Source organism: Indicator indicator, chromosome 15, assembly GCF_027791375.1.
Source record: "Indicator indicator isolate 239-I01 chromosome 15, UM_Iind_1.1, whole genome shotgun sequence".
NCBI classification, from domain to species: Eukaryota; Metazoa; Chordata; class Aves; order Piciformes; family Indicatoridae; genus Indicator; species Indicator indicator.
The window spans coordinates 10,702,362-10,808,955 of record NC_072024.1 but is presented as its reverse complement, the minus strand read 5'-3'; the positions used below and the strand labels follow the sequence as shown (position 1 = coordinate 10,808,955).

The following is a 106,594-nucleotide window of genomic DNA, read 5'->3' as shown; positions in this document are numbered from 1 at the left end:
TCTTGGAAGGAAGAGGAGAGAGTGAACTGCAATTGTGATTTATACAAAAAAAAAAACAAACAACCCCCAAACCAACGATTTCTATTCAAACCTTTAAGTGACATTTTTAGATGTTAAAAGTACAAACTTTACCACACTCTTCTTTTTTGGCCTAACATTGAGGCCTTACACCTTGAGGCTCCTGTGCCTGATGGAATTCTTGTAACATACACTTGTGTATCATATAAAGATACCACCCTGTTTCTCTTATGTATTCTTACTCTAGTTGTTTATTAAGAATGACGAGCACGTCTTTTCAACATGCCATTGAACAATGTGTCTTTATTTGGGGAAGAGTGAGCTGTGAGGGTGGGGGGGGTCATTATATAAAGATCAGTATGCAAACTGGTGGTTCTCATCCCTCTTTGTGCTTTCCAGTGCAACTCTGCTGGACTTTTCACCCCTGCAAATCAAGAAGGTAGAAGGGGATTAACTTCTGTTGAAGGACCTGAATGTCTGCTTGCTGATGGAACCTCATTGTCAGGCTAGGAGCATGGGGTCTGTGAGACCAGGTCAAACTGTCCTAATGTTCTGTGGCCAGCCTGTGAGGCTTCACCCCGAGGCAGATCCCCTTCTCCCCACCTTTACAAAAGCATCACACCAACGGCATGATTGGAGGGGTGTTGGAGGGAAAAGGCCTTCTAGGAGCAGCACGTGGCTTACTCCTGCCTTTTCACTGTTTCTAACACAGCTGTGTAGCTTCTGGCATCATTCATGATCATAAACCCCAGTCCTGTAGTCTTGCCTTGCTGCATCTTAAATGGTTGCTGTATTTTATAACATTAACAAGTAGTCTGCTCTTTTGAAGCCGGCAGGTAGCCAACTGTGCTTGAAATGGGAGATCACTCTAGCCAGGCTTTAATTTGTGCCACCAGCTTCTTGGTTGCAGAGAGGTAACTCTGCTTCTTGAACTTGTCTTCCCTGCTTCTCCATCTCATATTCCTTCCCTGTTTGAAAAAAAAAAAAAAAAAACCAAAACCAAAACCACAACAAAAAACCCGAAAACCTCTATCTATTTAAATATATTACAGTAAAGAAACTTGTGTACAGGCAAGCAATTTTTCTGAAGCTTCTGTTGGCCAGCACCTGTCTGTATTGAGAAGGAAAGTCTGCTCTCTCTGTCAGTTGTGTACAGTGTAAACAAGACAGTGTTCCCTGTCCTTGTGCTCTTGAGCAGTGCTAAGGCAGGCATAGAGACTTCAAGTCTCTGATGCTTCGTATTAACATTGGTGTCCATGAGGAAGCAGATATGCTTGGGCTGGTTGTTGGTATGAAGAGTTTGTTCCCTGAATAGGGCTCTGTGCAGAGAGGTGGGGTTGTGTACTGGTACTTTTAGTTCAGTGTCTGCCCTCAGAGTTATGCTAGGGGAAAACAGCCTGGGGTTGGTGCCCAGATCCCTGTGGGTGCATTGGGAAGATGGTACCTCAGTAGTGTGTAGTGCTGGCAACACTCAGTTCAGCCACTGGGAGCCAGCTGCTCCTCGTAGGGTGGCTTTTGGAATTGCTAATGCTGCTTCAGCTGTCAGAAGCCTGTAATGCCTTTACCATTTCTCATTGACTGGAATGGCCATCTCTGGCCCTAATTTAAGTGCAGAAGGACATGGTTAAGGACAAGCTCCTGCTGTTTCAAGCATCTGAATGTGTTTGTTCCTCAGAATGCAAAACAGGCCAGCACAGATTGGATTTCCCATTCTTCTGGGCAATTTGTCCTGTCTTCTGAACGGAGTTGCAAAGATGTGAGAAACTGCAGACACCTGTGCCTAAGTCCTGATGTGTGCTCTGCAGTGCTGCATGGGAAGCTAGCTCCAGCATGCCTGCATCTCAGCAAGAGCCTGCTGTATTGTCTGTCTCCATTCAAAGTGCAGAGGGTGTTGAAGTCATCTGCCAAACACCCAGTGTACAAGTCACTTCATTAGGTGGCCTTGGGAGTCACCTCTTTCTCTAAAAACTGCCAGAAGCTGGAATAATTTGACAGAATATTAGGTCAGTTCCAAGTTAGGGGTGAAAAAATACTTCAGCTGAGCTTTCTGGGGAAAGAGGATTCCATGTTACCTTAAAATTCTAGATTATGGAAAGTCTTTCCCTACTATCCTTAACTGCAGGATGATCTACACTCTTGGTAGGGGAAGAGTTCTCCTTCTTGGAGTATACCACTTGGAAGCAGGGAAACTTGGATACAGTGAGCTATAGAGATCTCCTGATGACTGGCTTTGTCCTGACAGACTGAAGTGTTGCCATTATTTTCCTCATTGTTTGGACGTAACATAGAAGAGTGACTCATACAGAAGTGGACTGCTGTACTGTTCTGTACTGTCTCATTGATGTCCACCATGTTAACTTCATTCCCTATTTCTAGAGACAATCGATATACTGTGACTTAAGGATTATTTTCCTGGACCTGGCTTCTAGTCTGGCTCTCTGGAGCTAGTTTAAAAGGTACAGTATTTCTAGAATATAAATACTATGTTCTTTAATAGTGAAGAACACAATCTTCTCCCTTTTAGGGGCTCATAGGCAGATGTACACAGAGTAGCACAGAAGAGTGCTGTGGCTTAGGATTGCTATCCCAAGTTCTGGGAAATGTTCCCAGTCAAACATGTAAAATAGCTTTTTAACACTTTCCTATAACCAGCTTGACTGCTGCTTAAAGGGCATTTCCCCTGGGCTCAGAGTGCCAAACCGCCAGCTCTTGTACGTGTGTGTATATTACAGGAGAACTCTCCATGCCCTATGCCTATCATGAGACAGGTTGAAAATGCATCAATGAAGCTGAGAAGTTGAGCTAGGGACCCTGCATTGCTGGTTTTGAACTGTGCCCATCTTGTCTCCACAGTGTGAAGGAAACCATAGAAAGCAGTGCATGACTGACTACTGTAGAGCACCTCTCATTCTGACATAAGACTCATCTGCTGTCCTATCTCTTGACACTAATAGCATTGCTTTCCTAAGGAAACCTGTAGCTTCTCACACACTTGTCAGTGGTACCGTTAGGTTTTTATTGGCTTTCAAGCATTTCCTCTAAGTGATAATGTCTGAAGAGCAAAGAACTGCCTAGAGAGCTGTTCTTCACTCTATCTAGAGAGGTGAGGAAAGGGAACAATCCAAGTAACTTAACAGGGCTATCATCTGTTGGCTGTTTAACACCTAGAGATCTGGATTTTTTAGGTGGGAGATGAGGTCTCAAGTAGTTTCTGAACCGTTCTGCCTTGAAGCAATGAAAAACAGATCCCTAAATAAGAATCCTCCTTGGTACCGTTGTTTCTAGGGCATCTATTAAGATAGTCTTTTTGTCAGCTGCACCAGAGCTGCTTTCTGCCTTGGTGTATATAGAATGGATTAGGTCATCTTCAAGGCTCTTGTGCTGTTAGAAGTGATTTAAAAAATGGTAGGAAAGAGTCCTCTGAGCATTTGTAGGGTGGAAGACTTGCTGATACTGTAGTAGCTCATCCTCTTGCTGGTTTTGAGTTCTGCGAGACATTGACTGACTCTGCACAGCCCCACCAAACTGCATTCTCATCCAAGTTTTACAGTGACTTGCAATTAATGTTTGGACTCTTAAATCATTGTTAAAGAAGGATATAAACTGTCTTCCACCCTGTACAGGGCTTTTCTCCCCATCTTCTTGCTGGAGCTGCTCCTCTCAACTACCACAGGGAACATACCTTACCCTGATGTTTCAGCCTGTTCTGTTTCACTGGTGCCAACGCATAGGAAAGAGCCCTTCTCAACTCAAGCATCTTCCTACCTTAAGGATCATCTCAAATCTTCCAGAGATCTTGCTGACATGCTGCCTCATAAACTTCTGAGGTGACTGCTGTGTCCCTTACTTGTCTATTCCATTTATTGCATGGCTGAAGCTTGGCTCTCAGCAATGCAGTCACTTTCCCTGTATAGCCTGGTGCATGGCAGCCGCATTTGCCTGCTTCTCTGTTCTTGTATGAGCTCATCAGAACGGGGAGGCAGGTTGAACCCACTTACAGCAGCAATAAACTGTATCTAGAACTTGAGGGAACTGTAGGAGAGAATGAGGTGGAGAGGGTGTCTTGGAAAGGCAGGGTCCAGTTGCAGCCCAGAGCCTCGCTTGATAATGAGTGTGCAGCCTATATGCAAATTATGTCTTGTCTGTCCCTCCTGTGTTGACCCTGGTCTAAACAGCACATGTGATTGGCATCCTGCAAAGTGACCTTCAGGACTCTCCAGTAGCTTTGCCCCGTGAGTAACTCACACTACAAATCATTTTAAAGAGATGCACTCAACTATTTTTTTAATTTAATTTTACTCTTATATTCTCTGCTCTTTGTAATCTGCTTGGAAATAAAATGTTTTTCCCTGCAGCCTTTGTTGTAGTCTGATTGAGAACCATTAAACTTTTGTGTGGTGTTTCTATCGGAACAGAACCCAACTTGCCTGTTTACTGCTGTGCCTGTGCTCTAGCGTTAACAGCAGAGATCAGCTCAGCAGACCTTTGTTAGTGCTGCCCTTATTTACAACAAAGGGTAGCGCTAGACCTGTTAAACTGATCTGGCTCTGGCACGGTGCCTGCTGTCCTGCTGATCCTGTCACGGGTAGCGTTGACTCCAGGCTGCATGTCCTTTCACAGGCAGTGTTTTCCTTCCAGCCCAGCCTGCGGGTTGAAGATCTCTGTGTCACTACTGGTGACTGCAGTTGGTGGTGTGAGCCTAGGTGCTTTATTCACTGCAAAGGACAGGGCTTTTCTTACAGCTCCAAGCCAACTGCAAACAATGGGAAATCGGTGTCAGGAGGGGTGACATCACCTGCTAGCTGAGACTTGCCCATGAATTACCTAAAGAAGTAAAGCCAGGGTGAAATGCACTCTCTTATAGTAGACCAGCAGGGGAAGAAGAATTGAAACCCTGTGAGATTCACAGCAGAGCATCACGATGAGCAGTGCCAATGCATGGCTGTAGGAGGATGGTGTTGATGTTGCCATTCACAGTAGTAGTAACAGGCTTGCTACCAGTCTTTTGCCATAAAGGTTGTTGCTGGCTCAGCTATGCAAGGGCTGCCTTTTCATAAGTGAGGGTCTCTGGAAACCACATGTGCCTCACAGCAAAGGGAGCATCCTTGTGCTGAGGGACCATTCTTTAGTACCTTGAACATGTTAAACGGGTTGTCTTACAGAGTCTGTTACAGAAAAGCAGTGTGAGAAAGGGTCTGGTTGTCTCATTTCCTCTGCTGACAGATTGAGTATGTTATGACAAACTTCAGTAAGAGAGGACTTGCATGAGATTAGCACCTGGCTGGGATCCCTTCAGGTCCTTCCCTGTGGGACTGCTGTAATGCCCTGTGTCCTCTGTGCCTTTCTTTTCCTTCCCACTGCTGCACTGTTGCCTTGCTCCTGCCTCTTCCATCCCTGCAGATCCCTTTGACTTACAATTGCTTTGGACTCTGCTGCTGTTCGGCTCTGCATCCACTACGGATCCCACAAGCACGTTCTTGCCTTTCTTCTGAAGCTGTTGGGGAGTATTTAGTGAACACCCAACCCCCTGGGCAGCGTCTTTCGGTGCAAGTCCTCCAGGGACAGTCTTTTTTAGGTTGTTTTCTAAGCACGTGCCACACTGCACGGGTCATGCTTGTGTAAGTAAAGACCAGCACAAGACTTTGCTGGACCGTGCCTGGAGCTCAGCTCTCGCCGTTGTGTTTCCTTCCTGTACACTGGACTGGCCGATTGGCCTGAACAAGACCCACCCCGGCGTGGTTCCCGGCGTCCGCGCTACCCTCCTGCCCGGTAGGGGGCGAGGCCGGCACCCGGCCTCTTCTGGCGGTGGCTCTCGGCGTCGCGCTCGCTGGGCGGGGCCTATCTGAGCCCATGCAGCTTCCGCCGGGGCGCGCGTGCGCTCGGGGCCGCGCGAGGCGGGGCAGACCGGTGCTGCGGGCACGCGGCGGGCCGGCGCCATGGCAGACTACCTCATCAGTGGCGGCACCGGCTACGTGCCCGACGACGGGCTGACGGCGCAGCAGCTCTTCAGCTGCGGCGATGGGCTCACCTACAAGTGAGTGGGGCCGGCAGCGAGGCACAGGGCTGTGAGCGGGGCCCCTGCGGGGCGCCGGGGGTGCGGGGCTTAGGCGGTGCGGTCGCTGACGCGTCTCCCTTCGTTACCCCCTTAGCGATTTCCTCATCCTCCCGGGGTACATCGACTTCACGGCGGACCAGGTGGTGAGTGGCCGGGCCGACGGGGGGGGCTGGGCCGGGGACTAGTCCGGTGCCGCCGCTCACCCTCCGGCTGTCTACCCGCTAGGACCTGACCTCGGCGCTAACCAAGAGGATCACCCTGAAAACCCCCCTGGTCTCCTCTCCTATGGATACGGTCACTGAGGCCAGCATGGCCATTGCCATGGCGGTGAGTGTAGCCCCTGGGGCCGGGCATGGCCTGCCGCTGCCTTGGGCTGGGCTTCTCTGCCGCCCTTACTGAGACTGGGGGACTCCGTCCCGGAGCGGGGGTTGGAGATGCTGTTTGAGAAGCCTGTCTGCTTTGGGGTCACCTAAACACCTCAGAGATCCTTCTGCAGTCCCCTCCGCGTGCAGATGGGCTTCTGGGCTTCTCCATGGCGTTTCCTGAGGCTATGAACAGAGAAACAAAGCCACAGAATGGTGTGGATTGGAAGGGACTTCTGGAGATCATCTAATCCCCCTGCCCGTGCTAAAGCCGAGTCACCTAGAGCGGGTTGCACAGGATCGTGTCTAGGCGGGCTTTGAATCTCTCCAGAGTAGGAGACTTGGGGCAGGGAAGCCAAGCCTGCAGGCAGCCATTCTGCTTATCCCTTGCAGTGCCAGTCTGGCTCCCTGACAGTGGTCTGGCTGATCCAGCTCTCTGTGCCCGGGTGAGGCACTGGGCAGTTTTTGCAGGGACTAACAGCTGCCTTTGTGTTACCAGCTCACTGGGGGAATTGGGTTCATCCACCACAACTGCACCCCGGAGTTCCAGGCTAATGAAGTGCGGAAGGTGAAGGTGAGTGGCTGGAGTGGCATCAACGAAGCACGCTCACAGGGTTCTTTGTGAAGGTGTGCAGTGGGGTTTGGCCCAGATAAAGCAGCTGTGAAAGGATCCCGTTAAAGTGTGATGAATCTCAGTGTTTCAGAGCAGTGGCACTGCCATGGTTACCTGTGCAAACCTCTTGTTGTGTGTTAGATATTGTCTCATGAGCAGCCTGGGATTTGAGAACTGTCAGGCCTCCTGGTGTGAGAGTATTCCCCATCATTTTTAGAAGGAGGTTAGCCTGAGACCTCTTGGGAATCTAATGCTACTTGGATGAGCCTTGATGCTGGTTTGGGAGTCATGCTATCCGTGAGCATGTGGCCAGGTTGGGTGGCTGCAGACCTTTGTGAGCAGCCACAGTAACCACCAGGCACATACCCAGCTTCTGCTTGGTCCAGCAGTGCTGGTTAGCATGGCTGGTGAATCTCCTTCTTTTCAGAAATATGAACAAGGATTCATCACAGACCCCGTGGTGCTAAGCCCCAACGACCGAGTGCGAGATGTGTTTGAAGCAAAAGCTCGTCACGGATTCTGTGGGATTCCCATCACGGACAACGGGAAGATGGGGGGCAAGCTGGTTGGGATCATCTCATCTCGAGATATTGATTTCCTGAAAGAGTCAGAGCATGACTTGCCTCTTGGTGAGGTGAGAAAAGCTTGTGAGCAGCTGATGGGTGTGAGTGCTACATTAGGAAGCAGCGTGGCTTGTGATGAGAAGGGTGAATGCGTGGCTGTGAGAATGCTGCATCACTGGCAGGGAGCAGCTCCATGTTAGCTCTGCAGGTCCATCTCTAACCATACTTCCAGAGGAGAGCACCTCATTCGTTTATGCTCTCTGCAACTCCTGCAGTGCAGATACAGGACAGTGCAGTTAGTATTCATGTGACTTCTCCTGTGGGGTTACCTTTCAGTGTGGTGGAAGCCATCTTCTCCATACCTGGTGCTCTCCCTGGGCTCAGTCATTAATTTCTGGTGTTCCTGGCTGCTGCAGTGGCCCATATGTAGTAGTCCTGGTGCTGGCCAGGGTTGCAGCAGCTAAGCTGTACCCAGCAAGCTCTTGCAAGTGTTGATCTTACTTTTCTGGAACTGCCTTGCCGTATGTGCCTTATCTAGGCCACTTGCTGTTTAAAATACTTCTGAACCTGGAAAGTGGTAGTTTAGCCTTTACAATACTGTCTTCAAACTTACCTCCTAGAGGGGAACATTCTCTGTGGTGCTGATGGCCATTAGTTCTGGTGTTCCTGTTACACGAGCTGTGTAACTGTAGATCCGCAGCACTGTCAGGTTACACCACCAGTGCCTCTCTGCCTGGCTCTGCTTTTGACTCATGGCTATTTTTAGCTCTTGCTGACCAAACCTCCTATCATGTGCTCATCCCTGTTTGGTTTGAAATCACCTAAAAATACCTGTAACAAGAATCTTAAACCTGGAGTGGGTTTTAAAAGTGCACATGGCCCTTTGAAGCAATGCTGGCCCATTCAGAGAAGACATACAAGAATCTCCTTTCATCTTTTACATAGATCTTTCAGCACTGCAAAACTGGAACCTTGCTGCACTTAGCACTTGGTGCTTGCCTCTGTCATCAGACAAGGCTAATGAGATGAATGCTTTCCTAGACCTCTCCCTGCTCACCATCCAGCAGTCATCTTGCTGAGCCATTTGTTGCCATCCAGTTAAACACACAGGTCTCCTGTAGCTTGGAACGTGACAGGATATGTTTGTGATTCCTCAGGCTTTTCCTGAGATGGGAGTTCTGTCGCAGGCAGGATTTTGGGTAGGTGCAGGCAAGGTGAACCACTTCCCTGTTTTTCTGGAATAATTACTCAAACATTATCTCTTCGCTGTGTGCAACAAATCTATCTTCCTTGAGGGTTAGAGTGTTCCCTTGTAGCTTTACTTGGCCTTCTCAAGTAACCTTTTATGAAAACATCCTATGTGAAGTTTGTGAGTGCAGAACACTGCAAGCGGGGAGGGAGCTCAAGGTCTGTTGTCAAACCTTCTGCTTGAGGCACCTTCAGCTGGAGCATTGTGTGTGGGCTGTGTCTGAGACTCAAGGATGGAGAGATTTCACTGCCTCTATGGGCTGCTCTCCCAGTGTTTGACCACTGTTGCCATGAAAGCTTTTCTCTGTATACCACGTCAGATGTTCCTGTGTTCCAGCTTGCGTCCATTGCCCCTTGCCTTTCACTGTGCTTGTTTGTCAGGAGTGAGCATGGGTGAGGTGAGTTTGTTTGTTTGGATTGAAACTACTCCTTTGCCCCACTGACCTTGCCAGCAGCAGTGGTAGGTTATTCTTAATAGAGCCCTTCCAGACCTTGTGTACTGGGGATTGCTGTCTGAAAATGAGCTTGGGAGTAGCATTTCTAGCAGAGCAGCGTGGGATTCTGAAAGTGTCTTCATCCTTTATTTGCCTGCCCTCTGTTAAAAGGGAGAGCTGTTTGGATGACTTCCCAAGCAAGGCTCATGTGAGAGCCATCACTTGCCTCTAGGTACTCTCCCTCAGCTTGCTGAGGCCATCTGCCATCTCCTGTTTTCACTACATCAATGGATTTGGGAGCTGATGGCCACTGCTTGCCTAGAGTCTGGTCAGTGGGGGCTGTTCCTCTGTGTTTCTGGAGGTGTGTTGCTGCGCTGTGGGCTCCTTTGTCTGTAGAGCACGCCCAGGCGGCTGCTGCAGAGTGTTTCATGTGGGCAGAGGGCCTCAGTATTTTCAGATCAGTGCGAAGGTGTTCTTGTGACTTTATCTTCTCTCTCCCACTAGATTATGACAAAGCGGGAGGATCTTGTTGTGGCCCCAGCTGGTGTAATGTTGAAAGAAGCAAATGAAATTCTGCAAAGGAGTAAAAAAGGTACCTGAGAATGTCTGCAGTGAGAGGGAGAGCTGTGGAAGTGCTGGGGTGGAAGCAGTAGTGGGTGGATGTGGGCACCTGTCCCTGTGTGGCTGGAACATGGGAGGGCTGTGTTCCGGCATGCAGAGAGGATGGTGAGGAGAGAGTGCCCTCAGCCCTCTGCCAGGGTACAGAGTTCACATGTGTTCATGTCAAATCTGTTTGAAGTTGACGGATTCTTGGCAGCCCAGGAGCTCGGCTGTCCAGGCACATATCTGCAGTTTTCTGTCCTGGCCTTCACATTTTGGCATTCAGTTAAGCTCTGCGAGGGTTTGATAATTTGGCTTTTAACACAGTGTCTTGGGTCTAATTATTAAGAAAACATTGTGAAAATACTGAGTCTCCCTCTAGCCCTGCAAACTCCTTGCTGTTTCCCAAGCCAGGGTTGCTGGATCCATGGCCAAGCAGGATTTGGTAGCACGTCTTTGAGTCTCCATTTTGTACCACTTGCTGTCTGCCTGATGTTCTTGGTCTGCTGCCCTGCTCTGAGTTAACATCTGTCTACTGCAGAAGTCTGCAGTGATGTTCTTTCTGTTTGTTCCAAGGCAAGCTGCCAATTGTTAATGAAGATGATGAGCTGGTGGCTATAATTGCCCGCACTGATCTGAAGAAGAACCGGGACTACCCTCTGGCTTCTAAGGATTCCAAGAAGCAGCTGCTCTGTGGGGCCGCTATCGGAACTCATGAGGATGACAAGTACCGGCTGGACCTCCTGGTGCAGGCTGGTGTGGATGTGGTAGTGCTGGTGAGCCAGAGAACCTCTGAAGGGTTGGATGGGCTGACAGTGGGGCAGCAGCTTGGCACTTACTGTTTTGGTTACAGGCACCTTTGTCACCCCTCAGTCTCACTCAGGTTGAGGTCAAATAAGAGGAACTTAAACCTGGGAACTTGTTTGACTTTGAGGGAGTACATAAGGTGCATCAAAGCCCTGAAAACTGAGAAGAAAAACAGTGCAAAATCTTCTGCAAACGATTCTTGTAGTCTGCTGCCATTTTCTCTAATGTTCCTAACAGGCTTGGAATATTTAGCTTCTTAGAGTTTCCTTTCAGCTCTTTGGTGTTTGTTACTGTGTTATTCTCTTAACTGCTTGATATTTGGGAGTGGTCAGTCTAGAGCTGCTCTGTTGGTCTTCTCTGGCCTAGAATGTTTCAGGCACAGCTGTCACTGCCTGTATTTGCACATTGCTTTCTCATTGATTGTTGGCTTGCAAGTCCACCGTGCTTCTGAGCAGCCTTGCAGCTGGAAATGCTTAAGAGACACTGTCAGCTGGCTGGGCCATGGAGATTGGCAGGGCCTGAGTGCTTGGTGATCGATATCTGGTATTTCAGTGGCTCTGCTGTACATCAAGGAGAGATGCATCCCCCCTGCCTCTGGGTTTCACAAGGAGCATTCACTGCTGATAATGTCCTAATGGTGGAGCCAGATGGTTCTCACCTGCAGTCAGATGTGCTACTTTTTCCTAGTTGTAGAATACACAGGATTTAAATGTGAGGGTTATTACTTAAGTCTATATAACTGCCTTACATAGGGAAGGTATATTATTATCTTGGCAGCATCTTCTCCTCTGGTTCAGTCCTCAGTTTGGGGAGTCATCTTGCCCACTTAGTCATCTTAGCAGAGACCCCAGTAAGCAGAGTGAAGATCTGAGGCTCTTCAGAAGCTGTATTAGTAATCTTTTGAAGAAATTGATTTTCTTTCTGTTTTGCAGGACTCCTCTCAGGGGAACTCCATCTTCCAGATCAATATGATAAAATATGTTAAGGAGAAGTATCCCAGCCTACAAGTTATTGGAGGAAATGGTAGGCATTTGTTGGAGACTGTTCTTGTCTTGAACTATGTCTCTTTGACATAGAGGGAGCTGTGGGAACGTGAATGAAACAGTTGTCTTGGTAAATGTCAGAACCGAAAATGGTTTCCTCTGGCTTGTGGAACAGAGTGGGACCCCTCTGCAGGCTTGGGGCAGTACCCTGCTGCCACAGCTGCAAATATTTTGAAGCCTTTGTTCTGCAGCACAGTGTGCTACAGTTCTCTAGCGTGTTACATGTTAGCTGTTTTTATGCACTAGTTTAAAATTTTGGGTAATAATTATAATAATAATAATGAATATTGTGTAATGTAATGGAAATTTTCCCTGCCTCTTGACAGCAGAGTTCAGCAGTCCTTGTCTTTACCTGGCTGGTGTATTACTGGTGCTGCTGTTAGGCTGTGCTCTGCCTTCCCTAGCTGGTGTGGCCCAAAGAGTGCTTGGCACCATGTGGTGACCTCTGCTACCTCAGCCTTTGGGTGTAAGCATGTGGCAGAGTAGCCTAAAGGGCCAGTGTCAGCACAGCCCATGGGGACAGCTGGGCCTGGTGGCAGCAGACAGCCAGGCCTGGCTGTGACACAGGCTGTGTGCTATGGGCAAGGGATATTCACATCCACGGGGGAAACACTGGGACAAAGCAGTGTTGTGCACAGATCTACTTGTCTCTTCAAACCAGTTTCTGCTCCCCACAGTTGTGACTGCTGCTCAGGCCAAGAACCTCATTGACGCAGGGGTCGACGCCCTGAGAGTTGGGATGGGCAGTGGCTCCATTTGTATCACACAAGAAGGTGAGAGAGATCAGCTGTTTCCTAAATATGCTGAAGGCATCTGTTTAGTAGAGATTCCAGGCTGAAAAGCAGCATAGCTGGGATGGATTTCTCTGATCTAAGGGGCAGTGTCCAACAGCAGGGCCATCTTCCACCCCCTTTGCCCAGGACGTTCTTGTCACCTGGGTCAAACCTTTGGGGTGGCAGCAGCAGCAGCAAAGGCATTTCCCAGTACTGACTGAGGCTGAGTAGAACAGGTGTGGCACATGTGGCTTTGCCTGAGAGGAGGCACTGGCTCAGTGTGGGATGGGGCTGGTGGGCAGCTCTGCAGGGACATGGGTTTACCAGATCCCCAGTGCTGATGGAGGAGCCCACTGGGCTGTCTGTGCTCCCCTTCCCTCTGACAAGCAGTGTGTGTGGTGCTTGGGAACCGTTCTGCTGGGCTGGATGCCTCTCTGCAGTTTTCAGGCCAAAATGGGATTTCTGTGCTGTTGTCTCTGCAGTTAGCCAGAGCTTGTGTGGAGCAGAGGCAGTGTTAGCTAAAAGGTGGAGAAGGGCTTCCTTGAGGACAGACTCAGTCCTCATGTTTTGAACCTGGCAGGTGAGGTGCAGAGAGGTGGTGCAGTGCATGCACTGCAGCTCACAAACAAAACCCCTTTCTGCTTTGCTCCTTGGTCCTCGCAAGGGCAGGCAGAGAGGGGATGGCTGATAGCTGAGGGTGCTGCATTAGGTCTGCTGGTTCCAGCTTGCAGCCTTTGAGCAGCCCTGGACCTGGGCTGCTTTCCTGCTTTGCCTTCCTTGAAGCTCTGGCTGGGGGGGCTTTCCACTCAGGGTGGCCTGTCTCAGGTGACCTTTCTAGTGAGGCTGTGGTGTCCATATAGCCAGAGCAGAACCAGGATGCGTGTGGCCTCCTCTGGCTCTGAGGCTTAAGGACCCACTGAGGCATGCTTCTTTCTGCAGCAGGCTGAATGTCTCCAGAGGGTGCTGTCCTGGCTGCCACAGGAGGTGGGTTTGGGTGCTGGTTTTGGGGAAGGAACAGAGCAGAGGTAAAATGTGGTGTTTCCCAGGAGAGGTGGTTGCAAAACTCTTTACTGCAGCTCCACGAGTTTTTTGTCCCTCTGAGGGCAAGAACTCTGTCTCTTTGGATTAGGATATCACCTCTCCAGAGGCTGCTGGGGTAGGGTGAGCATGTGCTGCATACAGCTAGGCCTGGCTGGCCTGGAGATGGCCTCTGGTTTGGCTTGGGCTAGGTACGATTTGCAAGGTCAGCTCTGTCCCACACTGTGTACTCTGCCTAGTAGCAGGTCACTGCTGGGGTCCTTTGTTCTGCTGCTGTTCTTCTGTCTCTAAAATGTGTGTGTTTGTTTTTGTTTAGCTGCTCCAAAGATCCCTCCAGACCTAAAGTCCCACAGCCCCAAATGCCCTTCTACTGTCACGGGCACCTATAGTAAGTCACTTGCCCTGTTCCCAACCCTAATTACATGTCTTGAAGCAGGACCCTGATTTGGCTGCACATGGCCCTACTGCTTGTTTGAGAGTAATTTAGCTGTAGATGCACTTGGGGTTTTGTGGCTTTGGATACTGGTTTTGAATCTGAAATGTAAGCTGAGAAGCCTTTCTGAATTCCTAAAGCAGGGTCTGAATTGTCAAAGTTGAGGGCAGACAGGCCTGTCCACGCTTTACTCCAAAATCTACAGATAGAAGCCTGACTGGGCTTCTGAATCTCTGGCTAGGCATGCCCCTGCTGACCCCATGCTGGGAGGTGATCCCTGAGCAGTCCTCAATCCTACTTTGAACCTGGCCCCAGCTGTAGGGAAGTTGTGCACTGATGAAGCTTCACTTCAAGTGAAGCTCTCCTGGGCTTACAGAGGGATTTAGCTGCATATGGCCACCCTGGCAGCTGTGAACCACCACTGACACCTATGCGGGGAAGGGGCTCTTACCCTGCCAAGCACAGGCTGCTGTGTTGTCTGCTCTGTACTTCTCTGATGCTACCAGATTGAGCAGCCACTTGAGGTGAGCCCTGTATTGTGCCCCTGCTCCTAGTTTTGATGCACCTCAAAAGGAAAGAGGTTTCTCTTGAAGATCTCAGAAGGTTTTCTCTAGCAGATGACCTTGTAGGGCCACCCTTTGCGGATACGGTGAAACAAACCCTCACTCGGACCACTCAGTGTGTGTGTGCTCTGAACCTGCTTTGGAAGCCTCTGCTTTGAAGCTGTGGTGCTGGGCACTGGGACAGTCAGAACAGTGCTATGCTCCCAGGGGCCCTGAGCCAAGCTGTTCATTAAAGGGCTGGTCTCTGTAGTTGCTCTGGTGAGATTTCTGCAGACCCAGCACTGTCTACAGCACAATCACATAGGCCCTGGACTCTAGACCCACCCAAATCAGGTGCTTCCCTCCACAGAGCTTTTCCCTTGCAGTGTTTTTCAGCTGCAACATGGCCTTTGGCAGAGCAGGACCCAGCGAGACCATCTCTTTAAGACTTAACAGCATTCATGTTACAGCTGGCAGACTCTCTCTGGCTGGCTGAGCCTGAGCTTAGTGCCGAGTTTTGTTTGATTAAAATCAGTCCTTTCATGATCTCAGCCCAGAGTCTGGATTCCCTTTCTCAGCAGCTGCTGCTGAGCACTGGGAGTGAAGCAGCTGCAGACTCCTGGCCTTGGCAAACCTCTGCCAGGGATGTGCTGCCAGTGCTGCTGCCAAGCAGGCTAAACCACACCTGGAGTTCATGCTCCCAAGTACTAACCCTGCATGGCCCTGATCTTACCTGGTGTATCAGACTAACTGTGACTGGAGAAAAGCCTTCCAGTTAATTGTGGGGAAGGGAAGTCTCCCTGAGCGAAGCTTATCTCAGCGTACGTGCATGCCTGTGGCTGACAAATGTGTTACAAGATGTGCCCTGTGCTGGCTTTCCCTTGCACAGTGGGAAGCCTCTGACTGTTGTCAGCTGGGAAGAGAAGGTGAATCCAGAGCTATTAACTCCCTTCCCATGGGGCAGCTAAACATGACAGAATCCTCGCTGCATTGCAGGGCAGGAACATGGAATTGTTTCCCATAAGCTATCAAATCATCCTGCCTGTTTCTTTCTCCACTGCTGCATGTGTTTGTGTGTGTGTGCAGATGTATATATATAAGGATCTCTGTACGTATATATACATACCAGCTCTCCCAGCCAGCTGCCTTTCCATGCAAGAAGCACATCATGCAGCTGCTGGGTATATGGAGAAGGGGTCTGGCAACGCTAGGAAGCAGTGAGCGCTGGGACTTGGCTACATGCCAGGGGTGCTATGGAGAGGGACTTTTCTAGTCTGCTCCACTTCCTTCCCAACCTCCCCACGTCTGCTGTGCACCAGGACAAGCGGCAAGTCTTGGCTGATCCCAGGCATTTGATCAAAGAATCCAGACCCAAGGTTATCCGCACCTTTCTGGAGTCAAGGGCCGTGAGGATCTCCCAGCAGGCCCAGCAGGCATCTCTTGGGCATCCACTTCTTTTACAACTCAGCCTAAGGAAGGAGCATTCAGGGATTTGTGCATTCCTGAGTGCTGCAGCATGTGTGTGCTGGAAGCCTAAAAGGGCCTGCTGGGGAGGTGACACAGTGCTGAGTGGGGGCTGACCTCTTCTCTGCTCTCTCCTTGCAGTGCTGGCGTGTGGCCGTCCCCAGGCCACGGCAGTCTACAAGGTGTCTGAATACGCCAGGAGATTCGGCGTCCCGGTGATTGCAGACGGAGGCATCCAGACAGTTGGGCACATCGCAAAGGCTCTCGCCCTTGGGGCTTCCACAGGTGAGCAGCACTGGGAGCGGCTGGGTCATGCGTGTTGTAGGGAGCCTGCTAGGAAGAGTTTCCATATGGCATCGGATTCTGGGCACGAGAATGCACCTGCAGGTGCCTGGGGACGTGGGGACATCCAGCACAGTGCTGAGGGACTCGGAGGGGTTTGCAGCCACAGCCTTCCTGCTGCTGACATATCGTTTCTGGTGGTCTCTTGTGCTAGTGATGATGGGCTCCCTCCTCGCTGCCACCACAGAGGCCCCAGGGGAGTACTTCTTCTCGGATGGAATTAGGCTGAAGAAATACCGTGGCATGGGCTCACTAGATGCCATGGACAAGAACCTGGGCAGCCAGAACCGCTATTTTAGGTGAGAAATGGTGCTTTGGGACAGCAGAATGAGCTTTTGGGGCTTCTCTGCTTCACAGACTTACTTGATTTGTGTTTGCATGCAGTGAGACAGACAAAATCAAAGTGGCCCAGGGAGTCTCTGGCGCAGTGCAAGACAAGGGCTCTATCCACAAGTTCATTCCGTACCTGATTGCTGGAATCCAGCATTCTTGCCAGGATATTGGTGCCAAGAGCCTGACCCAAGTCCGGTGAGCGTTTCCTCTCGTTTGCATTCTGGTTAGGTCACAGTGCTGCCATTTGGCATCCCTGAGCAAGCTGTACCCATGCTGCAGCATGTTCTATGTGGTCTGACTCACTGTAGTCCTCATCCTTCATCTCCAGCAGGCACTGTGTCACAGATGTGCCAGGCAGAGGGGGACAGGAACATGGTGTCTTGTGGCATATTCAGCTGGTTGGGCTTGAAACGTTTGGATTATCTTACTCTGCCTGGCTCTTGGGAGCACAGCAAAGGTCATTCTGGAGGACCAGTGTCCCACGTCCCAGATGCTCCAGCTGCCAGAGCACTGCCTTCCCTGGCCATAGCTGGCTTGTGACATGTGTCCTTCCCCTTCAGAGCTATGATGTACTCGGGAGAGCTCAAGTTTGAGAAGAGGACGACATCTGCCCAGGTGGAAGGAGGGGTGCATGGCCTTCACTCGTAAGTGCTTCTGGCAGGACCCCCATCTCCCTGGGGTGGGTGGTAGGTGGAGTTAAGTACAGCCATCCTATGCCTCAGCTGCCATGCTGCAGGCTTGGCCTGCTGCTGGCTTTACCTGCCACTGTGCAGCTGGACTGAGCTGCAACCTGTCAGCTCACTTGGGCTGGCACTCCTCTGGCAGCAGGGCATGAGCAGAGGAGCTGCCAGTGTATTTGGGCTATTCTGCACTGGTACACTAGGAGCTGTCTTAACTGTGCCTCTGGGCATCACCCTGGGCAAGCTGGGTCAGTAAAAAGGCTCTGGTTTGCTGCTCCTCACAGGTATGAGAAGCGCCTCTTCTGAAGTCTGCCTGCCTGTTGTCTGTCATTGTGCCACTCAGCCCTGTGCCACCCTGCGCAGGAGCTGCTCTTCCTGCAGAAGTGCCATTATTCTGTGGGCTGCCTGGAGCTCCCTGTGTCCCTTGGCTGCTTCATTACCATCCAGCAGGGCCCACCCACCCCCTGTCCAGGAGCAGTGATCCTGGGCTGGTGCCTGGGGCCTTGTACGCGTTGACCGTGTTTTACAATAAAAGAGGAAAAGATGTGCAATTAGGGTCAGCCTGGAGCCCCTGGAGCCCCTCTTCCTTACCTACTCCCTTTGTTCTCCTTCTGTGACTCTATCCTTCACATGCTTCACCCTGTCAGAAGCAGCTGATGGCCCCAGAAGGGATACTGTGTGCTGTGAGGGGGAATAGGGGGGTGGGGGGCCAGCCCCGAGGCGGGGCTGAATGGATAATGCAGTGTCGGATGTTTGAAAAAAAAACATTACTGAGAGCAGAAAGTAAGTGGCTGCTGGGCAAGAAAGCAAATGGGTTTTACAGGACCACCCAGCAGCAGCAGCAGCCAGGCTGCCACAGGACCCCTGTGCTCCTGTATGTACCTGCATAGCCACCCATCCACATGCCCCTGGATGTGCTCAGCACTGCAGCTGCTTACATGCACCAGGCCTATAGACCTGTATTGTCCTATGCTTGCCCCTCACCAATCTACTTTTCACCTTTCCTTTGTTTCTGCCCCTGAAGATCCTGCAGTCCTCACCCCCCTCCAGCAGCTGCATCCCCCTGAGCTGGATGATGATTGCCAGGTTTCATGTGCAGTTTGTCTACCATAAGGTGTGTGGACAATGACCTTGGAAAGGCTCAGGCTTGTAAAGACACCAGTGTGCCTGACTGGTGCAAATCTCCCTGGCTTGGCCAGGTGACTTGTGCTTACACCACTAGGTGACAAAGGTATGTCATGCCTCAGTCAGTCATCTGTCCTCCCTAACATCCAAACACCACCCCTGATGAAAAGTATGTGTTTACTGTCAGGGCTTTGTGTCTCTTGACACTGTTGACTGAAAAAAAAAAAAATCACTTCATGGTGACTTCTGATTAGATTTTCAGTTGCTAAACACAAAGCCTTGAAGGACACCATAATTACGTCAATCGTTAACGCAGCCAATTCCTTAAGCAAAGTTGCCTCACAGCCTGCCTCAGGGCTGGTGACTGCAGACGCATTTCCCCTACCTCCCCTCACTCCTGCAGAGGTGGCTGGGTTTGGGGCACAAGGCTGTAATTAGTTACATGTACCCTCTACCCCAGCCCCAGAGGGGCACCCATGACCATGAGCAACATGGTACAAAGTATAGGAGACAAGACTGTGACCTCTCCATGCTCCCTGCTTGAACCAAGCCTGCAGGGAGATGGGGTGCAGCACCCAGGTACTGACTGCAGCAGGTGTCAGAAGGGACACCAGTACCAAACACTGCAGAAGACTTCTGGGTAGGCCAGCTGGGACACACCAGTTGCTGGTGCTGGTTGTGTCCAAAGAGCTGCTGGCAGGTGGCACTCCGGGCACCAGGCATGCTACCTCTCTGGCACCAGGGGCTGCAGCAGCCTATCCACAGCCACCTCCCTGCCACCTGTCCAACTCTGCAGGGGCACCAAGCACAGGCACCAATGTTGCAGCATTAACCACCACACATTTCCTTTGTACTTCCAATCTGCATGTATTTTCCTTGTGGTGTCCCAATGTGCCCAGGGGTGTGGAGCTCACCCCATCTGCCTGCACCCTGCCTTGGGGCAACGACTTCTTGCTGCGAAGGCACCAGCCACCACCTTGGCAGAAAGGAAAGGCTACAGGTGCTGCCAGCAACGCTCATGCTCATGCTATGTGTCTTGCACTGGGGCAAGGAGGCCGAAAAACCAGGGACTCTGAGGCAGAGCCAAGCCCACACACTTCGTAACACCCTCCTGTGTGCAGAGCCACGACCCAGCCAGCAGCTCTGACAGTTTAGCCCAAAGTGTTTCTCCAAGAGCAGTGACACTCAGGGGCTTCAGGCAGGCGAGAGAATTGCTGCTCATTCAGCCTGCAGCTGCTGCACACAACACCTACACCCCTGCATAGGTGCCCCTTGGGGGAATGAGCCCAGCAGCTACCATGCGCTTTTCACTCGTTAGGAAGTTGAACGTTGCACATGCATTTGGCTGTGGAAGAGAAAAGGGAGAGAGTGAAGCCCCAAGAGAGGCATCCCTTTCCTGTGGGGCACCTGACCTCCTCCCTTCTGCCTAGGCAGGCAGAGTCCCGGAGCACAGGGGAAGGTGTCCCAGAACCCCACTCCAACTCGTCTGCTCATTTCTCCTCACCGTGTCCTGCACCTCCACAGCGATCCCACAATCCCGCATCTCCTTCAGCATGGCAGGATGGAGCTGCTCCACTCTGTCTCCTGTGCCCAGCACCAGGATCTCTGTAACCAGGATATGACCTCAGGCAAGGGTGGGCAGAGCTGCACTTGGCTTAGATCTGCCCTTCCTGAAGGGACCAACAGCTGCCTCTACAGGAGCCCAAATAAGGGGGGAAGCCTGCCCTGCTGTGCCCCTCCTGCTGCCACAGCTCAGTAGAAGGATGCCAGAGAGCAGCTCCTTCTCCCAAAGCACCAGCAGAGCACTGTGGGGTGGGCTGAGACAGAGCTGTACTGGCCCAGAGGAGCAGCTGGTCCTTGGCAGCCCCGCGTACCTATGTGGGGCTCCAGTAGCCGGAATAGCGACAGGCTCTCATGCGAGACATCCTTGTAGGAGCCAACCTGTGGAGACACCGAGGGCACTGAGTTGGCCTGAAGCTCTTAAGTACTCACCTAACAGCACGGTTGCGGGGCAGAGAAGCCCTCACCCTGCCGCTGGGCACTCACGTTCCACTGCAGGATGGCGCGGGGTAGGATGGCACAGGGCCCCACTACCAGGGTCCCGCTGATGGTGAAGCCGCGGCTGGTGTAGCCTTCGACGAACATGATGTTGGGGGACTCCGGCTCCAGCACCGTCAGCCGCGTCCGCTGGTACAGCTCGTCGTCCGCCGGTACGAGGCGATGTCCGCGACACGGCACCCTGCGTGCATGGGGAGCGGCTCGAACACGTGGGTTCCACGGCAGCTCCAGAGAGAGCCCCAAGAGTACCCCAAAGCCACCCCTCCACAGGTTCACAGAGGTCTCTACGGGCACCCTACGGAGAACCCCGAGAGCCACCCCCCAGCAGCCCCACGGAGATCTGCACACCCAGCCCCGGTAGCCCTCACAGCTACCCTCCGTAAGCCCCACAGCCATCGCTCTCTCCTGCCCAGTCCCAGAGTGCCAGCCACGGTCCCGGATCCAGTACCCGCCCGCTGCCCGCCATGCCGCAGGACGCAGCAGCCGCAGAGCCACCGCCGCCATGTCACCGTCGCCGCCGGAAGCGAGGAGCCACCCCGCCCGCTCGGCGCACGCCGCCCTGCTTGCGCCCCTGGTGGCCGCCGTCGGAGCCGCTGACCGGGCTGGGACAGTAGCACCGGGGCGGGAGTGGGGCTGGCCCAGGGCCCCTGAGGTCCCACCTCCTGCGCTGGAGGGGCGGTGGGGAGAGACACACACACCCACCACCGCCCACTTTCGGGCCCGCCCCGGGTGCAGCAGGTCGGGGCGGGCTAAGGCCGGCGCCGGACTGAAACTGAAAGCTGCGGCGGCGGCGGTGGCGGCGGCGGGGTGGGGATCAGCATCCCAATCTGCGCTGCCCCGGCCCTGCCTCGGCGGCGCTGGGGTCCCTCCTGGGGCACCCCGATCCCCGCCGCCGGGAGAGCCGCGGACCGGCCCAGGTTGCTGCGCCGGAGGCTGCGGGGCCGGAGGTGAGAGGGCAGCGGGCGACTCCCGGTCTCGGGTCCCCGCAGCCCCGCGGGTGGCCGGGCCGGGCGGCGGGAGGGAGCGGGACCGGGGCTGGGGCTCGGCTGCATTCCCATCCCGCATTTGCGGGGCGTCCCCCCGGCCCCGTGCCCGGCCCCACTCTGGCCCCGCTGATGCCGCGGGCTCCCTGCTGTGCCCCCGGTATGGCTCTGCCCCGGTCCTGTGCCCCGATGCGGTGCGTCCCGCTGTGGGGTAGCTGCCGCCAGCCGAAGCTGCCCCCTCCGCGAGCCACTGCCGGGACTCCCCTGCCCCGCAGGCCGCTGGGCAGCTCTACCCCTGCCCCCGTGCCACGCTCGGTCGTGCTAGTGGCAGTGGATGGCAGTGGACTCAGGGCTCAGGGGCGTGCCCTGGGGTTGGAGACCTATGTCCACCACTTTGTGCCATCCACTCGGCACTACCCAGAGCTCCAACACTGCAAAAGTTCCCGGGAGGCTCTCTGGTATCGGTGATGGGGCCGTTCCCACCACCATGTTGTGCCATGCTATAATGAGGGGCATCAGGAATCCTGCACACCCCACAGACAGGCTCCCCCAGGGCAGCTACAGGATCCCAGGTCTCCCCTGGTGAGCACCACATGGAGCCGATGGGGTTCCCCACACAGTTTCACTTCCCACCATGGCAGTTGCCTGAGAGTCTTCTCGCCAGGGCTGGGTGGCAGTAGGGGCCATGCTGTGCTGCCAGGTGCAGGTGCTGGGGTGGGTGCCCTCCCTCGGGGCTGGCTCAGGTTTCCGGGCCTCACCGGGGGCTGTTGGGCTGGCACCAGATGCTCCAACCCCACTGGAGCTTTGTTTGCAGCAGTTTCCTTTCAGCTCTGCCGTGCTGCCCTCCCCTTGGCGCCAGGCCCATGGCACAACCCCAGCCTTTGCTGGCACCCCCAGCCACAACCGTCACAGCTGCAGCTCCCACACAGCTCCTCCACCCCAGTGCCTGGTGGTAAGTCACCCTCTCTTAGCCCACCAGCTGCCTTGGAGTCCGGGTGGCATGGTGGTGGCCCTTCTGGCTGTCCCTCTATGGCGTCGGCGCGGGCAACGGAATCCCAAAAGCAGCTGTCCCCACTGTGTCCAGCTGCCCTGGGGTTTCGTTACCTGCACTTCCGCCCCTGCCTCACCCCACATGCCTCCCGCCCTGCTGCCTGCTGCAGCCCCATGCCAGGCCAGGCACTTGGCAAGCCGCTGTGGGGCTGGAGCAGTGCATGGGAGCAACACTGCAAGAAAGGGGATGTTGGGATGTGGGATCACCAGTGCTTAGCCTTGCACCTCATTTCCCTGCACTTTCTGGGGGCTCTCCAGTAGTCCCATGGCCCTGACAGCTGAAAATAGCAGCTTGCTTCCTGGGGGCTTGCCAGGGTGAGCATGCTGAGTGGCAGCCCTGGCTGTCAGCCATAGCATGGATGTGGCCACCTGCACTGCAGGTCATGAGATGCTGCACTTTCTGACGCTGCTGCCAGCCTGTGCCAGGCTCATGCTGGCTCCCTGCAGCTCCCCCAGTGCTGGCAGGTGTGAGTGGTGCTGGGTCTGTCACCCAGAGAGAGACAGCTTTGGAATGACACGATCACTCCCGCTGAGCGGGCAGCCAGAGAGCCATCGGGGATGTCGTGTCTGTCCAAAGCTCTTTCAGCGCCCTTCGAGAGCCCTCCCTCCATGGGCTGCCTGCAGGAGCCCCACAGTGCTCTGGGGATGGATCCAGCCTGGAGCCCACCCTGAGCAGTGACACCTGGTCTGAGTGTGGTCCCAGACCATGCTGGTGTTTGTCCCCCCGGATGGCTGGGCAAGGGTCGTGGGCAGCTCCTGCCCTGCGGACAGTCAGCAGTTGGTCTGGTGTAAGCAGCAGTTCTCAGATCACCTCTTGGCTGTGGGTTGTGCAGGGAGCACCCCACTGTGGCATGGCCCCACCACCACCGGGAGAGACACAGGTCACCCCCTAACTGGGGCACATATCCCCACTCCTGCCTCAGGGCTGCTGCAGCCTCAGGCCTTCAGAGCTGCCCATGAAGACCCGAAATGTCTCCTGTCCCAGCTCAGCGCACACAAGAAGGCATGCTGCCAGGATCTGCTCTCCCTTACCCTGCACACAGAAGCCCAGGAGGAACTGCAAGCAGACCAACCCTCCCTGCCTCCCCTCCGCCTTCACTCAGGGCCTTGTGGGGAGCACAGGAAGGGAAGGGCAAGAGGGAGGTCCCCTGCTCCCTGCTGCTGCAGAGGAGTTCAATGCTTCCTGCACACCTGCTTCAACAAGCAGGCCTGGTGGCAGGGTGCCAAGCTCTTACCTGAGTCCCCAGATCAGTGCTGGCTTTGGCTGCAGCTCCAGAGGGGAGCAGTAGCCCCCTGCTGCCTGCCCTATTTGGGGATCTAGGCAGCAGCACAGGCCCTCCACTCTTTCAAATCTGTGCTTGAGACACCACTGCCATGGAGGAGCACAGCTCTGCAGATGTAATCAAGACCACAATGGCACAATCTAGTTATTTCTACCTCTCTCCTCCTAGAACTGATGGGTGGAAGACTTTGCCAGCGTGCTGGATGGGAGTGCTGCTCTTGTACCCATCCTGCCTGCTGAGGCCAGCAGAGCAGCCAGAGCTGGGACAGCAGGCTCAGAGGAGGGCATGCAACCAAAGCTGCTCATGGGTCCTTCACTGCAGAGAGCGCTGCTGTGGTGGCAGATTATGCCTTCCAAGAGCTGCTGCTGGTCCTCAACCACCCTGTCACACCCTTAGTCAAGCCCTGGGGTCCTTACAGATGGCAAGGCTCACCCTGGCAAGCCTGGCCCTGACAGTCACTGCCAGGGTCTGCCTTATGCCCTCTGGTTGATCCCAAACCATCTGCCCACCACTGGCCAGGGTTGCTATACCCTCTGTCAAGGTCCCTTGCTGCTTTGCTGGCATCTCAGCTGCACTTGCCGCCCTGGGCAGCCCATTTCCTCTGCAGTGGCAGTGGCTGCCTGGGCCTGTCTAATCCTGGCACAGCCTCCAGTTCTGTTTCTACTTGGGTGTCTGTGGTTTTGGTTCTGGGCCTCCCAAGCACTCAGGGACAGACAAGCAGCCCTGAGGGGGCTGAGGAGCAGTACACCCTCCTCTCCAGGTTGGAAAGCCCCCATTCCCAACCTGCTGGATCCCCAGCAGCCTGCTGTTGATTCCCTCTGTGTCCTCTCAGTGTGTGCGGTCAGGCCATGCTGGGGTGAGACTGTGCTGGGTCCTATGAGGGTCTGAGTCTACTCCCAGAGGACTTTACAGAGGGTGGCATGGCAGTGTTGGGGTACACTCTCCCTCGCTGGTCCCCGGCCTCAGCCGTACTCATGGTGACCCCGGCCCGCCACGTTCATCATGGCGACTGTATACCCGTTACCCCAGGATGACCGCCCGGCCCCCGCCAATCAGCCCGTGGCCGGGATGGCCGCCCGGGAGAGCCGCGCCCAATATGGCGGCCGCCTGACAGAGCCGGGCAGGGCCAGCAGGCCGGTGATGTCACTTCCGGTGTGGAGCGGCGGAAGAGGCCGCCGGGCTGCCATGGAGACGGCCGAGGGTCGCCCAGGGGTGGCAGCGACGCTGCGGGCGCTGAACGGGGCGCTGGGGCGGTCCGCCGCGCTCTGGATAAAGGAAAGCGGAGCCCGCAATTTGCGGCACCGGGACTTCCTGGCACCGCGGGCCGCGCTCGGTGCAATCTTCCCCAATGGGCAGGTAGGCCGCGGCCGGCCCTGCGTGGCGGCGCGGAACTAGAGGCGGGGCCTGTTCCGGGCCACGTGCGGGCACTGAGCGGCTGCCTCCTCACCTTCCAGGTGCCCGCCGGCGTCCTGGCGGGCGTGGCGTCATTGGGAGGCCCGGGGGTGCTGGCGGTGCGGGGCTGCCAGGAGACTCCAGCGGGGTTGGTGGTACAGGTGCAGCGCCCCGAGGCCTTCCGGCGCTTGCTGGGTTTCCTGCCTGGCCCATCACCCGCGGCAGGGGCACAGCAGAGATGGATTGTGCTGCACTGCCCGGCCCTGCGCGACCCCGTCGCCCTGCGGCCCCGCCACTTGCGCCCTCTCCTGCTGGCTGACCACCTGGCCCAGCTTCTGCGTGCCCAGGGGTGAGTGCCTCAACCCCGCCCTGCTGCCCCACCACTCGATCCCATGTTGCCAGCACTCACCCCTCCCTCTCGCAGGGTCAGCGTCCACCTGGTCCCTGCACTTGCTAAGGAGGGGAGCCAGGAGCTCCTACAGCAGCTCCGCATCGACTGGCCCTCCAGCTCTGGGGGTTTGGCCCTCCCTGACATCGTTGTGGCCTTGAAGCAAGCGCTGGGCAAGTCCCCCTATGCCACAGGCTGTGAGGAGGGGGCAGGGAAAGCTGCACTGCCTGAGGATGTCATCTGTAAAGTGCACTTGAAGAACTTTGTGGAGCAGCAGGGCTTGGTGGGCTATGACCCCAATCTAGATGTCTTGCTTGGTGAGCCTTATGTGTACAGCAGCTCTAGTGTGACAGCTTGTGGGTGGGGAAAGGGCTGCAAATAGGCCAATTTTCTTTTTTCCCCAATTTTTTTTATAGAAAATAAGGGGGGGGGGCATTAGATACAAATACCCTTCTCCTCTTATTCCTGTTCAGTCTGGTTTGGGCCAGAAATGCAGACAGCCTGGGGCAGACCCAGTTGTGCAAGGATGGCAGCGGGGTGGAGGACCTTGTGTCCCGCTCTGAGTGTACTTCCTTGTTTTAGTGACGGAGGGGAAACTGCGGTCCCTGGCTGAGCTGCAGCAAGCTGTTCTGCAGTGCACTGTGAGTTACCCTGTAGCACTGCCTGGCTCTCTCCAGACACTGTTCCTTTCTGTCATGCAATAGCATTTGAGCTCACTGCTGTGCTCTGCTGCAGGCTGGAGACCAGGGAAGCTGCTGCAGCATTGTGCATGTGGTGAGCTGTGAGGAGGAATTCCAGCAGCAGCAGCTGGATCTGCTGTGGAGGATTTTGGATCCAAGAGCCCACACGGCTTTGCAGGTGAGGAACCTCTGGCCTTTTTCACTGTGAACCCCAGCATCCTTGCACTCCACTAGTCTCCTTCAATCACCACAGTGAATGTGCAGCTTTGCACCCTTGTGAGGCTTCCTTTCCCTTTGGCTGCTTCTCTAAGCCTTTTCCCAGGTGGTGGAGCAGTCTCTCTGCCCTTGGTCTTTCAGTGCTGATTCTAGCCTGGTTCTCCTGCATGGTGTTTTGGTGGAGCTTCTGATTCTTCAACCCCAGCCCTGGCCTTTCCTCTTTCAGAAACATCTTATCTGTGGGCCAGTGAAGGTGACAAACCCCTCATCACCCATTGGGGCAGACCAGTACTTCCAGTAAGTTGGTGTGTAATAAGGGGTCTGTTGTGCTGCTCACCTATCAAGGCTCCATGTACTCTGCCCAGCCCTGTAGGCACCCAGGCAGCCACACTGCAGTGCTGAGCAAGCTGGTCATGGCACACTGCAAGGGCCATGCAGTCCCTCCAGTCTGCTTTTCCATGGCCTAGGGGCTGTTTCAAGAGGACTAGAGGTGCAAAGCAGAGGCCACAGGGCCTTCTCAAAGCCCAGTGGCCTCCTGCACAGTGCTGCTTCTAGCCTTCTCCGTGCTGCTGGGAGGAAAGGCGGCAGCAGCAGGAGCTGGGTGCCACAGTGGTGCAGGGTGGTACCTCCCTGCCTTCACGTGTCAGTGGAGATCCCTGGCATCAGGGTAGTCCTTTCTGAGTTAAAAGCCAGAGCTTGTGCCTGGTAGAGTGGCTTCCTCACAGCCCTCTCCAGGCAGTGGCACAAGGGGCTGGCTGTGCTACAGCTGTCCCTGCCCACTTGTGAGGTTTTGTACTGTTTTTGCTTGGCTGGGTTGTAGCTGGGATGTCCCAGGTAGCCCTGAGTGCCTTCTGGGGATGGCTCAGCCCAGAGGTGGTGACTGTCTCACTGTGTTGCTCACAGGCTCCGGAAGCGCCAGATGTATGAAGCTTCTGTGATGAAGTACGGGGAGCTCGCACAAGGTGAGGGTTTGCACTGCATGGATGTTGCTCCATATCCATTTTCACTGCTCGCATGAGAGTCCCCTCTCACCTCTGAGCCTGCAGGCAGTGGGGCTTTCCCCTCTGCAGTGGAGCCAGGTGCTGACCTTGCTTGGAGAAAGGTGTCTAATGTGGGACACCAGCAAAAAGCAGGACCCGCAGAGAGGGCAGCGGCTGGGGAGTTGTGGCCCTCAGCATTCACTGGAGCCTCCTGGCCCTGAGGGACATTACATCCTGAGCGCTGGGGGTCACATTCCCAGTAGATGGGAATGGAGCAAGCTGTGTGATGCCACCTGCATTCTCCACAGATGAGTCCTGGACTGAGGTGATTGATACCCTTACAGTGGCTGCCATCAGGTTTGAGATGCTGAGCACTGCTCACCGGAGTCAGGTAGGACAGTGGTGTGCACAGAGCTGAGGCAGGCAAGCCATGGAGCGGCTCGGTGCTGAGCAGCATGGACTGCGACTTCTCCCTGCCCTCAGATAACCTTGGATCTGGAGGACAGCAGCATCTCCACCAAGGGAACCAAGAGTGGTGCCTTCGTGATGTACAACTGTGCCCGGCTAGCCACGCTCTTTGGCACCTACCAGCAGGCTGTGGAGCAGGGTGAGTACCAGGCCTCTGCTTCTCCTGTAACAGAACATTCCTGGACCGTTCCTCATGCCTGGAACCACAGGGGCTTTTCTGGGCACAACAGCAATCTCCCACCTCCCGTCCAGGTACATACCCACCTCTACCACCAGCATCAGAACTGAAATATTCCTGCCTCCGTGAAGAGGTGTGTGCTCAGAAGGGGAATGCAGGGAGCTGCATGCCCTCAGCTCTGGTGATGGATGCTGCTGGCCCAGGAAGATGCAGGTCTCTCCAACACACATAATATTTTTACAGGGTGAATGGCTCCTGCTCTTCAACTATCTGCTGCCCTTCCCTGAAGTCCTGCAGCAGGCAGCAGAGCTGCCAGCAGCCACCAAGGGGATCCGGATCACAGCCAGCACAGAGACAGTAAGTGCCATGTGCTGTAGCACGCAGGTGTTGCTCCAATAGTTCCAGCTCAGGGCAAAGCTACATGGTGGCAGAGTGCTTCCTGCTGGTGAATGACATGGGGGGCAGTGCTGAGGCAAGAGAACGCAGTATTCCTGGGGCTGCTCTTGCTCTGCTTGAAGTGGAAAGGGCCCAAGACCAGCCATACCCTGCTGTGCCAGCAGAAGCTATCTGTTTTGCAGGTGTGCAAGTTCCTGATCCAGCTTAGCATGGATTTCAGCTCTTATTACAACCGGGTCCATGTCCTAGGGGTAAGTTGGATGTCTCAGGCCTGCCCCAAGTGCCTCTATGGGGCAGCTGTGGGTGGAATGGGTTTGGGGGTGTCAGCAGTGTGATGCAGCTCATCACACTGGGTACAGAGGCAGCAATGCCTCTAGAACCAGCCTCTTATGATCACCAGTCCCTAGTTATTGTCTTTCTCCCGCCAGGAGCCATTCCCTCACCTCTTTGACCAGATGTTTGCCCGCCTCCAGTTGCTGGGAGCAGTGAGGGATGTGTTCCACAGTGCACTGGCAACTCTACACCTCCCTCCTCTCAGCCAGATCTGACCCACCACTGAAGTGTGCTACAATGGGACAGGCACCAGGACAGTGCCCTGCAAGGGGAAGGACAGGCTCTAGCCTCCAAGCAGGAAGGCAGGGCATGCCTCAGCCCCACCCAGGTGGTTCCCCTCCCACTGTAGCTTTGGGGTTTGGCTATGTGCATCCCATAGCTGTGCCCAGTATGGGAGATGGGTGTACTTACCCCATCCATACCAGAAGGGCAGATGCCCATCAGCCAGGCTGCACTAGTCACCACAAAGCCAGGCACCAACCTTGTTTCCCTCAAAACCGTTTATTAAAGATTGCTCCGTGCTGGCAGGGAGCTCTTGAGGCCTGGGACTCCTGTCAGCCAGGCCTCAGTATTGGGATCCAATATATTTGTTGCTGGACAAATGCTGTGTGTGTCTGACCCCAGCAGAGCACCTCACCCCATTTGGGCCAGGGCCACGTTGTCCTTCCCCCTGCTCCAACTGTGCTGGGTCCTGCAGCTGGGCAGGCACACCCCACTCACGTTGTGGCAGCACTGAAGGGACTAGGCATAGCACAAGTGGGCTGCTGCCCCTTGTCTTGCAAGGTAGTGCTATGGAGAATCAGTGCTGCCACTTATTTTAGCACCATCTGCAGCACTGCAGGGTCAGGGTTGTCATACAGGGCCCTGTCCCTAGGCACGAGGCTGCATCCTACAAAAGGCCACACTAGTACCTGACTGATCTTGGCTTCTTGCTGCCCTTGAGCTCCTAGCACTGGAGCATGGTCTTCTGTGCCTACCTGAGCAGATTCCTGTGGGACAGGGGCTGGAAAGTCCCAGCAAGAGTCAGCATCTCAAAGAGAAGCAACTGCTGAGGAGGGTGAGCAGATTACTCTACAGCTCCTCAGGCAGTAAAGGAGGAGTAAACTTGTCCTGAAGGGGTCACGTCCACCCTCTTCCCCAAACCACCAGCCTTGAGCATCCTAGTCTTGGCTGTGCTGTCCCCAGAGGAGCTAAGCACACCCATTCCCCTCAAGAGAGGCCACACCAGCACAGAGGCTAGGACAGAGCCTGTGGTAATGGGTAGAGTACAAATGCAGGGTGCCCTCCCCAGGTAGGAAGGGAGCAGAGTGTGCTGCATGGCTGCCCTGTTACTGGGGGGCCTCTAACTGAGGAATGGGGGGGGCCATGCCCTGCAGCATCTCCAGGCCCTGCCCACAGAGCACACAGTAATACCGCAGCTCCCCAGATGCCTCTGCCACCTCCCAGCAGTCCAGCTCAGCCAGGTCAGGGACATGGAAGAAGGTGGTGCTGAGTGCATCCAGCCTGCCTGGGGCCCAGTGCCACAGCGTCAGGCGCTGGTCCACTGAGGCAGAGAGCAGCAGGTTGTGCTGCAGCAGCCGGATCCCTGTCACGTGGGCAGCATGGGCACAGGGCCTGGTCACCCGCTCCAGGATGCGCAGACAGGTCGCTGCTGTGGCCTCATCCAGGGTCACCTCCAGCAGGCAGATGTGGATGGAACCATCGTCACTGCCACTGGCCACCAGGTATTGTCCCTCTGGCATCTCATGGAGGTGGAGGCTGTTCACGCCACAGCTGTGGGCCATGACAGTGAGGAGTGGGCTGCCCAGGGCTGGGAAAACAGGCTTGGTCAGGGGAGTGGTGGTCACTCTGGATGGTTGGAGGGAGCAAAGGAGCTAACAGCATGGCCTCCCTTGGAGGCAAGAGCAGAGCCACTGGCAGCTGCACCTACCCAGGGGCTGCATCTCTCCTTCAGCTTGGTGCAGAGCATCTGCTGCATCTGCAATGGGGCCAGTGATGTCCCAGAAAGCAATACTGCCATCAGTGGCTGCACTGCACAGGAGGTGTCTCCTAGAAGGAAGGTGTGGCAGGCAGCCCTTAAGGCCCCCACCAAGATACAAGGAAATGGCAGAACAGCCCCTGCATACTGATTTCTCCCTTCCACCCACTGCCATCTCTGCAAGGAGGAACATTGCTCCTCAGAGCCCCATCAGTTGCAGCACAGCCTCTGGAGCTCACCTCTCCCCTCCTGCCCCTGTGTACAGAAACGCCTCCACCTTCAGCACACAGCGCTGGTGGTGAAATGACTCTGCCACCAGCAGCAGCTTCCGGGCAGCCTCCAGCAGCCCAAAGACCCTGGGAAGGAGAAAAGGGCAGTCAGCTGTGGGAGGAAGGGGCTCCTGACACCTTTGTCACTGTCTCATATGCTGTCCTGTCCTCAGCTCAGAGACAGCTATGTCCACAGGAGCAGCCTCCCTTGCAGAGCCTGCTCTGGTCCTATCACCAGCTCCAACTCTGTTCTCCCTGCCAGGTCCCTGAACTGGGACCTGCTCCTCACCGGACTGATCCATCACTGCATGCAGTAGCCAGGAACGTCCATGATGTTGGCAGCTGCTTGGAGCTGGTCCCAGGCATAACTGAGAGGGACATGTACCTGCAGCAAACACATGATGCTCAGCAGTGACAGGTGACACCTGCAGCCCTAGGGAAGCCAGTGGCCCCGCCAAGCAGCCTGAGCTCTTGGAAGAGGCACAAGTGAAGATTAAGTCTTTCCCCAACCTGAAAAGCCCCCTCAAGGCCCAGTCCTGGGCACAAGCCACCAGGGATGGACTAGCTCTTCCTGTCTTAGCTGAGCTTACAGCCACATAACGTGGGTATCCCAGTGGAGGCCAGCACAATTCCCATCACCCGCCCAGTCCATGGTCACTGCTAACCCTGCCTTGGGCTGTCCCTGAGTATCACCTTGTCTCTGGGTCCATCTTGACGAGCTTGTGCCTATTCTTCTTCCGCTCCCAGTGCTCATCGAGCCTGTGGGAAGCCACATGGACAACATGGCAGGTCACAGCACTCTTGGATGCTGGGTTGCCAGCACACAGCAGTCGGTAGCACTCGATCTGTGCCCGGCCACCCGCGGAGAAGAGCAGGGCAGACAAGCCCTTGTTACTGAAGCCCTCAGCAGCAGGTCCTGCAGGAAGGGCCAGTGCCAGCGCCCTCACACTGGAGATGTGGTCACTGAGCCAGGTGAGGGGCATGGCTGTCTGGGAGTGCTCACTGATCATGAGGATGCAGACTGTGGTATCCTCGCTACCAGTGATGAAGACATTAACAGTGCTGTGGCCAGGTATCTCCACTGTCCCCAGGCGTCGCACACAGGTGATCTCCCGCCCATGCAGGGACGCCAGGAGCACCTGCTGCTCATGGGGCTTGGCCTCACAGTGGTACAGCATCACATCTCCACACTTAATGAAGGCAAAGGCCTCAGCTGAGGAGTTGCTCCAGTAGCTCCAGGAGCGGTGTCCTCCACCACAGGGGATGCAGTGGAGGTTCTCGCCAGTCCTGCTGCTCCACACCACAAAGTTATCAGCATGAAAGCCTAGCACAAGCAGGTCCCCATCCATGGTGAATCGCAGCTCCTCAATCCACTGCAAGCCTTTGCAGGGTCTGTGCTTCCGCAGGACTTCCAGCTGCTGGGCCTGCAGGTGGAGCTGACGGTAGACCCCATCCCTGCCAGTGCTGTAAATGTAGCCCCCGTGACAGGTCACCGAGGTAACCCCTGTCTTCCCATGGAGCCCAAAGAGCACAGACAATGGGGCCTCGAGTGGAAGATGCCTTTTGTGCAACAAGCAAGAGGGCTCCCATTGGCTGCCTGAGCCCTCGTGGACTGGCTCAATGCCGCCATTGGCAATGCTGGTGCTTTCCACAGCCCTGCCCGGGGAGCTGCTGCAATGGAAAAGGAGAAGGGAGCCCCGGCGGTCCCCACAGAGCAGGAGCCCTCCCTGGGACAGGAAAGTCGCACAGGTGTGCCAGCGCTGCTTGCAGGGGGGCAGCAGGTACCGACCCATGAGCCGTACTCCGGGTGCCTGTCCAGAGCGGTGGACAACATCCATCCAGAGCATCTCCCCGTCGGGCCCAGAAATCACGAGGGCGGTGGTATCTGGGGGCTGCCCGGGACGGGGAGCCCAGCTCAGTCCGCGCACGCCCCCCTCAAACAGCCTTAGCGCGGTAGCGTCACCGGGGCGGCCCAGGGCGAAAAGAAGGAGCCGCCCGTCTCCACAGCCCAGGGCACAAAGCGCTTCATCCGCGCCAGGCAGGGGAATAGCCGCCAGCACCCCGCGGGAACCGCCGGCAGCGAGGGGCACCGGCACCCAGCGCCCCGCCGCCGCCTGGTAGGCCGCCAGCCCGCCCGCCTCGTCCAGTAGCAGAACCCGCCGCGGCCCTACCAGCAGTACAGACCGCGGTCGCCCTGGGGGCCCCAGAGCCTCCGCCATCGGAGCCGCTTGTTGGGGCCGCCAGAGCCGGACACCGCCGTCGTCGCCGCCCGTGGCGAGGCAGCCGCCGGCAGGACGCAGGGCGAGGGCGCGAAGGGCTCCGCGGTGCCCTCGCCGTGCCCTCCCCACGCCGCCGCAGCCGTCCCACTCCAGGCAGGCACCGTCTTCCCCGACACTGACCGGGCGCGGACCCCGCAGCGCCACGGCGGCCACCCGCGCCCCGTGCCCGTAGCACACCATCAGGCAGGAGCTCCCCATGTCCCCATCCCCGCCGCCCAGCTCGCCCACGGCCCACAGCCGCACGCTGCGGTCTTCGGAAGCAGAGACGAGCAGTCCCCGCGGTGCCGAGTAGCAGAGCGCCAGCACCGCGCCTCGGTGCCCGCAAAGCCGCCGCCGCGGGGCCGTCGCTTCCGCCGCCCGCCACACCACCACGATTCCCGTCGCCGTACCGGCCGCCAGCGCCAGCCGCATCCAGCCCGTCCCCGCTAACACGGCGCAGCGCAGTGCCCCGGCCCCGCTGCAGCTTGTCCGCTGCAGCCAGCTCCCACCGCTCCGCCAGTCGTAGATCCCCACGGTCCCACCGCCCAGCGCCAGGGCCAGCCGCCCGCCTGCAGTCCACCGTGCCTCCCAAACACGCGCCCCCAGCTCCCGCGCCGCCCCGCCGCCGCACGCCGCCAGTCGCGACCCGCCGCCCGGCCCAACGCGCCGCACTGTCAGCACTGCTAGGCAGCGGCCGCCGAAGGCCGCCACCCGCACTGCCTCCCCGCTGCTGGACTCGGCCCGCAGCCCCTGCACGCTGGCCTCACGCAGCACGTTCCGCCGCCCTGCCGCCGCTGCCGGCCCGCCGCCGCTGAGCCGGAACGCCACCACCTCCGGGCCTGTGCCTGTAGGACATCGCGTCAGCCACCACTGCCGCCGGCCCCAGGCCCAGGCCCAGCCCCACCCCGTCCCGTCGCTCACCCGCCAGCAGCACGTCCCCGGCGAACTCCAGCGCCGTTACCGGCGCCACCAACGCCACGGACTCCATCTTGGCGCCGCCAGGCCCCGCCCCCAAAGCACTGCTCCCGTCTCTTTATTTGCGCTTTATTTGCGCGCGACGCGGCCGCCCCGCGCACGTGGCCCGCGGCCCCGCCCCCCCCGCCCAGCGCGGGAAAAGGCCACGTGTGCACGGCCGCCCCCCCGGCCCTACAGCTCCAGGTGTGCCCTGCTGTAAGCTTTGTCCACCGTCCACTCGCCCCCGGCCTCGGCCCCCGCGAAGCGCTCCATCTCCTGCTGAAACTGCAGCTGCCGCCGCCGGTTGGGGTCCACATTGATCCAGTTGTTGGCAATCCACTTGGTGCCTTGGGTGACCAGGCAGCCCCCATGCAGGGCGAAGTCATCCAGCTCCCCCACCCAACCTGTGGAAAAAAGCCCTGTGAGGAGGTGGCAAGGGAGTGCTGCAGCACTCCCAGGCACAGACAGGAGTGTGCAGGGAAGCATGACCAGCAAACACTGACAGCAACTCTCTTGCCCACAGCACCTGCCTGGATTTTAGCCCAGCTACAACTCACAGGAGTTGGTTCCTCCTAGAGCCCCTCCATCTTAGTGTAACCCCACCCTAGCACCCTTGAGGAGCTGACCAGGGCAGGCTCCCAAAATGCAAAAATTCATTGCCTCCATGTCTTTGCTCGGCTCAAAACCTCTTGTATTCTGTGCCACAGCTTCTGTTTTTCCCAGCTCTTCCCAAAACGGGAGGCTGCTATGGAAGACATGGGTGCTGCCACTAGAAGGCCCATGGAAATCAGAGGCTCGTGGCCACGTTAAGAGATTGCATTTCAGCAGTTCTGAATGACCCTTTCTTTACAGAGGTCCCATGTTTTTTTCTTTGGCAGGCTAGGATTAGCCACCACCTTCCATTTTGGAAAAATTTGCTTATAAAAACACAACAGGGCTCTTAGAGGAAAGTGATCTTATCAGGGCTTGCTCTTACAGGTCTTGGTATTACCATCCAACAGCCCAAATGCTGGTCTTGTGACCTCCTCTGGGGGTTTTCTAGAGATGGAAAACATGGGCTGCTCCCAGGGGACCTGAGATGCTATATTCCTTCCTCCCATCACTGCTCAAAATCTGCCATCAAAATATTCTGGCACCACACACCAGCAGCCTGGGAGATTCATGTCAGCCCCCCACCCTGGCTGTCAGGGAAAACCATGCTGTGCTTCATGAGAAAAACAGCCCTAGGGATACATATCATCAGGCTGTGGCTGAGCTATAAAGCAGGAGTGGGCCCCAAGCTCGGCAGAGTCTTACACAGACCATGCCTCCCTGGGCTGCAGAGCTGATGGCCGTTCCTTTGTCTGCCACCTCTCCTCCCCATCCCTTTGGGCAACACCACATCAGTGAAACATTTTGAATTGCAGACCAAGTTCCAGCAGGAGTTTCAGTTCGCACAGCAGGATAGGAGGCAGCTTGCAATGGCTAGTGCAGCCAAGGTCTTTGTTTGCTAGCTAGTCCCCCAAAGACATTAGAAGCCACTGACCTACTGCCTGTAAACAAAAGCCTTTCAGAGCCAGGAAGCTCCTACCCAGCTGGTGACAAGTAGACTCTACAGTTCCCACTAGCAGGCAGCTACCACCCTTGGGCTCTTCTTAGCTCTCATATGCTGCAAGAAGGCGGTTTTTACCTCTGGCAGTCCTACCCCTCCCGTACCTTCTCCATCTGACAGGTAGTTGTACCAGAAGACAGCTGTGCCTTGCTGAGGCTTCACTCGCAAATTGCCCTTGTTGCAGTTTTTCCGAGTATCTCGCAGGTCAATGTCGTTCTGGATCAAAGACTAGCAAGAAATCACAGAAAATGTGTCACAAATGGGGCTGGAGCCAAGTGCCCAAACTGCGGTGCCTCTGCTGCAGCTATCGTCTTGCCCTTGGCCTGAACACCTCACATAGCTCAAAGCTTATACTGGCAGGACAGGGCTTTCAGAACCCACACAGTGAAGCCACTTTCAGTCTCCCGTTGGTCTGTAACCTGTTTCTCAGCAGCCACCCATCCCTTAACACATTGTGTGACAGAAGCACAACACACCTGCCAAGATTTAGTCTGAGGAATCTGCCCAGACAGAAGCGAGCAGGATCTGTGTTATGGCAGCAAGGCCAACAGACCACCCCTCACACCTCTGAGTGGGAAGAGCTTCAGCTCTCAAAGCCCCACACCTCTTCCTTTGGCCTCAGAGGGAAAAGATCACAAGCAGAGCACAGCTTCCCCACGCTCTAGCTACAAGGGCTGGATGTTAGTCCTTCAGCATCATGTAGCGGACTCCTTCTGCACCCACAGCAAATAAAAACATTCAAAGAAGGACGCAAAATCCCCACGGGTAACATGTAGGTGAGATTCATTTACCATCTCCTCGTATGTCCTGTTGTCAGCTATAGGAAAGACTGTTTCACCTCCCCCAGTCACATTGTTCAGGTAGAACAGCACTGTCACATACCTGCAAAGGAAGAGTGGCTTTCAGGGGACACAACTGGAACAGAAGGAGATGCACAGGAGCTGTCTATACCCTGCTCCTCCACCATACATACAGCAGTTCCTCCAAGACATCACAAGATACATGATTTACACCATCAGCTTTTCTCCAAGGACAAGGAGACCCTCCCCCACAAGACTGAGGGTGCATTTCTAGCCTCTGGTGGGGATGGCCCATCAGCTCTGCAGAACCACTCGGCCCTTTTTGTATGGACACCCAGGAGTTGCTCACCTCCTCCTTCAAACTTGTTCATGCCAGCGATCTCTAGAGCTGGTCCAGAGCCTGCAGTCTGAGCACTGAGTCTCATATGTGAGGTGAGGTGAAATAACTCTCTGCACCTCTTCTCCAACATGTTCCAGACTGTACCAAGGCAGAGCTTACCGGCAGGAGGTCTCAAAGGGAGCACTTTCATTGGCGACCAGCTTTGTGTGGCTGCAGGCAGTCTCGGGGAAGACAGGGCCACTGTCCATGTGGGCATGGTAGTGTCCTCCTTGGTCGTAGCGCACAACCTGGAGGGGCTCGCTGTGCTCCACGATCTCGGGGGGCAAGCGAGTCAGACGCATTACCCTGAGGAAGAGGAGAGCACAGCCGGTGAGGGGACTGCACCATCGCCCTGGTCGGCCACTACTCCCAAGCATCTAACAAATCCAGAGAAAGAGAACCCCCTTCCCAAGAGACCGGAGAGACAGGTGGGCTGCAGCAGCATGCCAAGAGATAACTAGGTCCTTACAGATCTGTTGGACCATCAGCATCGCTCAGAAAGTCCTCGTCAAGGTTAATAAAAAAACTCAAAACCAAACGGTGCATCTCCAGCAGGACTGCTCTCAGGAAGACTTTGCTTGCTCAGCAAGATCCTTTGTGTGTATGTCCCTGGAGCCTTCATGTGCCATCTCATCGCTTCTCTGGACTCCTGCTCACCACCTACGGACCTCGGGGACAGGGCAAAGCACAGGGCCCCTGCTGAGAGGGAACGAGAGACTAACTCTAGGAATGTTCTTGTCACCTAACTCACCTTTCCCTGTTTCCTTTTCAGCAGCCTCTCCCCAGGGCAGAGGGGCACTGGAAGTGATCAAGGAGACCGGAGCCCTCCTGCTCTGGGATTTTTCCGCTGCTACATCTGAGATCATCCCCAAGGCAAGCAGGTACGTCTTGAGACCTGCCAAAGAACACTCAGAGCTCTGAGAACCTGGACCAGTGAAGCCCTCGGGGCAGGTGCAAGAGGAATGACAAAGCCCCTCCAGGCACCACATGGTCCCAGGGAGGCCTAACAGCCTCCTTCAGCACTGTGTCTTCACATCCTTGTAACAGTGGCCAAATGAAGAGCGTAAAAGCAGTATGCTGATGCCTGTGTGTGCTGATGCCTGTGTGTGCTGGTTAACTGGCACAGAGAAGGTGGCAGCCACAGTCTGCTCTAATCAAGCCAATATGTGACCCCATTCTCCCTCTGGAATGCACTGAAGAAAAGGAGTGGCCAACAGCCATTTTCAAGCCTCAGGACAGATTTTACCCACCCATGTTCTGAGTGAGGACCAGCACCGCAAGAAGAGAGTTTCCAGCCAATTATCTGGAACTCAGCACAGCTAAGTGATTTGGACTTCATGCTGGGTTTCAATGCTTCCCAGTAACAAATCTGAGATGAAGGGAAGGGTAAGAGTTCTCCCGGCTGCTGTGAGCTGCTCTGTGATACTTGCACTCGAAGGATTAAACTATGTTGGCTTACTTGAGGTGAAGTTCTGCTTGTTAAAAAGTCAGCTCTGAACAGCTAAGACAGATTTCAGTGAAATGCATGAGTAACTAAAGCAAATGACAGTAACTGCTGGCACCCAGACAGCATTGGAAATGGGCAGTTTCTCCCAGTAAACTCATTTACTAATTAGAATGAATTACTTCATATAATGCCAAGTCTTCTTGGTTTTATAGGGCTGTTCCCAAAAGTGAATGGAGATGCTGAAAGGTTTGAATTTTCTTTTTCCTTTTCCATGGGACAATACAAATTCTTGTTCTAACAGAAACCTCCTCTCTCCATTTCATATCTGTGTTCATTGCTCTTTATACTCCAAAGACTTTCAGGCAATTAGGAAGTGTGAATATTAGCAAGTCTGCCACTGCCTTTCCCAGCACAGGTGGTCCTCATGCCTACACAAACCCAATCACCCCTCAGCTGCCTGCCCCTTACCTTTGCCGTATGGCTCTCATGACCTGGTGTGCGCCCTCGCCCTGGTACAGCCAGGTGTGCTGGCTGTTGCGCACCAAGTCGCTCATCTTCACTTTCTGGCTTCCCATGTACTTGTGGAAATCACGCATGTTCAACTGTTTGAACTCCTCCAAACTCAACACACCTATGGAAGGACAGGAAAAGCCAGCTGACTCTGCTGCAGGTCTTCTTGGAGGCCTGTACTCAGAGAAACCACCAGCTGAGGGCACTGCAGAAAGTCCCTTCCTCGAACAAACCCCATCTGGGGTCCACCATTATTCCCACCTGGCCAGTATGAGCAGAATACAGGGCATGCAGCAACTTGCAAAAGTGAACCATTAGCTGCTATGCAAGGTCAGAACTAGGACAAGCAAAATACCATTTTGAACTTTAAAAAGCTCCTAAGACACACAAACCAACACATCAAAAGAAACAGCCACTACGGTTCCAACATCTGTAGTGTCACACCTGAAAAGCCTGTGCCACCTGATGCCTTGGGGCTTGTTCTTAGATAATTAAACAGACAGATTTAAGGGCACCTCAGACCACATTTTCTACAAAGCCTTTTGTGGTGATTTACAAATGCCAGCCCCCAAACAAGCAGTGCATTCTTCTGTGCATTTGTGTAATTGCAAAACACGAGCTAGAAACACAACAGAGCACAATCCTGTGTAAGTAGAAATAATAGAAAAGTGAGTGGTAAAAGGTGGTTTCTACTAAAACAGGTGTTTCTTTTTTTGGACTCAACTGGACTTGGCAAGGGATGGACTTTCGCCTTCAGAAAACTCCTCACATTCGTTTTTTCCCCTTTCTGGAGAAGAAGCAGAGCTCTGCATGGGGGATCAGGTCCTGACAGTGTGTGGAGCACTGTCCAGCAGCCAGCACACATCATGGCTGCGACTGGAGCTGGTTCAGGCAGCGAAGCCAGTGCTGCTGTGGTACCAGCTCTGCTCCTTGGGCACACAACATCTTCCAGCAGGAGGAAGGACCAGCCACCAGGGTCAGCCTGGGACAGTTGTGACCAAATGATCTACATCGTTATTATTTCCAGTGTCTTGCTGTCCCCACTTCCCCTTAATCAACGTGGTCTTGGATGACGCAGTGCCACATCCAGGTTGTGACCTGGTCTCTTGGTGTCACGTACCAATCTAACAACAGAGGGAAGCAGCTCTCTGGAAGCAAGGTCCTGCCAAGAGCACTTCAGCAGGGCCTTTCATTTGTTAATGTCCAGAACTGTGGAAAAGCCACCAAGGACTCAGTCATATGCTCCTACCCCTGCCAAGAATACCACCAGCTTGGAGGAGTAGGGCATGGGATGTCCTCCGGATATTTAGGCATTCACAAGGGTACTGCTTCAATGCCAAATCAGCTCCTCCTGGGCAGCTCTCAACGTCAGGTCACTGGAAGAGAGCGTGCAGAGCCTGTGTGTTCACTTAATATGATTAGGAAATAGAGAGTTGCTTAATTGAGGCCACTCTAATTAGAGCAGCAGAGGTTAGAGTACATGTCCGGACCAGCGAGAATCCTTTGGAGTCTGAGGACAGGAGAGGCAGAAGTGGCCTCATGGAGTTCAGGGAGTTTGCAGCGGCAGAGAGCGGGGTCAGTAATGAAGGATGACCACCCTCACCTCCACTTATTCTGCCAATGATGGAGGGCTCCCAGCCTGCTGCAGAATTCTCCCTAAAAACAGGAGGGGAGCAGAGGTTCTACCTTGACAAAAGCTACATAGTCAGAGCCAGATTTGTGTCTCAGACCATGGCAACAGAAGCTCATCCTGAAGGTTCTGGTACATGGGGCACAGACCAAGGTTGGTCTGACAAGGGAGAGGGACTGTGGGGTTGTATTTTGGTCCTGCTTCTGCAAAATCCAAGCCCAGGTGGTGGAATTAGGTTACTGCTAGACTGGAGATGAAGGGCAGGAGTGCTGTGATGAGAGGTTTACACTGATTTTAATTTTCTATGAGGGTCTCTAAAGCAGTGTTACTTTGCTTTGAAGAACACAGCTAGAGAGACAAGCCTGGGCATGGACACAGCAATTGCTGTGCCCCACGTGGTTGTGTGAAGCATCCAGCATGCTGGGGGTGAAGGAATTCCTATGGAGCTGCTCTTACCATTCCCATCAGGATCAGCCTTGACTGCAGAGTACATCTCCCGGATGTTTTCGGGGGTCATCCACCTGCCATTCCCAAGACGGGTGTGGGTCAACACCTGAAATTCATAAATAGATCAGTGCTGGGCACTGGTCCTACTGAAACCCAGAGATGCCCTCCCTGCTTGATGTCTGTCGAGTGCTTCTCCGCAGTGCATCAGCCAGCCAGGCGTCAGCACATGTCTCCAGAGAGAAGATTGCAGTGAGGATCATCTGGCAGCCACATGCAGTTGTGGTTGATGGGAGTTGCTATTTCCAGTTAGGTCATGGCAAATGACTGCTGAGACTCAGTTAACCAGTTTTGACATGGAGGGGGCACAGCTCTCTTGAAGGGAAAGTAAAGCTAAAAGAATGTTTTTACTGGTCTGAGACGAGGGCTTGGAATAAAATGCTTCCTTACCACATGGACAGAAAGATGGTGTATTGTGGAGAGCTCTCAGAAGGCTCTGACCACCAGAGAAAGGAGCCTTGTCACTGGTGTAGCTCTCCATACTCCACGCTTGCTGCCCATAGGACAGCACACACCCAGCCCCATATGAAATGGGAGCCTGGGGAGGCACATACTTGAACTGCCAGCGCCTGCCATGGTGTACCCTGCAATACAGGTCAAGGATGCTGAAGAGCTGTGAATAAGGTGCTCATTATCACCTTCCAGGCTCATTAACAGGAGTGGCTTTGCTGGTGTCTTGTCAGTTAGCACAGTCAGCTCCCCACAGGCTGCACAAAGCTGTGCCACACTACAAACTCACTGCCCTGGAACACCCAGCAAGAGGAAGCCCACAGCACAAGGAACGTTTTCCCCAGCATATTGAACAACACCCATCTCCTGCCTGTGTTGTTACCTCGCAATAGCATGACAACTGCTGTGCATTTTCCCAGAAATTTCCATGCTGAAGGCCAGCACAAGTGTTGAGACATAAAAATAAGCAAATACTGACCAGTGTATACTGGACTCTGGCTCTATACAAGCACATGAGTAATAAAGAAGCCGTTTAAGGAGGGGACCCACCAGAGAGTCCTGCAGCAAACCTCCTCTGGTCTGTCCTGTACTCTACCTCTTTGAGCTGCAGCTGCCCATCCTGATTGTGGTCCAGCAGATTGAAAATGTCCATCTGGCTGATTTCTATCATTTCCATGGCTTCCTCATAGTCATCTGTTGGTAGAATCTGGCTCTTCTGCAACCCCTTCAGCTGCGCCAGATGGACGATGAGCTTGCACTCCTCCTCTGTCAGAAAGTCAGGAATTTCTGCAGCAAAAGTGTGAGCAGCAACAGAGAATGAGGAACTGATACTGTGGGACCCAATACCAATGGCAGGCCACTCAGAGGGAAAAACAAAACGAAACAACAAAGAGTGGGTGGGGAAATTAAGGATCTGTCTAAATTTGAGATATTCAAACCCATCCACCCTTCCACCAGAACAACTCCTAAAGAGCATACAGCACACACCTGGGCTGCTGGAAGTATTTTTACAGCAGCCCTTCCTAAATGTTTGGATCCAGGGGTCAAGCCCTTAAACTCCCTGGCAGATACCACAATGGACAAAGGAGTGAGCAAAGGTGCTATCATTGCATATTATCACTTCAAAGGTGATATGTGGATCACAGTTTACAGGCAGGGAGGCCAAAACTCTTTATGATGGGCAGTGGTGATGGCTTCCTTGCCCTCATGTGGAGAGGGTGGTGTTTTGCACAGAGCCTAACACCTTTCAGGGGAAAATGTCACAGTGCTCTATTATGAAACTCAAACAGAAAGGACACAACTTCCAAACTTATTCTCATTGGTTCCCTTGATCCTCCACTAAAAATGGACTTCAAACACAATATTAATGGGGAAGACACTGTACATGGTGGATGCTGTGCTTCACATCCAGGTAACACTCCAGTATCACTGGCTTTCCTTTGTAGCATACCACCAGCAGCAATTGGGCAATACCAGGATCCCAGGGAAATTTAACTGCAAAGAAATCCACTGATGACTAGGAGGCTAAGAAATTTTATAGCTGCACAGGGCAACCGCTTTTGAAGCACTAATGAGGTTCCATAACACAGCTATTCTGTGTCCCAGCAGATTGAGAACCACCAAAGCAGGACAGGTTTAAGTGCTCCTACGCCCAAGGTCCTGCTCTCTGAACTGCAGTCTCCTAGAATCCCTAGGTATGTGCCATGAACACATTATAGACTTGATGATCTTAGAGATCTTTTCCAACTGAAACAATTCCACAATTCTATGATTCTCACTACAGCAGCAATCCTCCAAGAGGGGAAAAAAAGTCAATTACTTCCATGACCTTAAATCAACCCTATCAGCTCAAACTGTCAATAAGCATTTGGCTTCTGGGTCAGTACAGACCAGAACTAGAACTGTAGAAAATGAGAAGTTCCTGGGAAGCCCCAGAAACACAATGCATCCAGCTGTATCCCTAACACCCTCCGAGGAAACAATTTCCACCACAGGCAGTGCAGGGTCCTTGTGCCAGGGGATGCTTCAGAGCCAGAGCTTCCACTGACCAGCTTGAACCTCATGGCATGGCACCAGGTCCATGTGCGCTGGCAAGCATGCTCCCAGTATTTCCCATTCCCTCAACTGGGCTACAATAATGATGGCTTCTGGGATCTTAATTACGTGCTGGAGGAAGCACAATCCTGCTCTTCAGCAGTAGTAAGGGGATTCTGCAGTGAAGTAAAAATTCTGTTAGCCAGAAAGCCTGCCCTGTCAGGTAGGTCACAAGGTGAGGGGGTTGCCAGCTAAGCGCTGCCAATCCTGTCTGCAAACAACCTGGCTCCACAGCTGCAAATTAGTTCCTCTCTACACTTAGCTCTCTGAAACAGTTAACTTCTGGCTGTGAGACCATCCTATCTCCCTGCCTGCTCAACAATGGATCCAGCTAAACAAATGCCCTCCTAATTGACTTTGAGCAACACTTGATTGCTTTTACAAAAAACAAAAGGGAGGAAAACATTGGGGTTTATGAAATAATGACTAATCCTGGAGCAAGAGAAAGAGGATGCGTTGGAGCACTGGTGTCAAACAGAGATTCAATCTTGGCTGAAAGAGCCCCAAGACACACGGGCCAAGTCATTCATCCCTCCCCAACTGCCCTCATTTCCACACCTGCTGATCTAAGCCAAACCCCTGCTAAAATCCAAACAATCAGGGCCACTGGCAAACAAAAATTGGAGCATTGTCTTCCCCATGAGGGCTCTGAAAAGGCCGCACTTAATGAGGATGGATTGACAGAGAGGTGGCTCCTAGGCTATAAAAGGCATCCCACAGTTTGGAGCAGCTCAGTCCAGAGTGCGCTGCCTGTTTGCTCCCAGCTAGCTCTGAGCATGGTCAGGACTCACCACAGGCACCCCTCGAGGTCGGGTGGCCCATGGCTACTGAGTGTCCTGGCACGCCTGCTGCTCTGGGGCTCTCCAGGAGCCTGGGCAAGCTACCTGAGAAGATCCTCCATCTGCACACCCATTCCACACCACATGGCCTTGTGCTATGATATCGGCTACTCCGAGATGAGGATTCCCAACCTGCTGGAGCATGAGACCATGCCAGAAGTGATCCAGCAGTCTTCCAGCTGGCTGCCTTTGCTGGCCAGGGAGTGCCATCCAGATGCAAGGATTTTCCTCTGCTCCCTCTTTGCACCAATCTGCTTGGACAGGTAAGACGTTTTTGCAAATTATTTCAGCTGTAGCAAGTAACACTCCCCAACAGTGCGACTGTGTTTGCCCCCTGAGAGGAAACGCGTGCAGCGTGATCCCTGCGGTCCACAAGAAGCCCAGCTGCCCCTCTCGGCAAGAGGCAATTGGATTTCCCAGCAGGGTCCTTCCCTCTGAAAGTGAAACATGAGTCTTTCACCTCGCTGGAACAGAAACATTATGTTCCCTCCTCCAGATTGTCCTGCTCACCCACCCCAGGCACAGCCATCGTTTTCCCTGGCTGCACCCCTGACACAGCACAGTAGCTGCTGGCATCCACCAGCATCACCTCCCTTCCTTGCACCCCCTCATTCTCGGCTCTTGCCTTCAACATGTAGGGGGGTTTCTCAGACTGACCATGCCAGCAGCAGAGAGAAATCCTGAGTTTTGTGTGCAGCCATCAAAGTACAGAGTTGTTAAGTAAACTGGGTATCTAAGTAAGCACCTGTAAAGGTAAGCATCCTTTGCACTACTAGAGGTCCCCAAGAGAGGGAGAGGACTTCTGGCAGCAACCTGTGTTGAACAGCCTCATCCCTTCTGTACTCAGAAATTAATTGTTTGCATCCTGGGCATGAATGTTCAAAACACACCAAAGACCCCAATGTAGCTCTGCTAGCACTACAATGTGCAACACAGCCATGCCTGGGCATAGTGTGGTGCCAGGGCTTGATCCTCAGCCTGCTGCCAGGAGTCCAGAGGTGCTGCCCTCCCCATTCCCTCCCCAGGCTCATCTACCCCTGCCGCAGCCTGTGTGAAGCTGTCAAGAGAAGCTGTGCCCCCGTCATGGCTTGTTATGGCTACCCCTGGCCTGAAATCTTGAACTGCAACAAGTTTCCTGCAGATCATGAACTGTGCATTGCAGCAGTCTCCATGGATGAAAATTCCTCAAGCAGGAGAAGTAAGGTGTTTTTTTTTTTTTTCAGATGTTTTCCCATGTGTAACACTCTCAGAAGGATGGGTCTATGCCTTCTTTCTATTACTAATATTTCTGGGTTTAAGCTGTATTAAGAAAAACCCAAATAGTTTATGCATTCCAGTTTTGTTCTCTCTGGAAGCTCCACTGTGCCTAGAAAATCAGCGTAACATTGACTGCAGCTTGTTCCCCTCTCTACTGTATTCATTAGCTCCCTGGGTGCCATCAGACCATGCAGGGTTTGGGGCAGGGAGAAGGAATGGCTGTGAAAGCCTAACACCCAAGCACAGCATGAGAGCTTGTGGTGTGCAGGCTCCAGGCAGTGAGATGTGCTTCCAGCAGAGACAAAGAGTTGCAGCCCTGATCTTGCAGCTGTGCCCTGTGTTTAAAAAAACAAAGGTGTAGAAAGAGATGTTTTGCAAGTCTTCTCTTTAAACATTAAGAAACAGCATAAAAGGGAATGAGCCTCTGCAGACATGAGTTACATGAGAAAAAAAAATTATTAGGGTTGAAAGACTAAATTAAACACCAGATACTGCTGAACACTGCGGGTGATTCAAGAGCAGATAAGGAGAGAACAGATGCCTTGTTTCAGCATCACTGGGTGGACTCTGACCATACCAAAGGCTTTACTGTTTCATCCAAACTAGGACTCTTCATTAAGCATTTTCACTGCTGCTTTAACATGCAGCAACACACACCAGCCTAAATAAAGCACAACAAGCAGTGTCTGCTGCAGCCACAGGAAGGAGAGCTTAACATTTCCCATCTTACAGCCTGAGCTGTCTCTCAGGGACTGGGTAGGAAGCACAACTTGAAAACAGCAAGCCACCACTCACAGATCTCAAAATTTCATTGTGCCTTCTCAAGTGAGACTTGACTAGGGTGATATAATCACATTTCTGTTGCAGCAGTGCCCAGAGCCAGCTGCAAGGACTGTGAGCTTGAGGAGGCCAGTACTGCCAGGGAGATCCTGGAAAACCTCTGCACCAATGACTTTGGTAAGTATCTCTCCTTTTCCTGTCAGTTACTGCCATTTCCTGAAGTAGCCCAAGAGTGACACAGACAGACAACAGCTTTGTCATAAGAAATTGCCTCGGAGGAGCTGCATCTTTCACAGCAGTAAAAGATTTTCATGTCCCAACTTACCTGTCAGGCAGAAGTAGGGCCCAGGTCCATGCAGCACCAAAGGTGCACCTGCTTTATTTCTGTGGACTATGGCTTCGTTTTGGTCTGTGGCTGCTAAATACAAGTACTGCTCTGGTTTTCCTTTGGAGACCAACATTTCAATCAATGTCTACAAAAACCCTTGGCAAACTCCATGCTAGGTATTCCAAACTTCAATACCATTGTTTTAGCAATGCAACTCTCTCTGTCCTAGCCTGCCTCTGCTCAGTCAGCTGGCAGAAAGCTTTCAAGATACTACCCTGAATTCAGGCACAACATTCATGAAAAAAAAAAAAAGTAGTTTGAAATCCTGGGCAGGTGTCAATCTTAACATCTCTTGAAATTTCAGCTCAGAGGAGAGTGAAGTAATTTGCATGAGACCAGGACTTTGATGTACTGACTTGCTGGTGCCCATGCTTCCTACAGGGTTCATGCCCATTCAGAGGTGCTGATATGCCTTTGCCCTTCTGATGTGGAAGGCAAAGTGAGAAGAACAATACTCAGTACTGGAAACTAACCTCAGATAAGAACTTTCACATGTACACTGCAATTACAAGAGCTTGGATGGATGTGTCACCACATTACAGAAACAGCGAGAAAGCCTTGCCCCACCTTGTCTTTAAGTAGGTAAGAGCTATGAAGCGTAAACCAAACTAACAGCTCTTTTTCCAACCCCTGCAGCAGTGAAAATCCGAATCCTGAGGAAAAACACGACCACCACCATCTCAGACTTTGACCTGGACCCTGGCAGGGTGGAAGTCCTCAAGCATGGCCCACTTCTTAGAACTGAAATCCCTGCCAGGCTCCAGCAGTGGCTGGACATAGATGCTACCTGTGTACACAACATCATGAGAGGCACTCACACAGGGGTCTTTGTCGTAAGTGGTGAAGTACAGAGTGACAAAGTGGTGGTGAACAAGGCCTATGCCTGGCAGAAGAAGAACAGGAACCTGCACCAGGCAGTGCGCAGGTGGAAACATCACCGCTGCCCGGAACAGGCCGGCCGGAAGGTCTGAAAAATCTCCCTTCCAAGAGTAAGAAACTGCTCCCCTCCCTATGGCTAGAAAACTCCTTTCCCTGGCAGCTGGTCTTTTGAAGATGTTTGTAGGTGATTCAAAGCAGTCTTAGTCCACAGATAGGGCCTCCTTACAGATCCCCATTTTACTGAGACAGAGCTTAAGGATGCAGATTTAACATACTCATCTTGCAAGACTCTGCAGATTCAGGACTTGCCAGGCACAGCTTTGTGTAGGATCTAGTGTCACAGCAAAACTGAACTATGCAGATGAGCACAAACTAGAAGAGACCTTTACTAACAGGTCCTTCTACTTACCAACATCAAAGCTGACAGCCATTTCAGCTTCATTATCTGACTCTGAAACACTGATGCTGTCCAAGCGCCTGCTTGCTTTCTGTCCAGAGAGATTACATGAAAGTCTCCCCAGCTGCTAAGTGATGCTTTTTGTGTAATGGAGTAACTACTTTATACTTTTGAATGGTCTGATGCAAGTTAAGTGGGGAGGTACCCACCCTGGCAATGCATGGCCCCTTAAAAAATGAATGGTAACAACTCTGTTCTTGAGCAGTCACTCAAGCTGTCCTTCAGCTCACTGTGCTGAAAGCTGATGAGCAATCCATACAGATAAAAGGAAACAGCCAACAAGGCAGGAGAAACACACAACAAAGACAGCTGAGGGTTTCTGCGTAGCAGGGAAAACCATTTTTTTAACACCAGAAATTCAGTTTGAATCAGAAGATTCTGGTAACGGCAGAACTAATGAAGATATCAAGATACTACAAGGGCCTTGAGAAAAAGCAGAGCAGGAGTCATGAGCTGTTTAAACCTCTCCTTTGGTGTGAAAACAACAGCTTTGCTTGGGACTTGAAGGTGAGCCCCAACCACAGCACAATAGGAGCTACTTGCAGTTCTGCCAGGTGTATGGGGTAGAAATGTTACATAGCCATCTGGCCTTCTACCTGTGTGCAAAGAAGATAGAAAAGGTATTAAAATCCAGTCTTGCCATGCTCGCTCAGCTCATTCTCTCGCCTAAGTAGGGACTTAAATTCCCTACAGGGGTACACACAGCTATAGACCCCAGAGCAGAGAACAGCAATCATCAAAAGAGATGAGTAGGATCTCTGCTGCCTGACAAAGCATCGTTTGTGGGAAGCTTCCCAGGCTGGATTAATAAGAAAATAGTAAGAGAATGGCCTGTGGTCTGGGTTGTGGAGAGAGCCACCCTCTTTGCTGGAGACACATTGCCTCCCTGTGCTCATAAAGCACACCAACAACCCACGACATGATCTCTTCAGATGTAGTGTGGGCTGAGACAAGTACTCAGACACACCAAAATTCCTCTGTGCCCTGACATTTGTGCAGGGATCACTTCTATTCCCTGAGGCTCAGAAGAAAAACAGAGAGATTTCCTATTTCGATTCCTCTCCATGGCCTTGTCTTGCAAACTGCCACCCAATCCACAGCATCCTCTGCCAGGTGGTCCCAGCAATGGCAGCATCCTCTGAACAGACTGCGTTTGGAAAACATGACAGAACCCATAAAAGCTCTGAAGGTTGAAAAGGCTTTGTCTGATATTTGTTTTCCATTAATAGGATCATTTGATTACTAGTGTTTCCTAACTAAAAAGTGCACAGATGGTCTGACTTACAGGCTTTAGAAATTATGTCTTGTAGCCAGAGGGGGGAAAAAAATAGAGCAGGGACTGTTTCACAGCTTCATGAAATACATTTGGGTTCAATGCAGATGCCTTACCCATATTTCAAAAACAAACCACAGTTTCCCCTGTGGTGCACAGGGCCATGCTCCACAGCACACAGCTCACATTAAATCGTTATGAGCTATCCACTGCTGTGGTCCCACGACAGCCTGCTCTGCTGAAAGCAAAGATCACAGACCAGCAGCTTATTCCCTTTAAATTGGCTCTCACATGCCACAACAGTTGGTGTTAAGTAAAATCCCCAGAAATTCCTTCTTTGCTATCAATTTCTGGGTTTGTCTAACACTACCAGTTTAAATACACACTTCCACTAATTTAAACAACAGAGATGCAGTAAATTAGGGTTTTTTTTAACTAGCTGATTTAGATTGGTATTGTTTGCATAGATAGCCTCTGGAAGTCCTTTAAAGTCAGAGCTGGCTCCTGGCAGGTTCATCCGGGAGATAAGAGCTGTCTTGCAACTTGCAGTTTCTAAATAAGGGCCTCCTTATCAGAGGACAACGAAGAACAGGCTCATAGGGCATCCCAAATGTTGAATGTCTGTGATAGCATCCTCAGGCAGCAAAGCTTCCTGCAGACCTGACGGCAGTGTCAGAATGACAAGCTAAAAATTGTGGCATTAGTGCTGCCAGGTCCAGGCTGCCTTCTATCAGCTTCAGCACCTTCCTTGCAGGCCAGGACCAGCTCTTTCACTTACGTGACACCAGCAAGGTAGAGAACGGGTAAACTGGAGTTTTCCACAGCAAAAAATAGAGCAATTGGCCCAGACCACGGCTCCAGTAATGACATCAGCTTTGCAACCACTGGGGATATCAGTTCCAGCTCAATGTGTCTGTTTACTGAATGTGAGACAGAAATCCAATGTGTAATCCAATTGTTCAAAATGTGTAAACCATGAGTACTGCAGATGTAGAAATGACAAAAGAACTTGTGTATTTCTTCCACATACTTATTGCATTAAAGCAGTTTAATAACAAACCTGTCTAATTTATGGCCAGGTGCTCAGTGTATAGAATCTATCTGGATTCAGAAAAAAACTCTCTTTTTACATATTACCGAGAAAGCATCTAAAAGACTCAATGCAATTTTCTCAGAGAAAAAAGGTTTCCTGATTTTGCATTAGTGGGAATGTGGTAATCATCTGTTAAAAAAATATTAATTTATATATTCTCAGTAGATTTTCAGAACACAAGAGTTCAGTTATTAAGACTCTACCAGTCACAGCAAAACCCACAGAAGGGTAAAGAAGGTTTTAAAGTATCTGATGTTACGTGGCTGTGCATCAGAGCATTCGAACTGGATGCAAAATAGTGCAAGACATAGTGGAAGACACGAAATCTATCAACTCTCCTCTTACTTCCTCAGCACTAAAGCACCAAGACTAAATTGCTTTATCATCATTTATTACCAAAAGTTTGGGGATCTCTTGTCCTTTCCTAATACTGAACAGCTTTTTCAAGATCCTCTTCAGTGATCTGCTGTCTACTGTATTTTAAGGGAATCTGAAAAACCTGGAAAGGTTAATCTTCCAAATTCTTTTAAGTGGACCATCCAGAACATGAAACCTCTGTGAATACTGTGTCAAAATAGCTTAAACAAAATCCCACTCCTTTTAACGCAGCCTCGAGGAAAAGCTGCACAGGGAGGCAAAGCAAACACGGGAGGAGGCATTTTCCCATGAGTGGGTGTAAAACAGCGGCGGGTGTCACACAACTCCCCCGCAGCTGTCACAGACCCCCCGCCGTTAGGGTAGCGGCGGTGGATGCTGACAGGGCAGCGCGGGCAGCAGAAATCCTCCAGAACTGCCCGCCGGGACTCACGGACACCGCTCTCGCAGCCCCGGTGCCGGCTGGGCCATTACCCCACGGGCCAGCCCCGGGTGAGGCTCCGAGCAGCCTGCCTGCTAGCGGCGTCCCTGGGGGTTGGTGCTGGTCTCTGCCGCTGACCTACCAGCAGGGAAGAGGCTAGAGGTGGTTGGGGGTGGAACAGGCAGTGGGGCCGGTACTCACCGAAGAGAAGAGGCTTGAGGCTGAGGGTGCGTACGGCGTGAGTCCTGCCAGGCACTAGCTCCACTCGCTGCGTGTGGCCCACCTGCGGGGAGAGCTGCGGTGAGCGGCGGCGCGGCCCCAGCCCCGACCCCAGCCCCCCCGGCGCGGCCTTGCCTTGATGCCCTCGAGGCGCGGGAGGGCGCGGGCGGGCGGTGGCGGTGGCGGCGGCGGCGGGGGGGCGGCGGCGGGTGGCCCGCCGGCCTCACCAGCGCTCAGGTGCACGAAGAGCAGAAGCCCCAGGACGTTGAGGACGTAGAGGTGGGCGAAGACCATGAGGACGAGGAAGTAGGGCCGGGAGCAGACGGGGCGCGGGCGGCCCCCCGGGGGGCCGGGCAGCGGGGGACCCTCCGCCCGCGATGCCGCAGCCGCCGCCGCAGCCGCCGCCGCCATCGTGCCCCGGGCCCGCCAGGCCTCGCGCGTCACCCCGGCAACCGCACGGCGTCTTGCGTCACCGCGCCGCGGGGGCCTGTGGAGGGGCGGGGCCTCGGCAGGTGCCACAGGGTGGAAGGCGGAGCCAGAGCCACCACCGGCGAGGGGGCGGAGCCAGTAGAGGGAGGGCAAGGCGGGGCAGGTGCGGAGTTGGGCTTTGCCCTCCTTTCCCCCCGACCCCCCCCAAGAACAGCCAGGACACCACCGAAGTTAGAAAGTCACAATTTATTTGAAATAAACTAAGGGCACAGTTCTGGCAACCGTCTCCCAGGCGGTTCTAGCCGCCCCTGCCCCTCTCCAGGGCCTGTGAAGAAAAGGGAGGGGTGGCAGCAGCAATGCGGATGCCCCCGAGGCCGCGTTGGGGTAGAGCACAGACCCCCCCTCAACATTATCCCACAACTTAAACCAGACAGGGGTGAGGAAAAGAATTCCCAGAACAAGTGCCTCATTTAAAAATAAAGTTCTATTTTTTTTCACCTGCTTAAAAAGTCCAAAATTTAGAGTGCAAGGCTATAGTACAGAAACCTCCTGCTGCCCCCATCCCCACGGGCATGGCCTCTTTGCCAGCAGGCAGAGCAGCAGTCATGCAGTTTATGTGATCAGTAGAAAAAAATTTGTTACAGTCTGGGAAGCCTGAGGACTATTAGAGATGAGGCAGCCAATGCATTAACACAAGCAAAGCTGAAATAAAAGAGCATTGGATGCAAGAATGGAGAGGTGACAGGATACAAGAACTGGAAACAAGTGCAAGGGGGGGCGGGGGAAGAGAGATCAAATATTCCAAATCTGTGGCAGTAATTCACCAAAGGGAAACTTGTACCTCAGAATTAATAGCTCCTGAGCCACTTGCTATCCACCTACATTCAAATAACTTTCTGGCTCAAACAGGGCTGTGTACCTATTAGAGGGGAAAAAAAAATGACATCTTTTGGCTTCAAGAACTCCCGTTTCCCTCCTATCACCTGCCTCTCAAGTAGTGTCAGCCACCTCATAGTGCCAATAATCCTTATGCTATGCACATTTTGTCTTGGTGTATAGGACTTTCTGTATGACACCAATACTGAAGGCACCCTGCCTAGGCAGCAAATGTCCTGTTGTTTTCCCAGAGAGTATAGAGACAGGATCTGCATGTGCAAACCAGGACTTCCACCACCTTCAGAAAGGGTGTTTTGCAGTCTTTTAAAATAAACAGAACTTCTAACAAAGCTCTAGTTTCAGAAGATCTGAAATAATTTAGGGGGTGCCCTGTGCAATATTTGTTCAGGTTCCTCTGCCAAGTATCTCAGCAGCCTGTTCAGAACATTTGGCCACAGCTATATGGTCTAACTTGTCTACAAACAAGGATTCATAGCAAAGCATTTTGTGGGGGCATGGGAGAGAGGAGGAGGGAGGGAGGGTGAGAGACACAGAAAAAACCCCATTCTCATCTAGCTCAAAGCTGGACAGCTGTATAACAGAAGTGAGAATTCTTTGGGATTAGGAAACTCCATATACCTGTTCTGTAAAGAGATTAGTTGTTATGATAGTCATATTAGACAAGAACACCAGCTTTTATCCTAATTAGTACTTTATACATTACATTTTTAAAGAATAATTTAAACATTGGTTCTACACTCTGCAAACTGCTGGGGCTCAGCACACTTTCCCCAACACTATCCCTTCCCCTGGGTCTAGTGTGCCCAGACCTTGACAATCATTTGGGAAGGGGAGAAGAAGGAAGAGACTGACCTCTACAATATATCACAAAGAGGGTACTAAGAGGGTGCTGGTAAGAGCAGGAGAGGGAAGGAAGTCAGGAGACAGCAGCTGGAGCAAGGACATATCTACTTCTATAGCGCCATCTGAGAGGGAAGACAGAATGGGACAGAGGAGGAACACAAGGAGCCACAGTTTTGGCGATGTCTTGTGCAGCAAGCAGCACTGCTCCCTCCCTTGCACACTTCCTGGCTCCAGTCACCTCTCTAAAACACTGATCTACTGCCAGCCACTTCTGTTGTAAGCCCCACTCCACTGCCAGCAGCTCCTCAGCAGTCTGTTCCCCTTTTCCCTGAGGGTACATCCCACACCGGGGAAGGGAGGGAGGAAAGAAAAGGCCTCTCAGTTTGACATTTTCTGCTGTGTACAACAAGCATGGCCACAGGATTAGCTCCTATGACAGCTACTCCACTTTTAAACTGATGCACCTCTCTTGTTAAATCCACCTGCCCAATTACACATGCTGCAATACCTGGGGCAAGCATCTCAGGTACACGAAAAAGGCTCCAACAGCAGATTTAGCTTATTCTGACATGAAGGAATTCAGTAATTTTCCCCCCTCCAGTTTAATCTTAATCAAGTGACATTGTATAAGAGCAATACAGGGAGGCATCAAAGGCAACACTTTCACATACAGTATTGAAGAGAATCCCATGAGTTCCCCACAGTGGTGAAGATTTCCTCAGATCCAAGACTCCAGCTTCACCTTACTGGCTGCAAACATGCTCCTGGTACAGGTGACATATACGCCTGTGAAATGTTAACATATGGCCTGCTTCCTGTAGCAAACAGGCAAACATCAGCACTGAAGTAACCTTTTTCATGTTAACCCCTACTAAGATGAACTAGGTTTTAATATTTTTATTTTAGTGTGTATTTTACATTAGAAAAAAGAATGTTAATAAAAAAAGCTCCACATGCTCCTAACAATCAGTTTTCTGGTAAGTTCCCACCAGTATCAATACTAATATACAAATAAATTAATTTTGCTAGTTAATTTTCTGCCTGGCTTGGTGCAGGCTCTGCACAAGCAGTGCACCTGTATTCAAGTGCCTGTTCACATTCCCAACATGTGCCAGGGAGTGTGTTGTACATATTTTCTCCTCATAACGTTGCTGCGCCTAATCCCACCTTGACAAATGGGATCAAATTTTCTCAGCCATGTTACCCAGCAGGCACAAATAATCTTCACCAGGCTGCATGGCACTGTTATAACATGGATTGTTTCAATCTCCAAAAGCCCCAAGCCTTGCTTAACAACTGTATGCAACTATTTCCTCATCACTCACTTTGGCAGTACAACACCCTCCCAAAAAAAACTAGTAAAGCAAAAAAATCTACATGGAAGACCTAAAATTTATCAAATGCAGAATCTGACCTGCCTCAAGGTATATCCCCTGGTATTAAACTGGTCTCTCCCTTACAATTCCTCCATTTGCTTTTTTTTGTGTAGCAGGATTTTGCACAGCTGACTTAAAAGAAAAGAGATGTCACATGTAATCATCCTAAATCATGGCCACTGCTGGTACTGCCAGGTCAGACACAGCAGCAGCCACTCTTAACACCAGCCACTCTCTCCTCATGCAATACCAATGCTACAATGCCCCAGTAAAAGGAGCATCAGGAAATGTAGCTGAGATATTTTCTAACCTCCCTTCAGAGTGCCCAGGAGGATTTTTTGGGTCAGAGGAAGGGAGAGGGAGGGGGGGGAAAAGCCCATTAAATTTACAAGCAGATTAAGGAAAAACACTCCACTGCCAATTTATTTTTAAAAAGGGTTGTGTGTTATTCTAAGGTTTGTCTGTATAATTGTACAACCGTTGAAAATTACATAAATTGTCATGATCTAATACTATTAACAGCCATTCAGAGAAAAACTCCCTCCCTTTCTGCAACCATCAAGGGCAGGAGGGAAATGTCCCAGGAAATACGCCAATCTGAACTCTGCCTCTGGCGTGGCAGAAAGAAAAACAGAAAGATAAGAGAACAAACTGGACTAAGATGTGGTGTTTGCATGTGTCTGACTTGCAAGGGGAGGGGTGGCTTTGTCCTTGGCCGTGTTCTCCCAGAGGCAGTGCCTGCTTATCCTGGTGAAGCTGCCAACACTTCACTCGCTGCTCTCACCCCTGCACTTTGTCACTCCCTCCTTGTCTTATGTGTCATGGAAGTCTTTCAGCAGGGTCCTCCGTCTCTGCTCTGCTATGTGCATCTGGTTCTCTAAGTCCTGGTAAAACAGAAGGTAGAAACTGTTAGCATGAACATCCCAGAGAAGAGCTCATTTTCTTTAGGGAGAAGCTAAGCTCCAACCTGAGAATTACCAACCTTCACATGCATTCTGGATCACAAGATTGCAGATACTTTTCCTTTTGACATGAGCTCCCTCTGCAGTTATGTGGCTCCTGCTCTGTCTAAAAAGCTACACACTTCAGGAATCTGCTCTTCACCAGAGGGCTACATGCAAGCCTTGCAAGACTCACTGCAGCCTTCCCATACTCTCCCCTAAGACAGTGAACACTCCACCTCTATAACATCTGCTGGCTAAGGTAGGTTTCTGCATCTAGTTTCTCAGAACATTCAGTTGGCTGTCTTAGTGCTCCTGCAGAAACACTAAGCCCAAAAACCAAATCCTGGCCAGCAGGCTCAAGCAAACAGAGCACTCACCCCTCTGTCATAGCTGTCTGCTCGCTCCACCTTCCATGAGAGATTTTCAATTTCAGCTTCCAGCTGAGCTTGCTGGTATTCAAACTACGAAGAGAAAAATTAGAGACAGCAATAAGGAAATAGTTTAGTGGAGCAGTTTCATACTACACACTACACTTCAAGAACAGAAAAACACGTCTGCTGACAGCTGTGCTGGCAGAGCAGTTCTGTGCTTCCTCTTTATCCACGTTCAGCTAGACAGCATCACCCCCCTTCCAGGAGTTTCTTGTGTAAGCACTCCCCAGTCTGCATCACTCAATCAACCCTAAAAACACTGCAAGTAACAAACATCAGACTCAGCTCATTTTGCCACAAGTGGGTCAGGAAATACTCTTGTGAGCACCTCTGCACACAGAGCAGAGGGATTGTTAACTACTGCTGGGAGGAGCAACTTGTTCCACTGGTACAGTCAGATCCAGAAGAGACTATCTGTCCACAGCCTCAGAGAATACATATAATGCTAAGGGGAGAGACTAGGTAACAGGTTTTACTGGACAACTGAGTCAAAGAAACAATCTCTTCAGTGAGCTCAGGGCTAATTTTGGACATGTCCGACCAGTGGGAAGCACCAAGCCAAAAAGAAACTTACACCAGGAATAAAAATCGAAGAGACATCCTGATTCAAGGCTGGAAAAGCTATCCTCCAGCATCTGTCCACATGAAATATGGCTCACAGCACTGTGAAAAGCCTTACCAGGGAGAAAATGCACACTTCCAGCCTCAAAATTTCAAAATAAATTGCTTGTTAATGAAAGTGCAGTGAAGTGCCCTGGGAAGGCAATGTAATGCATCAGAGGCCTAAGCTGCTGGTCAGTTCAATCTGAAGAGGAAAGGTGCAAATCAACCTATTATCTGTCCTGTCCTTAACTAAAATTAGTATTTCAGACTGTGCCAAGCTCTGGAACTCAACCTAGTATGCCACCAGCTACACCCCAAAAAGCTATCAGAAGAAAATCAAGATCAAAACACTTTACCAGTTTCTTCCTGGGGCCAGACTCCATGTAGTAGGCATATGGATATGTGTACTGCAGGGTGTAACGACACTGTTGGGAGTGGGAAGAAGAGAGAAAAAAAAAAGACAAGAGTCTCAGACTTGGAAGGCAGCAGAGTCACATTTGTCTGCTGACTACAGGCTAAGAAGCTACCCTCTGCTAAGGATGAATGGACACTTAATGGTGGAATTTTCTCCACCTTCCTTGGAAGAAATTGTGTGGTTAAAGTGTAACTTTGCAGAGGTTACTTCCAGATGGTTTTTGACTAGCTCACATCTTTAGCTCAGAAGTACTGTCCCAGATACCCACAACCCCTAAATTCCCTTCCTCATTTGGTGTTGTGAATTTAGCATTCTGGTGTGTATTCTCTTCTCTGTGCCAAACAAGACACAACTACCCACCTTTGCAAGTAGTTTTGCAGCATTTTGTAGGTATTGCCAGTCTATCCATGTTCCCAAGTTGTTCATAACTCTTTCTTGGATTTTCTCTTGGATTCGTTGGTACGTCTGTGCCTCCAGCTGTAGGCTTTTATTGTGATTCTCCCACTGCAAGGGGCAGGGAGACAGGGAAAGAAAAAATGGCATGAGACGAGAGTACTGCTGCTGTAAAAGCACAAGCTCTAGCAAGCAGAAATTGTAGCAGGGCAGGAGTCCAGCAAGGCAAAACATGCTGTGGGAAGGAAGAACACGGCAGCACCTCCAGTAGCAAGTGGTGGAGGCTATAAACAACAGACTGACAACAGCAAAGAGCAGGGAGCAAACCCAGCTTCTCAGTGGGAATGCCCTCTGGCTGCACAATGACCTTGTGTCTAACAAGATGGAAAGTAAAGGTGATTCCCCTCCTTAAAGGATTTCTATAGAAAGGTCAAGAGCTTAACATTTCACATGAGCCCAGTGAACTCCAACATCCGTGTGCACATTGTAAACACAGTCACTTCCCAAAGCCTGTTGGTCTGGAGAGCCAGGAATGAACACATTTATTTTACCACAGAACTTGGCTCATGGTGTGAAGAATAAACTCTTTTTAATAGGGAAACTGAAATGCAGCAGCATTTAATCTTTACCATGTTTTTCTCTAGAGATGCTGCTCTAGAATTGCACTGTATGGCCAGGTGCATCGAGCCTGCTGTGTGGACAGAGATGCTCTGACTGCAACTTTTAGAAATGTGATTACATGAAATTTCATAAAAACTTTGCTATAAGCAATGGAGTTTTGAATTTGGCAGAGTTTATACTGGTTTTGTGTCTATAAAGACACACCACAAGGAACTGAAGTTCCACAGTCCTGGAAGGAAATGATTGGAGCAATATCTATCTACTGCAGCAGCACTCAGCCTGCAGGATAATGCTTCAGTGGCACAGGTAATTCTCTTGCACAAGAGAATACAGGGAGTTAGTATGATTTGCTTTGGGTATGACATTACTGGTTTGAATGGAACTCATAGGGTGGGACTGAGTGAAAAACAATGGGGCCTGAAAATTCTTCACAGATTCTCTTTGGGGGTGTTTCTTCCACGGAGATTGCTGGCAATGACCTTTGCACCAGGCAGGGAGCATTAAAAGGCTACAGCAGCTCTGGCCAAGGAGATGTCTCCTACCCTCTCAAAATAGAACAAGTACTTCTTAAGGGCCTCCCTGGCCTGTGCTTGCTGACTCTGGTTTACAATATCAGGATTCTCTTTGTACCGACTGCATTCGTAGTACTCGCTGCCGTGAGTCTTCCAGTCTCCCAGACACATCCAGCAGAAGTCTGTAGAAAACAGTGAAAAACCCACTGTGATGCACAGGGAAAAAAACCCCAAAAACTCAAGAGAATGAAGAGACACAGCCTTTTTGTTTTCAGGTATTTCTGCTAAGCCAAGAAACAGACATTTTGTGTCATCTTGCATAATGGAACACAACAGGGAGGCAAAAATACAAGCCTGGCTTGAGGATTTTCATTTATAGCCTCCCATGCAACTATGGGAAGTAAATCCTGAAGTGCTGCATCCTGCACACTAAGACCAACAGGCAGAACTGTTCTTGTGCTCTGCAACAGGCTCCCACTCTAGACAAAAGAAGAGGCAGGCTGCAGTCTTATTTGTGAATTGTATCCCCCCCACCACTGGCATACTGCCCCATGCAGACCTCTATCTGAACAAAATACGAACAATCAAACCCTCAAGTAAACTAAGTCAAGCAAAAGAATGTCTGTCCTCAGTTCTCTTGAGGAGGGAACTACTCAGATAGCCTCAGATATCAGTGGTTTATGACACTTCAGGTAAGGAGCCACTGAACTGGGAAGAAAGCAGAGGAAAGGCAGGAATAGCAAAACCCATGTGACAGCTTCCCAGTTTCATAGTGAGGCTGTGAGTGTTCTACTGGGAAGGAAAAAGATGGAGATCGAGCTGCTACAACAGGAATTGCTTCTGTGTTACTCATAGTAAGAGACTGAAATTTGTATTCCCAGAGTTCACCAGCCTTCTTGAGTACTAGTCACCATGGTACCTTGGCACTTGCCTGCTCACCCTTCTCACAGAGCTCCATCAAAGCACGTCCAGTGCTGCTGAGGGCCCCAAAGCAAAGGAAATGAGAGAGGACAGCAATCTTTAATCATCTTCCAAATAAGGTTCTGATATTATAGTATATCCTAGAAGCCACTTGGAGGGCTGAATACAAACTGTCCAGCTCCAAGGCAACAGAAATTAATTTTACCATGAAAAGATGAGTGCAAGAACAGGCTGTCATTTTGCACAACCACACAATAGGCCAAAGACACTCAGGCTGCTAATTGCACAAGGATGGACTGAAGTCCAACAGATAACGTTACACAGAACAATTCAGAGCTCCTGCAGTTTCATCTGGGTTGAAGCTCATTATTTCCATCACTGAGCAGAAGGTCTTAAGCTGATCTGACTAAATGGCTCAGTTTTGCTAGCATTTTCAGCTGATGACAAATGCAATTACATGGAAAGCATTTAAGACTCTTCTCTGAGATGGATGTCACTGAGATGGAGACCTCTATAAAATGGACATGTGAAGGAGAGGGAGCCAAACCAGCACTGAGTAAGAGCTCAGCTGAGATCATAGCCAGTGAAAAAGAAAAATAAATAAAGCTGTCAGACAAGTTTGCAATTAATATCCTTATATTCACCTTCTACTAGGGAAAAAAAAAAAAAATCAATGTTTGCAATTTGTCTTCATATCACACACACCAAAAAAAAAAAAGAAAAAAAAAAAAAGAGACGAGAACATCACCACTAACAAACACTGCAGAGAAAACTGCTTCCAGATCCTACTTACCATGTTTGCATTTGGAGCATTGCTGAAAAAGAAGAGACAGGAGACACTGGTTAGTGGAAAGTGGGGGAAGAAAATATTCTGCTTAGAACAAGAAAGGTCTGACATATTCAGGGAATTGCTTACCATGTGATTGCAGCCTCCATTCTTTTCAATACAGATATTGCACTTGGGACACTGCAGAAACAGAAGCATTTGTTAGATCCATTCTGTCTTTAGCAGCCTGCTGGAGAATGATAGCACTTGCATGATTATTCCCCTCCTTTTTTTTTTTTTTTCTTTGCATATGTGTATATGAAACTAATAACATAGTTAGACCCTGCCTCCCACCCATTCCCAACAGCTCCCTGTAGAAGAAGGCAGGATGGCAAAGTTAGGGAAGTTACACTGCAGCACTGCACTGCTTGCTCAAGAAAGGAAATTTGCTGTTATTACTCCCTGAAAAACAGAAGGTCCCACTGAGTTACTGTTTAGCAGTTGCTCAGGCATAAGGACATAAGCAGTTCTCATATGACAGTAGCTTCCACAGCTACTTAAGACTACAAGATAATCAGCATTATATCCTGCCTTCTGCAGCCCCTAATAGATGACAGCTTAGCTAGCTGCACTGAAATCTGGCTGAACACAGTGAAAGCTGCACTCCCCTTTGCTCCACTGATGTTCTGGAGTGTCAAGGTTAGTGACATTTTTTGGGTTGTGTAAGTACAAAGGAGAAAGTGAGTTTTGCTGCTCTTTACAAATTTTAATGGCAGGCAAAAACTGTGCCAGGACAACGCTCAACATAAGAGCCTTATTTCTACAGAGCAGCATAGCAGAAACACCACCACCACATGCTGACACCTTCTCCAGGGGAAGAAGAGAATTTAAGTTATCTTAACACTGTCACAACTGTCATTCGTTATGACAGAACAAATGCCACAAAACCCCTAAAAGACATGAGAAGTTCAAATCAGCAGATAGCTAACCTGGATGATAAAGCTAGCATATTTATAACCTTTAAAGACAAATCTATAGGTAAGTACACAATATTTAATACTATTTTTTGGGTCTAAATCTACTAGAAGTACTTTAATTTACAGACTTCATCTACCCTATTTTGCTGTCCTTGCCAAATCAAGTCTCACCTTCCAGTTAACAGCATTCCACAGAGTTGCTCAGGTTTAATCACCACTAGTGCCTTATTTGATACTGACTCTGCACTTGCTATACTCCCTCTTTCCACTTTAAATACATCTCCACTGATCATTTCAAGTAGTCACAGTTCTTGTGCCAGAGGGAGGACAGCACTTCTGGCTGCCAAATACATTCACACCAGGTCTGGAATAAGGACCATGAGGTCCTTACTGCAGGAGAGCAGCTGGACTTCCCAAATAACATAGTCCCAAGGCACTTGCTTGTGTTCTATCGCAGTCCCTGGGAGCTGTGAGAATCTGCAGTTTGTGAAAAAGCAGCACACAATGCTATGTACATATAGAATTGTATCTTGTTCCCCAGGCAGGGCTAGAGGACAAGGAAAAAACACGCAGGTGCTGGTCCTTACATCTTTAGTGTGAGCACTGATGTAGTTGGCTGTTTCGGAGTCATCTGCACACTTGGTGAGCCATTTCCGAATGGTAGCACAGTCTGTGGGTGCGTGGTACATCTGCCGACATTTAAAGCTTAATAGGGGAGAAAAAAAGGAAAAAAGAAGACATTGATTTCCAAGGAAGTGACTCAACAATTGAGGTTTTCCTGATCACAGGAATCTGGGAGGCCAGGTGAGAGTAAGAAGCACAAATGCGCTTGTGCATTACCAGAGTGGGAAGATCAAAGCTGAACTCCAGTAAACGCCCACCCTCTGTATATCCTGTCTCTGAGGCCTGACATATCTCCTCCCTTCACTCTGCTCTAACATGGCTGCAGAGGCTTGGGGCAGAGCAGTGACTTTAAAGTAGTTTGACCCCAGCCGTAGGTGTCAGGCATCTGCATTAGCATGACCTGACCAGTCCAAGTGAGTAAGGGCCATTTGCATGGAGATACTGGTAAACTGGCTTTGAAAACCAGTTGCATTGTGCTCTAGAGACATTCCCATCAGCAGTGATTCTGGAGACCCAGGAGCAGAAAGCAGTCCTGCAAGCTATCTTTTTCCTTTGGTGCCATACACATCTGGAGTCAGACACAGAACATCAGTGTTTCTATTCAGCAGAAATGTATTCCTGCATGAGCTTCAAAATACACCAGACACACTGGAAGCCAAATACTTGTAATAAACTTACAAATTCAATACCAGCAGATAGCAGTGAGGCCTCCACATCAATTACCAGAATATATAGCAGTCACTATGTCTGTATCAAAATTTGTAACCTAGCCAAAAGATGAGAACCCCTTGTTTAACTCAAAGCTCTGTATTCCCTGGTTGTCAGAACACTCAACTCCCAAGGAGTTTAGGGAGCGAGGGGACGGCTGACCACCTACGAAAGTCAGACCAAAGTGTCCAATTACTCAAGCTAACTCAAGTTACAAACAACTCTAGCAAAGCATTTGAGATGTCTCCACACACTGAACCTGCTGGCAAGCATGTAAGAGTCACTCTAATGACAGCACACACTTTCCTTGTGATGTTTAACCTTTTCTGTTTCTTACCAGAAGACCTCATTGCAACGATTGCACTGCACTCGCCGGGCTTTTGGCTCTTGTACCTGTATCACCATGGGACAATCTGCACCAGGACACAGCTGCAGCTGATAATGGCTCTGTGAACACACCACAATGGTAAGATCAGCTGTGGGTGCAGGAGAGCATTTTCTATTCAAGTTTAGCCACTCCTCTCCCCAAAAAAGTCAATTATTTCTTACTGAAAGAGAGTGAAAACTGTCACCAGGTCTTGGCTAACAAAACAGATAAAATCTCTTCCTCATTGGAAAAGGGAGTACTACAGTTTCTCTAGAACAGGGAATTCAAATGGAGGGCTGCAGATCCACAACTGTAAGAACCACCAAAAGACACTGCACAATTTTACTCCATTTGAGCTCTTTCCTCGTCCTCTCATACTCTAGCATGTATTCAGCTGTTCTCCCATGGTTCCTTCCCAAAGGGTTGCTTACTAAGGAGAGGTGACATCACCTTCATATTGCTTCAGTGCTTCTTAAGAGTTCTCAGTCTGTTCCCAGAATAATGTTCCACATTTAACCTTAACATCTGCTGCTTTAATTTCAAAAAAAATCACATAAAATGTTATTGCACAAGCCAATCCAGTAGGACTACACTAAGATAAGGGACTTATTTTTCAGAATCCAAAGTATCTGTGCAAGAGCTATGAGGACTTTAAAACTCAAACTGATGCTTGAAGTTCTCAGCTGCAGCATTCTGAGAATTCTGAGGCACCAGCCAAGGATTTACTGGGTGACGTGACAGCCAAATTTACTTTGGCAACCTGCTAGAGCCTTTTGTCAGTGAGGCTGCAAGAACAGCCACATCATGTTTATCAGGTATGGTTTTGCTGCAGTTGCTGCAGTTCTAATCAAAGATGCAAGACACTTCGAACAAAATTTCTGCAAGTGAAATTAGTGAATTCACCCAGGGTATTTAAAACTGAGAAGACCAATACCTCAACATAGTCCCTGAAGAGGTAGCGCCTGTATTTGTCTTTCAGCTCTTCACTAGGCAGCAATGGAAACACAAAGTCTTCTGGTGTCCGAAGCAGGCAGTCCTGAGCCATACAGGAGACCCCTGAGAAAAGAAAGCAACATTTTAGCACAATGCAACTTACACTAAGGAATGAATGCACAGAGAGCATTCCACACAGTTTCCTAGGTGCCATCTGTTATTGTGCAGGAGTGGCACAACTGTGAAACAAGTCTACCAGGGCTGCTGAAAAGCTGAAGCCCAGCTGTCTTCACCAAAAGATGACAGAGCATGTGCATCCAGGACCAGGAAGTGCTTCAATCAATATTCACAAGTTCAGATCTTAAAGCAGAAAATTGTGTGTTACTGCCATGCCAGCATAAAAGAGACTAGGAAAAGCCCCAAACCAACTCTGGCAACTACTGGCTTCTGCCTAAGACAAAGGGAACAGACATTTGCATCCACAAACAGTCCAGGGGCAGTGCAACACCATGAGAGAGACAACTCAAATTGCAGCAATTTGCAGCTTCTAACTTATTACAATCAAGCTTTTGAGATAATGAGGGGAGAAAAGCAGCAAATGGATCTATGGACTTGCACATTTTGTTAGGTTGGAGTAGAGCTCTCCTGGTGATATATGCCAACAATAACCAGAGACTCAGGTAAGTTCAAGTTTGTCACAAATCCTCATCCCTGCTCCATTTTCTCCTTACTGAGATGTTTTAGACCAATTCACCCAGTCATCATCAGAACAGCCAACGTGGCAAACAGATCCAGTACTGTATCTGCCCTGAACTCACCGACTCCAACACCATCCTTGACGAGCACTGTACAGTGCTGCTCCCAGCAGCTACGACAGAACTGGTGCTGACAAGCCAGGGAGAGCAAGTTCTCCTTCCGGACAAACTGCATGCACACTGCACAGTGATGGGAGGAATGTACCATTGCCTGGGAGAAAGACAAAGCAGCATTACAGTGAAAGCATCCCAGTTCTTCCAGAATATTCCCACCTCATCTACAGGCACCTGAGATAAGCCCCAGCCCAGAACTGGTTAATAAGCAGCTGGTGTGTTGAGGTGCTGCACTGCCTCAACACTCAGCCCTTGTCAGGAATCTCACAGAGCACAACAGACTGACACTCACTGAACAGCTCCTGTCTCTAGTCCAGTGCTACTCAGAACTCACCTTCACTTTTCTGGTTCTCACTCTCTTCCTGTTTGTTCTTTGTTAGCTGGGTCAGATTCTACCACAGTTTCACAGGCCCTGGAGAGTAGCTATAGCTGGAAGCAGGCTTAGCAGTGCCCTTTTACTGGACAATGGCTAGCTAAGAGGAGAGGCAACTGAAGGTGCAGCATGTAAAGTATTTATGCAGAGAGAAAAGGGTATTCACAGACCATCATCTCACATCTCTCATCTTCTGCCTATGCTACACTTAGAAAAACCAGCATCATCCCTTCAGCTAGAGGGGATTGAAGGGTTTGTTTCAAGTCAGGCAGAACTCTGCTATTGCTTTACCAAACCACTGGGAAACAGCCTGGAGGTCCCCTTGGGTAGTGCAGAGCTAATCCCTAAACAACAGATCTAGCCTTCAAAACATGAGCCTTCGGCTCACCCCTGGGACCTGAAGAACTAGGTCTAGCACAGAACCATCAAAACCAAGGCTCTGCACTCTGTTAGCAGGATTCTACGTTCCTATTTCTACCTTCACAGAGAAGTCATATAATCACTTTTCATCTACTTAAACCTTTGCTACTCTGAGAAGCTCGTTGGAGACAGCTGTCAGTTTCCACGCCTAGCTCTGCATTCCAGGGACACAGAGGAGCAGGAGCATGATATGCAGCCACATGACCAGCAGAGCTTGTTTTATAGCATGACCACACGAAAAAAGAAATAACGAGACTTTGTTCTAAGTGGCCTCACTTAGAGACCAGAATAAGATTCACCAAGTCTGCAACTGCATTGATTGCCAAGATGAACTGCTCCACCTGAACAGCAAGCACACTGCCTTAAACCTTCACGAGCTGTCCCTCTGAGCTCACTGCTATAGCTTCTTCCTGTAAGGGTCAGTTGTTCTACAGACATTCAGTGTCTGGCCCATCACTCTGCACAACGAGCCAAAGAACAGAGCAACTTGCCCTTTCACATACAAAACAACTGTCATGAACTGCCTAACAAACCAAGTTTGTCAAGACTTAAACCAGCCTTTGAACTCTAATATCTTTCTTCCCAAAATGAAATTACCATTGTAGCAGAGAGTACTTAAGTGATAGCTGATAGAAGATTCAGACAAAACTCAAAATACATGGACAAATTTGCAGGTATAACAAAGATGCTTTTTCTGGACTCTAGGCAGATAATTTATTTTGAGTCCATGAAGCTTACTCCTGTCAGCTGTTTTAGGATTTTCACTCAGATGCCAGAACAGGCTTTTAAAACCTCCCCTCCCCCCAAACCAAAGAGTGTTTCTCAGATGTAATATTTTATCACTCAAAATCTGGCACATGGCAATGTCTTCCTGGGGTAACTGGATTGTACTAAGGCACCCATTGTGAATGAAGCCTGTAAACATGCAACAGGAAGTTTCTATTTAAGGGGAGCTAGGAAAAAAAAAAAAGGGCCTCTAAAGACCTGTGTAGCTCTGACCAAAAAAATACAGGCTGTTGGTTCAAATATTACTACTGACTGGCTCAGTAGCAACACCACTGGGAGATGGGGCTAAAGCATCCCTGAGCAGAGCAGTGCAGCAAACAGTCTCCCCAGGAATACAAATAATAATTAAAAATCACTTTGTTCCAGCCATAGACAAGCTCTGCACACTCTGTGCAGCAAGAGCTTCCCTTGAGTGTCTTTTACAGAGGCAGCAAGATTGGAAAAGGTAGCCAAGCCCATGCAGTCTGCTCCCCTTGTTGTGTACCATCACTCATGCCAAAAAAAAACGAGTTTAATTTTCTTGAGGCAAGCAATTCCTCAACACTAAATGCAAGATAATAACAGAGCTTCTATTTAAACGTTAGACATCTATTGAATGCATTCTCCTTTAAAAAGCAAACCCAGCACTGAGTGAGGGTGTGGACCTGAGTTGACAAAGGGTTAATATGGGACAAACTATGCCATTAGTAATGTAATCCTCCAATGAGGTGGGTCAGAGATGTCTGCCAAGGGAACAGACCGAAATAGTTAGCATACTTACGTGTTTGGATGAGGTGGGCTGAACTCGTGCTTCTACTAGCAACTGGGCAGCATTAGACTTGTGCCTGAAAAGGCAATTGAAGAATGATCAAATCAATTTCTGAATACATTTGCTTTGTTAAATTGATCCTTCTCACCTGAATAAATAATAGACTGTGCAAATGGCAGTGCAGGTTTCAACAAGGAAAGTGGAAACGTGTCCTGTGTGAGGCTCCTTCACAACAGTGAGCTGAGCTCTCATCAACAAAGCTTCATGAGAGTTCCTCCAAAATCAGAAACAGGAACAATACTTCTCCCAGTAACAGAACAACTTTTCCCTCACGCTCCTTTATTTTGCTACAACTCTCTCCCTTCCCCTGAAAAATTCTTGAAGCTAAGATTTTCCATCCACACTGCTAGACCAGTCCTAAGACACTGCCCATAATAAGACACTCCAGTGAGGCTCCTGACTGTCTCCTATTCCCTTGTAAAGTAAGCTATCCTGGTTAGGTCTTACTTTGACTCCAGTCTATTATCTAATTAAAGTATTTACTCTGTGACAGATTATCACCCCTTAGGCTGCTGATAGACAGTTGTCTAGAATGTCTTAAACACATTTTGTTGTTTGTTATTTTCATCGCAGAGAAATATTTGTATCTCAATGAATTCAGAAATAGCAGCACCACTGCTGTGATCGTGCTGTAAAGCCTCCCTCTCCACTAGCATTTTTTAGTTGTAATAGGAACCTTTCATTTCATAATGTCACTTTGTACCAAGGCAGAAGTTCGTGGACCAGATCATCTGCAGAACAGCTTGTAAAGTCATGGCTTCAGAAGCAAATCCTTTCCCCAACTTCCTCTTGTTTAAATCTCATTAGTTAACCTGCAGAATTGCCCTGAGCTGCTATGCAGGAATCTCACTCTCCATGTTCCCCAGAGAAAAGCTTTCACAGGATGCATGGTAACCAACAAGCCAGTTAACAAAGATGCTGCAATGATATCCATGCACGAGATGCCTTTCCCATACGTTCCCTGAATGAAGTTCCTGGCTACAGGGCCAAAAATGGCATGGCAGAATGAATCAGACTGATATGCTCTCTATTTTCAGACAATGTTCAGTTCCAAGCCAGTATTTTCTGAAGGGGCTGCCAGACAGCAGTGCCTCCTGACACACTTCCTGTACATGTTTGGGCAGAGCCCAAACTCTCCCTTTGAAATCAGTTGGAGGACTTCATTACAGTGAGACTGAGCAAGCAATAAAGGGGTTGCACTTCTCAGTTCTCTCATGCCATCTCCTGCCCTCCAAATGCTCATCAGCTTGGAAAAACCCCATCACTTCTGTTCAGAAAGAGCAAAACCTGCAATGTGAATGAACTACTAATGAATACATCAGCATAGGTTGAGTGCTCCTTTATGGTTTAGTGCTGATGTGTTCAATCAGAACATCAGGGTTAACTTTCTATCTTTAAAAATAAGTAAATATAGATGCAGCACTCCCAACGTTATCCCAAAGTTTAAGCTAAATGCATCTATGCGGCTCCCGGAATGACAACAATTCCTCAACCTGAAAGACATTAACCAGCACTACCCTCTCCTTGTTTACAAATTCCTTACAGGCAATGCAGCCTCAACAAAACTGGTTTTCCTCTGTTCCTTGGGATGTCTTGTGTGGCTTGCCTTCAGGTTCAAAAGTGCCTGTCAAAAAGACACCTATGGACCACCCTAAGCTCTCCTGCAAAGCAAAGGAGAAAAGCACTAAGTACAGAAGAGGCAAGACTATTTATACTTACCTTTCCAAAATCTCTGAGATTTGCCAGTGGAAACTAACTAATACTAGCTTTGCAACAGCATGTGATACCTAGGTGGAAAAAAAAAAAAAAAAAAAAAAAAAGAAGTCAAGTTAGGCATGTTTTGAGGCCACACCTATGGCTTAGGACTATGATCTTCTTATAAGACTACCAAATTGTACAAACTCAGTACAATATCCCAGTGATGCTCAATTCCCACTTATTTAAATACTAGACAATGCTCACAGCTGGTGCACCTGTAATCCACAGGTTGGAATGAAGCATGGACGTACACAAACTAACTCAGACAGTCACAACAGCACAGAGAGGAAGGAATCAAGAATCCACTGGATTAGCTTAACTGCTCACAGAAATCCCACATCCATTGCTGACTCTGGCTGTCACTTGAGAGGCCCAGATCAGACTGGGATCAGGGTCCTCAGTAAGTATGCAAATTGGGAACTGCAGGGTAGACAGATACCACTTACTGAGCTGAAGAAGCAGTAACAAGCTGCAAAGGCAGGTATGCTGTGACAGCAAAGGGTAGGAGGGGAAACCAAAACATTTTCCCCCAGCCTTCACTGTAGAGAAGGAAGTTGAACATTGGACTGGAATAGGAGGATGGAAAGCTACTCTGACAGGAACTATGTCCATCCAGAGTTGCTTGCATTATGTGGACTCCTGGCAAGCCCTAGCACAGTCTGTGCCAGCCTGAGCACCCTCTAGAATACACTTAAAGTCATTTTACAAGGACATAAATGAACAAGTTCTCCTTTGGTTCCATGTATTAGTTTATTTCAGAAGAAAACAGACTGGTCTGCTATCAGAAAAAGTCACATTCCCACCAAGACCATAGGCATCTGCTGAGTTGCTGGATCTTAAACCTGTCTCTTGATCTCTTCACACCTTTAACAAGACCATGGAGTTCAAACAAAGCAGGTCTCCTACAAACAAGACGCCTAATTCCAGGAGGATCCAGAAGGCTCACAAGTCCTCCCTCCTCACTCCTCTCTATGCTAGGAAGCACCCAGGCAAGCCCAGGGGTCCATAAATGCTACAAACACTTTTCTGGCATTAAAGGGTTCTACCTCCCACACTCCAAGACAAGCTATCACCACAGCACCTCACTCCCTACTATACACACAGAAAACATAACTCCTTCCATCCTAGCTGCAGGAAGTGCCCTCCCCCCCTCCCTCCCCTAAAGAAGCTGCCAGTCTCAATCATCAGCTGAAAAACCATAAACATTCTTGAATCTTCTACAGGTGAATCACAGGATTAGACCTACTGGTAACACAGACACCCTGCAGCCTCAACACAAGTAAGGAAAACCAAGCAATGGTCACTACTGCTACAAAACACATGCTCTGCACACCTAGGGAATGCATATTCATTACTCTTCTAAATCCACCCCACCGAAGAGGTGAAGTTTCACAACATAAGTGACCTATTCCTGACACGTAATACTGTCCTAGACCTGAACTGGCATTTGTCAGTACTGAACAGCTGGTTCACAATGCAGCTGGGGTTTTTACTTGACTTATCCACCTCTACTTTCAGATTTGTCCACTTTTCTGACCAGTAGGAAATCTCAGTAATAAAAGAGTAATTTTCAGTGCTCAAATAATCATTTTTCTAGAAGAACTGAAGCATTAGCTCATGCTGTGTAAAATCTGGTTTGTCATCTTCCTCGTCTTTACCAGCAATGTAACCCTGAGAAAACAAAGGTTGCCCAGGCAGCCCTCCCTGCCAGCACAGAAGCCAGCAATCAGATGGAGCATGGCACATGGCTCCTGCTGACAACACACACAGCCTGCTCCAGTCTGTATGGGTGAAATGTTGCTGCCAGCCTCAGATGTTGTCTTAAGCCCTTAGCCTGGCAGACACAGAAAGACATCTTTGACTTGCTTGTGGAAGGAAGGTATCTGCATTTCAGGTTTTCAAAACAATCAAGAATCAGGAATGCGGTCTCTACAAGACTGGCTTCCTGAAAATGCAAACCAGATGCTAATGAATCATTCTCAAACAGTAATGAAATTATTTCTCAGTAGCAGTAAGAAAGAACTATGAACCTGACAAAAAAGAAACCAAAATAATAAAACCACGCCAGATTTAAATGGGAACTTCATTTGTAACACATGAAAATGAGTATTCTTCAGTTGGATTTTCAGAGCCTGAGGTGTAGCATCCATTGCAGCACCATGTATCCATGGACTCCATGAAGTTACTTGCACCCAGACGAGGAACCAACTACATTGAAGAATGAAGATGTGCAGTAAGAGAAATATAAATACCAGTATACACATTTTTGAACTCCAACTCACCTAACAGAATAACTATAAATCTAACAGACTCAAATGCTTTTGAATCAAATTAATTGTCAGGCAAAACAGAGTTAATGCTCCAGAAAAATGACAGATTAACAGATCCAGAAAATAACAAAGCTTTTGTGACCATTCCTATTTTCCTCCAAATGGCAGCACTAATTGTATCAGCTGTAGTGCTGATTTTATTACTTTCTTCATAAAAGCACCCAAAAATAAAACATCTTCAATTCATAAAGCCAGGTTCATGACATGAGTCTACTTTCGTAAAAGCCCTGAAACAAAAAAGTTTCTGACACTACCTAAATGGAGTGCATATGATCTTGCAACAAAGAAGCCCCTGAGTCAATCAGTAGCAGCAACGTACCCACAGTTAGCAGACTGTGGCATGGAAGTAGTAGTTCTTACATGGTAAAGATAGACAGCATTCAAACTGTAAGAAAGAGGGATGGGAGAGGAGCAGATAACTGATGAGGCTGCGACAATGTCTACTGAGTGGAGTCTCACCACAGTACAGTCTTATTTTCTGCTCACCAACACGAAGACTAGTAATTCAGAAGGCAAATGTGAATACCAACAGGGACCAACACTACTGGAGAGGTTCAAGAAAACAAGCATGGGAAGAAAAACAAGTGTTTAACAAAAGCCTGCTTCTATTGACTAGCAGCACTCCCCAGCCTCTTCAGTGACTGTAAGTTCACATTGAGTGAACTACTGCACCCACAATAGCATCCCAGAACTACTGAAGGATTTCTTTGCAAGCACGAGCCAAACCAAGCTGAGCACAGAAACACACTGCAGTCTGAAGTCTGATCCATATGTACCCAATTCATTACCTTGCAGGGCTGGAGAAGCACTGTACAGAAACAGATACTGCTGGCTGAACTATTGTTAGAAGACATTGGTACCCCCTTCGTATGCAACCACTGCTGCCTCACAGCTTAGGAAATAAGCCTTGGTAGCTGTTCAGGCACAATGTCCTATGCAGCATTTCCTGGACAGATACAAGTTTCACACAGTGAAAGATCTCAAGCTTATAAAACATGTCAGAAAGAGTTATGATTCCATCCCCTATCAAGAATCTCATGTTATCCAGCAACAATACAGCTTTGTCTCAGGAAAAAAAAAAAAAGGCAAAAAAAGCCTTTGAAAACTGTCAGCTTTGTTGAAACTTTCCTATTCTACTTCAGAATACTAACACCAAAAAAAGATTGGGAGATAGCCCACTTGGTGTCTTGCTGGTAACAGATCAATTCATTAAAATACTTCTACATACCACAATGCAGAAGGGAATGCATATTCTAGGTGTTGCACTTCTATTTTAGTTTCTGTCTTAAAGTGATGAATTATGCCAATGTTTCTGCATCACTTGACTTCTCCAGAGCTCTTCTAGCTTCGCTTAAATTTATTAAAGTTTAGAAGGTGTAAGCTGAAAGCACTAGTCATGCAAAAAATTTCCTTTCTTTCCCTCATTCGCGTTACTCCATTTTCTCACCATCATCTTAAAACGTTAAGATCAAAGATCAGCAGTCCAAATTCAAACCTGGAAAATTTCTCACTGAAGACTAGGCTTCTTTCTTCACAACAGGACAGCAAAGCTGAAGAGAGAAGATTTTCACCCAATCTGCGATTTCCAGCTTCACCTTAAAACAGGAATTCGGTCACCTCAGAAGCCTTTTCCAAACCTCCATCAGCTTAACTCTGACTTACCAGTGATAGAAGGCTGCCGATTGCCAGAAATAGTCACCAAACGCTGATGTTTATCACTGCACTGGGAAAGGGGCACAGTGTCAACGCACACAGGAAGGATGCCAAGGGGAAGCTGTTCTGTATAAGACTACAGGAGTTGTAAAAGAAGTCTAAAAATTTACACAGTGCTGGACAAAATTAGATTCTGAAAGTAGAACGCAGGAGTAATGCCATCACATTAAACACACATCTATTCATTTTCTATCTCCATTTATCTCCTGAGTTCTTTATACTCCAAGATAAGCAAAATTCTCACATTTCTGAAGTGTGTGAGAGAGTCTGGCACTCTTTAGGGCAAAACAACATCAAAAGAATTTGCAAAGAAGCTCTGCAGGTGCCTTGCTGGGTTTAAAGAGCTCCAAACCAACTATGTCTCAACTTGCTTCCCTAGATAAGCTAAGTTGTTTGAAGAGTTGAAGTTTCATCTCTCTGCGGCAGAAAATCTTTTCAACCTTGCTGCTTTGACAGTTGCTAATTCAGACAGCAATGTTTCCTAAAAGCTCAAAACCCACTGTCTTTAGTAGAGCTTACATTCTACAGAAATTGCTCATGCATATTTATGTTGCATGCATATCTCATGAGTTGATTTCACTTTTCTCCAACGAATGGCCTACTTTTTGGAGGTATGTTTCTACCCTCACTTCTGCAGAGATATGGTATCAGGAATTTAAAACCAAGTATCATCATATGATTCTCAGAGATTCAACTGAGAATGAGCTGGAGATGGTATGATTTACTCCGAGCCAACATCCCATGGCTTTGCAGCAAGCTGACAATCCCTGTCAGACCAGGGTTGCACTGAAATGTCTGGCTGAGACGAACACCAACCAGGCATAAAGAAACACAGCTTCCATTTCTTGTCTTTCCCCTAATCAAAGGATTTTATACAAATAGATTTAAGCAAATAGGATTAATCTTTAGAAGCCTTTCTTTTAATCCATGAACAGTTTTACTTAGTTCTACAAGGAAAGGATGAACTCGGAAAAGTATTACTTTGTGTGTTGCACCAAAATTTCTGAAAACACACTTTTAAATTCTTTACAACAGTAAAAACACCTCTGAAATTGCTGATAGTGAGCAACTATGGGCAAAACAGAGACTGAACTGAGTTGGTGGTAGAGAAGAGCAACACCTTAGAAAGAAACTATCGTTTGTATTGAATAATTTTGCTGAAGAAAAAAACACCTTCAGACATGTTATACTTAAGGGTACTGAGGTAAATAAAGCAAAGAAATATTAGCAGTTAAGAAGAAATAAAAAGGCAACCAAAAAGCTTTTTTTGGATCACATTTTCTCCTTTGCTTTGTTGTAGCTCTCTTTCAAGCAGACTTCGTATATGCAGTCCTGGTAAAACACTCCTGAGGCTGCAAAGGCTTGAGCTGTGATTAACACCACCTGCCACAAAACACCCCAAGTGTTTCAAGTCTTACAGCAAAGACCTCTGTATCTGTTAGAAACTTCTGAGCATTAGAAGCTGTTTTCAAAACTGAAATCAAATTATTTTCAGTTGTTACGAAAAACAGACAAAAGTGACAACAAAATCAGACACCCTGGGGTGTTTTTCTGGATTCCATGGAGCTTAAAAAAAGTGACCCCTCCATTTCTAGGTCTCCCTCCCAGTATTGTTTACAATTTGTCTGACAATTCAGCCCCTCTCCTAACTACAGATTGCAGGCTGCACAGGGGGAAAAAATGCAATTTAGAGTCTGCAGTCTTGGTATCATGGAAAGGTCTTGACAACCAGCACTACAGGAGCTCTCCTTCGTCACAGGGCTTTAAACCATATCCTGTCATTCACCCTCTGGCATGCAGAGACCTGGTGTCAGTCTGCAAGTTTAGAAGCATATCGAGGAGGCAGAGTGCAGTTTGAGAATGACAAATACTGCTGGTGTTACACACACCATTGGTGAAGCCATCAGTTCACAACCTAGTTGGCCACACACTGAAGAAAGGGGATCTTGGCTTAAATTCTAACTCCTTCTCCACACTTACACACTGCTTTAATCCACCCGCTCTCCTACACAAGACAGCAACAATTCCAGCTGCAGCTGCCAACAAACAGGATCAGTAGGACTCAGCTAGGAAATCTCAACATACGTATTTCTCAAGCTGTTAGGCTATTCTTCCTGAAGAGATTCAGAACTAAATTATAAAAAAAAAAAAAGGACTTAAGCAAGATAGTATGCCAGAAGGCATTATTACAAAATAGCTACAAGATTCCTTCTCTGAAAGATTTAGTGCGAAAGAAATGCAGCAATAAAGCTGAAAGATGGCACACAGATAGAAGATTGACATGAGACTCCCCAGCTGTACTCACTGCAGCTATTCTTCCTAACACAACATAGTGTCTGAGAGCATCAGTGCCCAGTGGTAGTGGGCACTGTGTTCACTGTGCACTACCAAAACTCCCAGCAGTACAACTCACTGCTGCACATGGCTCAGATCTTGCCTAGGGGCCTACCCAACAAAAGCCAGAAGTGGACAATTCCTTCTGGCTGACAGAAAGGAGGATGCAGAGGGCACTCAGGGAGGAAGTGGTAAGCAGGTAATAACCTGAATCCACAAAATCATGACCAGCAGCTTAGGAGATAGGGCACCCAACTGGATCTGGAAAACACTGGTGTGTGCACACAGACACAGCAGTACACACATGAAGAGCACAGGGCTCAGGTAAGCTTGCAGCAGTCCCAAATAATGCAGCTCTTTACTTGACAGTCCCAGCTCCTAAGGACATTTTTCTTTTATTATAAAAAGATGAAGAGGATGAAGATAAGCTTTGTGAAACAGTTGTTCCCAATACACAACATCACTCATTTCTGCTGCACCATCCTCAATGGGCACAGCACACAAATGTGGCAATGTGCTTCAGCTGTTTCACACCACTCCTGTGATACTGCTGTCCACCTGTGAGCTTGCAACATGAAATCCTGAAGGCCTGTTCTAGCATTTTTAATGACTTGTGTCTTGCCTCTGCCTCCCACCAAGATCATACTCATCAACAGCTGTGAACAGATTTTTCTGCTCACTGCAGTCATACTGGCTGTAGGATACCCTTAAAGCATGAATCACAGAGAAACGTGTGGGCTATAATCAGCCTTCACATTTGTAGCTCATTTTTCTGATCCAGATGAGAATTTCACCAGTCCTGGGAAGTAAATAACACAACTGATTTCTCTCCTCAGATGACTTCATGAAGTTGTCACAAGGTTGCAAGGCCCAGGCTCTCCTTATCTTGCTGACCAGAAGTCTATGAAAACTTGCTCTGCACTTTTTAAAAAAAAAACAAAAAAACAAAAAACAAAACACAACCACCAACCACAACAACAACAAAAAAAGAGCTTTAGAAACCAAAATAAAACACACACTGAAAACAGTTCTGGACAACTTCATACTGGCATCGTGACTCCTGGCCAACAACATTTTTGTATAGAACTTCCAAGATGTTTCCATTTGGGAACAAAAAGCAGGTAAAGGACCAAGGTAAGTCTCAAACGTGTGTGCTCCTAAGGCTTACATCAGACTGGATGTCCCACATGATGTTGGCTTGATGTTAAAGTACAGAAGATGGTAAAGATATAAACCTGCATGTCCTAACTAATCTAAGGTTTACTGGTACTTAGAAATGGTGTGCTATCACTGCCAAACAGCACCAAAGGGGATCTGTGGAGAAGTTAAATTTGCCTATCAGGGGCTACCATTTCTAATAAGTTATATTTAAATATATACTGCTTACTAATATTTACCAGTGCCTGTTCTTATGGGCATTGAACATAACATTTCCAAACCCCACTCTTATGCGGATGCATTTTAGTATTGCAAGGGGCTTTAATAGTTCTAAGGTACTTAGACACAGCTAGTAGTTTATGTCTGCCATTTTATGTTTCATTGAGTCATGATGGCATGAGAAAGGATGACTACACAGCACTGCAGTCTTGGGGGTTGGGGTTTGCACAGCAGTAGAGGGAGGCACGCACGTCGGTGTCCTGACATCTGGCTCTCTGCAGACTTTTTGCACTTGTATTGAACAGGCATTCTGCGAGTGCCAGCTCCTCCGGGTAGAGCTGCCCATACAGGCTGCCAATCTCCATGCACATGACTCTGGATCTGCTAAAGATGGTATTTGAAAAGGACTGCTGCCAGCATTCAGCGAGCAGCTCTACAAACTAACTGTTCTGTGTCAGCACAATTTGAGTGTGTGGAACAGTTTCAGAGGGCCCCGTTTAGAAGAGCAAATACTAAGCGGTTGCGTTGAAAAACATGACATCAATAAGGTGTGCAAGAATACAGGAAAAAGTGGTTTATCTCTGAAAGATCAGTAGTGGTAACATGGACTAACAGGTTCAGTACTATGTCATGAAATCAGATTTTTTTTTTTTTTTTTGCATCTAAGAAGTTTCATTCTTCAAAGATGAAGATGGCTAAAAAAACCTATCACATCAGAAGCTGTTATTTCAAGGAGTAAGGGAAATAAGCTTTTTGCTGTCTGGCAAATATTAGCAGATTACTCACATTAGTGAGCTGAAAACGTTAAGTTCTTCAGTTTTACAACTCCTTTGGTTTTAATGGAAAGACTATAACAGCATCAGTTTCCTGTAAAACACCATGACCATCTTTCCTTGTTACTTTTTAAGTGTAGAAATAGCTTCCTCATGACTGACAATCAGCTTCTAAGAAGACTTAAAAAGTCATGGTAACTTTTTTTTTTTTAATAAAAACTGTTTTTGTAATTGTTTTATCTGGTAGTTTACATCATCAGTTAAAAAAAAAAAAAAAAAGTAAAAAACAGAAAGATCCATCTAAAAGAGAAACTAGTGCCGGTGATTTGGAATATCACAGATATTCCAGACTTGTACAGAAACCTTCAGCAGAGGCAAGAAGTGTCATTCACAAATAAACAATATGACATCATCACACACTTAATTGCTTGCCATTGACAGGGTCAACTTTGTTTATGCAATCGTGGAGTATCGTACTGTTTGTATGCACATAGTGATTCTACTACACCAGACCCGCAATCACTCAGTGATGACTGACAGAGGTATCTTGAAAACAAACTTATTGCTCTACAATTTTAATTCACTATTTTGGAACGATATTGGATTTTAGAGTTATAACTACTTTTTAAAAAGAACTGTTGTAAATTCTGCAGGCAATACATGCCATTCTGCTTTCATGAGTATTGTCCTTAACAAGCATTGACTGTTGGTCAAGTGACCTTCTAAGGAATTAGAAATGATCTGCTTCAATTCACAGGCCTTAAGGTCAGAGAATCAGAGTTTTGGATTTTCTTCTGGCATGTTTCAACAAAGATAAGTCTGTCCTAATTATAGTCTGTGCATTTACTGAACCCTTCACAAACAGCCTCCAGATTAACAGTACTAACCGAGGCACAAACATTTCTTCCTCTTGAAAAGCAGGGATCGACTACTCACTAAAACCAAAATGAGGAGAAATCTTAAGAGTACCATTCATGAAGTCCCTCCAGCTTCTGGGACAACCCCTACTGTAGTTGTAAGGCCTACCACCCAGCACAGTTGGTTGCATCTGCTGCTACCTTGTTTGGACTCTTTTTTCCATTCCAAATTCCCCACCTGGTGAAAAGTCAGAAGGATTCAAGGTAAAAGTTTCCTAACACAGTAAGAGATACGCAGGCATACACCTGCCCGCATGCTGGTTTCATGCTTTTATCAGACTTAACTAATTTTTGTCTCTAATTGTGGTAGATAAAAGCCCAGGGGTTTGTCGACAAGACTGTCACTTTTGGTGCTGCATTCAAATTTCTAAATGCAGGGTGCTCACACCTGACCTGATGATAGCCAGCCAAGCAAGGTTTGTTCACTTGCCTCTTTAGCTTCAGTAGAGCAAGGTCAGCTGTAACTTACAAGGAATGGAAAGGTAGCCAAGAGAGTTTTCAAGGAAGATCACCCTCTACCTTAATGCTTTTGAAAAAATACGATTTCAACCATCAGATTGAAATACCTGAATAAAGCAGTTAAAAAACCCAAATATTGGGGGTTAATGAACAGAGGAAATTAAATACTATTTATTTATTAGCTAATAAAGAGTACAAAATATTGAGGGTTAATGAGCGGAGGAAATGAAACACTACTTAATTATTAGCTAATAAACAGTACAGATTGCAAGTATGAAGACATAAAGCTCTGAATACCTGTTTCTGTACACAACGTCACAGAGAAAAAACACTCAGTACACTCTTCCAGTTTAACTTTCAGAAAGTGAAGTGTCTAAAGACAACAACACACAGTGGCAGAACAATGAAAGATGGCTTTGAACTCATTTATTGCTTTTTTTTTTCCTGTTTTTTAGGAAACTGTATTAGTCCATTTCTTGTGTCAGCAAATTGCTCAGATACCATGTCATGCATTGCCTTCAACACTGCACCTCTTGAAGGCAGTCTTTAGCTTACCCTCATCCTTCCCTTTCAGAGGCAAATAGTCTGCCTTAAATGTGAGCTAGTGCTGAAAAGCACTACGTATCCACTAGCTATCACAAGGTAGAGGAGATGAAATCAACAAAAGGAACTAGCATGCTTCAAAAGAACAACCAACACTGTCCAAAAAACCCCAAGATATTGTAAAAGGTAGTCTTCAAAAGAAAGAAAAAGGGTTTTGAGCTCAAGAAAATTGGAGGAAAGAAGTTAATACAATTCTTACAAAAGTCTGCTTCTGTTTATTTTCCACTAACTTAATGGATATCAATAATGATAACAAATACTTCAACATGTTCTATTCAATTTCCTCTTTCTCTCTGCTTGCTAATTCAAGACAAATTCTTTCCACTACGGTCTGTCTCAGAAATTAACAAAATGACAAGTTTCCTTGCTGGAAAACAGGGGAAGAAAGAAACAAGGTTGCTCAAGTATTGTAAGAAAGGATGCCAGGAAACAAAACCACACATGCTGCACACACACACCAGATTTCCAAGAAAAGTGCAATTCTTGCACCACTCTTGCTAGTGAACAGAGAGTTATGTGGCACTTCAAGAGGCAAAGACATAGTGTGTGGCTTATGAGACCAGAGTTTTTCAGGTTTCTACTCAAATTTATTTTTACCTCCTCCTGCACAAAAATGCATGCCACTTCATTTTCTAGCAAATATGCAGTCATAGTCCTGATAGAAAAGCAACCTTAAAATGCTCTCTCCTTGGGTCATATTTGGAGTGGAATTCAAGCTAGCAGAATGGTATCATCTGGTCAACTATAATATCTGCTCAATATTTGCTCAGAATTCTTGAAAATTTAATTCAACTTTAGAAGCCTGTCTTACAGACTAAAAGTAATGCTTTTGTTAATTTAATTGAAGAGAACAATATGGCAAGGGTCACCTTTTTGAAGGGTGCTCCAGCTGAAGGCAAACAGTAAGGAGCAGAAAAGCTGTTATAAATCTTTACTTAACTGCTAAGAACTAAGAATAACTGGCAGCTGGATCACAAGTGCTGACCAACTACTCGCATTTTTATTTTCCTTTTCCCTCCCTTTTCTGACAATTTGTAGGGAAAAGCAAACATTCAGAGCTCAAAATGTACATTTTTAAGAAATCACAGCTATGAGCGGCAGTCAAGAAAGTAAAAATTTTCTCAGGTGGTGAATGCTGGAAACAAGCACAACAGACAACAAAATCAGCTAGAGACGTAGTAAAAACCATGGCTGCACTTTAGTGCCTATTGTTTACAGCCTTCACAATCCTCAGGCTTTTATGGTTTACAGCCTTCACAATCCTCAGGCTTTTATGGTTTACAGCCTTCACAATCCTCAGGCTTTTATGGTTTACAGCCTTCACAATCCTCAGGCTTTTATGGTTTACAGCCTTCACAATCCTCAGGCTTTTATGGTTCTACTGTCCTATAGGATGCTGATGTGCAAATAAGTATCTATAGATCCCTCTCCTTTTTTTTTAAATTATGTTTGATTCAGACTAAATGAATGGGAATCAAAATCTATCCACTGTGGGTTTTATGTCTTGTGGTTACCTGTCCTGCTTTCAAAGGTTTTTCCAGGGAAGAGTAAGCACCAGAAGATCAGTTACAAAGTAGATGCATTAATAATTTCAACCCAATGTCAACATCTAGAGCTTCAAAAATTCTGCTCTCCTCAGACCTGCACTGTGCCCAAAGCATACTGACAAGGTGGAGAGGAAACTTCCCCTTATCACTAGTCTGCACTAAAGTAATCAGTTGCACAAAAAGAAGGAAAACTTCACAGAAGTCTTATTGAGTATAACACCATGGAGCTGACTCAAGAGTGTGACTCCTTTGTGATGAATTAGTCACCACAAGAGCTGGCAAGTTCATTGTACTTTAATTGCTGTCACTGCAACAGTAGGGTTAATACCTGGCATGACAGCTGATTTATCTGTCTATGATTATTCCCTCAGAACCAACAAAGAAAGGTGGTTTTGTTAGAATTACAGAGTTTTAGCATGTCTCCCTGTCTGTCAGTTATCTTCTCAAACACAGATGTTTTAATCTGTACCATTTAAAATTTGATTTATTTTCTATATATCCGCATTGTTTTAATGCAAAGAGTTACAACTTAGGATTTATGATCATGAAGCTCAGTTCTGTCAAAACAAAATAAAATTGTAAGAGTCAACATTCAGTTAGGAAGATATTTTTTAGGCCCCAGAACAACAATTGTAAACCTTTAAGTCACTTCTGAACCAGGGACCTTCAATAATGTTCCTCCAACCCCACCCCCCCCCATCAGTAATATTGCCACAGCTTTTGTTGCCAACTGTATGCTCAACATTTGCCTTTTCAATCACAGACTTACTTTGCAGCTGTGTTAATGCAGAAACCTTTCCTCACCTTTAGCGTGGCAGCCAAGCTGGCCATGTGTTCATTCAGAGTGCTCTCCGACTCCTTGTAAGTCAGGCAGGTGAACTGATATTCCTCTGGATCAAAGGCATCTGCTCCCTGCTGCTCCACGTCGTTAGCTACCCCATCATAATAATCCTCAATATCCCCAGGATCCTCATCCTCTTCCTCCTCCTCCTCGCAATTAGGGTCATAATCCTCTTCATTGCTGTCAGAGCCCTGGCTGTTCATGTCCACGGACATCTTAATGCCCTGTCAAACTGCAGACCAGGAAAGCAATTGCAGCTTCTTTCTCTCCTCCAAACTTTATCGTTCTTTTGATTTCATCTGAGCTCTGTATCCTAAAGGGGGGAAAAACATTTTTTTTCTGTTGCCTAAGAAATGGTAAGAGAGGCCATGTCAATATCATACAGGTGATCAAACAGCCAGGAACGGACCAACTCAACAGCCCAGCTAAAGAAGATTTTGTTGTGCGCGTCCCTGCTTTGGATCCACTGTGACTCTTGCACCTGCAAAGCCAAGGCTTCTTTTAAAGCCCAGGTCTAGAACCTCAGAGGTTGGCTTATCACACTACGTTCTATCCTTCCCAGCATCCTGTGGGCCCTGAGACTTTTGACATTTGGAAAGTGGCTGCATAACCACTACAGATCTTTTCAGAGATATGACAAAATTTATTACATTGTTTTTACCAGCGGTCTGAAGTGCTGCAGGAAAGCATCATATTCATTTAATCAACAGGAAAAAACACAAACCCCTTAGCTATGACCACAGTAGCTAGAAAGACAACATGTGACTACAACACTGTGTAAGTCCATACTGTTTCAGAATCACAGACGTTAAGTGGGACTTGGGAAAACAGAAGCAGCAAACAGATTTCTCACATACACCCTAAGTAACAGTCTTCCATAACATGTCAAAAGAAATGTGAAATCAGTTAATCCCTTTAAGTATGTTCTATTGGATGTGATGTGGCTTGGGCCTTATATCTGAGGGGAGAAATAAAATTATTCTCTCCTTTTATTCCCTTCCCAACACACATTTGTTACCTTCTGAATGTAGAAATTTATGCTTGAGTGTTGACAGCAGCTATTCAAGAAAAATCAGAGCAGACAACTGTTTTTTTTTTTAAAGATTGTAACTGGTATTGGAAAGTTCACATATTTAACTTTACTTAGCTGAACTACAAACATCTGCTTGAGGTTGCATGAATTCAAGTTCTGTCAGAGCTTGTATCAACCTTGAATCATGGCCATCTCATATCTAGTCACAAATTTCCCTTTAACCAAATAATTTTAGTTTCAAGAGAGAATAGTAAACACAAATTACTTAAAACACTGCTGCAACCTTGTTTTACATATAAAAGCATATACCTAAAATCAAAGCTATGTTTTCCACAAGCAGCACGTGTTGGCTTTCTTAAACATTTACATTACTGTGTTGTTAGCTCTGTTACTCAAATATATTCCCACAGTACCACAATTCCTAGCTACTGGGGAAACCATAATCAAGCTTTAAGAATCCTGACTTTAGAGCACGGGAAATACCAACTATAAATTTTCATAATTTTTTCCTCAACTTGTTTTCTCTTTCCAGAAGCCTTATGAAACAGCACAGAATAACCAGAAAGAGCTGTGCTATACAATTAATTTGAGGCCCTGCAGCAATTTCAGCAGAGAAGCCTCCAGCGAGAGAGGATGAAGGCTAGCAGCTAATTACATTACCCTCTGAATTCTGGCCTCCATTCATTTCATTTGCCTCTCAAATCCTTAGCTATCCACAGCACAAGTAGCACACAAACACTTTATCACACTGCTCCCCATAGAGGGGCAGAGTTCCATATTGGAAGGAGACAGATGTGAATTGTGATTTGACAGACACAAGGCAAACCCATATTGGCCCTCCCTCCTTCTACGCTGCTTAGAGTTCATGATTCTGTTCTGGGCTCAACCTGCATCACACTGACCTCTTGTATAGAGGAAGTAACGAGTCTTTACCTACTAAAACATATGTTAAAGGACTAACTTATTAGAGACTCCAAACCATTGCTACAGAGAGATCATTAGCCCAGTGTGCAACATCTTTGTTCATCCCACCTCAGAGCATCACAAAGTTCAAGCAAGTTCCACCAGCCAGGAAACTTCTCAAACTTGCTCAGATCATCCCACACTCTAGTGAGACAAAAATCCCCAAAACAACACACTAAAAGCTGGGTCCATTTGCTGTCTCAGCACATAGTGAGTCTTGTCCACTATTGTTTTTAGATATCTGAGCAGAATAAGGGGCCTAGCCAGTACCAGTTCAATACCAGTTGTTCGGGAGGGGGTTCAGAAGAGCACAGAGCTGTTTGTCTGTGCCACTAACACACTTATTTGAACAAACAGTGGAACTGTTTGCATGGGCAAATGGGATATATCAAGTAGAAAACAGTCTGTGGATTGGATGGATTTTGTGACTCCTGTCAACATTCTCATTAAGAGCTCACTTCCAGCGTAACTGAATGTCAAATGGGCATGCATTAAGAAAGAGGAGGGCTAAGGTACAAGCTCTGTGGGTAGTGAGGAAGAGAACTCACCTAAAGAACAGCCTAATGCCCTCATTCATAACCAAATCACAAGCTCTCTGAATACAAACTAAGACAAGACACAGTTAATACTTGATAGCACTTGTTTTTAAGCCAATAAAGACATTAAGCTCAAAACAGAGGGTTACAAAAGCAAGGAGTATTTAGATTAAATAATTACCATAATTCCAAAATTCAGATTATGGTGTTTTAAACCATATTTAGATTCCTTATCCAAAGCAGAATGAGGTCTTTACCACCTTCATCCATGATACTTCCTCATCTTCATTAACAGTGACAAAATTTAATCTCACCTCTTCCTCCAGCCTCCTTGCAGGAACTCACAAGCACACCTGCCCCTATGGTCTGCTACCTATTGGCTCCAATAGAGATGCCCTCTTGCTAACTCCTGCTTTCCAGAACAAGGTCTTTTGAAACAGAATGCCTTTGAATATGACACCATCAGACTCTGACCTCCCCGCTATCAGACAGAGTGAATTATGTGATCCCATCTCGTATCTTATCCTGCTACATCATCCTTTTCTGATTTCCTGCCCTCTCTGTCTACCTCTGTTGGATTTTTCAAGCAAGTTTTTTGAAGGAAGCCCCTTTTTGTCTCTGTTGATATTTCACAGCCATTTGAGACATCTTTTTCTTCTTTTACCTCTTCATTAATAATTCTGAAACAGACAGCACAACTCAAATTTGCCTCCTGAACTACTTATCCATGTAAACTTCAACCAGATCGACACGCTTTTCTCTGCGACTATCTACAACCCCAAAACCACACTTACTATCAATGTTAACCACATTTCTTTGTCACTCACACCTATAATCTGTGGATCAGCAATTACTTCTTTGCACACACAGCATGTGTACCTTGCCATGTCCTTCCCCACTGAGTTTTTTTGATAGTATTTTTTCATATCAAGAGCAAACAACTAGACTACCACCACTAGACTACTATCCTTTTCACCACAGATGACTCTGCAGAGACCTCCTTGCAGCCATATCACACATCCCCCATGAATCTGCATGCTCTCCTCCCACTCCTCAGTCTTTGTTCATACTATCACGACTGCCTTGTCCTTCCCAACTCATCTAATCCAGTTTATTTCTGCCCTTTCTAATCTATCATCACTTTTAGCAAGTTATTGTACACATACCTACATAAGGCTTCCTCCCACGGTATCACTGGGCTTGGACTGAAAGGTACCCAGTCCATTTAAGTTACCTCAGGTCTATTTCTTTTGTCATCCGTGCGAGACTCAATCCTGTACGCGTCCTGAACAGCCAGAACACCGCATACTCGTAGGAGGAAAGCCCAGAGAAAACGGGGAGAAGGGAGCTGTTGAGGAAAAGCCTGAACGGTGGCGGGGCGAAGAGGGAGCCTCAGTACGGCCCACTCGCAGCCCGTTCCTAGCACCGGACTGATAGCTCACGGATTGCGATCTCTCCCCAAGGCAGCCCGACCTCGCCACCGGCTCCGGGCGGAGCGCTGTGGGGCGCTAGACTGAGCAGAAGTTACAGAACAGCGGCACTGAGTCCCTCACACTGGGCTCGGGCCGCCCCGGTTCTCGCCGCCTCCCGCTGCGGACACGGGCCCGACAAGCGGCGGCGGCACTCAACGGGCGCCCCAGTTCCCCAGCACAGGCCGCTCCACTGGAAGCCCCACCGCTGCCTTCCCCTCGCAGCGCGGCCCAGCCCTCCTGCACTTACCGGGCGCCGCGGAAAGCAGCCGGGCGGGGGAGGCAGGGAGCGGCGCCCCGGGCTCCTCCTGCCGGGCCGCCACTGCCTGCACGCCGGAAGCACCGGCCTCCGTGTGCCGTCACTTCCGCCGGGCGGGGCTGGAGCCGCCGGGACGGGACGAGTCGGACCAGTGACCTGGGCCAAGGAAGCAATCAAAACACTTGGGAAACCACTTGGGGGGAAGATCGGCCCAGGGGCGCAGGACAGTTCCAAGGTGCCGGGTCAGCACTGGACTGTGGCGGCCTTGCGGCCGGACCGCGGCCCGTGCTGGGGCTAGGGCTCGGGCTCGGGCTCGGGCTCGATGCCAGCGCCCGGCTCCGCTGTGGAGGAAGGGACCGCCGCGGCCTGTGCCCCGCCACGGGCAGAGGCCGCCGCACTCCCGACCTGCCCCGCGCTCACCTCCCCCAGTATCCCAGCGTGCCGCGCGGCCCGGCACTGGGGTAAAGGTCGCGGGGCGGCACTGGCTCGGTGCGGACGGAGAGTCTCGATCCCATTTTTCACCCGGCCCTGCCGCCATGGGGGAGCAGTCGCAGCGCATCAGCCCCGTGAAGAACTTCTTCGCTGGCGGCTTTGGGGGTGTCTGCCTGGTGTTCGTGGGGCACCCACTGGACACCATCAAGGTGAGGCGGCAGTGGGGATGGGGAAGCGGCCGGGGCACAGTGCTGTAGGGGATGGGGGCAGCCGTGGGAGACAGGCTACGCTTCCCGGTGGGCCCCGCGCGGGGAACGGCAAGGCTTCCTGCGGGAAGGCGGGCTGGAGGGGACCGGACTACGCGTCCCGGCGGGCGCTGCGGAAGAGCCAAGGGAAGACGGCGCTTCCCGACGGGCATCGTGGCGGGCGGGGCTTAGAGTTCCGGCGTGCCTCGGGGCGCCCTCTGCTGGCTGGGCGGCCTTCAGCTACAGCTGCAGCTTTACACCAACCTCACCCTAACAGGTATATACGTTAACTATTAAATACGTTAAAGTTGAATCTCTTTTGCAAAGGGCAAAAATAATGTTAATCTCTCTGCCAATACTGTAAAGCCAACTCACAAAGCTTGACTCTGTAATAAGCGTACAGAAGTGTTCTTTAAATCAAAATTCAGATAGTAATATTTAATAAGATAATGTTTTCCTATTCCATTTCACTAGGTCAGACTGCAGACCCAGCCTAAGCCACAGCCTGGTCAGGCTCCACTTTATTCTGGGACCTTTGACTGCTTCAGAAAGACTCTTGTTAAAGAGGTACTGTGTTATCATGTCATTTCTGATGCCTGCCAAAAATATAATTTGTTCCTGTGTGTTGCAGGAATGGAATCATGTGGGAATGCTCCCCCCTGAAGACTATACAATTCTTGGATTATCGGTCAAATTGATTCTAACTAAAATTTTTAAGCAAATCACAAAATTTAGGGAATGCTTTGCATCCACATACTCCAGGTGCATGTTTCTGTTTTGTTAAGAAAGGCTTTTAGTTCAAATAGCATGGTATTAATACCTAAAATTATACACTGGAGAGAATGTTGGCAGTTGTTTGATGGCTTTGTTGTTGTAGCTGGTGGAATTTTGCTGTCTTTGGTGTTTGGGGTTGTCTTTGGAAATCCGAAAATTCATAGTGACTTTTGTTGATGCAAGCATTATTTTTACTTTTTTTCTGTAATGTGTTATGCCATCTACGAGAAAGTAGAGGAGTATTAATTAACAGGGTTTTTTCTGAGAACAGATAGTCATTGAAATTATTTGGTTCAGCCTTCTTCAGGAGGTGGACAGTGGTTTTCACTCCTGAATCAGCCATATCATGTGATTGAACAAAAGTTTATTTTATTTTTAGAAAGGCATACCACCTTGGTTTGAAGACTTTAAGTGACATAGAATCCAGTTTTCTACTTCGTAAGTTTTCCTAACAGCTGTTTAGCATTTGGAAACAATGGCTATAAAGTCCAACTATTTGTTTACTAGTCTGAGGTCTAATTTCTAACTACTGGATCTTCTTGGGTGACTCTCTGTTAAGTGAAAGATCTGCCTCGTATCTGAAATCTGCTTTCATCTTGGAATTAACAGGTTGTTATATAACCAAAGTAAATCTTGCTTCTCTAGTCTCTCCCACAAAGTGCTGAAATGCTTTTCTAGCTCTGAATCCCTTGCGGGTTTTAACACCCCTGCTGAAGTGCAGACGTCAGAGCTGAACCATAATAATAGCCTTGTGATGTGAAGTTCAAAAGCAAAACTGCCTCTCTACTCCTACTCAATACTCATCAGTTTCTATAAGAAAAACTATTAAACCTCTCTGCCAAGCCTTTTGTTTCCCACTTCTCATGGGAAGATTGAGCAGGAGTGTCTAATCTTTGTCAGCCCGATACAATTTCATTAAATTCAGTTGCGTCTGTAAGTGTACAGACGTGTACCAGGATACACTGATTGATTGAGGTGGGGGAAGGAAGGGACAGGCAGAGCAGGAAATATTTCATTTCTGTATCTAGCCTTTATCTAAAAAGACAACTCTTCGTTTTATTAGAAGTTCATTTCAAAGGCAAGGCAAATGAAATAATTTGGGATCTGTATTAGGTGTTTTCCATGTGTGTAGTCTGATGAGGGAAAACATCAGGAATGTAAAATTTTATGGTGAAAAGGCTTTGACTTAGGGAAGGAAAGAAAAAATAATTTTCTCTTGAACTTGTTCCAAATTGTGTTCATGTGGGGAGTGAAGTAGTTCAGGTTAGTCTCTTTGGCTGTTCGTTTAACTAAAGAGGAAATTCTATCAGTGTTCTCAGACTCAGTGTCAGGATTTTATGCCAATGCATATGCTGCCTGTTAGTTAAAAGACGGTTTTGTATGTGCCTGAGAGAAAACTTTTAACATACCGTGTTTGGAGTATTACTCAGGTGGCTTTTAACTTCCTCATGCTTGAGGTGTAAGCACAGGATGTACAGTATTGGAACAGAAGGGTATAAATGGTGCCAGTGTTTTCCGAGAAAGGGTGCTTTCCTTTGCTACAGGCTCTGAGCCTCAGCTAAACGTGTATAATTGCAAATGAACATTGGACCCTGTTACTCCTCTGATTAATCTGATATCTAACTGATACTATGCTATATTTTTTTTATTTCTCACTAAGTTAAACTATATGCAAAGCCTATGCAAATCCAAATAATTCTTGTGGTAATGTTTCTTGCAGGGAGTCCGAGGCTTATACAGAGGAATGGCAGCTCCTATTATCGGAGTGACACCCATGTATGCTATATGCTTCTTTGGGTTTGGCTTGGGAAAAAGGCTCCAACAGAGAAAACCTGATGACGTTTTGACGTGAGTTTCTGGGTTAATCGTTTGGGAAAGGCACCCCAAGGCTCTTGCAGCCTGCTGTATTGTCACACGTTAAGTTGTGGTGTAAATTTTCCCCTTCTCCTAGGTTATAAATACAGTTCTTAAAATAAAACACTTGTGTGTTTTAGTGCTTCTGGAAGCGTGGGACTGATAGCACAGGCTAAAAACAGACAGCGTGTGGGCAGGTGCTATGCAATTCCCTTTCTACGCAAGAAAGAGTCATTAAGGAACAATTAATTCCATTTTAGATGAGTACAGTGTGAATTATATAATGGTTGCTTGCCAACAGTCTTGCTGCTAACAAAAACTATGGGGAGAAATAAATTAGCGGTCAAGCAGTCCCGACAACATTCACAGTCCTGATTTTCTTTTCCTTGTTAGTCGTTACTCCTATTGTGTCCTTGCATTAGGATATAATAATAATAGCCATAGAAATGTTTTATTATTAATTTCTAAGAGGAGATGTTTATGAGTAGCCCTACTCTCAGACATATATCTATCCTTCTGGAAAAGATACGGGGAGCCAAGAAAACAAACTGACTTACACATGAAGAAAAACCCCCACCCTTAAAGTACTCCCTTAACTTCTTTGCTGAATTGTGATTTATAGCTAAGTGGGAACAGACCTGTAGCTTAGCAACATTTTATTCTATTATTTGTGCAACATGTCAGAGCCCTATCAGAAAGCAGGAATCCATTGTGTTGAGCCAAGCGTGGTGGGGTGGGGAGGTGCAGTTTCTCTTGGAGCTTTGCCTGTGCAGGGGCTGCCCAGGTGTGAGGGCACCTGGCTGTACAGCTGCCATGACATGGGGCAGGTTCCCTCTGCTCGAGCTGCTCAGAGGGAGGCAGTGCCTGGTGCTGGAGCACTGCTAGCTTACCCTCTGATTTGCCATGGTAGTGTTCTCATGTACACAACGCTGAAGGGTTAGATAGGGGAAGAATAAGGATTGGAGAATGCAAGAAAACACATTGGCAGTGGGGCTTCTCTCCAGCAGCTTTACCACCACAATGCCTTGTGTTTTATGCACAAACCAGGAGGAGGTTTTGAAGAGCAAGCTGGAGAAGTTCAGCATAGTTTTTTTAGACTTTATGCAGAAGTCTTCCCAGGCAGAGCAGTGGGAGAGAAAGACCAAAAGTCAAATAGATGATGGAATTGTCATGGTGCCCAACTGTGGTGTACCTTAGCTGCAGACTTCACACAGTAAGATAGAGTGTGCCTAGGATGTGAGGCCCCAAAAGAAAGGTCAAACAGCACCATAGATACTGGTTTGGGGTCAGGCAGGATGTTCCCCATGTTGAATTTGAGGGGAAGTTTTAGAAAGAAGGAGGAGGAGCAAAATTTGAGGAGCCTGTTCTGTCTTTTTGGGGCATGAATAATCCCAAAGTGAGTTAGAAAACTCAAAGCTTAGTTTGAGCAGTAGGGTCATGAAGGGTGGTGAGGGAGGTCTGAACGGTCTGGAAGATTTAAGGGGATTATAATTAATTTAAAGAAAGGTATGAGAATTGGAAAACCTGAATCGAATGCCATTTCTTGGGCAAGTGAAGAGGCGGAGATGTGGAAATTGAGATGTTAGGTCATCTTACTGGGGAGGGTAGCAGGAGGTTGGACATAAAAATAACTTTGTGATGGAGAAATTCAGCCTGTTTAAGGGATTTTTGTTATGGAGACTTTGCCCCATGAAAGCAGGTGCAGAATGTGTGGGATGGTGGCAGGTTGGTAGGCCGGACTTGATGATGGCAGAGGCTGAAAGAGTGAAGAACTGAGAGGTTACAGAAAGACAGCTCTTGGCTGCACAAGAGGAATACCTGTGGAAGTGGGGTCAACTGAGAAAAGTGGGAGACTGGAGGAGGAGCAGGCTGTTGGGAATAAAATTTAACGAGGAATGCTGTGGCAAATAACAAAAGTATGAGGAATACTGGAAAATACAACAAATGGGAAGAGCTGAATTATGGTTGCTGTGGGACCCAGTGCTTTGAATCCTAGAGATGTTGAATGTTTATGTCTATGCATTCAGGAGGCTCTTCCATACTGTGAAAGCAGTGGATATATTTCCAGTTCCACCGCCAGCCTTGTGCAAAACAGCACAACCTGGTGATAGAGAGACTTTCTGCCCTTCTTTCACTGTGTGCTATGTTGCATTAGGATCTCTTCTGATTCCTTGGGGCAGGTACCCACAGCTGTTTGCTGCTGGCATGTTGTCAGGAGTGTTCACAACAGTAATCATGGCTCCAGGAGAGAGAATCAAGTGCCTTTTACAGGTAAGGCATTGGATGGTGGTGATGGGAATTTAATTTCAAGGCTCTTGTCTTTCCATGCCAGGAAGTTCTCTGGTTAGTGTATTTAGTCTGTTCTGGTTTTTGACAGGACTGAGACAACTGTCATGTAATGCAACCGTGTCACGAAGAAGCATTATACAAACTCACCATGACAGTATAAGTACATACAGCATTCACTGCTCTGTTCATTTTGCAGAGCACAAACACACCATGTGGCATTATGTGAGGCATCAGTGAATGCCTCACTCCACTTCAAACTGTGCAAAAGTCCAGTTTTTCAGAATGAAACTTTTCTATTACTTTGACAGGTTCCCAGTACAAAACTAAGGCACACATTTCAAAATATAGGAAATAGTTTTCTGATTTTTGGGTGACTGATAGCTCTACACCTCCTACAGAGTTTTCAAAGTATTGTTGGAAAATATCAACATGGACAAATGAAAACACCATCTTTAGCAGAGATGGGAAGCTTTACTTGTTTCAGACTGTTGAATTCCAGTACAGGTGGTCACATGTTAGTTCTGACAGACATGATGTTATCAGGGGAGCTTTTATACACATAGAAATTGTTTGAATTTCACTAAACTATTTGAAGGCTACTTTTTGTCAGTGCAGGTTAGTTGCCTAACTGACTTCAGTTGTTTCAAACTTACACTGGGGAAAAAATAAGAGAGAATCCACCCTCTGCATGGAACAGTAAACATATGTTCAGCTTGAGTGTGAGAGAGCTGTCTGAGGAAGTGGCACAGGGGCTTTATATGCAGGATAGCCTATGGAACATGTATGTGCTTCTTCCTCTCTGGAAACATGCATGTGGCTTTCTAACAATGGACTGAATGATTGTTTACCAGCCAGAAACCTTCACTAGTCAGAAACTATCACTTCAATCCTTCAGATCCAGGCAGCTACAGGTGAAAACAAATACAGTGGCTCTTTGGACTGTGCAAAACAGCTGTACCGTGAGGCTGGGATTCGTGGTGTGTACAAGGGGACAGTGCTCACCCTCATGAGAGGTACGTGATGGAGAACTGATGCTGCTTTTCTGTGGGGTACTTTAAGATAAGGAGTCTGACATAGTGTCATAGATCTCGCTGTCCCTTTAGCCGATTGGAGATGCCGTGTCACTTTTTTTCCTGTTTTTCAGTCTGCAGAGCCACTCCAATGCCTCAAAGGGACTGAGAAATAAACATGAGATTCTCAGTGAGTGAGGAAGAGATTAGATTACAAGGATCAGAGGGATATAGGAAGTAATTAAGATCTGAAAATCCAAGAGGAATGAGAGACTTCAGGAGAGGAAGAGCAGAGGAAACAAAGAGAACAGAAAAATACGGAAGTGGGCATTTTTTTTAATTCTTTTTTTTTTTTTGAGTGCTTTGGTACTTTCTCTTTTGAAAAGTGTTAGGTTGTTCCCTGTCCTGAAGCAATGTTCTCCAAGGATAAGCTGAAATTTCTGTGTTTTGATATCTCAGTTTAGGATTTTTTTTCTATCCTCTGCTTCTCATAGAAGTGTAGCAGCTAGCAATGCAACTCTGACAGGGTCCCTAGACAGAGGCCAGTTCTCCAGTTCAGGCATGAGCTAATAATGGGCTGTGGGAGTACCTTAAAACACCCAATACAAAACCCATCAACTAGAATAAAAAAAACAGAATCATTAAAAAAAATAGCATGCAAACCTCTTGAAGTTCCTGAACTGTTGTGCTATGCAGCAATTAGGAAAGCTTAGAGCTGTCTCATCATTAGCTGATCTAGTCTGATTAGAAAGGCTGCTGACAGAAGCACTTGAGCTATCTTTGCAGTTCTTGCTTTTAGCACTTGCTGTCCCTGGGAAAGTTCAGGCTTTTCTGTCTAGAGCAACAGAAGATTTTATTTTGTTTGTAGAGGAGGTTCAGAAAAGGAATCTGGATGTACTTAGTGGTGTTGCTGAGCTGGCATGGGGCTGCTGTGCCTCTAGGCTTCATTTCATTTCCCACTACTCAGAGTCTTTGTTGTTTACCCACCAGACGTTCCAGCCAGCGGAATGTACTTCATGACGTATGAATGGCTGAAGAACATTCTGACCCCTGAGGGAAAGAGGTTAGTGAAATCTCACAGTCACCATTTTCTGGACTTCCCAAACACTGCTGATTAATGTCCCCAGTTATGAAGAGATTTAGAGCAGTATCATCAAAACAATTTAAAAAAAAAGAAGTTACTTGTCTTGTGAATAGAGCTGTTTCATTCTGGGATTAACAGAGAGCTGAAATAGTATTCTTGGTTCTCAGATTCTAGCCTTGGGTCTTACTAGTCAAGCCAACCTACTTGAAGTAGGTCTCTTCATTTTCAGCCCTGCGTGTGCAGAAAGAGCTGGGATTTTGTTGTTGGCATTTTGTTGTTATTGTTGGGGGAAAGTGTTGGTTTGGTTTTATGTTGTGGGTTGTTTTTGTTTCCTGAGCATTTTTTCCCTTTACTTTTTTTTGTTTCCTTTTTCCTCGCACCCCTTTCCAATCTTGCCACAGTGTGCGTGACCTCAGTGCGCCTAGGATCCTCTTTGCTGGGGGCCTGGCTGGGATCTTCAACTGGATGGTTGCCATTCCACCAGATGTGCTAAAATCCCGTTTCCAGACTGGTGAGTTGCTTGCCAGCTTGTCACAACCATACTTGGTGAGGTGGTCCTGGGAGAATGGGCTGGGCAGTGATGGAAGATGCCATCTGAGCATGGCATCTGTGAGGAGGCAAGTCTTGAACACTGCTTGAGACAAGTACATGAAAACCCCAGTGTGTTCCTAGCTTTTTAGCTGGTTTCCTCACAATTTTTTTACCAGGTCAGGCTGCACTTCTCTGTTTCTGCCTCCCTGATAATATAATGATCCTGATTTAAGATACCTGTTTTGAAACCTGAGCATAGAAGTCAATATACTAGGATCACTTGTTGTGGCTGCTTTATTAGAAATGTAATTTTTTGAGAGGTTGTGTTACATCACTTCAGACATAGCTGGATAAATTGTAGCCTGTACTACGTAAAATTTATAGTAACTGAGAGGTTTTGAGAGCATTGTTCTTAGAGTAGCAGCTCTTCTAAGCATCTGTGGCCTAAATAGAGTGAGGTTGGTCCCAAGCCTTGTATTTCAGCAGAATTTGGCAGGTTTTCAATTGGTTTCTCTGGGAATCCTTGTCAATCAATAGGATCATTTTCAGTTTCTTATAAACCAGCTTCATAAATTTTTATATCTGACCTTCTTGTCTCCTAATTGCAGTTCTTGGGAGAGCTGTGATCAGCAGTGGAAGTAACAGCTTAGACTTCCAACCCTAACAAAAGTTATTCTTTCTTCCCTGCCCCTCAATGACTTGATGTAAAGTCTTTGTGGTGATGGTGAGCACCTACCTTCTGTTTACTGAGTTGTCTCTCTTTTTGCTTGGTTTTGACTGAAACAGATAATTTTGCTAGGCAGATGCTGTCACAACATAGCTTAAGTGACTCTTGGTGTCGCAATATGAACCTGTTCCTGGTGTAGCAATATGAACGTGTTGAAAATCTTGAGCTGTTACACCCTTCAGCACTCCTGACTGTCTCACAGCTAATGTGGTTTGTGTCCCTTTCAGCTCCTCCAGGAAAATACCCAAATGGCTTCAGAGATGTGCTAAGAGAGCTCATCAGAGAGGAAGGAATTGCATCTCTCTATAAGGGCTTCACAGCTGTAATGATCAGGGCATTTCCTGCTAATGCGGTAAGTATGCTGGGAGTCCAGATGGGTTTTGGGGACCTGGCCATGCACAGCGAATGGCTGCAGTCTGTAGAGGAGATGACTGGCTGCTTACTCTTGTACTATTACAGTGGCATTCTTGTCACTGCACATACTTTTGGCTGTTGGTATCCACCTTCTAAATATGTACCTTGATCTAGGAGGAAGATCGCTTAAACCTTCCTTCGCAGCTTTGCATGAAAGCTGCTTCTTGAGTCTCTCTGATACTCTTTCTCTACTGATAATATATCCTCAAGCAGAAGACAGAAATGTGTAGATGAGTTTGGCCTGGCTTCCTCTTCCCCTTCAAAAAATAATGACCTTAACACAGCAGAAGTTCTGCCTTTGTGTGGAGGGATATAGTAGAATTCTTGTAGGTGGTCCAAGACCTTTTTTTCATTCTCTTCCTCCTTCCACATTAGCCATGTCAGGTGTTTATAGTGCTACATTTCAAAACACCTTGTTTGGAATAGGATTTTAGAATCCTTATTTGTTCTGTATGTTCTCTCTTTTCCAGGCATGTTTTCTTGGTTTTGAAGTTGCTATGAAGTTCCTTAACTGGATTGCACCAGGTGTATGAAGACTTAGGAAGTCTTTGGAAATTAGAGAGTAGAAGGAAGACACTGCAAGGCTGCCTCAAAGGAATAAATGAATGATCACTTGAAGTTTCAGAAATGATCACTTGCCTGATACAATGCCTTTTTGCCTTCTTCACATTCTTTAGGTGGTGCTATGTGCCAATCAGAGATGTAAGCCTTAGCTCTGAAACAGAGCTGATGAGGGATTAGAGGTGATCCACACCTGTCTTCTGAGCCAGTGTACCACAGCAGTAATTCTGCTAACAGACAGCTGACACTATTACACACACTACCTTAAGTACTTCCTCATGGAAGAAGGGGACACTTCTTTAAATGTAATTCTTCATTTACTGAAGAAACATGTAGCAACTAATGCTGAAAAACTTCCTTAAAATAATTGGTAGTGTGCACTTAACTCTCAGGGCATAAGTTAGCAGCTGCACGTACTAGTATCTACAAGCAATGCCAGAGAGCGTGCTCCTCTCTTGCAGTTTTTTTAGTTTGTGCTATTTCTGTTGACAGTGGGTTTCATCTTAAATGCAGCAAACAGAACTCAGCATAGGAGGCCAGAGCTAGGCTTTGGCGACTTGAGGAGTATTACAGATACTGTATCAGATCTTGCATGCCAATCTTTTCTGTGGACCTAGGAGGGAGAATGAATTGTGTTTAATGTTTCTACTGAGCAGCACTGAGGGAGCCAGGGGAAATGTGTTTGATTAACCTGAACTTTTCTCTGAAATCCCTTTCTCTCCCACTGAAGATGTACCAAGTGTGATTTCACAATTACAGCACCATTCATAGCAATCCACAGTACATTTGATTCATCAAATGCTGTCCTGGCATTCAATCCCTGACACTGACCGGAGAAAATTTAACACTGCTAATTTCTCTGAGATGAGGGAAATACATGAAGGGGACACTGGCTCTGCAGTTTTGTCTAACTCTATTCTTGCTCCTGTTTCTTGGTTTTCTCTTGAACCTAATCACATTTTTCATTTGAAAAACTACTAATGCTAAAAAGCAAAAAGCAACTTTAATTTCTTTTTGTTTTGATGCAGTGTTACTGGAACTCAATAAAGCTAGCTGCTGCTTGGCTAGAATGTGTGCTTTGGTTTATTTACTTTTGCATGTCCATGCTTGGTTAATTTTATTAAAGTTTTCCAGTTCTTAATTCTGAAATGTGGTTGGCAAGTAAGTTGTGCCATGCTGTCTTCAAGTGTTAACCCCTTGCCTTTTTAGCTTTTGGCTTTCTGGCATGAGTTCTGGTTAAGAATGTTCCACACATCACGTTTCTCATACAGTTCCTGCTAGGTGCTGTTTTGTAGATGCAACATTTCAAATATAGAGCCAGACACTAAATAGCACCTTGCCTTCAGAAAGTATTTTATGTTCTCCAGGTAGAGGCCTTGACACAGGTGATCTCAGGGAAAGTATCTGTCCTGATGGCTCACAGGAAAGGAGGCTGAATGTTTGTCCTTAGTCTGTAGCAGTCTGTACCCTAAGAGCACGGGCTTCACCTTGGCTTTTCATCTGCAGGGTCAGCCCTGAAAACTTTCCACAGAGTGCTGCTGCAGAAACCTTGAGTCCCACTTTTATTCCCAGTTCTTTGGAAGGACCAGAAGGGCACTTCCCTTCTCTAGAGTCCACCTCTTGTGTTTTACAGGGTGAAGGTATGAAACCAACAGGGTGATCTCTGCCATAGAAAAATCCCAATCTGTTGGGAGAAACCCTGTGGTTCCTGCGTCTGCCTTGCCTACTCCTGCTTTTATGGCTTTGTACTGCCTGGCCACCAAATGCTCTCTTGTACTGCTTTGGTTCCCCAGCTGCTCTGACCCCCTTCCTGACTTCTGTGCTGGGGTTGTGATGCCTAGAAGCAACTTCCAGCTTTAAGAAGCATTCTAAAGCCAGATTACTTTCCTTCCATTTTCAGTTGTGTTCCATAAACACTGACACTTATTGGGGGGAGGAACAGGTCTGCATCTTATTTCTTAACATTCCAGAGAGTGATGTGTAATGCTCCCTATTCCAGCTGCCCTGTCAAATGCATCCTGTTTTGCTCCTAATCTCACGGGATGGTATGCGGAACTGAGGCATAAGCATCCTGGCTGAAAGTGCTGTTTTAGGTTGGTTTATGGCGCAGTTGCCCAGCAGATGGCTGTCTAGGGCTGTCGGCAAGATTGACAAACCCGCAGGTCCAAAGGCAAAGTCAGAAGCGAAGAAGCCAGCGCAGCAGCTGCTACTAGGAGGTCGCTGCGCTTGCCTGTGGCAGCTGCAACTTTACGAGTTGAGCTGCAAAAGTTTTGTGTCTCAGGACAGACAGGCAGACGGAAGGCAGGAGCCTCTTCTTCCTGCCTGTCCTGCTGCGTAAGGCTGATCTTGCAGGCCCAGTGATGAGCTGTGCCATGGTAGTCAATGTTCCCTCCCATCCCAGTCCTATTACTTTGGAGTGCTTCAGTCTAAGAAAACATATAATACTTGGAAACCAAATCAAGGGCTAGTGAAGCCCTGGATTCAGTTCCTGGGATTAAGAGACCAAATCCTCCACCTGGACTCTGAGGAGCCTTCTCTTTGTGTGCTGGCCTCATCTTGATGCTTCAGCACTTACCGTGGCTCTGCTGTCACCAGCTCAGGCTCAGTTCTCTGTAGCGTTGAGCAGTACGTGTCCTGAAAGACTGAAATATTCCCTACACTCTCTCATACTTAAGCATTACTAGAAACTAAATGATCTTCCTCCTGCCAAACTATCCCTTTTAAGACCTTTCTACTTTTTTGTTGTTGTTTAATTTAAAGCATTTCAGATCTTTTTTTCCCCCTCAGTTTCAATTATCCTAATTACATTCTCGCCTTCTCCCCAGTCTGAAGTTTTTGCAGAGCTTTGTGTTTTGCATGATAAAATTCTGGCTGTTTAACCTGCTAGATTTCATTTGGTGCTTTTAAATAAGTAAAATATGGAAGAAGGCCATCGGGAATGAGGGGCTGCTTTCCAAGAACTGCACTGAGAGGAGACAAGGTTTGGGAAGGCTGATCAGACACATCTGCCTGTTTGCTCAAAAAATGAAACACAGGAACCCTGGAAATGTTTTAAATGCTGCTCATGTATCTCAAGATTCTGCTGTACAAAATTCACCAAATCCTTGCCCTCTGGTACTTGCAGCCTCAAAACAAGAGAAATCTTTTAACACAGGTACAGTTTCCTTGGTTTCAGAAGCCCAGATTTGCATTCAAATTTTATTTTCTAATTGCTCAATTTCTCATGGGACTCAAGGTAGCATAGATGCAGGTTAATGGAACACAGCAGCAGCTGATAAACTGGATCTGTATACCAGCAAAGGATACTGATAAAGCTTGTCTTTATAATCCTTGTGCTGATAATACATGTTATTTCTATATAAAAATCAGAGCAGTTCCACAAAATCGTGTGCTGTACATCTTCTTGGCCTATCCTGCTTTGATGCAAGTGGTTTTTCCAGTGGAGATTCACGGTGCCTTGAAGAATTCCAAATGATACATCAATCTCCTATGTTTGTATTTCCCTGCCCATTGTGTGCAGGACATTCGAGTTCACTTTGCTTTGTCATATTGACAGAAAAGTCCTTGGAATACCCTTGACAAGTCAGTCCTGATCAAATTTGACTAATTAGAGGAAGCTGCCTGTGGGAGGGTTGCTACAGATTTTCCAGTTTGGAAAGGATGGCCAAAGCCAAGATAAACAACATCCACTGCTCTGCCCTCATCCATTGAGCCAGCCATCTCACTATCAATGACTTTCCCACTGGTCTCAGGGGACTGGGATTGTCCCAGGGCAGCTGTAAAAGCATCATCTCAGTAAAACAGCAGTTGGCATTTTGAAGCTCTCCTCAAGCAGAGATCTTTCACCATGGCTAGAACAGTCCCTTACGGCAGCTTGCAGCCCCTGGGCAGGAATGCATCTGACATGTGCAGCATGGGGTGGTTCTCCTCATGATGTCTTGCTTCCAACTGTGACATGTGACTACTCTGCTTGCCTGTACAGGCCAGAGGCAGAAACGCCTGCTGAGTCAGTGCCATGAGGCCGTGTACACTGCAGCACTGTGCTGGTTCCCTCAGCTTGTTCTGCAGAGAAGGGCTGCAGTAGTGCTGCCCAGCTATTCCTGTCTGAAAACAGGCCCAGCTGCCCCAGCAGCTGTTTACTGGGGACCTTTGGTCCTGACCCAGAGGATGACAGGAAGATGCCTGCCCTGCAACCGGGGACTTTCCGGGGTGGAAGGCTGTAGGGATTGCTGGGATTCCTGCCTCTTTCCCACATCTCCACAATGCACTTTGGGTGATCTGACTGCAGGTGGCTGTGCTATGCCCATTCATAATGGCAGGCTCTCTGCCTGCCCGTTGGCTATGGACAGGGCTCTTTCTGACCAGTAGACCCTGCCCTGAGAAAGCTTCTCAGTGTTTGGGGGGGAATGGGCTGCCTGATGCTGAATGCCTGAAATGGAAAACCATTTCTAATTTAGGGAGATTTGTGTATAAAGCTGAGGACATTTTCCATTACCTCAGTGCGATAGAATAGTTCTGCCAGTGCATCTCAAACCTGGTAAAAATGTAAACCTTAAGTAGAGACTGGACATTTTTACTAACGTATGTCTCTGAATTCAGTTAAAGCTCAGACGGTTCAGTTTATGATCAGATGTTTCAGTTTAAGTAGTTTACAATGCACAGCTCCCTTCTAGGCTTGCTGGAAGCCTGGCTGTAAAGATCAGTATCAAAGTTACAGCAACAGGCTGTAGATAAGCTTAACTTCCCTTGGCAGGTGATAGTTTGAATGTAGATTTGCTGAAGAATGTGGTGCTGTTGCTAACCCTCAGCATTGCCAAGTGGAAGCCTGCAATGTTGGACTGTGCAATGAGCTGACTTGCCTTCTTCGCTGAGGACCTGAACCCGAGAGAAGTTGCACATGGGATCGGATACCAAAAGGTTGAGCTCCTGCATTATAGACTCCTCAGGGCTGAAATCATATCCCGGCAGCAATGTTTGGTTTTGGTACTATTTCCTAATACTGTTTCCTAATAGTTATTTATTGCTGGCAGCTGCTTGCTCCTTCCTCTCTCCAGTTGTACCATCAAAAAATTCTAAACTGGGAATTAGCCTTGATTATTCATCCTGGGAGACCAAAATCAAGGACATCAATTCTCTGTCTCTTTCCATCTTTAATGCCTATGCAGATTTCAGCAGAACCAGCTGAAAAGGTGTAGAATTACAGCAAGTCCTCCTGCTCTGGCTAAGCCTGTGTGATTCAGAAATGCTCCTGACTGCATGCATAGACAAATCCCAAAAAAATACTTCCCTCTGAAACATAATCCACCTGCTCAACCCCCACCCCTCCCTCTCTGCTCACTCTGGACTCCCTATCAATCACTGCCAGGCAATTATCTGCTTCGTTTAATGTCTCCTGGCTGGAGCCAAAGTTCAGGGACTGACAGTTGATGGCAGGAGATCACTCGGTGAAGGGAACTTGCTGTTCTCCCAGCCTGGCCACCCAATTCCCAGCAGTGTCAGACGTGCTTAGCTGCAAGGCATGGCAAGCTTCTGCAGGGTGGTTGAATCCTAGCTCTAACAGCAGAGGCTTCTCCTGGAGAGGAGCCTGAAGCTGTGCCAAGCATGAGGTCAGAGCAGGGTGTCCTGCTGCTCCACCCACACTGCTGGAAACAGGCTAGCATCTATCACTGCTGAAATGGGGAAGGTGTGTGAATAGACAGCCGTGGGTCACCCTCTTCCTCTTGGTCTCCCACCTTGCCTGCCACCCTAGATGTGAGAAGTTGGGCTGCCCAAGATCCCTTCTGCCTCCAGTCAGAAAGAGCTGCATGAGGACACCCAAGTTCAATTTCTCCTGGGCTGGGGGGGTGTCTGAAGGTGATTCTCCCTCTGCCAGGGGTGTTATGGATGAGACACACAGACATGGTGCCACTGTGAAATCTCTGTGGATGAGTTCTTTCATGCGCCTATGATAAACTGCTTGGATTTTCCGCATTTTCGTTCCTATGGGTCTACCTAAGGGGATGAAGCTCCCCTCTGTCCCAGATACTGTTTGTCCCGAAGGCACAGATCACTCCTGGCATTTCTGTCATTAGTGCTCACAAAAGGAAGAGTGTAGCTGTACCACTTACCAGCACAGGAACCTTTAGAGATGCTGGAGTTGTTCGCTGGTGTGAGAGAGCAGACTTCCTGGGGATGGATCTGTGCCACCCTCTCTCCCAGCTTTGTCCCACACCCCACCTTTGGGCACAGGGGCAAGTAGAGGAGGTTTGCAGGGAAATTGATGGTGGACCACAACTCCTCCACCTCACTCCTGCAAACACCAGCTGGGATCTATTACAGCTGAGGTTACTCATTCTGAAATGATAAAACCATGTTGTCACTAAGAACTGCCAAGGATCTCTCAGCCCAAATCTCTGCCCCCAGCAAGGAGAACAGGAGGCACAAAGCATGCAGCTGTACCTCCCTCCCTAGGGTGCCACCTCCAGCTCTGCCACACACAGCTGTATCCTTGCCTAGAGCTCTAGCCTTGGCTTTTGGACACTTTCCTGGATTTGGCCTCCATAACATCCAATGGCAGTGAGTGGCACTGTTTAATCATGTGCTGCTTTAGTTTAGATTGCCTGAGTGAGGATTTCACTGGTGTCACGTGAATCTTGTCTTTTGAGAAATAGTAACAAATTGTTTCCCCTTCATCTGTTTTGAAATAATTCATTACTTTCTAGGCCCTTCTCCTTTGTGTCCTTTCCCAGATCATTTAACTTCTCCTTATACAAAACTGTTCTCCTCCTTTCCCCCTTTTTTGTATTTCTTCTAGTTCCACATAACATTTTTGATGGAAAGATAATAGTTTCTATACAGCCACATTGATAATTTATTTTTTACTCTCTATTATTTTCCTCTAGGCACTGGCACATTGGTTAATTAAAATTGCTATTGATTTCTAAATATGTGGAAAAGTTTCCTTATTGAGTAGCTGGTGAATACTCTTTCTTCTAGAAGTTCTTCTATAATTAAACCCCTCTACCTCATCATTTCTGGTCAATTCAAATTATCTGGGGAAAAAACCCACAGACTTCTACTGAATGCAGAGAGCACTTTTTGCTGAAGGTAGTGTACACATTGGGAAAGGATGGGGTTTTTAATTTAACCCATGTAGCTTAGCAACATTTACACCATCAATAAACAAGAACTGTTTCCTGAGCCCAGTCCTTTCTTTGTCCTGACTCAGCTGATATTAATGGTAATGTGCCCAGCCCACTGCATTTAGAGTGTCTTCTTCTCACTTTGTCCCCCTTTTATTCACATTTCACCTCGCTTGCTAAGGCTTTGTTCACAGCAACAGTAAGATCTTGAAGTGAGGTATCCATGGAAGATGCTCCTCTTCATTTTTATGGTTAGTTTTACTTGCTAATTGAGCTGCTTATCAGATTAGTCATGTGGCTGTTTCAGAGCCCCTGAAATGTGATTGCTAGGAAACTTGAAATCTATTAAATGTTTTCTCACAAGTATTTACTGAAGGAAAATCTTGGGCAACTGTGTGTCACTTCTGAAATTTGCTGTGATTCAACTTTGAAGGGGAGGATCTTTCCAAAATCACTGTTTTCCCAGAATGTTTGTGTTCAGGAATGTGAAGGCTAACTAGTGTCAATCTCACCTGGGTGACTGTGGGGATTAAACCAGGAAATCCAACCTCGTTATGCACACAGACTCTTCCAATTGGACATTAAGAATAACTCTGAGATTCATAAAATCATCATCCACAGAACATATGGCAAATGAATCTTCACCTAGTGATCCCCAGCTCCCAGACAGCTTTGCCCAAGCTCTGCTGGCATCAGTTAATGATGAAGAGGATGAGGAGGAAGATTCACCTGAAGGGGTTCTGCCCACAAGTTCTGCCCCAGCCCTTAGAATCATAGAATCATAAAATGATAGGGGTTGGAAGGGACCTCTAAAGATAAATTGAGTCCAAGCCCCCTGCCAAAACAGGATTACCTAGGGCAGGTCAGACAGGAAGATATCCAGATGCATCTTGAAAATCTCTAGGGAAGGAGACTCCATAATCCCTCTGCAGCCTGTTCCAGTGCACCGACACCCTTAGAATAAAGAAGTTTTTCTTCATGCTGCGGTGGAACTTCCTGTGTTCTAGTTGAGAGCCATGAGAGCCTTTTCTGTGTCAAATGACCACAGAAACATCTCTTGGTGATGCAGCACCATGAGTGGCTGCAAGTCCTTCGCGGGTACTACCTGGCATCTGCCCAGGCACTGCAAAGCCAGCCTGAGCTCAGTTTGTTTGAACCCAGTTAATGGATGACAGCTTGTGCAGACAGAGATGGGAACACCTTGGGATATGTAGTGATATCAAGCTCTGGCAGAACATGGCACTTCCTAAAGCAACATAAAAGGATACCAAAGAACAAGGGAGTTACATATTTTGGGAGAAAAAGGCTCATTTTCACATGAAAGCTCATTGCATGCAGGATGCAAACCCAAGTGCCTCTCAAAGAATTTTAAACACTTAGCAGAATCCAGCTGGGAAAGCATAATTTTTTGTACTCCTGCTAGGTTTTATTCTTGAGGTTTTACTTTTTCTTTTTTTTTCTTTTTTCTTTTTTTTTTTCCCCTAGAATTTCTTCTTTTGTTGTTCTTTCTACATTTAGTTAATGTAGCAGTAGATAAATCATTACATGGGGGGTATTAAAAAATACCTCAGAGTATCTCCAGTATAAAGGCTTTTTTAAATAAGTAAACAACACATGTAGTACACACTTTGCTAAAACATGTAACTATCTTACCGAAAACACTGGAGTTCCTGAATTCCTATGTATTAAAACCAATGGTTCTTACCACCTGATTTTCATTTTCATAAGATATCAGATTTTTCTGTCTTATGCCATGAAATTTGACTTAAATTAATTCTAAGTATTTTTATTTTTTCCCTGATCTTAAGAATTTATTTACTATTTCATGTTTGAGTTATTCTTGATGACTTCTTTATTTCCCCCAAGACCTTCTCTGCTCTAACTATTGCTTAAGCAATTTAATAATAATAATAATAATAATAGTACCCCAAGATACAAAAAGAGGTTTCCAGTGACTGAAAACACAAAGCAGTTTTCTTTAATTTCTCTAATTTCTTCCAGTGACCAGAGTTTTCATTTCCAAGAGCCTGTCCCCTGAGACTTTGTCTGGCAATCAAATACTGCTTCTAAGATTTGGTCATGATTTTCCTCCTGTTCCAGTAGCCTTTGCCTAATTGGTTTCAATATGAATTTAGAGATGAATGAAAAATCTGTTACTGTATATATATGTTGTAAGCAAAATATAATCTCATTTCCCTGAGGACATTTCTTCTCAGCAGTCCAGGAGCCTGAATTGCTGATACAGCAAGTGCTTGCTGCCTTCTCTATTTTACTTTCTTCATCGAATCTTTTCCTGTAAAAATATATACTGGCCAAAATTCCAACAAGAATTTTACCTTTCCCAAAGTACTGGCCTATTTTAAAGTTAATTTTAAAATATTTGACTGTAAGCAGAAGCTGAACCCCGACATAGGGACGACTGAGCAAGAAACTGTGTCCTTTAATACAAAATATCATCACTTCTGCTTCTTATACACAGCTCCAGTCTGAAAAGACTTTGTTAAAGACTGCATGGCTTTCCTTCACTTGAGCTGTAGAAAACAGATTCTGGACCAGACCTTTCATGTCTAGCACCCGATCAGACTCTTTCCTGAAATAAGATAACAGCAATGGATGTTCAGTTTTGTCGTTTTTGTCTTTGTCATTTAGTTCTTTGATCTACAAATATCTCTGTTTAAGGGCAACTATGATTTTTTTTTCTTCTTTTTAAAGCTTCAGACATGCTGCTTAGGGTGGAGGCAATCCCTGTGAGACAAGGAGCTGCGCCATCCCTGAGGTCTGCGGGCCACGGAGGATGGCAGCAGCCAAGGAGGACCATAGGAGCTGCAGGAGGCTGAGCAGCAGAGCCCAGCCCAGCTCCTGCTACCCCTCGCCTTGGGCCCTGCCAACCCTCATCTGGAT

The 106,594-nt window shown here is 48.3% G+C and overlaps 8 protein-coding genes across 12 annotated transcripts; 4 read left to right on the top strand and 4 right to left on the bottom strand.

Moving 5' to 3' along the window:
- The first annotated feature begins 5,954 nt into the window (after window positions 1–5,954).
- Window positions 5,955–17,898, top strand: IMPDH2 (inosine monophosphate dehydrogenase 2). 5 transcript variants are annotated; one of them, XM_054387692.1, is made up of 15 exons: window positions 5,955–6,052; window positions 6,168–6,216; window positions 6,299–6,400; window positions 6,935–7,009; window positions 7,476–7,682; window positions 9,798–9,885; window positions 10,470–10,669; window positions 11,633–11,723; window positions 12,421–12,516; window positions 13,871–13,942; window positions 16,135–16,278; window positions 16,490–16,634; window positions 16,720–16,863; window positions 17,229–17,312; window positions 17,633–17,898. In XM_054387692.1, the coding sequence occupies exons 1-15, from the start codon at window positions 5,955–5,957 to the stop codon at window positions 17,652–17,654; spliced, it is 1,617 nt and encodes a 538-aa protein (XP_054243667.1). In that variant the 3' UTR covers window positions 17,655–17,898. The 5 variants fall into 5 exon arrangements, with proteins under 5 accessions (XP_054243667.1, XP_054243670.1, XP_054243669.1 ...); XM_054387695.1 differs by lacking the exon at window positions 6,935–7,009; XM_054387694.1 differs by lacking the exon at window positions 13,871–13,942 and having other exon boundaries at window positions 6,935–6,994.
- A 1,435-nt stretch (window positions 17,899–19,333) lies between these two features.
- Window positions 19,334–20,653, bottom strand: NDUFAF3 (NADH:ubiquinone oxidoreductase complex assembly factor 3). Its single transcript, XM_054387489.1, has 4 exons — window positions 20,520–20,653; window positions 20,348–20,414; window positions 19,978–20,078; window positions 19,334–19,818 (listed from the first exon to the last, which is right to left on the bottom strand). Exons 1-4 carry the CDS (start codon window positions 20,616–20,618, stop codon window positions 19,723–19,725), a joined length of 363 nt encoding a protein of 120 aa, XP_054243464.1. The 5' UTR covers window positions 20,619–20,653; the 3' UTR covers window positions 19,334–19,722.
- A 4,379-nt stretch (window positions 20,654–25,032) lies between these two features.
- DALRD3 (DALR anticodon binding domain containing 3) lies at window positions 25,033–29,141 on the top strand. The gene is made up of 13 exons (XM_054387343.1): window positions 25,033–25,203; window positions 25,302–25,588; window positions 25,664–25,944; window positions 26,210–26,268; window positions 26,363–26,485; window positions 26,750–26,820; window positions 27,427–27,485; window positions 27,812–27,894; window positions 27,987–28,110; window positions 28,224–28,282; window positions 28,393–28,506; window positions 28,728–28,796; window positions 28,974–29,141. Exons 1-13 carry the CDS (start codon window positions 25,033–25,035, stop codon window positions 29,091–29,093), a joined length of 1,620 nt encoding a protein of 539 aa, XP_054243318.1. The 3' UTR covers window positions 29,094–29,141.
- Window positions 29,142–30,206: 1,065 nt separating this feature from the next.
- On the bottom strand, window positions 30,207–34,371 carry WDR6 (WD repeat domain 6). The gene is made up of 6 exons (XM_054387594.1): window positions 34,305–34,371; window positions 31,819–34,222; window positions 31,415–31,510; window positions 31,096–31,212; window positions 30,834–30,927; window positions 30,207–30,701 (listed from the first exon to the last, which is right to left on the bottom strand). The coding sequence occupies exons 1-6, from the start codon at window positions 34,369–34,371 to the stop codon at window positions 30,207–30,209; spliced, it is 3,273 nt and encodes a 1,090-aa protein (XP_054243569.1).
- A 158-nt stretch (window positions 34,372–34,529) lies between these two features.
- Window positions 34,530–52,134, bottom strand: P4HTM (prolyl 4-hydroxylase, transmembrane). The gene is made up of 9 exons (XM_054387593.1): window positions 51,859–52,134; window positions 51,706–51,787; window positions 42,244–42,434; window positions 41,151–41,247; window positions 39,023–39,185; window positions 37,228–37,413; window positions 36,720–36,810; window positions 36,033–36,156; window positions 34,530–34,741 (listed from the first exon to the last, which is right to left on the bottom strand). Exons 1-9 carry the CDS (start codon window positions 52,132–52,134, stop codon window positions 34,530–34,532), a joined length of 1,422 nt encoding a protein of 473 aa, XP_054243568.1.
- Window positions 44,519–47,977, top strand: LOC128971735 (secreted frizzled-related protein 5-like). Its single transcript, XM_054387380.1, has 4 exons — window positions 44,519–44,844; window positions 45,607–45,779; window positions 46,706–46,795; window positions 47,643–47,977. Exons 1-4 carry the CDS (start codon window positions 44,519–44,521, stop codon window positions 47,975–47,977), a joined length of 924 nt encoding a protein of 307 aa, XP_054243355.1.
- Window positions 52,135–55,699: 3,565 nt separating the features above from the next.
- ARIH2 (ariadne RBR E3 ubiquitin protein ligase 2) lies at window positions 55,700–86,680 on the bottom strand. Its single transcript, XM_054387198.1, has 15 exons — window positions 86,643–86,680; window positions 82,355–82,704; window positions 69,459–69,526; window positions 67,692–67,755; window positions 65,302–65,449; window positions 64,485–64,606; window positions 63,521–63,630; window positions 62,439–62,556; window positions 61,025–61,075; window positions 60,902–60,923; window positions 59,218–59,369; window positions 58,022–58,165; window positions 57,603–57,671; window positions 56,590–56,673; window positions 55,700–56,152 (listed from the first exon to the last, which is right to left on the bottom strand). The coding sequence occupies exons 2-15, from the start codon at window positions 82,604–82,606 to the stop codon at window positions 56,081–56,083; spliced, it is 1,476 nt and encodes a 491-aa protein (XP_054243173.1). The 5' UTR covers window positions 82,607–82,704; window positions 86,643–86,680; the 3' UTR covers window positions 55,700–56,080.
- Window positions 86,681–87,138: 458 nt separating this feature from the next.
- Window positions 87,139–96,820, top strand: SLC25A20 (solute carrier family 25 member 20). The gene is made up of 9 exons (XM_054387269.1): window positions 87,139–87,292; window positions 87,803–87,895; window positions 89,823–89,950; window positions 92,137–92,227; window positions 93,141–93,258; window positions 94,246–94,318; window positions 94,741–94,850; window positions 95,825–95,949; window positions 96,482–96,820. The coding sequence occupies exons 1-9, from the start codon at window positions 87,188–87,190 to the stop codon at window positions 96,542–96,544; spliced, it is 906 nt and encodes a 301-aa protein (XP_054243244.1). The 5' UTR covers window positions 87,139–87,187; the 3' UTR covers window positions 96,545–96,820.
- Window positions 96,821–106,594: the final 9,774 nt, after the last annotated feature.

Excerpts from the sequence above, each read along its gene's own strand:
- IMPDH2 (XM_054387692.1), top strand. The coding sequence starts at position 5,955 with ATGGCAGACTACCTCATCAGTGGCGGCACCGGCTACGTGCCCGACGAC. Across the intron at positions 7,683-9,797 it reads ATGACTTGCCTCTTGGTGAG|ATTATGACAAAGCGGGAGGA; the intron begins GTGAGAAAAGCT and ends CTCTCCCACTAG. Across the intron at positions 13,943-16,134 it reads TACTGTCACGGGCACCTATA|TGCTGGCGTGTGGCCGTCCC; the intron begins GTAAGTCACTTG and ends CTCTCCTTGCAG.
- NDUFAF3 (XM_054387489.1), bottom strand. The coding sequence starts at position 20,618 with ATGTTCGTCGAAGGCTACACCAGCCGCGGCTTCACCATCAGCGGGACC. Across the intron at positions 20,079-20,347 it reads GCTACTGGAGCCCCACATAG|AGATCCTGGTGCTGGGCACA; the intron begins GTACGCGGGGCT and ends TCCTGGTTACAG. Across the intron at positions 19,819-19,977 it reads CTGTGGAGGTGCAGGACACG|CCAAATGCATGTGCAACGTT; the intron begins GTGAGGAGAAAT and ends TCTCTTCCACAG.
- DALRD3 (XM_054387343.1), top strand. The coding sequence starts at position 25,033 with ATGGAGACGGCCGAGGGTCGCCCAGGGGTGGCAGCGACGCTGCGGGCG. Across the intron at positions 26,821-27,426 it reads GGGGCAGACCAGTACTTCCA|GCTCCGGAAGCGCCAGATGT; the intron begins GTAAGTTGGTGT and ends TGTTGCTCACAG. Across the intron at positions 28,111-28,223 it reads CCAGCAGGCTGTGGAGCAGG|GTACATACCCACCTCTACCA; the intron begins GTGAGTACCAGG and ends CCTCCCGTCCAG.
- WDR6 (XM_054387594.1), bottom strand. The coding sequence starts at position 34,371 with ATGGAGTCCGTGGCGTTGGTGGCGCCGGTAACGGCGCTGGAGTTCGCC. Across the intron at positions 31,213-31,414 it reads TGCAGTGATGGATCAGTCCG|GGTCTTTGGGCTGCTGGAGG; the intron begins GTGAGGAGCAGG and ends TCTCCTTCCCAG. Across the intron at positions 30,702-30,833 it reads CAGCAGATGCTCTGCACCAA|CCTGTTTTCCCAGCCCTGGG; the intron begins GCTGAAGGAGAG and ends CCCCTGACCAAG.
- LOC128971735 (XM_054387380.1), top strand. The coding sequence starts at position 44,519 with ATGGTCAGGACTCACCACAGGCACCCCTCGAGGTCGGGTGGCCCATGG. Across the intron at positions 44,845-45,606 it reads GCACCAATCTGCTTGGACAG|GCTCATCTACCCCTGCCGCA; the intron begins GTAAGACGTTTT and ends TTCCCTCCCCAG. Across the intron at positions 45,780-46,705 it reads AAATTCCTCAAGCAGGAGAA|CAGTGCCCAGAGCCAGCTGC; the intron begins GTAAGGTGTTTT and ends TTTCTGTTGCAG.
- P4HTM (XM_054387593.1), bottom strand. The coding sequence starts at position 52,134 with ATGGCGGCGGCGGCTGCGGCGGCGGCTGCGGCATCGCGGGCGGAGGGT. Across the intron at positions 42,435-51,705 it reads CCTCAAGCCTCTTCTCTTCG|AAATTCCTGACTTTCTGACA; the intron begins GTGAGTACCGGC and ends CTTTTGCTGCAG. Across the intron at positions 34,742-36,032 it reads CTACCTGTCAGATGGAGAAG|GTTGGGTGGGGGAGCTGGAT; the intron begins GTACGGGAGGGG and ends TTTTTTCCACAG.
- ARIH2 (XM_054387198.1), bottom strand. The coding sequence starts at position 82,606 with ATGTCCGTGGACATGAACAGCCAGGGCTCTGACAGCAATGAAGAGGAT. Across the intron at positions 69,527-82,354 it reads GCTTGGCTGCCACGCTAAAG|GTATCACATGCTGTTGCAAA; the intron begins GTGAGGAAAGGT and ends TTTTCCACCTAG. Across the intron at positions 57,672-58,021 it reads CTGCAAAACTACTTGCAAAG|TGTCGTTACACCCTGCAGTA; the intron begins GTGGGTAGTTGT and ends CACTCCCAACAG.
- SLC25A20 (XM_054387269.1), top strand. The coding sequence starts at position 87,188 with ATGGGGGAGCAGTCGCAGCGCATCAGCCCCGTGAAGAACTTCTTCGCT. Across the intron at positions 94,319-94,740 it reads CTGACCCCTGAGGGAAAGAG|TGTGCGTGACCTCAGTGCGC; the intron begins GTTAGTGAAATC and ends ATCTTGCCACAG. Across the intron at positions 94,851-95,824 it reads AAAATCCCGTTTCCAGACTG|CTCCTCCAGGAAAATACCCA; the intron begins GTGAGTTGCTTG and ends TGTCCCTTTCAG.